The 144,179-nt window shown below is 37.3% G+C and overlaps 1 protein-coding gene and 1 long non-coding RNA gene across 8 annotated transcripts; one reads left to right on the forward strand and one right to left on the reverse strand.

Moving 5' to 3' along the window:
• Positions 1-11,723: 11,723 nt before the first annotated feature.
• On the reverse strand, positions 11,724-111,771 carry LOC128869224 (epidermal growth factor receptor kinase substrate 8). Of its 7 annotated transcripts, XM_054111753.1 has the most exons (7): positions 111,549-111,771; positions 101,384-101,522; positions 100,902-101,326; positions 39,846-40,233; positions 39,612-39,755; positions 38,015-39,547; positions 11,724-12,151 (listed from the first exon to the last, which is right to left on the reverse strand). In XM_054111753.1, the coding sequence occupies exons 4-7, from the start codon at positions 40,185-40,187 to the stop codon at positions 12,032-12,034; spliced, it is 2,139 nt and encodes a 712-aa protein (XP_053967728.1). In that variant the 5' UTR covers positions 40,188-40,233; positions 100,902-101,326; positions 101,384-101,522; positions 111,549-111,771; the 3' UTR covers positions 11,724-12,031. The 7 variants fall into 7 exon arrangements, with proteins under 7 accessions (XP_053967728.1, XP_053967729.1, XP_053967732.1 ...); XM_054111754.1 differs by lacking the exon at positions 100,902-101,326; XM_054111757.1 differs by lacking the exons at positions 100,902-101,326; positions 101,384-101,522 and having other exon boundaries at positions 111,567-111,771.
• A 1,190-nt stretch (positions 111,772-112,961) lies between these two features.
• LOC128869226 (uncharacterized) lies at positions 112,962-113,820 on the forward strand. The gene is made up of 3 exons (XR_008455240.1): positions 112,962-113,253; positions 113,327-113,468; positions 113,541-113,820. It is a non-coding gene; the product is annotated as an uncharacterized LOC128869226 (long non-coding RNA).
• The last annotated feature ends 30,359 nt before the right edge of the window (positions 113,821-144,179 follow it).

The following is a 144,179-nucleotide window of genomic DNA, read 5'->3' on the forward strand; positions in this document are numbered from 1 at the left end:
TTCATGAACATCTGACCATACTTCTCTGTAATTATGCGATTCTGTGGGAATTTCAGAATCATTGGAATCATCGGCATCGCTTGAATCCTGTAGTGAAACAGCTCTTGGTCATTTTCTAGGACCCACATCACTATCGTTATCCTCGACTTCCACATCAGAATTTTCTGAATGTATGGAATAATCCAATAGAGATTCAGCAATATACTCAGCAATAACTTCACTCATATTATATTTGTAAAATGTCACAAAAGAAAAAAAACTTTTTATACTGTTCAACAAGATCCCTCAGGGGAGCCTGTTATCTCTGGAGGGCGCGTCCCAAGGTGGTGGATAGGGAAACACCTCCCAGATATGGGGGGTAGGAGAGCAAATATCTCCTGCGAGTCACACAGGTCGAAGACGTAAACTTCGTTAAAAAAAAATTCCGTCAACCCAAGGTGTGATGCGACCCGTGCCTATTGGGTGGGTTGGCCAGCCGGGGGACTATATAAGGCTGTCTTCGAACGGAGCCCTCCTGATATCAGGCCGCCTCAGGTTGTAGCGGTGGCCTTGCCATGATCGACCGTTTATTTCCCCTTTATCCTCTTTGGCCAATGCGCCATGGCGACATGTGCAGCTCCCTTGGCGGGGCAGGTGACCGTACCAACCAGATGAAATGTTTAAACCAAAAAATAAAAACTCGGATGACAGAAAATCAATCATGAAACAAACGGACAAAATGACTGGAAAACATACGGACGCATTGACAGCACGGACTGACATAAAAACGAAAACGCGGACAAAACCACATGACAAGCAAACAGATAGACAGGAGAAGGGGCCAGTCGCACTTAGCAAACAGTCGGACAAATGGACAAGACGTACGAGCAAGGACGAACTAAGGACGACTGGGTCACCCTCAGAGAATGAGCTCTTGACCTCCAGCCAGGAAACAGTTGAGGGCAAAGCTGTGGGCCACAGCTTGCCAACAACTATAAATCAACCAACAACATCCGCTAAAGCCATGGGGCAAAAGCGAGGTAACAAAGGTCCCTCGAGGTATAAACTCTACCACAGGTCTCTCGAAAAAGTAGGATTCGAAAAAGCGAGACCGAAGGTAAAGTTCATCCCAAAGATGAGATTGACAAGTCAAGATGTCAAAAGGTGGTTGACGAATACCGGAAAACCAGTGCTTCACAAATGGTCAGAGATTGAGGCACGGTTGTCTCGCATAATGGTTGACCATGCCATGGCGAACCAGGAAGGCCAATCCGCGGGTACCGTGTCATAAAATGCGATGATCAATTCTTGCTGCATTTTCTGACAAACGTGATTGGTAAAATCCAGCACAGCTGGGAAGGCTTGAGACTCAAGCTAATTCCGGCTAGCGAGATTCCACGAAGGCCGAGGGCTCGCATCTGGGTACCAAACATGGAGTTTAAGGCCAATCAATTATTCCCCTACCTTCAGGCTCATAATCGCTCAGTGCCGATGACCGACGGGTCGATTATCAAAGCGGAGGCTTCGCAAAAGCACAGCATGTCTTTCCTCTTTCTAATTACGGAAGGAAACCAGTAAACATGGGTTCAAAGGTTGTCCAAATTAGTATGCAGCATTCACAGACTGCAAGGGACAACCTAACCGTTGTACTGGCAGAAGAGGACGTGTACATCGCATTAACTTAGGAACCCTGGGTGCGGAATAACACTTGCCTCTATATACATGGCACATGACATATCAGCACCGACTGAGGAGGTCCGTAAACTTGTGTAGGAAAACTCAAACGAAACCCTGCTTCTCGGTGCGATGCCAATGCGAGGGACGCCTTATGGTGAAGCTCCGAAACAAGCGACCGAGGTGAGTCTTTTTATGATTTCATAATAAACACTAACTTGTCGGTATGTAACAGTGGTAACACTCCCACTTTCACGTTTTCCAGTACGGAGTACTTCAGGGGATGGGAGGAAGTGATCGATGTTACTCTATTAACTGAAAATAGCTCAGTAAGGTTAGACCATTAAAATGTCTTTTTTGGATCACAGCTGGATCTTCTACAATCTGGATCTTAATGTTGATCCGCCCTTGACGTTTAGAAATCCACTAACAACCATCTGGAAGAGGTTCAGAAACGTAGTAAATAAAAAGATAGGAGAGATTCCCATCCGCCAAATCACTCTCACCGAAAATCTTGAGAGTGGGGTCACAACACTGGAGAAGGCATTTAGTAGGGCCTACAAAACGTACTGTCCCATAAAATTTAGCAAAAAATCTCACCCTGGTGGAGCAGTGAGTTCTTAAAACCAAGGGAAAAATCTAGATCAACGTTTAACCTCAGCTACTCAAAAGGAAATTGGGAATTGTACAGGGAGAGTCGGAGAAAGAAAGAAAGCTGGAGGGAATTTTGTTCGTCAATCGAATCCAGCAGTGATTCTGCTGGGCTTAGCCGTGTTCATTCCAAAGATCATTCAATTTCTTCTTGGGTCAAGCAGCCTGATGATACTTGGACTGCTACGACAGAAGAATGGTTATAAGTTCTGCTAAACACACGTTTTCCGGGGTGCAGGGTCCACGAAAGTGGGAGGGGAAATATGAGGTGGAGCCAATATAATCCACAGCATCTTGCAAAATAAATAATTACAAAGGAGAAAGTTGCATGGGCAATTAAGTCTTTTTCACCTTTTAAATCTTCGGGGCTAGGGATCATTCCAAAGATGTTACAGGTAACCTTGAACTGTATCCTACCATGACTTGAACAAATTTGAAAAGCGTGTTTAAACTTAGGACATATTCCAGATAGTTGGAAATTAGTAAAGATCGTCTTCATTCCAAAAATAGGCAGGACGGGACATGAATCAGTGAAGGACTATAGGCAATCAGTCTTTCGTCTTTCTTGCTAAAAACCTTTGAAAGACTTTTGGATATATATCTCAGAAGCTCTTTGGACAACTCTGGTATATCAACTGCACAACATGCGTACTTTAAAGGCAAATCTACGGAGACAGTGCTTCACGAGGTAATCCGAACAATAGAGGCCTCTCTAGAGAACAAACATTGTACCATGGCGGCATATTTGGATATAGAAGACGCCTTTAACAATGCTAGTACAGATGCCATCCGACGGGCGTTGATAGACTAAGAGGTGGACAATTGCATCAGCAATTGGGTCGTCTCTATGCTAGAAACCAGGATCATTAGAGCTAATATGGGTAATATTAACATAACTAAGAGAGTACATAGGGGTACTCCACAGGGGGGAGTATTATCTCCACTCCTGGGTATGTGTTATTAGTAAAATCTTAATAAAACTTAATGGAGGTGGGGTAAAAGTGGTCGCGTACCCTGATGATGTGGTGTTAATGGCATCAGGACTGTGTCCTAATACGATCAGTGGAATGATCCAAAGGGCGAGCTTAACTCTTGGGGCACAGGCGTAAGTTTAAACCCGCGTAAAATAGTACTTGTGCTTTTGACCATCAGATATAAGTTACCAACTTTTACCCTACCAAATATTAACGGACAAACTCTCTCACTTTCACACAGTGCAAAATACTTGGGGGTAATTCTGGTCTCCAAACTTAGCTGGAAGAAGGATAAGGAAGTTTCTGCCTGTAAACGTATGCTTGGAAGAGGATAGGGTCTTCAACCTGAGCGTACACTATGGCTGTATAAGGTGGTTATACCACCTATTTTATAGTATTTTGCGGTAGTTTGGTGGAAAGCTCTTGGGAGAGAGCACAATAGCAAATTACACGGCAGAATACAAAGATCAGCCTGTGCAATAACAATCATTGCAGATCATGTTCTAGAGAGGCTCTCAATGCACTGACACACGTTATTCTAATAGACCTACATATTAAGAAGGCGAAAGACGCTGTAAAGAAAAAACGTAAGGTCATGCTAGTCTGTTATTGCGACAAACTCAGTTAATGTCGGTGAAATTGAAATTAAAATTTGAAAAGGTCGAACCAAGGAGCACCAGGAGATTTGGTGGCTCCTAAAACACTCAGGCCAAAGAGCCCATTGTATTTAAAGCTCTGGAAAGGGGGTAGATAGTCAAGGAGGGAAGGAGAAAATTATCAGAGAAAGAGATAGGAAAGAATAGAGACAGAGATAGAGATAGTTAGTCCTGTGAGAATTTTCCAGATTCTTTGGCAAATCTGTACATATCCTCCAGTTTTAGAGAATGAATATTACTCATTCTCATGACATCGAAACCCAATACTCGTAGCCGTGCTCTAGCAAAGGCAGGACACTCACAGAGAAAGTGCTCAGTGCTATTCGCCTCCTCCACGCATTAGAGGCATACCGGGTCCTCGATGATTCCAATGGTGGTCATATGCTGACCCCATGGGTTGTGTCCTGTAATGATGCCGACCATCAACCGAATGTCTTTCCTTCTAAGCTTTAGTAGAAAGTTTGACAGTTGTCTGTTCGGACTTGTCACAAAATACTTTGCAGTTCTGCAGCGTTCTACACCGGACCATCGGTCTTTATGTAGATTACCTACATAATCGCTGATCCAATTCTTGATTCCTGCGGAGCTGATTCCGATTATTGGCTCTGGCCCCTGTGGGAGCACCACTGATCCACGGTTGGCCAATTCGTCGGCAATTTCGTTTCCTTGAACACCGGAGTGTCCCGGAACCCATATAAGTACAAGCCTGTTTTGTCTTGCGACAGAATTAAGCTTCTTCTTACATTCTTGAACAATCTTTGAGGTTTGCTTCCCGTTCTCCAGGGCCTTCAGTGCAGCCTGACTGTCACTGAAGACTCCAATCTGTTTCCCGCTCCATCTCCTCTCGATTATCCATTCGGCTACTTTCAGGATGGCAAAAACTTCCGTTTGGAAAACAGTTGCCATTTCCCCCATAGCATAGTGATACTTATTACTATCGTTTAAGTACCGTCCGGCTCCAGACCCTATTTCATTCTTGGACCCATCGGTAAATAAAATATCCGTCAAACCTCTTTGCATGCATTCAGGATTGCTCCATTGCTCACGCAATGGAAATCTAACATCAAATTTCCTTTCAAATGAAACTGTGGGTATCAGGTCATCTTTAGGTGCCAATAACAGTGGATACTGCTCCGATAGCATCTTAAAGATTTCTCTGTGTCTCGAAGTTCCATCTTCGTGCCAGAAACCATATTTATGGAGTCTACACATTGCTTTTATTGCTTCCTGTTGTATCTTAAGATCCAGGGCGAGCAAATCAAGCATAGCATTTAGGACATCACCAGAGGTTGTACTCATGGCACCCATGATGCATAAACATACACTTCTTTGCAGCCTGTATAGTTCCCGGATTGTGGACTTAACCATGCTCCGTCGCCACCAGACCACAGAAGCGTAAGTGATGATTGGTCTGATAAGTGCTGTGTATATCCATAGGACCAGAGCAGGCTTCAGACCCCAGGTTTTACCAAAGGCTCTACGGCATTGCTGAAAAATCTTGAATGCGCGATTCACCTTCAGTGAAACATGTGTCTGTCAAGTCAGCTTCTTATCCAAGATTACTCCTAGATATTTAACTTTATCGGAAAGACCAAGTGTCACACCTTGCAGTGTTGGAAGACTGAGTCCATGCAATTTCCGTTTTCTCGTAAACAAGACTATAGTTGTTTTGTTCGGATTAACGAAAAGGCCTTGTCTCATGCACCAGTCATCGATTTTGTCAAGAATCCTCTGCACTTTCGTGCAAAGCCTCCATAATAATTTATCCGACGTTAGCGCACAGACATCGTCCGCAAATGCTTGGACGGGAAAACCGAGTTCCTGCATCTCCACTAATAAAGAGTCTTCGACGAAGCACCACAGCAGCGGAGAAAGAACACCCTCTTGGGGACATCCTTGCTTGGCCTTGACTGTGATTTGTTCGTCATTGCTCCCACCAGCGGTTAACAGCCTCCCAGAGAGCATGGAATATATCCATTTTAGAATGGTTTGAATAACTCCGTGTCGTTCGGCAGAAGAACATATCGAGCCGAAAGTGGCATTATCGAAAGTCCCCTCAATGTCCACGAATATGCCCATCGTGAATTCGTCACCTTCCAGCCCGGCTTCAATCGTGTAAGGCTGATTCACATGATTTTCTACTCTGGTAAGCGTGTTGATTTCTAATTTCTACTAAGTGGACTTCTCGGCAGAACCCCCACTCGAATATGTTTTTCCACCACTCATTTTAGACTTTTCAACAAGAACGATGTAAAACTGATTGGTCTAAAAGTTTTTGCTAGAGAATAGTCATCTTTTCCTGGTTTCGGAATAAATACTACTCTTACGCGTCGCCATTGGGATGGTATATAACCAAATGCAAGACAGGCTGTGAAGATTCTTTGCAGGGCCTTAATCAGCCTGTCTCCTCCTTTTTTAAGCATTGTTGGTTCCGTCAGGTCCGGGGGGCTTAAAGTTCTCAAAGGAAGTCAAGGAAAACCTTATCGATTCCTTTGTCACTATCCGACTAGCAATATATTAGCTGTACCTAGAGGCTCCGTTGTTATCGTTATTGTCCATGCCACTCTCTACTTCAGAGATAGTTCTACTACCCGGAAAATAGGTTTTGAGTAGAGCATTAAACGTTTCCGATTTTGAAATGGTGTATGAACCATCAGGTTTTCGAATGGATTTCAGCCTTACTGAGCGATCTAAATGAACGACCTTACAAAGTCTCGCTGTTTCCCTCATTTCTTCGACGTTACTGCAGAAATTTCTATAGGATTCAAGTTTGACTTTCCATACTTTTTTTTATATTCTCTCTGTGTAAGTCGATGATTAGCCCAGTCCTCTTCTGTTTGGGTGTTTAAGGCCTTATTTAGAAGTTTTCTGGACCGTACACGAAGCTTCGACAGTTCAGGGGTACACCAAGGAACCGCTTTCCCCTGTCTGCTTTGCCTGAGTGGGCATAGTTCTTCAAAGCAATTGATTAAAGTACCCTCCAATTTCTTCGTAGCATCTTCATCTACCTGTCCTAGTCCACATTTCGAGGATTCCTACCGGAAGGTATTGATATTGTATCAATTCCCGCTCGGAATTCGATAAGACGATGAACAGAAAGATAGTCCTCTTCCAAAACTCGCCATCGGTTGATTTGATTTCCAAATGACCTATTGGTAAGTGTTAAATCAATCACCTCTTGTCTCCTTCTGGTCACAAAAGTTGGTTTGTTACCAGTGGTTTGAATGACCAAATCGGATGACAGGATAAAATCCCTTAACTTGAGACCTCTGGGGTTGCATTTGCTGCTTCCCCATACAATGCTCTGTGAATTTGCATCACAGCCCACTATTAGCCCCAGATTATTGGATTCTGCGTACTTGACCACTTCTCTTAGCTGCCTCGAAGGAGGTGGCTGTAAAGAGTCCTAGGGTAGGTACGCCGAAACTATGATAGCTTCGACACTATTCCCACTTTTCGAGTTGTCGGTGAGGACTGGCTACATCGTCCCGACGGTAACATTCTATAGGAATTTTGCCACTCTCTTTCCATCTAAGGAAGAATGGAATAAGGGATTATCTCTAAACAACTTCGACACTACAGTCTTTAAGATAGTTTTAAAATGGACTGTGGTGTTGGAGCTGGTATATATTCTCACAGACTTAAAATTGAGAAATCTGTGCGTCTCCCTAATACCAGCAGTGTCTTTCAGGCGGAAGTATTGGCAATCGGGGAAGCCTGTAGGCTACTAATCACAGATTTCTCTTTTAAAAACAATATCGGTATTCTTTCGGAGGTGCAATCCGGGCACTGGGTCTCGGGACATTGGAACATTGGAGGTAACGAAAAAGCAGATGAATTGGCAAGAGGGGGATCTGCCATGAGTAACGAATATGTTTTCCCAAAAATACCTCCGAATCGCGGATTGTAGATGGAAAGACCAGACAAAATGCATAATTAGCAGAACGTTATGGCCCGCCTTCAACCTCAAGCAATCGTCGACATTAATAGGCATGAAACGACGGGACACCTGTAGACTTACGGCAGTCATAACTGGCTTTTGCTCTATCGGAGAACAATCAGCCAAAATGGGTATCTCTCACAATACATACTGTCACAATTCTAAACAACTGGAGAAAAAGGCAACAAACTTCCATTTCCTCTGTGAATGCCCTACCCTATGGAAGGACAGAATGTTAACCCTGGCCAACCACTGTTCGAGAATCTCGAACAACTGTCTGGCTTAGACGTCAACAACTTAATAAGGTTCTTAAACCGCACAGACTGGATACAGTCATGCTGTAAATAACCATTAGACAAGTTGGTAACGAGGATGAGGCAACAAAATGGTGCGGACGCGCTAGTTGAATTCCGGAAGAATCACCACAACAACCATCAACAAAAAATGGAAGCGTACGAAAGATATACTGATTGCGGAATACACTGTGTGGGTATAGTGGCAAATAATTTTATTCGGTTCAATAAAGCGTATTTTATTTTTAGTTTCTTATTTATGTAAATTAGGGACGGGCAGCAGAGTGGCACGCTCGCGGCAGAGCGTGCTAGCAAAGTGCTAGATGAGGGGGCGACAAACTTACATCAGAAGGGTAAGCAATAGGCGTGTACGAATATTAATCAGTTCTGAGCAACGCATATGTGTTTGTAAAAAAGAGAGTGAAGCTTTGCGAATACCAGATAAGGGGACTTCATTCCATGTTAGGGGATTTTGAAGTGTTGGGATTTGCTAGATCGTTCATATTAAATAATAATATGTTTTTCGTTTTTTTTTTTATTGGAAACACTTCTCTGAATATTAACATCATCTTTGCAAATTTCTATTTTATTTACTTTTATAATTTTTGTAATCAAGAAGCATAGGCGATTTTATAATCAAGAAGTTTGAACATTCGCATGTCAAAGTTTCATAGTTTCAAACTATGTGGAGAATTTATATATATATATGTATATTTTTCGGAATGAAAAAATTGTCTTCGTTTACATATAAGTATGTATGTGTGTATATCGTATGTCTTTATGTTAGTGAATTGTTTTAAAGAAATGCTGGCCACAACAGGGAACAGTAATCTCAACCAGCCATGTTTTATTTAAACAATGCATATTACAATATAAATTTTATGTTGTTAAAAAGGACAATTTAGTTACCTGACATTGGTGGGAAAACATGTTTCCATAAAATAATAGGGGATTTTTTCAAAAAACATTGAGGAAATTATCTTAGTAGAGTGGGTATTCTTGGTGAGTACTTACTCGCTCTCATATTCAAATCAGACGCATATGGCAATGCGCACAGTATGACAAAGTACATACACATTTTTTTAATTTCAAATAAATAGTTATTATTTCGAAATATTTTTTTCAACATTTAAAATAAACTATTTTCGAATGACAGCTTTTCATAACTAGTAAAATAATGTTTGCTCACAAGAATAAATGATAAATATATGTTAAAATTTATTATTGTTTTTTTGTTAGTATCTGTATATTGGGAGACACCTCTTGCGCTGCAGCTAAACGCAATATATTTCTTAAATTAGTATCGGATAGTCGATTTCTTAACCTACACTTATTAAGTTTTACCAGTGAAAAAAATTGCTTACATGAATAAGTCGAGCCAAACATTGCTATTATTTCTGCAGCAAACTTTCGTAAATTAGAATATTTTTGGTTACAAATTTTTTGATAGAACTCAACAATGCAAGTCGATTCCCTATGCAGCGCATAATGTCTCTTTGTGTTAAAAACCTTACACACCACACGTTTTTTACATACAAGGCATTGTGATTCTCCGTCTAGATATTTCCATAAAAAGTTCTTTTGAGGTCATGCTGAACCAAATGTTTTATATTTAATATTTTATTTAACTTTGTTTATTTAAATTAAAAGTTAAAACAGAGTAATATATTACACATTAGAAATAAATTTATGTTTTTGTCGGCAGTTGAACACTGTGCACTTTGTTTTGACGTTCGCCGTTTCAAATTTTTAAATAGAATTTTCAGCATTTTCACTGCATCCACACCATACAAATACACTTAATATTAGTGGTTTTTATGCGAAAATAATCCGTAACTTACGGTCTCAAAAAATATCGTCAAAAAGTGCAGAAATTACGAAAAAACGGATTTTATTTATGAAATGTCAAAACTTATGAGTAAGAGTTGCCGCAGTTGTTAAATGTGGGAATCAAATTTGGGCATTGTTGATTTTATTATTTATGATTTAAATACGTATGTAGGTATATACTCTTGGTTGTTTATTTTTTATACGCAGTTGTGCATATCAGAGTGTATAGGATTTAGATGGTCGAAATTAGTTGTCAATCACGTCTATTTTTTATGACAAACAAAAGAAAAAATGGTATCAGTCAGTAGCTAAAAATTCTGAAACATTTGACAAACTTTGGTAGCTGATGAGAGTTTGCAGTTGTATAAAGTAATTTGCTAAAAAATTTGATTTTCTGGATTTCTTAGCTCAATTTAAAAAACATCAATTTAAAAAATCATAAGATAAGTGTGAATAATTTACAGATTCGTCAGTATATGCAGTGATCAATATTATTGAAGATTTAACTGTCATTGCTTTCCAATATGTAAGATTTTAATTTAGTCTCAAATGAAATATTTTCAGAGGCCTTAATCTTCTTTACATCTTGCAATTAAAAAACAGTATTACGCGAACTTTTGAAATGTTTTATTGCATGTCTATTGTTGTTTATTATCTTAATTCATTATTATAATAGAAAGTGTAATATGTATTTAATTCAGTTGTTGAAGAAAAATCTACCAAAAAACCAAATTTTTTAGAAATTTTTTTGATATGAAGTTAAAAGTTGTCATTCCTGGTAAGAATTCATGAATAATTGCTCTCTCATTCAGGATACAAACACAGACACAACTCGCTCAATTTTTCTGTTTCTTCCCTGTGCTTTTTTATCCCCCTTCACCTAGCACTTTTAGCACGCAGAAGCACACGCTGCTGCACAGTGCAAATGTGCTGAGTTTGCCCATCACTAATGTAAATAATATTTAGTTCACAATTAAATTAGATTTTAGAAAAAATATGATAAGTCCGTGAAAGTAAAACACGTGTGTCTTCGCTGGCGATTTGTTCGAACTGTAGCGTTTATTCAGTATGACAAAAGAAGATCGGCGTAAAAATAACAAGTAAATACAAATCGATGTGTAAGATACTCATACCAGCAAAAAAATTCCACATAACGACCAAAACCCCGTTTTATTCCGCGGTCGACGCTCAAACGCAATAATCGCAAATCTGCGTTTACGCGGGACCGGCGCTCAAGGGCAAGACTCGGAAATCCGCGTTTTCGCGGGACCGGCTGTCAATGTGTTAAGGCAAATCTTTGATCTCTTGATATACCATATAAGATCCTCTAGCTCCTAGTTGGAGCATAAAACGTTTAATGGTAATATGGGTAGGTATACAATTATCTACTTTGTTGTGACATAAATATTTAAATAATATTTTTATTTTATTTACTTATTTAATATATATAAAGAAAAACCATTATAAATAATTGCTACACTTAAATCTAAAGCACTGGCAGTCAGGACCGTCGGCCAGATAAAAAAAAAGTTATTTATTTATTTATTTAATCATTCTTTCATCAAATAAAGTACAACTCAGATGGATTACCAATACTAAAGGTTAAATATAATATTGTATATGGAATATATATAGAGGGTTTTTCAGTAAGAGCCCTTCAACTTTTGAACTTTTTTGAATAAAACACAAACGGTTTGACTTTTTTAACTAATTTTTTTTTTATTATCGAGTTTGAACAAATACATTTAAGTATGAAATTCGATTTCTTTTGGATGACCACCGCGTGCACGTTTTACGAAGTCCAATCGTTGAACCGAACTTTCGACCACTCTTTTGCATAAATCGGCCGAAATTCCAGGAATTTCACGTTCAATATTGGCTCTGAGCTCACAAATCGTCGCCGGCTTGTTACTGTAGACCAATGACTTCACATAACCCCAAAACGGGACGGCTTGTTAAATGGACCGTAAAATGGCCGTAATGCTCTTAAAGTAGCAGCAACAGAACGATTATTTTCATAAAAAATTTGCATCGTTACTCAAGTGTGTAGCGTTCCATCATGAAATGTATACTAATGAAGTTTACAAATGACAAGCGAAAAATAAAAAATATTGCGTCGTTCGCCCTCCCTATCGGAAAAAAGTTGAAGCGCACCTATTGAATGTGAGATACATTAGTCAGAATTCAGAAAGTGTATTAGCAGATTAAGTTTTGACTTGAAAGTCTCTCGTGCGTTAGAGAATATATCTAAATTATTGCATAATTGGTTAGACTGCCTTATATTTACAACGTACAAGCGGTTCATTTCGACTAACATTGGTCTTGTGATAAGGTAAATGGAACATATTGCTGAGTTTAAGATTACGAGTCCGACAATTACAAAGTATTAACTCCAGCAACAAATGCCATTTGATATGGTTCATAACTATGCCCTTATAAATATTACCGATGAAATTTTTCATCGCATTTCTAAAGTTTGTAATACTAACAATATATGCAGGCAAACTACAAGGCCAACGAAGGGAATGAATAGAAAATCTAGTGAAACATTTCTGAACCTTCTCAATTCTTAAAGACGAACCCATATAGGATGGATCCCAAATAATGCTGCAATATTCGAGGTTAGATCTCACAAGAGAAAAATATAAATTCTTCAGCGAAGAAATATGCTGGAACTCCCTTGAATTCCTTATTACAAAGCCAAACATAGATCTAGACTTGGAAATTAGTATACTTAAGTAATAATATTTAGTACAGAAAGATGTATTAATGCGTGTATTTATAACTGATAAGGATGTTTGATTATATGCTTATTTTACATAGAGATACAAAGCGTGATAGAATATTAACGTTGGTGGTTTAAATAAAATATTTCATTAAAAATCCTACAAAAATCAAAAATTGGCAAATAAAAATGTTGCCATAGTGTGTACATACAAAGGTATGCATGAAATATGTATGTATGTACATACGTTCACCGTACGCTTGCTCAGTGCTTAGGTACAGACAAATCGACACCGGATTTACCTCATGTTGATTTTTTGTTTTGTATAAGAGCAAATACATTGTTTTTCGCCAAAGTTGTTGCAATGCTTCGCCCTTCTTCTTCTTTTTACACGATCGACCGCATCAATATGACCGTTTGCCAAAAATTGTGAGCTTGAGACTCTATCTTATTACTTACTCTATGGTTATACGCAAGAGCTACACATACAAGATCTAAATATGAGTGTGTTACTAGTTGCCTATCAATTTCAATTAAACAAAAACTCATTTTATATAACGCATTTTCGCACATTTGTATTCATCGTATTCATAAACAAACCGTTGCCATGGTATTAGCATTGGCGTATTGGCTGCGCTGATTTTTATCGTACATATATCAGTAACACAATCTAAATTTAGCAGCCTAATTTGACGCTTCAGCTTAAGTTCCCCTCAAAAAAATTTTATATGGAACAGTGGAATAGTATAAAAGCGCAGTCCTCGACCTCTTTTATTGGAAGCCGTCCACACGAGAAGTAAGGTAAAATTGTATGGGTAGCTATGCCCATAAGACGAACAGCTGGTTACTTGTGCCATAGCCTCTCATTGCTTGTTGTAAATCTATATATATAAAAATTCAGCCGTTTTTCGCGTTGAGATGAACTTTACGGAGAATGGCTCAACCGATTTTAACCAAACTTTGCCACATTGAAGAGACACATGTGGAGAAGGTTTGTAACTATGTTTGGTTAAAATCTCCTTTACTTCTTCGTCAACACACAGTATACACGAGGCAGCGTTCTTTTTACGCGTGTGGTTGTTACTGTAAACGGTTGCATGGAGCGTGCATTTTACTCACATGTGTACAAGTTAACGCAGCAGTATTTATGCCTAAATTTTCATTCCATTATATACATTTCAATGGAATGCAAACATACATACATATACATATATTTATACAGCAGTGGCTGCACGCCTGCATTCGCATAGAATAGAAACATACACATTAGCAGGCACAGCCTGCAATAATTAATCGTAACACAATGCTGCTGTGACTAACTTAACACTTTGCTTAAATACTTCTTCTTTACACCCACACTTCGGGATGACCGAAGCAAAACCATTAGCTCAACGAACCTGAACAGGTCGTCGCTAAAAAAGTACTTAAGCAAGGCCGTTTTCTTAGAAGATTACCAAAGGTTATCAGTAATAGTGCATAGTGAAAGTAAGTGTTAAAACTAACAAGAAAGTGTTTTATTTGGTAAAGTGTTCAAGTGAAGCAGTTTCCAGGCATCAACCAAAGAGATAAAAAAAGTGCGTCAGAAATATTTAAGAGAAGAGATTGTTTTCACATTTTCCAACGATATTTTCACGAAAAATTTACAAAATATATATTAATTTTGCAAATGATTGATAACAAGTGAAACAGTGAATAAATGGTATGAAAAATACACACAACAGCAATCGGCAAAAATAATTAATATTTTAGAAGTATTTACTTAAGATATTTAAGAAAAGAGATTGTTTTCACACTTTCCGTAGCTACTTTCAATGAAAATTTTCAAAAATATACATTATTTTTGCTGATCATTTCCCATTTCTGTTCTGTGTAATTTTCATTTCAACGCGTGCTCACAGTTCATATATTTTTAAAAGACGGCGCTAACAGTACGTTAATTTGAATTCCAGTTTAAAAACAAGAAAAGTAGCAATCAAGAGCTCAGAGTGACATAAAGAAGACCACTTTGATTTGGTAAAAGAAATGCCAAGAGGTAGAAGACATGCTAACATCGGACGTAATACACGTCACAATAGAAATGTGCAAAATCACAGACAAAATAAAAGTGAGGAAAATCATGCTGATAGATTAAGTCAACAAAGAGATCGTACTAGGTCACATTCTCAAGATCGGCCAATAAATATCAATTCCGTAAATTTGAATGGTGCAGCATATCAATATAATCCACAACTTGATTATTCATCTCACAAATACGTTGTCATTGGAAGTATGGATAAAATTTGCGGATTTTGTCAAGCATTGAAATTCAAAACTGAAACACCAGGCATGTGTTGCGCTGCAGGAAAAGTTCGTTTACCAGACATACAATATCCGCCCGAACCAGTAGCTACATTATTATCGGGAACATCACCCGATTCCAAATATTTTCTTGAAAAAGTTTCCACATATAATTCAGGTTTTCAAATGACATCCTTTGGTGCTGGAAAAATTATAGCCGATAACTTCATGCCAACGTTGAAGGTAATACATAAACTTCAACGTTTAACAACATTCGCTGACACATCTAATGAATCATTAGATTTTATGGACACAAATTATGGATTTTTTCAGATTCAAGGGCCAGCATATCACTTAATAGGTTCATTACTACCACTACCCGATCAAGACTCAAAATTTTTGCAAATTTATTATCATTAATGACAACGATGATGAACTTGAAGTACGGTGTGCATTTTCTAGAAATATAAACAGAGTCATTATGAGAGAGTTACAAGATTTATTAAACACACACAATGTTTTGGTGCAAAGTTTTAAAACAACAATCGAAAGATTGTCATCTGATAATCATAAAATTAAAATTGATGGAAATAAAACGCCTGCCGGCGAACATCGTGGAAGATACAATCAACCAACTTCAAGCAAAGAGGTTACAATTATTATATCTGGAGATGAATTTGAACCAAGAGATATTGTTTTGCAAAGAAGAAATGATACACTGCAACTTGTTAATGAAACGCATCGAAAATATGATGCATTACAATATCCTCTTATGTTCTGTCGTGGTGAATATTGTTATTTGATTGAAATAAAACAAATAAATCCAGCAAATGGTCAAGAACCAAATAAAACTGTAAGCGCAATGAATTATTATGCATACAGAATCATGATAAGAGAAAATCAAGAGAATCACATTTTAAAATGTCGTAAATTATTTCATCAGTATATTGTTGACATGTATGCGAAAATAGAAACAGAACGATTGAATTACATTAGATTCAACCAAAGAAAATTACGCTGTGACGAATACATACCTACATTTACGAGATGCAATTAACAACGATACCAACGTTAATAACATTGGTCAAATGGTAATATTACCTTCATCGTATACAGGCAGTCCAAGGCATATGCATGAATACGCCCAAGATGCAATGTGTTATGTCAGAAATTATGGTCGACCCGACATATTCATAACTTTCACATGTTATTAAGAATCTTTTATATACTGGGCAATCAGCTACTGATAGGCATGACATTACTGCAAGAGTGTTTAGACGAAAGCTACAGTCTCTAATGGATTTCATTGCAAAGCATAAAGTTTACGGAGATGTACGATGTTTCATGTATTCTGTGGAATGGCAAAAAAGAGGCTTGCCTCATGCGCATATTTTGATTTGGTTAAAACAAAGACTAACCACAGATAAAATTGATCATATTATATGTGCTGAAATTCCAGATATAAATGAAGATCCAGAATTACATACTACTGTAACCAAAAACATGATTCATGGACCGTGTGGTACGTTAAATCAAAATTCTCCATGTATGGTTGATGGTAAATGTTCAAAAAACTACCCAAGGCAATAAATTGCTGAAACAATGACTGGAAATGATGTATATACATCGTACCGTAGAAGATCACCAGAAGATAATGGGAAAACAGTCACTGTGAAAATAATTAATCAAGATGTGGAGATCGATAACCGTTGGATAGTTCCGTATTCCAAATTATTATCGAAAACATTTAATGCACATATAAATGTTGAATATTGTAACTCCGTAAAATCCATCAAATACATATGCAAATATATCAATAAAGGAAGTGACATGGCAGTATTTGGAGTTGTAAAGCGAAATGATGAAATTACTAATTACCAAATGGGAAGATACATTAGTAGCAACGAAGCAGTTTGGAGAATATTATCATTTCCGATTCATGATCGCCATCCAGCTGCTATTCATTTGTCAGTCCATTTAGAAAACGAACAAAGTGTTTATTTCACTGAAAATACTGCTCAACAAATGGCCGAACCAACACCAGCAACAACACTAACTGCATTTTTCAACTTATGTGAAACAGATTCATTTGCAAGAACATTGCTTTATTCAAATGTTCTTAAATATTATACTTGGAATGCATCATCAAGGTCCTGGGTACGAAGGCAACGAGGAATACCTGTAGATGGATATCCAGGTGTTCATTTGGGTGATGCAATCGGACGACTTTACACTGTGCATCCAAGTAAAGTGGAATGTTTCTATTTACGTTTACTCTTAGTTGATATTCCCGGCCCAAGATCATTCGTAAGTTTGAAACGAGTTAATGGTCATCTTTGTTGTACTTATCAGCAAGCATGCAAAGAATTGAATTTGCTTGAAAATGATAACACAGGCCGACAAAATTTAACCAACATTCAGACCCAGAAACCAGACTATATATTTCCGAAGGTTTATGATGCGCTGAATCCAAATCTGGAATCAGAATTGCTCTATTGCACTTTTAGGTTAGGATATCTCGAAAACTCAAACTAATAAATTAATTTTAGTTATCAATCCGAATTTTGCATGGACAGAGAAGCAGATATTAGTTTAAATTATTTCGGATACTTTTCCTTGTAGACTAGTGTAATCAGTAAGATGCAACTCTTATGGATGCATGTGCAACAAGTTCTCCACACCAAATAAGAACACTATTTGCCATCATTATTGCTACATGTTTCCCAGCAAACCCAAAAGAATTCTGGAGTACTTACCAAGAATACATGACAGAAGATATCCTACATCAAGTACGTCGCATTACTGCAAATCCAAATTTGAATTATACAGATGAATTATAAAATATAATGAGGCATTAATTAAAATCGAAGACTTGCCTGATGATTGCAAATAAAACTCTGAGTGAGTTAGGTATGATCGCACCCAATCGTCCGATGCATGATGCATACAATGCAGAATTAAGACGTGAAAAAGAATATGATCGAAATGATCTGAACACATTGTAACAACAAACCTATCAAAATTAAACACAGAACAAGGGCAGGCATATGACACAATTATAGACAATGTTGCAAATGAAAGAGGAGGAATATTCTTCTTAGATGCAGCAGGTGGGACTGGAAAAACGTTTTTGTAGTCGTTAATTTTGGCCACCATTCGATCACAGAATAATATTGCATTGGTTTTGTCATCATCTGGAACAGCGGCAACTTTATTGGACGGCGGTCGCACTGCACATTCTGCATTAAGTTACCATTAAATATGCAAGTAAATGAAGAACCAACTTGCAACATTTCTAAAAATTCTGGGATGGGAAAGGTTTTACAAACATGTAAAATTATTGTATGGGATGAATGTACGATGGCTCATAAAAAATCACTGGAAGCTTTAAATAGAACACTGAAAGATTTTCGAAGTAACACAAACATATTTGGTGGTGACCTAATTCTATTGGCCGGTGATTTTCGACAAACTTTGTCTGTTATTCCCAAATCAACAGCAGCTGATGAATTGAGAGCGTGCCTTAAATCTTCTAATCTGTGGAGATATGTTGAAAAACTCACATTAACTTCTAATGTTCGTGTGCAGTTACAGAATGATCCAACAGCTGCTGAATTTTCCGAACATTTGTTGCAAATTGGAAATGGACGAAAGCCAATTGATAAGAATACAGGCATGATCACACTTCCAACTAATTTTTGTACCGTAACAGAATCAAGAGTACAATTAGTGCAAAATGTATTCCCAAATATTGCACAAAACTATCGAAATCAAGATTGGCTAGCGAGAGAGATATATTAGCTGCCAAATATGTCGATGTCAATGAAATCAATGCCAGTATTTTGACTCAAATTCCAGGTGAAGTTGTCACCTATAGGTTGTCACCCCGAGGATGTAGTGAATTATCCAATTGAATTTTTGAATTCACTTAATTTGCCACATCGTTTGCAATTGATATGTTGCGAAATATCAATCAGCCGAAACTATGCAATGGGACAAGATTAGCAGTGAAACGGACAATGAACAATGTAATTGAAGCAACAATTTTGAAAGGCAAATTTAAAGGTGAAGATGTTTTGATTCCGCGCATTCCAATGATTTCAACAGATTTGCCTTTTGAATTTAAGCGACTTCAATTTCCCATTCGCCTTGCTTTTGCTATTACAATCAATAAGTCTCAAGGTCAAACACTTCAATTATGTGGAATTGACCTAACTTATCCATGCTTTGGACATGAGCAACTGTATGTAGGATGTTCTCGAGTAGGGAAACCATTGTTACTTTATATTTATACATCGCATGAAAATAAAACCAAAAATTTTGTGTATCAGAAGGCTTTAGAATAAGTTGTTAGTTTACAATCATTAGAGTAAGTCACTAAAACAAGTAAAACATTGTTATTAGAATAAGTCACAAAATAATGGCCGAGCATGAATTAAATGATGAAACAAGAAAAAAACAAAGAACACTTTTCATTTATATTTTTCTTTCACCCAGCGAAGCGGGTGAGGGTCCGCTAGTACTTATTATAAATTCCTGCGCTTAAATGAGCAGCACAGAGCTGGTCTCTAAGTGTTGAAATACAATTTCCGAATAGGGGCTTAATTCCAAAATTTTAATAAATATTAAATTGCACAAAAACCTCATAAACAGAGAAAGAATAAAAACTTTGCTAAATGACAAAAATATTTAATTTAACTCGATTCGACTTGACTTCTAGATTTCAAATATATATGTATAATGTGTTGCTACGTCTTTCCGCCTCAACAAGCGGGACAAAAACTAACTCCGTCAGATTCCCGAGATAGCAAAAAGGGAAATACTGATTCTTAGGGAATATCTTTCTAGTATCTCTTTTGAATATTTCTATTCATCTAACACTTAATTGATTTTGACTGCGGCCAGTTTTTAATTTTTTCAATAACAAGTGCATTTTTGTGACATTTTCTCTAAATTCAAACATCAAACTTATCAAGAATTTTATTCATTGTTTTGTTGTTAAATATTGTAAATAACGATAATTCTGAAATATTTTTTATTTCAAAGAAGATCATACGAGACCGATTATTGGGAATAATTTAAAACATACGGGAATATTAAAAAACTCATTATTGGGGATATGTTAAAAGAAATTCATTTAACCCAACTTATTGGTATTTGCAATTTGCAAATCAAACGAAGCGAAAGTAAGGCAAAAAAATTGAAAAAAGAAATTATCGTATTTCAAAATTTTCAACAAAACGTTGTTTAGAAAGTTCATTTCTTTGATAAAATGTTGTTATTAATCTTTAAAAGGCAAATTGTTTCCACATTGTGCTCGAACATATTATAACGTAAGTCCGTTAAAACAAGCGTTAATGCTGAAAAAGTTCGTTCAACACTAACATGCGTTGCAGGTACTGAACGTACAACGAATCCGTGTCTTCCATATATGGATTCGCTTCTCTTTATAGGAATACATCTTGTGAAACTCATTCTAGGCTTCATACTTAAACTGGAGAGAGTCTTCACCGGTTTAAGAATATGCCAACTTAAATTTAAGTAAACAGGTTCTTAAAAGGGAAGAGAGAGCTTTGCATTGATGATGCGTGAACCAAAAAGTACAATTTTTCACTGCGTTGAATTTTTGAAAAGATGAATCGCGATTCTAAATGCAAGAAAAATTACACAGAATATTAAACTTAACATATGTATGACGTTTTGAAGATCATTAAAAACCAATCCCTCCAAATTACTTATGCGACGAAGGAGTCTTTTGAGATGGTTTTTGTTGTGGTCCATATTTTCCTCCAAAAGAACTCGTTTTAATCTAAATATAATCTAATAATAACGCCCATTTACCATATAATTTTATTTCCAAGCATCGATCGTTGTCTGCTTTCAACAAAATTCGAACATTTTAATGGCCTTGTATATTTTTTTTATACCAGGTTGTTCAATTAGTTTTGCGGTTCGATAAGCCTAACTTTTTTTTTGTTATGTTGGTACACTCTTCATATGAACGTATGTGAGTTTCATTTCACTCTGTCAATTCATTTTTTATTTACAAGCCACTACGTGCCACAATATTTTCTACAATAAAAAAAAATCGAGTAATGTTTATTGATCGAATTTTTATTTTTGGAAGGTTCAAAAGCAGAGGAAATTTATGAACGAGCGTTGATAGTGTGTAAAGACTTTTCGCCATCAATTCGTACAGTAAAAAGATGGGTTGCCGAATTTAAACGTGGTTGTAGAAGCCTTGAAAATGATTCACGCCAAGGATGCCCAAAAACAGCAGCACCACCAGAAATCGTAGAAAAAATACAGGAAATATAGTAGAATTGGAAAATCGTCGAATGACTGAAAGATATTTAGTAGAAGCAGTACGTATCTCATTGGGCAGTGTAAATAATATTTTGACTGACGTATTGGGTTTCAGAAAGCTGTGCGCGCAATACGTGTCGCATTCACTAACAATAGAATGGGACTTTCTCAGCAAGATTTAGGGAGTTTTCGAAAGAATAAAGTGGATTTCGTGGATCGATTCATCACTATGAATGAGACGTGGGTCTATCAGAATGATGCTAAGTCTAAACAAGAGGCTAAGGAGTGATGTGAACTTGGTTCTTCGGCTCCGAAAGAAGTTCGTGTCCAGAAAACAACTAACACCTTAGTATCAGTTCTTTAGATGCGAAAGGAGTTTTGTTTGTGGATTACTTGCAAATTGCAAAAATAATAAATTCCGAATTTTATTGTAACTTTTTAGACCAAAAGAAGGAAAAAATTCGTAAAAAAAACTCATTTTACATAAGAAAAAAGATATTTTTCAACAGGACCATGTACCGTGTCACAAAAGCATTTTGACAATAGCTATTATAAATTGTTGGAACACCCACCGTATTCTCCAGATTTGGTGCCTTACGATTTCCATATGTTTCCAGGCCTACAAAAAACGTGAAAAGCGTTTTTCACCAAGTTTAGGTACTTCCATCAACTTTGGGAAATTAAATTTGACTGACGAGGATGTCATTGTTGGCATAAATCAGCTTAAGCCATCCACTGGTACCGATGTTGATGGTCTATCGGTTATTCTAATTAAAAGTTGTCCTGCTTTGACTACGCCTTTAAAGAACATTTTCAACATGTCACTTTCTGCTGGAGTTTTCCCTGATGACTGTAAATTAACTTTTATTACGCCTATCCTTAAAAGCGGCATAAATATATTATTGAAAATTATAGGCCGATTTCCAAGCTATCTACAGTTACGAAAGTATACAAAGACAAAATATACTTTGCTGTTAAACATTTGTTATGTCCCAATCAACATGGGCTTATTCCGGCCAGATCTATGTTAACGAATTTAGCTGCCTTTAAGGAGGACGGTTGGGATAGATTTTAAAGAGGTTTCCAAATGGATACAATCTATACAGAATTTTTTAAGGCTTTTGATAGGGTATCTCACCCAATATTAATAGCTAAACTTCAGGGTTTCGGCTTTCACTCTCAATTTCTTATGTGGTTAATTTCCTATCTTAATAATAGGCACTGTGTTGTTCAACTTGATAATCTATCGTCTTATCCTTTTGTTGCCTCATCTGGTGCTCCCCCGGTAGTGTCCTAGGTCCACTACTATTTATCTTCTTCATTAACAATTTTTCCTCCTGTTTTTCATTGTGTAATTTTCTTTTACATATAAGCGGATAATCTAAAAATCTACTATGAAATTAAATATCCAGAAGATGCATCCATTCTCCAGCATGAGTTGAATAACTTACATAGTGGGTGTGTGCGTTATCGTTTGTTCCTTAACATTAATAAATGTCACTATACTTCGTATGCGAAACTATTTAAGAACAATATTAACAGCTTACTACATCTCAAACTTGCCGCTAAAGTCAATTAGTAAATTAAAAGACCTGGGTGTTTATTTTGACTCCAAGCTCAACTTCACCACCCACATAAATTTTATTATTTCTATATCGTTCGCAATGTTAGCCTTTATTCGTCGAAATAGTCCCTCGTTTTCTGATCTCTATACTCTCGAACTATTGTACTCGTCCCTAGTTCGGTCCAGGTTAGACTACGCTGTATGCGTTTGGAGACCGTTTCATTAATAGATTAGAGTCTGTTCAGAGAGCTTTTGTGCGCTTTGCTTTGCGCTCGATGAAATTCGTTCATCCCATTCCGTCTTATCGCTCTCGATACTTATTAATAAATCTAATGTCCTTAGAGTCTAGCGTGTTCTGTTGACGATGTGTTTGCGCGGGCTCAATAGATTGTCCGTATCTGCTCAATAAAATTAATTTTAATGTTTCCTCATGCATTTTCCGTTGTAATGAATTGTTTTTTGTGGGTATTGCTAAAATTCTTTATGGAATGAATGCTTCTTTTAGAAGGGCGCTAGCTCAATTTAATGCTTACTCTTCTTTCTTAGTCCTTGATTTCTCTTACTCTAAGTTTACTTTTAAGAAGTTGCTTATGTCTCTGACTCCAGTCATAAGGTCTTTGTTTGTATCTAGATACTTATGTAATAGCCTGTAAGCGTCTTGCTTGTTGATTTAATAAATAAATGATAAGTTATAACAGCTGTGGGAGCGTATTTTGCGGCCCTTCCAGATTCTCAGTTTAGTAACGGAATTCATAAATTACAATTTCGTGTTCAAGGAGACTATACTGAATAATTCAGTGTATTTATTTTATTAATCTACAGAACAAAATACCTTACATACTAGACACAAAGGTAAAGAAAAGCAAGCCCAATTTGGCAACTAATATTATGATACTAGCAATCAATATAAATACAATATTAAGTAGCTAAACTTAAATTTTTTATAAAAATAGATCTAGATACAGCAAAATTAAGCAGACTGGTACTAGATAATGTCCCGAAGTGTGCGATTAATGGGTGTATTACTCGCATATTTAGTCTTAAAGTTTTCTTCATAAAAAGGATAAAAATTCCGAAAACTTCTTTTTTAACGCACTCTATTCTAAGGTAGGTAAGGTCTAGAAATGATAACAGCGTACTCTAAGTGAGAACGAACAACAGCCGTAAATATCAGTTTAAAGGTATACGGATCAGAAAATTCAACTATATAGCGACGGATGAAGCCTAGAACCGAATACGAATTTGGAAGAATAAAATTAATGTTAGCAACAAATTAGTTCGATAAAATGCCATCAATTTTTATCGCCCACCGTCTGTCCGTCAAATAAGATTTAAGCCATTGTAGAAAGAGGGAGTCAAAGCCCAAGCAAGCCAACTTTCTCGGACCATAGAATTGTATTTTTCTTATCTAACTACAAAACTTATTGAGCAACCTAGTATTTATAACGAATGCTTGACATTGCTTTTATATTGAAGAAAACAATGCCAATTCAAACTTACACTTTATTGACCCAAAATTCAATTGGCCATAAAACTGCGTACTCGAATTTTTTTTAAGTCTTGGTACTGACTAATTTTCTTTATAAAGACATGGTACCTCATTTAAACTAACGCATCATTAAGAACTCCTGTTATAGGGCAAAAAAAGTATATATCCCACAGATTAAGATAAAAAAATATTCAACTGAGTGAGTGAAAAAACCATACAAAGTTAGGTGAAAACTGCAATTGTAAGATTTGTGAAATAGCTTGAAGCTAATCTGTTACTAACAAATTTTCAAGAAATAAGTATTCCAGCGAGCGAGTTTCAAAAAAAGTTAACATATTACGAAATTTTTGTTTCCGTCTGATTTCATTTCGGTATATATTATATATAGTACGTCCGTATCATATCGATTCCTTTATACCTTTACATACAACCGTTATATGACAGATACAGTGTTTTCCAAGAACAGGTGTTACAGGTGAATGGATTGAGCTATCGAGAGATGATTAACGATTTTTTATGGCCGGAATTGGATGGTATTGATCGGGACAACGTTTATTTGCAAAAACACGACGCTACGTGTCACACAAGCAGCGAAACCATTCCTCTTTTACGGGAAAAGTTTCTGGATCGTGTTATTTCTCGAAGAGATGATCACAATTGGCCACCGAGATGAAAGATAAAAGATGAAATTCGTGAGGCTATCGCGAACATAGGGCAGCCACTCAGCAATTCGGTTATGGAAAATTTCATGAAAAGGATATAGTCCTGTAAGCGTGGTCGTGGTGGTCATTTGCCTGATGTTATTATATTTTCCACTATTAACGGCATACCTTCCTCTTTATAATGAAATAAGCATCTGATCAATTATATTAAAATATAGCATTTTTCGTTGAATATCAAAATAACACCTCTTATTAAAAAAGCCTTTATAATGATCTTGTGCATTATAGTATGCGCAGGAAGCCCATACATTATAACTTATCTTGTGGAATATAAATGTATGCCGGTATTCAGTCATTTACACCAACTTCAAGCTATTAATTTTGAGAGTTTATATTAGAGACTATTTCTATGGCTTGAGATGATTCGGGTATTCACTAATTTGCAGTCATAAAAAATTTGGTGGTGAAAACCAATAGAGGCAGTCAGATGATTTTGGGTTGCAGTTAGAGATATCCATATACTCATATAAGGACTGTAGGAAAATAGAAAAATAAAAAGCATTTCAGTAGCATAACACTGTGGAACAAATTCAGGTTAGCAAAAATTAGGTCCATTCTGAGAGTGGCGGGTGAAAATAGAGGCGAAATTAGAAGACCCGTATCGCGCCGTTTTTTTATGTTAGTTCGAATTTTTTTTTAATCGGCCTTCGAAGTTCGAAATCGGAGCAAAATTGTTTATATGGTTTTTTGGCTATAACTCGTCGACTAATTGATATTTTTTCAATCTGTAAAAGCCAAATTATTGCTAGAGACCTGTACAACAATTACAATTTTTGAAAAAATTGATTTCGAAAATTTTTGTGGTACTTATGAAACAATATACTGAAAATCGGCATTTGACTGCAAACTTCGAAGGCCGATTAAAAAAAATTCGAACTAACATAAAAACACGGCGCGATACGGGTCTTCTAATTTCGCCTCTATTTTCACCCGCCACTCTCAGAATGGACCTAATTTTTGCTAACCTGAATTTGTCCCACAGTGTAATTGTTCATAAAAATATAAATACATGATGACAGAAAAACTCTTATAGACACATGCTAAATAATTGGTTCGATAATTGATTACTACAAATATCTACTATGTGTAAAAGGTGGAAAGTCATCAATCGATTAATACTTTTGTTGCAATAGCGAAGATTCGCGAATCGACTGGGAACAGTAGCGAACGAGAGGTCAAATCAAAAACAATAAATAGCCTTGATTGCGACAGCAAATAGCGAGACAGGGCACGCTTTTTGAGTCTACCGCTAAATGAGTTAGACGAAGATGACAGGTGAGTGGGAGGTGTTGCTAGAACAGAACTCGCCAGAAGATACGAGGAGCTAGATCTAGAAATTACGATAACTATTAGGCACACATATATAAGCAGAGGTGCATGCGTGTGGGGTATTCAGTTGGAAATTAAACTTGTAGTGAACGTGTACATTAAAAAAAACATAAAGTAAAGCAAGTGTGTTACCATTAATTTGTGATTTTATTTGACTCAGAGAAGTTATTGTAGGAGATTTATTTGAATTTTAGAAAATAATATCGATGTAGACGAAGATGTGTTCCAGATAGAAGCTGAGGAGTTAACGAAAAAAATGGAAGAGAATGCGGAACCTACAGTACCTTCACCAAGTATACACATGGGATTGATTATAGCTGCATTGACGCAAATGTCTTCGCAAATATTATCGGAAATGTCGCAAATTTCTTCGGAGATGTCATCGTGGTATTTCCAAATGGAATCGCGAATATGAGAAATCTCAGTGCAGTTATCACAAATGTCAGCGGAGTTCTCGTTAAAGATAGATACGCAGCTGAAGAAACAGGATACGCGTATATCCAAATTGGAAACAGAATGGAGTCATATAGCGTTGCAACTGGAAACGATTAAGGCTGAGGTAGATGCAGTGAAGGCTCGCCTCTGTGAACTATAGCTGAGTCGTCGGAATATGTTAACCCGTGGTCTGAAAGTAAAAGCCCCATCATTCGACGACACTGTACCATTCCCGGTATTTAAGCTCCAGCACCAGCAACAACAAATCACTGGAGTACTGCAGACAAAGTTGTTACATTGATTGTCTCGCTCAAGGGTTCCTCCGGCGAAGTACTGCAGCTTCAGAACCCGATGGGACAACTATGAAAGTTGAATGGCAGCAATAGAAAGACGAATCGCTTTCAGAAGGCAAATGAGAGCTTGCAGGAATACGCGAAAGAGATTGAGCGGTTTTCACATTTGGCATATACGAAAAAAACCGCAAGCTTCATTGAGAAGATGAAGTGCCAAGCATTTAAAAGAGGTATATGAGATCAGGATACAAAACAGGCAGCATACCCAACACTGAAGCAGACGTTTGCTGAAACAGAATCGTTTGCGTTGACACAAGAAACAGCAGCTCTCTTGAGCAAGCTAGTGCACAAAATTCATCGAGTTGATGTTCAAGAGCATACCTCGATGGCGGAAATCTGCGGTATGACCAGACATATTGACCGGACATATCGACGCGGTCAACCGAAGGAGGAAGAAGGCGAAGCGGTGAAACTAACAGTGACGCTCCCAACGCACAGCAACAAACAAGCTAGCCAGGCGAAAAAAATCAGCTCTAAAGGGCCAGAACTGGTTCCCACAACTGAATGACCCACAGTCTCTATCTCGCAAATTGGACGGAAATGCAAAATTTTGACGATAAGGGGAACTGTAATTGGTCGATCCCAGGTACTTACTCTAGACACAAGTGCAACGAACTCGATCATACGGTCAGATTTCGTAAATGATAATATGGAACCACTGGTTGGTTACAAGCTCCAGACAGCTACAAGAGAAAGAGCTACGATTTCCGGAAGGTAGTTTGCGAAGTCGTTATTGGAGCTTTGTCAGTAGTTCACACATTTTTACTGGCTGAAATCTCGGATGAAGTAATATTATAATTGGCGTAGACTTAATGCTGCTGCACGGATTTCCGTTGGATATGGGTAAAAGGGTTGTGTCGTGTCAAAATATGGAGATACCGCTAAGCACCGGGTATGAACAAAGTGTACAGTCCAGAAAGGTAACCCTAAGTCCACGTCAACGGATTCTGCCAAAATCTGAAGCAGTTGTAGGATCGAATGTGGAAGGAGGCTATGAGAGCGGCGAAGTGTGGGTCATAGAAGCTGCTTAGGAGACGGCAAACCAAGTCGTGAGAAGGGCACTAATGAAGACGGGAAAAGGAAGAAGTCCGAAATAATTTCAACCAGTTATTTCAGATAAAAGAGCTGTAATTGGGAGCTGTCGGGCTATAGAAGCTAAAGTAAACTGCGATGGACCACAACAGGAACCGGAAAAATTCCAGGAAGCAGGAACAAAAATCTTCAATTTTATAAGGACTTGATTGCAAGAAGTAAGAGGGCTAGAGAGGACGAAGGCTTAGAAATTTCTGGAGAAATACGGCAAAAGAGATGGGTTACAGCAGTTTTCTGTGATGCCTTTCGGGTAATGTAACGCACCAGCAACCTTTGAGCGCCTGATGGAGCATGGGCTGAGGGGACTCCAATACGTAAAAATTTTAACGAAAATTTAATCTGAAAACTTTTATGAAGTTCTTCAGCGCATTTTCTCCGCGGGAATACGATTGAATCCGAAGAAGTGTGCCTTGTTCAAAACAGAAGTCACGTATCTTGGTCATAAGGTGAAAACCGAGGGTATCAAGATGGACGAGGAGAAAATAGAAGCATTAAAAGATTGGCCACGACGAAGAAATGTGCAAGGAAACCCGTCCTTTTGTTGCAGGAAATCTTCACAATCTTACTTAGAGAAATTTCGCGTTTGTGTAGCACAAAGAAAAGCGTTCGAGCCATTGAAAGAGCGTCTATGTACTACGCCTATGTTAGCGCATCCGGTCACGGGAGAAAAGTTCGTTGTGAATACAATTGTTAGCGCATTCGGAATAGGTGGAGTACTGTCACAGATCATCAGACGAGAACCGTTAGCTGTGGTTGAGTGCGTAAAACATTTCCACATACTTGTGTGGTCAACGATTCCAGTTAAGAACCGATGATATCAGATTAATGCAGTTTTCCATGTGGAGTTGTCTGTCTCCCATCGGACGCGTCCCCAGGCGTTCAGCATTATGCCGGGTAAGTGGGAAATCAAATACCATTCGCGGACCAAAACAGACAAATACCTGCTTAGAGGTGCGGATAGTTGAACTATCACCAAGCTAGGGTAGAAAGGCTAGCAACCTACTTACCAAAAACGCAATATGCTAACGAATCGACAAACAACCAGCCTCGGGTAACAAAACCATTTCAATCGTCAATGGGTTCAAATCGTGGGGACCAGTGTCAGACAGGACGCGCCCACATAGCGCTTTAAATCCAAAGTCAGAAACATCACAATTATGCAGTGCTACGCTTCAACTGACAACGGTGATCAATATGTTGACTTCTGCAACTCAAGAAGTGGTTATCTGGTACACCCTTTTTGAGCACAAGGACAGTCATAAAGTAACTTGGTTGTTCATCGGCAGGCACTGCACAGCTAACCAAATCAGTGAGCAACCGATTTCAGAAATGTTTACTTGATTTGCGAAATACAAGGTGAAGACCAAAATAAACAAGACTGGCGTCATTAAATGTTTTTGAGCCATCGTTTTAACGAGTTAGTGCGTTAAACGTTACATCTCTAGCTGACTTCCAGTGACTTCTGTGTACGTTTCATTTCGCAGAAGTTAACTGAGGAACAAAAATTGCTCAGAGTTCAACATTCGAAAGACCTCATTAAAGAGGCGAGAAAAGACGAGAACTTCCTTTACAACATTGTAACTGGAGATGAATGGTAATGTTTCCAACATGAACCTGAAACTAAGCGTCAAAGTGCCGAATGTAAGGTCCCAGACGAGTCACCACCCAAAAAATCACGTTTGGAGAATTCGAAAATCTATCGGCTTGATTTGTTTTTACGATTTCAAGGGAAATATCCACAAGGACATGGCAAGGGGCAAGGGGCCAAACCGTAAAAGCAATTTTCTAACTTGGCGTTTTGAAGCGTTTGTTAAATCACATTCTTCGAACTCGCCCTGAATACCGCAAAGGAGGAAGCTAGCGCTTAATGCATGATTATGCATTATCTCATCGATCCACAATTGTGACTGATTTTTTGACTTTCGCATTTTAATCATCAATCACTCACTGTATTAATATGACTTCTTGTGACTTCTATCTATTCAGAGAATTGCGTTTGTCCATGAAAGGAAAACGTTTTGCGTCTATAGTGGCCATCCACAAGGCTTGTACCAACATCCTGAAGGACATTCCGGTCAATTACCTGAAACACTCTTTCCCGACCGTTGAAATACAATATAGAGCGTTTCAAGCTGCCCGCAGTAAGAGCACAATTTCGCAACGAACTGAAAGCAGAACCTCGCTTGCTCGCAAGCAGTGCAGATGAACCCGTAGCGTCGCAGTGGAGCGCAATCAAGGCTGCTAAGAAAACTAGCGCTGATAACGTTCTCGGCCCAACCTCTAAAGGTAAAATGCAATGGATGCGCCACGAAGCTTGGGAGAAAATATCCGAACGAAAGCCCATCAGGGAAAAATTAGCATCGTTGACGAACCGCAGCGGGGCCAAGCTAAACAGCTAAAAGAACAATATCGTCATCTCCAGAAGACGGTCCAACGCTTCGTGCGTCACGATAAGAGGAGCTATATCCACAATGTGGCAGATAAAGCTGAAACAGCAGCTAGAACCGGTGATTCGCGTGCGTTATTCAAGATCACAAAGAAAATGGGGAACAAAAGTTTGAGCGTTGAGCATCACATCAAAGACTTAAACAGAAATCTCTTAATGACGGACGAAGATCAGCTCGTCATTGGAAAGAGCATTTCTCAGCCGTGCTTGACAACATTTTAGACCCTGCAGATGGAATATTTAATATCCAGTATAACAATGGAAATGAATGCTAGTATCAAAACTTCTCCACCTGACATGTTGGAAATTGCTGCTGCGATAAAACAACTTGCCAAAAATAAGGACGCGGACATTGATGGCATTGCAGCTGAGCTTTTTAAAGTCAGTGTATGCTCCCTGCTGAAATATAATTTTGGACAATATAACCTATCCGCAACAATGGAAAGAAGGAATTATTGTGAACTGGCTTGATTTCGTAGCGGTTTTTCCTGTGCAGACCATATCAACACACTCCTTATTGTCATAGAACAATGCACTGGTTATAGCTCCAAACTCCACCTGCTATTCATCGATTTTGAAAAAAGCATTCGACAGGGAGTGTATCTGGGCTTCCCTGCGCAGTATTACCAGTTAAACTTGTAGCCCTTATCAAGGAAAGCTATAGCGACGCTTGTTGCCACGTCCTCCATAAAGGCAAATTATCGGAACCCTTTCACGTGCTGACTGGCGTTCGGCAGGGTTGCATTCTGTCCCCAATCTTTTTCCTGATGGGAATTGAAGACGTTCTTAACGGTTTTTTTACTAACGAAACCCATCAAAGAGGTATTCAGTGGCAGATTAACAACACATACTTAAACTGTTTAGCATATGCCGACGACATTTGCCTACTGTCGTATAGGATGTGCGATCTAAAACTGGTGATACAGTCAACAGTTACAAGCAACGGGACCTAAAATCAGCATAGGAAAGACAAGCATGGATAATTTCGGTTTCTTGGGATGTATAATTGCCGCAGGTGGAGAAAGTGAGCCTAACGTTGAAAGCAGAATTACCAAAGCCAAAGCGGTGTTAGGCACTCTTCCACCACTCTGGCAAAATAATAACAAAACTACGCACACCAAACTGCGAATTTTCAACGCATGTGTCAAGTCCGTCCTGCTATATGGCTGTACAACGTGGAAGGACACCGCTCACAAGGCATCTCCAAACGTTCATCAACCGCCGCTTCCGCCGTCTAATGCGAATTTTCTGGTCTCGAACTATATCCAACACCGATTTACAGAGGAAGGCTAACCAATCGGATGTGGCGACTGAAACAACAGACGGGACGAAGTGTACGCAGATCACGAAGCACGTGGCGCCGCTCTACGGAGGCGGAAATGAGGTCCGTAAATAACACCTGAAACGAACTGAGAGCCCTTGCACAAAACCGAGTGCGAACATCTGCATTCGTGGCTGTGTTCTTTAATAGTGGCAGGTCTGCCGTGAGCAAAGTGTACAAGATGGGGCTTAGGCCTCACTTCCTTGTGGTACACCTGCTCTAACTGTGTGTAAGTTAGTGGTTTCGTTGTTTATATATACCTGTATATATGTATATAATTGGTGCGTGCACCCTTTTGTGGGTGTTTGGCCGAGCTCGTCCTTCTATTTGTGGCGTGCATCTTGATGTTGTTCCACAAATGGAGGGACCTACAGTTTCAAGCCGATTCTGAACGGCAGATATTTTTTAAAGGGGCTTTTTCATGGCAGAAATACACTCGGAGGTTTGCCATTGCCTTCCGAGGGGCGACCGCTATTAGAAAAAACGTTTTCTTCATTTTGATCTTTTACCAAGATTCGAACCTACGTTCTCTCTGTATTCCGAATCGTAGTCAAGCATGCACCCATTCGGCTACGGCGGCCGCCGTTGTTTACTTTCCCCAAAAAAATTTTTGTCTAAGTATGATTTTATGAGCATATAACAGTTGTGCGTTAAGCCCTGTTTAAGCCTGTATAGCAGGTTCTCATACCAGACTTTATCGAAGGCTTTTGTTATATCTAAAAATGCGGCTGTACAGTATTGCTTCTTCTCAAGTGCTTGTGTAGCGAAATCGTATACACAATTAACTTGCTCTATGGTGGAGTGATAGTTACGAAAATCAAATTAGTGTGCTGGAATAAGATTCCTTTACGTAATTTTTGGATTTATCCTTTTTAAAAGCAGCTTTTCGAAAAGTTTAGAAGCAACCGGTAATAGACTTATTAGCCTCGGGGTCTTCCCTGGCGTTTCTATAAGAATGATTTCAGCAACTTTCCACCGAGTTGGGAAATAGTCTTGTCGGATCATCACGTTAAATATAATGGTGAGGAATTTGTATCCACATATGGCCCGTTCTTTTAAAACCTTACTAGTTTTTATGTCGTAACCTGGTGCTTTTGGTTTTCAGAGTTTTGATTGCTGCGTATGTAACTTCTTCCAAGTAAATCATACAGTCGGAAAGTCCATTTGAAACGGAGCTGAGAGAAATTCGTTAACTTCTGAGTCTGCCTCCGCATTTTGACACGGAAACGGTTGAAAACATTTGATAGATGTTTGGCAAATTCTATTGCTTTTCGTTTATCAGTTTTTTCCCAGTCTCCATTACACATTTTTATCGCTGCGTTGAGAGACGTTGGTTGTGACATCTTTTTCGTTGCCTTCCACAGATAATAGTCAGTAGCTTGCGTATGTGATAAGTTAGATAAGTATTCATGCAGTTCTGAGTTGCTTGCGTCTTTTATTGTGTTTCTTAATTGTTTTCTAAGCTTATTTAGCTTTTTCTTGTCGTTCTTGTTTATGGTGTTTTCTAATATTAATATTGTTACGCGAACATTAAAGTGTGCGTCAGCGTGAGTGTGCTTAGTTTCCGGCGTAGCGGTCTACGCAGCACTTTGAATGTAGTTGCTGAAAGTCTCAACGGCCGTGTCGAGGTCAGAGTTGGATTTTAGTGGAGTATTAAGGAACAGTGTCATTTTTTTGTCATTTTACTGTGCAGCTTTGGTGAAGTTTCCTTGTTTGAAAACAAGAGTTTATTGTTAACAGCAAAGGCGAGTGGTCTGATGAGAGATCTAGACTAGGCCAGGGCGTCCTGTCGAAGAGGTGGAACAATTTATTGGCCTGCATTGATCTGAGAAGTTCGGGCCCTCGTGCCACCAGCTGGATGATATGTGTGGTATAATTTTTTGGAATTTTTACGTAACATTTATCTGTCAAATGTGTTTCAGATATTAACATTATGTCAACATTTTTATCTGCTAGCAATACTTCTACTTCATAGCTGTGCTGGGTGAGCCCATTGGCATTGCGAGTGCAGGGGCCTATTCATTTTGGAACATTCGGGAGCATGTCTGTAAGCAGATTAAGTACAGTACCCATCTGTTCCGCTAGAGTTCTTTTTAGTTCTTCTATTTTATTATTGTTTTCTTTATGTACAGTACTGCGAATCGATTTGAGTTACTTGCAGAAGGCGTTGCTAGCCAGTAGTTGCCAAGTTTTGATTGTTTTGTTCGATTAGGCGCCAATTTACCTGGACTAGATCTCCCGCGCTTTGCAGACGTAGCACCTTTATTCATGTGTTTTATGTTTTTTGTGATGCCTTTCGGAGATGTCGATTTATCATTGTTTGTTGGTGACACACACTGAGAGCTCCAAGATTCTTTTTGGCTGCATGTTTGCGTAAGCATTTGTTTGTTTGACGACTGAGCTGCGTTCATGCCTTTATAAACTTAAAGTAGTGTGAAAAGTAAATTTACGTTTTACAACACTTTTTTCGATTATCAGCTGCCTTTTTTGAAAGGTTTTGGATATAATAAAAAAAATGTCGTGACCATTTATTATTTGGATCAACATTTAGCAAATTTTGCCTTCATCGCGCTATTGAGAAAGCTGGTTTTCGCGACCTGATAGCGGCTTTTTGCTTTTTGGCGCGTCCGCGCTGCGCACTTCTTTTAGATTCTTCTCTACTGGCCAAACGCCTTGTAGGATCCTTTTTAGAAGCAATTTAAGGCTTCCGGGTGGATTTATCGTTCGGAAGAGGTGCCGCTCCTGAGGGGAGGCAGCATACCCAGCTTCAGAGTAACAAGATGAAGGGCAGATTTGGCCGTACTGTAAACTCCGAAGGATTCAGTGAAGGCAGTTTTGTACGTCTTTATAATTCCCAAAGAAAGAAAGGGATTTGTCCAAAACCGCAATCGTCCTGATTAAAAGATTGATTTATATGTTGTATCGTATACAGCATTGCAAAACTGGACAGGGAAAAGTCAAAGTAGGACATCTGGAAAGATTGGCTCCATTTAGATCGAAAAATTTGGTGTCTAATCGAGACGATCAGACTTAAACGGAGGGCAGTGATGCAATAGCGAATCACGAACCGTCTGGCAACAATGGCGGACGAGAGGCCAAAACAAAAACATGAATTAGTTTTGGCGGCGACAGCAGATAGGGAGACAGTGCACGCTTTCTTGGTCTACCGCTATATGAGTTAAACGAAGACGGCAGGTGACTAGTAAGCTGCTGCTACAACAGAACTCGCCAGAAGATACGACCCGCCAGACCTAGAAATTACGGTAGTTATTAAGCTCAAGTATAAGTTAGTGGAACGTGCTAACTTCCCCAACTTATTAAGTAAGGATTATTAAAACCACCACTGTATGTTTTCCTCATTATCACCTTTAAATACTCACAATGATTTTACGCGCTCGCATTGATAAAAGTTCATTCAGAAAATAGTAAGAGCGACAACAACAAGAGTTGAATGAGAACGAAGCTGTAACTACAACTATATGAATGATCTTCATTGATTGCAAAGGAAAATTGCGGGAATGGAAAAGGTTTTGCACACGGCACGCTAAAACGGTAGATAAATTCCTGGAAAATGTTTTTTATGATTGGTGTTTGATGGAATTAGCAAAAACATATTTTCGATTAACGATTAGCAAAATTGGATAGGCTTAGCTTAAGTAAAATATTGTAAAAGAAGAACAGCAGAAGATCGGCTTTGAAAGTGATTGTGTCGTAAAATAAAATAAAATTATCAAATAAATAGAATTGTTTAATTTATATAAGCTGAGGTGCATGTACATGGAGTATTCAATTGGAAATTAAACTAGTAAGCGAAAAAACCAAAAGTAATAGAATGATTCAGCTTTAAGCAGAACGTGTACATTTTAAGAAAAGTGTTGGAAATAAAGTAAAGCAAGTATGATATCATTAATTGCGATTTTATTCGACAATCTAGTAATCGAACTCAGAGGAGTTGATGTAAGAGATTCATTTGACTTTTAACGTAAGAAAATTCGTAACACTACAGTACCACGCACTTAGGAGGCATAACTTCAACTTAAGATGCCGGAACAATTATTGTAAGTGTATTGTATTGTAAATAAAATGGGCGATCTATTTAGTGGCGTGTATCATTCTGTGTATGAATAATTAACAAACGCGAAGGTCAAATGCGGGAGGTAATGGGGAAGTGAACGCCCAAGGTACCCTCAGTTCTAGGTTCACCTCCACGTGATACCCTCTGAAAACCTGAGCAACTCGTGCCGAGATCGAGTAACCAACCCCTGTGGAGGTATGAGTCCATAATTTTATCTATATTTAGACCCGGCTCCCTCCAGCCACTTCTTCGGCAAAACCTCCTAGAAGTTGAAGAAGTGAGAAGGTCACGATCTACTCAAATGGAAATAAGTTTGAAAAGTATTGCGGTTTTGTGGTAGCTGCTCAATTTAATGATCAGATAAAAGATTTAAATCCTGTAAATGAAAGAAAAAAATGCAGCGTTTATTTAACATTACTACCTCTGCCCACGCGGTTACAGAGGATAAATCACAAGGCAATGGTATGTTTTTCCAAGAGCTGCACAGTTGTTATGATTAGGCTCCAAAAAAATGATATACAAATTGCTTTGGTGATCCAAACGCTCAATTTGAAAAAAATCGTACCGGAAATAGAGCCTACGGAAAATACAGCCGAAGTAATAGTACAAATGAAAATGGTAATAGATTTATAGATTTCGCTGTGTCAAAAAATATATCCATTAAAATCACATATTTTTCATATAGAAAACGTTTTGTTGTTGCATAACACCAGAAGAAATCAAGCTGAGTATACTGAGGCAAGAAAACTGTGTAAAAAAACTGTGCAATATAGAATAAAATGAGCTCCGCCGCGTAAAGAATGTTTACTTCAAAATTAAGGACATACGCATTCCCATATGTCTACTATGACAATACAAATGACGACTTAGAATGACGCGTAGAACTCTTTAGACAACAATCCCTTTGTCCCTAACACGGGGGTGAGGCAAGGTGATCAACTTGCACCAAATTTATTCATGTTTGCTATGGAGAAGATTGCGCAGATGTCAGATGAGGATGACATCGATATAATAAGCAAGAGTACAGTAGCTTCGAAAAAGGATTTTCTGAAACTTGGGAATGCAGCCAGAAGCTTGCGCCAACGCATAGACGAATCAAGAACTAAATTTGTGTGGACTGGAAAAGTTTCAAATGAATGAAAATCTGCCATATTGATCGGTAGTTACACTTTTAAACAGATGGCATTCAAATATTTTGGATCTATCATCTCTATGGACGCAACATCCAAGGCTTGGGCTGACAAACTAAAGGATGTCTGTAAAGGACCAAGGTTCAACCGTCAACAATCATGATGAAATTCAAATGGAATTCTAGATTTCCAACTGTAGTTATCATGCGGTTTCAATTTTTGGAAAACTCCCAGCTCCATGATTTTGTAAATCTAAAAATAAACACTACTGAAACAGCAAAAATGAGTCTTCCGTACTTCGTAAAACGACCAGAATTTTACTATAAACATTTCTATAAGACAAGAAAGTTCGTATTTATTAAACATTGTATTCAAGGCAATATTTTGTTAAATTTTAGCATTTTTTTAATAAAAAAAAAAGATATAATCCCTTCCTCCATATTTTTCTATTTGTGACCTGCTAAAAGTTCGCTGACTAAATAGATAATAGAACCTAGAGGCTTCTTGCTGAATAGCAACTGGTCTAAAAATGAGATTTCATAGCTGAGTGCGTTTATTTGTGACTGCTTACTGAATACCGGTGGAAAGCAAAACAAAACTTAATTTTCATTTCTTGCTTTTGATGAATTTGATGTTTCCTCTATCAAAATTCCAAAAAAATTAAATGATTCATATTTCCGGAATGCCGTTTCCAGTATTTTCTTAGTATTTTTTGCATTTCATAATTAAATTAAAAAACTGCCACATACTCACCTCCAAATATTCACCACGCACGACGCTAAGCTCTTTATCATTGTTGGCCGTCCGGGGATATGTGACTAGCACGATTTTAGCACCAGCCGCTTGCAAGTCTTCAACCCACGACTCTAGCATTTGCTCATCATTGATAGTGTTATCACGACCAGAGAATTCGGAAACCGTATTTATATTGCGAACGCCGAGTGTATTTCTAGTGTCACGTGTGCGCAATTGTTGCATACCGATTGAGATTTCTTGGATATGAGTATTATTGTTCACTGGTAAACTCTGTGGGCCCGCACCACTTCGTTCAATCGAGTCAATAGAAATTTCGCTACGTGTACTGAAATCGCCGGCACCACCATCAGCGACGCCTCCTATTACGCCAACTGCAACTAGTCTTTCGCTACCACGTTCATAATGACCAGAATACTTTTCACTTGGTGCACTCATTTCATATTCATCGGGTTGTTCTGTTTGTAGGGTTGTACTGCTTAAATTGTTAATAGTTCCAAGTGAACGTTCGTTCACACCGCCAATGTTGGGCACATTGGCAACATGCAAATGTGTTTGAGTCTCCAACTGGCGCTTGTTTATGTTTGTTGGCGTACTAGGTGTTTCTAATTCATCGATGACTAAAAAGTCTGGAGACCATCCATCCATAAATACTGGATGGTATGAGCCAATATCATTTTTCCATTGGTCGCGCGGTATAATCCAAGCATCGCCAAGAGAGCGCCATAGTTCAGTTTCTTTACTGGTGACACAGTTAATTAATAGATTAATGGCTTCACGGGTAAGCAATGGAGTGATAACACGTGCGGGCAATTGGGACTCATAATAAGTATCACTGGACGCCTCAACGATTAGTGCTAAAGGCGTAAATAAGAAATGAACCAGCTCGGGTGCATTTGGATCATGGATATGTGCTTTCAACTTGGCCAGCAAGTTGAAAGAAAGTTTAAATTTGGCAAAAATATCGATAAACTCTTTTTCGTGGGGTGGTCGAGTCCGGAGTGTTAGTAATCCCTCACCGGGATCTTTTTTCTTTGTTTTGCGATTACGCCGTCTACGCTCGAGCTCACGAGATGCCGCAGCCGCATGCTGCAGACGTGCAATAAATTTTTCAATGTCATCAAAGCAATGATTCAATACAGTAACATCGCGTTCGTATTTGTCACTGGAAGTGGAGCTGGTCTCGTCATTTAGTGCTCCCTGCTCGGAATCTGTTTCGCAATTCCTGCCCCCGCCTCCACTTGTGTGATTACTTTCTGCCATATGACTACGGATATGTAATCCATATTGATCCATACCGTTTCGGGACGGCATAATAACACTACCACTGTGGTGGTGAGGGTGCTGCTCACTACGATCTTGTAAGACGGTGCAGGCAGACAATGGCTTATATAAACCACTGCTTTTTTGACTGAGCTGATACTGTTGTGTCTCCTGTTGTTGCAATAAATCCTCTCGGTGTTGTGTAACCATTTTGCCATTTCTCAGACTTTTTAAGTCTTCAACCAAATGCACGGCAGATACACTTTGTGACTACATACAATGTATATTATTTAGTAAACATGCAAATGCAGAAAACGTATATTAATAACCTTACCTGAAATATATGCATTTCCGAACGTGAACCATTTCCGCCAGTTACAATGAATACTAAAATATTATTATATAATTCCATGGTATCTGTTGACGTAAATGCTGTTGGTTCCTGAATAAGTGATGCTGGAAATCGTTCAATTATGTTCTGAAATTTTGACAGTAAGGGAAAGTAAAACCAAAACAGAGCTAAACAATTAGCAGAAAACATATGTATATAAAATTCAATGGCTTTTACCCCAGTTTCGTAGTCCATTATAAGCACCCATTGGTGGTCCAAACATAACTGCATTTTCTGTGACCATATGCCAGTGGTTTTCTCTAACTGTAATAGCCGTCGCATTCCGTCTGCCGGATAAACAATACCGGATTCCTTATTCACCGTAAAGGTAGCTAAATGTTCGAGGAGATATATGGGCTTGTCGTTAAGATCAGTATTGAGACTCTCTTCGCCAGTCCGCGAGTCACGTTCGTCACCGGAATATTCAGTGGAACCCATTTCACCAACAATGCCGCGAGAACTACCACCAACTGCGCCATTGCCTCCAATAGCACCTCCATTCGAATTGTGATACGCCATACTGGAGGGCTCTCATTAACACAAAATTATATTTACTCGTAATAAGCTACAATATGAAAAAAGTGAATATATATAATATAATTACTGCAATAATTTTCTTTTTGTAGTATACCACGTTTTAAAGTGGTCTAAAATTTATGTCTTACGTCGGCCTTGCCCTGACTTTATTTGTGTACACTACCACCTGGACAGAATTCGAAGTCTGAAACCACTGTCATGCTGTGTGCTCGGCACCACGTTTCAATTCAACTCCACGAAACTCCTCGAAGGCCCATTCCCACAATCAGGTTGGATCTAACTCCAAGGAGCTAACTGCTATTCCCCGTGGTCCCAAAATTAAGTCTCCAAAAGGGTTCGCGAAGTTGATAGGTGACCAGCGAAAAGCCTCTTCTCACGAAAAAAAATTCAGTAATTGGATTCGGCCCAACCTTTTAGAACATTTCGTAGGTTTATCTATTTGCATTTTCTCAATGTCCGGTTATTATTGGAAAACATTTAGTATAATGCAACACGCTTTGAAAAAAAGGATGATCCCCCCTTAACATCAAAGGGGTGGATCTCCATGTTAAAACTGAAAATCGCACCCTCCGGAGGTTTATGGTTTTTAAGTAATTTATTGTTGCCAGACACTTCAAATAAAAACGAAGTTCGTATACCGCGATGTTCACTGGAAGGATGTTTGTAAATCTGCAGTATTTTTTGCTTTAGTTTAGAATTGATAAACATTTTTTAAAATATAAACATTGCTGTTTATGGAAAAAAGCGTCCTCCTGCTTTTTATGGAATAAAAACAGGGCGATTGTCTGGCTTAGGTTACACAACTCATCGAAACTTGAAAATAATGATATAGGTATAAGATATCACACAAAATACTAGAGTCAACAAAAACCAAAAAGCACGGTTTATAAGTGTATTGTATTGCTTCGATATGCTTTACAAAGGTGTATTTGTATTTTTTTTTTGCAAAAAAATAACCCTCATCAGTCCAACTCCAGCTTTCCATACACAGTATTTTTGCGCAGAACTCCTTTCCATTAAACCAAAAACTAAAACGTAATACGTGCGAGTAGTAAGGAGGTACAATAACGCCCATCCCCATCATCAACACTGAACTGAGATACTTGATTTTTGTTAATATTTTTATTTTCATTTCCAGGCATCCGGCAACATAATACAGTTGTCTATTCCAAAGAATTGTTATTCTCGTTCAAAATTGGAAAGTGATGCTATTGATGAATGCATTTGCACTCTATTTTCATAGAAATATTTCGAGTACAAAAACAAGTAAAAACACGCGTGTGACTGTATATTTTGTGAAGTTTAGAAAAAAATATATAACTTTTACAATGTGCCAAATTATAGTGAAGTTCCCGAAGGCACTTTAAAGGCAAATAATTGCAAAACTATTACTTCCGGAATATTGGAGTTATAAAGGTTGTTCCTGAACCACTTCCTAACATCTCCACCAAGTTTCATTAATTAGGCGTCATAATTGACTAAAATTGCCCATGTAGCAAATGTGTTGTGATTTATTGCATTTAGTTTCTGCCACCGTGTGTTATCTATATTTTTTCTGAGTTTGTCCTAATAATACAAAATTAATAGAAGAAAAGAAAATGGAAAAGCGTTCGAGCATACAATAGACTATTCGTTCGTATTCTTTCTACTACTCGGAATTTTTCATTTAAACGACGGACATATTGTTAACATTATATTTTTTTTGTAGGTATGTAGGTACATTTGTTAGTGGTCACATGTCTCTTTAAAACGCCATCTCTCAGATGGTATTATGCACACAATATAATACCTCTATAAATAGGACCAGACCCATTCGCTTCGCTTTTTTATCTAGCATAGAAAAGCCATAACAAATTTTGCGGCTGTTAAGATTGCCTTTTGTAAACAAAAACCGTAAAAAAAAATTTCTTTTTGTTTATGTACTTTGTTAGTACATATTTTTAATTGGCGTTACACCCTTTTTTGTGTGTTGGGCCGCACTTCTCCTGCTATTTATGGCGTTGGTCTTGGTGTTTTTCTACAATCGCTTTTAATGAAAACCTTTTTCATCGCAGAAATACAATCACACTGCAGAGATCTGCTATTGCATGCCAAGTAGCGAGCGTTTTTAGTATCTACCATTTGATGGTCCTTGCTCGGGATCCTTAAATCAATAAAATATGTTTAATAGACCAAATGAGACCAATTCAGTCGACTTCTTCTTGGCAAGCTCATCAACGCTTTCATTTCCCTGACAAAGTCACTTCCACTTGGTGGCCAAACTAGCTAGCTTGGGTTTCCGTTCAATTTTTTATCTTGGATAAAATCGTACGTGGTGAATCCCAACCCCAGCGCACAACCAGATATCCTGGATTGCCTCGCCTTCTCACATTAGCTCGCTCTCGAACGGATGTTTGGATGCTGCCCAGAGGATACTTGGGCGAAGCCGAGAGGGTGTGAACTGCTTGGACTTTTTGCAGAAGAATATTCCTGGCTACTCTCAAGTGAATGGCGTTCAGGTACTTTTCCCAAATGCGTGGACTTCTACATATGGAACCATCCTCCATATTTTGGGCCCCTTACACCTTAATATTTTTATTAATGACATTTGTGAATGCAATGCAAATTACAACTATCTTTTATATGCGAACGACTTAAAAATCTGTTCCACCATTAGTAGTACATCTGATTCAATTAAGAGCAAAGCTGATATTAATAAAGTCAATTTGTGGTTCTATAAAAACTGTGTACAACTTAATATAAGTAAATACTTCCATGCTTTTTTTTCATTTCCTGCCCCTATTTCCTATTCTATTGACAGGTCTCGTCGCTCTTCAATTCAAAGTTTTGATACTTCAGTGACATCAGCTGTAAAATTGCGGAATCCTGTGCTAGGCTGATTTTAGTGATCCGTACACCCTGAAGTTTTTGTATACTATACGTCTTCAGTTTGTTCCAAACTTGAATATGCGGTATTTATTTGGAGACATTATTTTGATTATCATATTAAAAGATTTGAGCGTATACAAAAGGTGCATGTTCACTTCGCTTTACTTTGAAATTTTTTTCTTGAAACATGTTGTATAACTACCTGCTATCAATGCTTCAATTTATGTAGCACAGAATTGCCTATAGTCGTATGTAAGCAATTGGTATTTAAGACTTAAATAAATTAAAAAATATGTAGTGAATACGCTGGTGTCCTGTATTATGACAACTTTCACATAAATTTTAACCGGAAGAAGTTTTACATTATTTAAGTGAATTATGGAACACTGAATTACATTTCTTGAATTTAACTTAAGGCACTTTATGGATATTTTTTTTTTTCAATTTTAATTAACCTGCAACAGAACATAGACAAAAGCTAACATTTATTGTACGTCACAGTAATTAGTGGTTTGTTCGTTTCTTATTTCACGAAATATGTCGGACTCTTATCTCTTTCGACTATCGCTGATATTGTTACGAAATTGTTGCGATTGTATTCAAATAACTCTTTTTCTTCTTAATTGGCGCGATAACCGCTTACACGATTTTGGCCGAGTTTAACAAAGCGTGCCAGTCGTTTCTTTCTTGTGCCAATCGGCGCCAGTTGGACACACCAAGTGAAGCCAAGTCCTTCTCCACCTGATCCGGCCGGAGCGAACCAGAATCTGGTTAAAGAGGTCACACGACAGCGAGTAACCTTGTCTGATACCTTGTTTTAACAAATGGCTCGGGGAGGTGCTTCCCAATTCCCAGTTGTTCACCGTCTATTTGCACAGCCTTATATGATACCCAATTCAGGCATCACGGCATAGAGGCATGCTCTTCATGCTGTCGAATGCGGGATCACCCTTCTTATGGGTTGGGCAGAGCACACTTACATTCCAAATATAGAGACGATTTCGCTTTCATCCGGCAACATTTTGTATAAGAAGGGCGACCGCTATTAGAGAAAACGCTTTCTATTATTTGATATTCATTTACAGAGCTTCGAACCTACACACTTCCGAATGGTAATCACGTACAAACCCATTCGGCTACCACATTTTAGTAGTTTAGAAAATGCCAACACTTTCAGACGCGGGGCTGTTTAGCAGAACAGCATGAATATGATTTAAAAACAAATATTTTTTTAACTATAGCTTATTTTTTATACAGTATGTCAATAATGAGTTCTTACTTTCAAAATAATTTCAATTTTTCGACTTCAGTAGGAAAAACTAGCACTCTTTATTTATCTTTGACTTCGTTCTTGTACGAATTCATATTTATTCACAGTATTTAAAGGAAATTATTTAAAATAACTTAAAAATCTTTGGAAAAAAGAAACTAAAACCAAAAAAAAAACAAAGAACACACTATTATAACACTGTCAATAAACTGTTTTTACATTTTGCTTTTTCAATTCTTTTAGAATGTGTTGCGCGATTAACATTGGTTTACTGATATCTCTGCTTTGCAATGGTAACTTTGATGCTTTCGCTTTACAATTCAGTGAACAATTTTTGCTTTAAATCGGACTTGAAATTTAAATACTGTGTTTTTTAAATGTCTGACAAAAGAGTAAACTTTGATATTACGCAATTATTATATTACAATTACCACTTGTTTGACGTGTTTATAATGTTATAAATCGAGCGGAAAAAGAGGGTAGATTAGAGTAAAAGCGTGTAGATGGGACTAAAACTAAATTTACTGGACGTGCAGAACGCTTAATGATCTGAAAATTGGATCAAAACCTGAGAATTTCCTTGAGAACAGTTGTAAAGGAGCTTAATGAGGAGTGTGGTATTGTTGTATTTCATGAAGCAGTGCGTCAAGCTATACTGCACAACAAATATTTATCGAGATCAGCACACCAGAAACCATTGCTGTTTCCACAAAATGTAGAAAAATACCTGTCTTTTGCTTTGAACCACATTTCCGAACCAGATGATTATTGGGACGACGTTATATATTGCGACGAGACAAAGATAAGGCCTTGTGACAACGATGGACCGATTAGAGTATAGCGCAAGCCCTTGACAGCTTTATAACTCCCACGGTTAATTTTGGAAAAATTTCCGTATGGTTTGGGCATGCATTTCAAGCAAAGTAGTAGGCGACTTGGTGTTTATTAACGGCACACTGGACGCCAAACAATATTTAAATATATTGAAAAAAAAACTTTGCCGGCAGTGCTGAAAAATTTGGGTTTATCACTGAAAATAAACCAAATTTTTATTTTATCAATATAACGATCCAAAGCATAAGGAGCATAACATGTAAATGTGGCTTCTTTACAATTGCGGTAAAATTATAATTACAAGAGCCGAGAGTCCCGACATAAACGTGATTGAAAATTTGTGGGCCCTTTTGAAGAAAAGAGTCTATAAAAGACATCAAAAGAATGCAGCAGCATTAAAAACTGCAATAAAAATACATAAATACATAAAAATTTCCTCCATTCTATGACAAAGCGCCTGCAAAAGGTTATTGAAGCTAAGGGCCAAATATTAAATTAATCAAGAAATTACGTACGTAATTACGTATTAAAGTTTGTAGCATCAGCTTATTGACAGTGTCGAAATAGTATGTTATTTGTTTTTGTTGTTGTTTTTCCAACGAATTTAAAGTTTTTTTTTTTAATTCCCTTTAAATACTGTGAATAAATATGAATCCGTACAAAACCAGAAGTCTAAGATAAATAAACAGTGCTAGTTTTTGTTACTGAAATCGAAAAATTGAATTTACTTGTATTTTGAATGTAAAAGCTCATTATTGACATATGATATAAGTATACATATAAATAATATTGCAGCACGATTTCAAATTGAACGGGTTTTTATGTGATGGTTGATCGGGTGAGAAACTTTTAGTTGTTTCCCCATTAAAACTAGTACTTTTATCTAGTTTTTTTATTCCATTTGACCTTTTTCAGTGCTCATTTCGCAACTGTTGTTTAAATTTTTATATGCCATTTATTTTTTATGAAATGAAAATATTAAATTAAGTTCGACTGGAACTTAAGGCCCGTCAAAATACAACTCTGGCGTTGCGTTGACGTTGGCATGACTTTGACAGCTGGTTATGAATATTGTTACAAAACGCGAATGTTCACGATCCAACTGTGGCAATACCACACGAATGAGATAATACAACAATTTATATATTATAACGCGACAGATAACACTTTATGTGGCGAGCACATGTATATAAGCAGAGGTGCACGAGTATTAGCTATTCAATCTTAATGCTGCGCACACTCACCGACGTAAACGCAGGATTGTGTCAGCTGTTACGATCAAACCATGTAAATGAAAAATTACCACCCTTCCGTATCGTAGCATCGTAGTATCGTAGATTTTATAGCAGGGTTTTGGAAAATTCCGCAGAATCGTGCCAGCTAATTGCTCTCTCACCACACAGTGTTGCCAAACAGTACATTTCGAAATCATTTACAAAATAAATTTAGAAAAACTTTAATGTTTATTAAAATAACTTAGAAAGAATGTTGAATAATGTGGATTATATGGTAGATCAAAGAACTATTTGCATTTGTTGGTTTTTGACTTTGGTTTATTATGGAATGAAAAACTATAACTAATAACGCGGATGTGTGTAAAAGTATTTAAGCAAAAATATCAATGGCAACATTGTGTAGATACAATCAAACATAAACACAAACAAACCGATGTATTGTGTAAATATGTATGTAACTAAAAGAACGCAGTTGTTCTCTACGGGATAATGCTCAATTTTTTATATCCTACGGGCAACGGAAAGGGGTTGGGATAAGTTGGTGAGTGTGAGCACAATAGCTTCTGATTGAGAAGCATGGTAGTTTAGTTACATAAGTATCCAAGAGGCAAAAGTGAAAGAAATTAAAAGCGTAATAAAATGGCGGGTGCCGTAGCTGAATGGGTTGGTGCGTGACTACCATTCGGAACTCACAGAGAGAACGTTGGTTCGAATGTCGGTGAAACACCAAAATTAAGAAAAACATTTTTCTAATAGCGGTCGCCCTTCATTCTTCTGCGGAAGCTTTTTGGACTTTTGCGCGTTGGCGACGGCGAGTATCGCAGGCGGAGAAACGATGAGCTTTACGACGTCATAGACTTACCGCGGCGAATAAAAATCCAGCGGCTACGTTGGCTAGGTCATGTCGTCCGAATGGATGCAAACGCTCCGGCTTTGAAAATATTCGATGCGGTACCAGGTGGTGGTAGCAGAGGAAGACGAAGGCCTCCTCTGCGTTGGAAAGATCAGGTGGAGAAGGACTTGGCTTCACTTGGTGTGTCTAATTGGCGCCGGTTAGCACGAGAAAGAAACGACTGGCGCGCTTCGCTAAACTCGACCAAAATCGCGTAAGCGGTTATCGCGCCAATCAAGAAGAAGAGGAACATTCATTTTTGATGAGGAGCGTCCTGGTCGCTGACGCAGACGTAGTTACCGAGGAAATCATTAAAGAAGTCCACGACATTCTCGCTGATCGACGAACGAAAGTGCGCGAAGTAACAAAGGCCATAGGTGTGTCGACAGGGACGGGAATTAATATTTTACAACAAGCGGCTGCGGCGGTTAACTTCGAAGCAGTGTTTTTAGCGAGATCAGAAGGAATTTTTGCGTCGAGTTGTCACCGTTGATGGATCCTGGATTCATCACTACACACCAGAAACTAAACAACAATCCAAAGAATGGATTTCTCTGGGCGAATCTGCTCTAAAGAAGGCGAATTTAGTTCCATCAGCCGGAAAGGTCTTGACAACGATTTTTTAGGATGCAAAGAAATCATCGCGGAGTCAGAGGCGTATATTGAAGAGTTGGAGGGGTTGAAAAAATTACCGGAGCGTTGAGAGAAGAGTGTCTTTCTAAAAAGGGACTGTGTATATTGAAAAACAAAAAAAATTCTTTTGAAAAATGGTGTCTTCATCTCTAACACGTGCACTTATTGAACCTCCCTCGTACATGTATATACATACGCTTACCGTACGCTTGCTCAGTGCTTAGGCAAAGACAAATCAACGCATTCCCATGTCCTTCGTGTCAATTTCTTTTTCTGTATAGGAGCAAAGACATCGTTTCTAGCGTCTCGAACTTGTTGCAACGGTTCGCCTTTTCTCTTCTTTTCACCCGACCGACCGCATCAGTATGTTCGTTTGCCAAAAATTTAGTGATTGTGGCTCTATCTTATTACTTACTCAATGACAGATAACGTTAATGTATAGAGAAGTCTCAATGACAGGAACGTATGGAATTTCGAGGGGTACTCGTTTTGTGCGCGTGGTACACCACAGCCACATTTTTCACCAAAAGTTAACAGTAAGGGGCTGAATTATGTAAATTTAGCAGCAGTCGATAAGAATTTGTTGGTGATTAGAAGCAAAGAATGTTAGGTAGCCTTTTTAATATGACCTATATATTTGAATTTTTCCAAATCATCCAAAATTATATACATATGTTATGTCTCTGTCTGGTGTCTGTAAAACTTTGTTGAGTCCCTTCAACCAGAGAATGTTAATGCAATGAGAAGGAGCAAATGTTAAATGAGCTTTTTTCGAGTTCTAATTTGTAGATTCATAATAAGGTAATTTCAAATTCAACTTTCCTCACGAGTGGGGAATTGCAGATATTTACCACGCGAGTGACGCGAGTGGAGGGTTTCTATATTTACTTACCACGCTAGAACAGCAAATCAGATTTTTTCTGCGTTTACCAAACTACTGAGGAATTTCATAAGATTTTTCGGCACACTACTAAGGAAATCGACTTATTTCATGCCCACAGCGAAGCGAATAAATTTGCGATTAAGAAGGCCGCGCGGCAGTTAATTTGTGGTGCAGAAGCTAAAGTCGGCTGAATTATTCGTTTTGTTTTTTGGCACGTATTTAATTCAGGTTCAAATCCTGAAGTCATATTTTTTTTCTTGCATATTTTCTTTTACAATTCAAACCAGGAAAGTGTGGTAAAATTTTTGAGTTTATTTTAATTAAAATTTCTTTAAAATACTGCTTTTTTTGTATTTCATAAATGGAAATTTCCTTTCGGTATAAAGTAGATCATACTGGATATGACATGATTTTTATATAAATCAATCAAAACAGAAAGTATGTACATATGTATTTAATCTCTTTCATCAAATCCAAATTATATTGATGAGAAAATATTCTAATATCCGTCCAGAAAGCCAAACGCGCATACACACATACATATGCATATAATTGGGCATACAAACTTTAAACTAACGCAGAATATGTGCATATAAAACTGCGAATCGAGTAAATGAGTGATTTAGAAAAGTTCATTAGTAATTGTAGTTTAGAGCAATCGTGAAAGACGTGTTGTGTATGCAGTACATAGTCCCATATTTGACTCAGGTTCAAATCCTGTTCCCACTTTTCTTTGTTCGATATTTTTATTTAATTTTTTGTATTTGGTTTAATTAGAATTGATTTAAAATAGTGTATTCAGGTTTTTCTAATACCTGTTATTTAGAAATTTATTTTCTATATAACATTATTCATACTTCTTTTGAATTGATTTATATGTAAAACAGCCATAAAGGCTATGCATGTGAATATGCATTCATATATGTATGTATGTATTTAATCTCTTCAGTCAAATCTGAACTACTTACATACACATATTGATGAGAAAATATTCTAATATCCATCCAGAAAGCCAAACGCGCATGCACGCATATGTATATAAATATATACAAACCTTCAACGAACGCAAAATGTATGCATATAAAAAACAACAACTGCGACCGTCTTCTTGTCCGTCAGTGAAAATATGGGATATGTATACCCTATGAGCAAAAAGAACCGGGAAGGTGATGTTGACTGTTTTCTTCGATTGCCAAGGCATAGTCCACCATGAGTACCTTCCATCGGGCCAGACAGTCAATAAAGAATATTATTTATCCGTTTTGAAGCCTTTGAGAGATGCTGTATGTTGCAAACGACCGGAAATGTGGTAACGCGCCATCTCATTGATCACAGAGAATACGACGAAGGAGCTGAAGGCCATGTCGGCCTGCCGGGGGTGTTTGGAGGACTGGGTTAAACGTTGGCACATATGTGTTGCTTCAGACGGGTCATATTTTGAAGGAGATAATATTATATAAATTTGCTTTAAATTTAACTCTGTTATGTTTTATTTAAACATTCCCGGTACTTTTTGATCATAGGGTACATATATGCGGCTTTGCGAACAGAAATGTGTGATTCGCTGGATTTGTTCAAGGAATCTAAGTCGCATTAACTCGCGACTGTCGCACAGTTAGAAGACATATTTACATACATATAAGGGTGCACACATACATATGGAGCCGCGGCCACTCGACATGACAAAAATTCAAGATTTATCAAATATTGGCAAATAATTCCACGCGAAATATTCCAATATTGACTATTTTCGAATGGTCGCGAAAATTGGCATATGGGCGGCTCGTTTTATGAATGAAATTGAAATATGAGCTCGAACTTATGAATGAACTTTTTGTTTTTGTTCTAAATTGTTCAGCGCCGTCGCTGATAGAATCATGGCCGCTGCGACTGCGTCTACGAATGTATTTTGTTTTTGTAGTCGCTAGGTTTAGATTTTAGCTTCGGGCGACATGCGCATGTGAGGTATGTGTTTTTGTTGTGTTCTAGAACATTTTAGAATGTGTGGTGGCAAAGCGGCCATCGCGTTGCGCTTGCTGTTGCTTTTGCGTCTATCAAAGTATTGTGTTTTTGTAAGTACAATATTGGGAATATCGACTGGTGAAAGACAAAAGTACACGGAAGCAAGAAGGGAGCGCTGTGCTCGCGCATATATGCATGAATGTATGAACGTGCATGGATGTAGTAACAGATGAATACAATTATTTTGTAGGAAGTTTAGAAGGCAAGTAGGTATATATGTATGTATATATGCTAGGACATAAAGTCGGTATATATACATACATAGAGCAGAATTGTTTTTGCACTTGTTAGGAAGAAACTCGTTCACTAGTGCGTATGTGTATTTGATTTCTTGTAAGAATGTGATATGCTGTGACATGTGTACATACATAAGTCAAGGTTATTTGGGCATACTTGCATATGTGATATGATGTTCTTGCGCTTGTGCATTATTGTTTTTCATATACAAATGTACATACATACATATGTGTGTAAATGCTGTCGAATACATAAACTATAAATTGACATACAATATAAAATAAGTGTTGATTTATCTTAAACCGTTCTTTTTTGCTGAATGCAAATACCTCCTATTGACATGTACATACATATTATGTACTTATGTATATTATCATATACCATCATTTATTTACATATAAAGTATACGTTCATTTATGTACATATGAGTGTAATGAAAAACTTCATGAATTACTTTCAGAACTTTATTAAAATTTATTCGCGTCGCGCGCATGCACAAAACCTTTTGTTCACAACGCAGGCGCAGAAATAAACGCTCTGCGTATTTATCCTCCCCACGTGACTCGCCATCAATTCTCGGTGGAAATTTTTTTTTTTTTTCGTTTTTAAATTTTTTTTTTTAATGTAATCCCAGAAAAAATTGTAATAAAGTTTATGTATCCGCTTGTCATTTCAAAAGTAACAAAATGGTAAAAAAATAAGCAGTCGAAGAAATAAACGCACCACCTATTTTTCCTCGCCACATGTTAGACTCGATTACAATTCCCGGTGCAAACTTTTTTTTATTAATTTTTTTTTTTAAATTCGTTTTTTTTTTTATGTAATTAAAAAAAAATTATGTAATAAATTTTACGAATTCGCTTATTATTTCAAAAAATACGAAAATAGTAAACATTTAATTGGTTTAATGTCTAGGTGAGAAATGTGTTGTGTGTTGAGGTGAAAGATGTGTGGTGTTTCTAATTTTTGTGTGGGCAAAAGTCAGTGAGGTGTCTATAAACTCGGTGTGCTAAATGACCTTATTACAAATCTTTCAAATCTCAATTGTACTAAAAAAAGCTCACAGTAACATTTGCACCTTCTCATTGCATTAACATTCTCTGCTTCAACTGAATCAAAATCCTCTATAGAAAACGCTTCACTACCAGGCGCACAGGAAGATGGCATATGCAAATGTAAATTTGTGAATTTATATACATTTGCGCATATGTATATGCTGTGTGTATGTATGCTCACCAGCCACAGCTCAAGATAAAACGGTAAAACTTCGCAAGAAATCCAGCGCGCACTCATAGGCGCAGCGCACATTCATAGGCACAGCATTGTACATATACACATATTTACGTACATATATTGATGCATACATATGTACGAAGCCGCGGGCACTCGACTTGACAAAAATTCAAGATTTATCAAATATTGGCAAATAATTCTACGCAAAATATTCCAATATTGACTATTTTCGAATTGTCGAGAAAATTGGCATATGGGCGGCTCGTTTTATGAATGAAAGTACTTGCTCTTAGAACTAAGAGCTCGAATTTATCAATGAATTTTTTGATGATGAGTTTTTGTTGTACAGTACAATAGTTGAAACTGTTCGGCGCCGCCGCGACTATTCAGCGCTATGGCAACTAGAATGATGGCCGCTACGCCTGCGAATTTTAGCTTTGAACGACACACACATTTTGAGGAATAAAGTGAGTGCCCTGTGTGTGCGGTTGTATGCACATGCATATGTGTTAATTAATAAACATTGTTTTGCTTGAATTCAATTCACATATTTATAATATATTTGCGTATGCCATCTTCCTGTGTGCCTGGTAATGAAGCGTTTTGTATACAGCATTTTTTGATTTGTTTGAAGGGATAGGGCACCAAGTGTACATACGCACATACAAATATATACATGAATATTCAAAAGAAATTTGTTTTAGCATTTGTGAGGCAGGAATTTGATCATTAGGTTATTTACATGAAATATAAGGCGATGCTCGTGAGGTAGGTCATGTTGCTTCAGTGCACACATATGCGTGCAACACTATATTTAATAGAGATGCAATTGAACTTAGTTGTCCCATATATGCAAATACATTTCTTTGAAGTTTTCCTTTATTTATTTTAAAGTTTTATACTATCTAATATAGAAAATGCATACATACAAATGTATGTATATTATTATTCCCTGTAATAAAATGTAAATTGAAAAAAAATTGGTTTACCAAAGGAACAAATAAATGCATATTCAAATGTAAATACATATGTCGATATACCAAAACACTTGTATGCTATGAATTAATTTCGACTCAAAAAATTAGTAAAAATTTTCATCAAATTTGTTTAGTTTTAAATTTACTAAAACGCACATACCAAAATGTGAGAGGTCATTTTATAATGTACTAGCAAACCCGGCCCGCTTCGCTGGGCACATTAAAATAGAATAGATATGGTTTAGAAGAGAAAAGATATGGTTTTCATATTATTTATTTCTTTATTATTTATTCAAGCGCTTTGGCATAAACAATATTTTTTGTTTTTCTATTTGTTTTTGAGTAAATATAAAATATAAATTGAAAATCATGAATTTCTCGTTTCAATTTATATGTTTTATTAAGCATTGGAGCTTTTTTAACCATTATCTATTTATATTTTTCAAAAGAAAAAAACGAAAAAAATTTTTTTTCCACGAACACATAATTTCATTTGAACATTCGGATTTCACATTAAATACTCAAATTTCGTGAGAAATTATTCACTGTTCCAAAATCCACTTCAAAAAAATTCACAAACAATTTTTACACTTTGCACTTACGTCTTCTCCTTATCGCATCCAAATCAAAAAGAAATATTGACACATTGTAACTCACACTGTCATTTTGACAGTTCAGTTCCGCCCCAAGCGTTAAAAAAGTAAACGACATTATGGCTGGTTCAAAAGAACGCTGTACCCGTTGCCAGTGTTCCGAATTACAACCAAACTTTACGAAACTCATTTTCAATACTTACTTAACAATGTGTGTAAGTTTGGTTTAATTCGGTGTAAAGACACGGCGGGTCCACGTTTTGGCATATATTTCGAGACCCTAGTCATCAATAGGTATGAAAATTACCCCGTATTAAAGCACTTATCAACAGCTTTCATTTGATACCCATATTGTACATACACAACCAAAGGTTACCCGGGTCCACATTTTGACCTATATCTCGAGACCCCAGTCACGGAGCGGCATGAAAAATACTCTGTACTAAAGCATTCACCAACAGCTTCAATTTGATATCCATATTGTACAAACACATTCTAGGGTCCACGTTTTGGTCTCTATCTCGAGACCCTAGTCACGGAGCGGCATGAAAAATACTCTGAACTAAAGCATTCACCAACAGCTTCCATTTGATACCCATATTGTAAATACACGTCCGAAGGTTACCCGGGTCCACGTTTTGACCTATATCTCGAACCCTATCCACCAATAGGTATCCAAACTATACGGAAACCATCTTCAATACCTTCTTAACAATGTGTGTAAGTTTGGTTTAATTCGGTGCAAAGACACGGCCGGTTAGCGAGCACACACAAAAAGTTGACTTTATTTTATATATGTATAAGATTTTTTTAAATTAAATCAAAATGTTAAAGTTACTTTGATTTGAAATGTTGGCGCATATACTAAATATTCAAATCATTTTTTCTTCATCACCTTTGTCTGAAAATACAAATTGAATAAATTTTCGTTTATCAAGGGAACATAAAAATGCACAAGCAAATACTTTGGAAAATGCCGTCGGCTATTCGTCAATTACGGATAGACTTCATTTTTGACAATTCCCACTATTCGTAGCTCGTGAGAATTCTCTATATTTAACGTTCTCTGCAATGATTACAGAGAACGTTAATGTATAGAGAAGTCTCAATGACAGGAACGTATGGAATTTCGAGGGGTACTCGTCTCGCGAAGACTTTTTCCCCACAGACACATTTTTCACCAAAAATTAACAGTAAGGGGCTGAATTATGTAAATTTAGCAGCAGTCGATAAGAATTTGTTGGTGATTAGAAGCGAAGAATGTTAGGTAGCTTTTTAATATGACCTATATATTTGAATTTCTCCAAATCATACAAAATTATATACATATGTAATGTCTGTCTCTCTGGTGTCTGTAAAATTTTCTTGAATCCCTTCAACTGAATCAAAATCCTCTATAGAAAACACTTCATTACCAGGCGCACAGGAAGATGGCATATGCAAATGTAAATTTGTGAATTTATATACATATATATGCGCATATGTATATGCTGTGTGTATGTATTAGGGTTTCTCTCCCGGGATTTCCCGTTCCCGATATCCCGGGTAATCCGCAAAAATATCTATTCCCGATTTCCCGAAAAAAAAACGTAAATTCCCGGGATTATTTAACATTTATTATCATTTAAAATGAAAAATTCAAATTACTTTTTTTATTTAAAAATATTCAAAAACAAAGTAAGCTAAGCAAGCATTGACTTTCTTGTTTTCGTGATTATACAGCTGTGCAACACAAATATTTGAAAAGTCATAGCGTTTGGGTGTCTTTACTTTTTATATTTTAAAAAGTTATATATTAAAAGTGGTTAAAAGATTTCTTTGTGAATTAAAGTAAGTTTAATTGAATTTTAATAACAATTAGTTATTATTCCACTGATATTTTAAATATTAAAATTAAAGGGTTATTAAAAAATACGAATGTCGTCAGAAAGAAATTGGAGATTTTATTTTACCATTGATTCTACTAATAAGGACAAAGCAAAATGCAATAAATGTAATCAAGTGATTATGAGAAAGGTAGGTTCCACAAGTGGAATAAATCGTCATATGCAAATCCAACATGGAATAGATTTGGTTACCAAGAACAATAAATTCGACGCTCCAAGTACTTCATCGCCGGACAAATCTGATAAATCAATTTCAGGAAATCAAAATTCCATTTTAAAATATGTAAAGAAACAATCATTGGAAGAAATTCTTGCAAAACTAGCAGCTGTAGATGGAATTTCCATCAATGTTATTTCGAAAAGTACGTTCATTCGTGAATCTATTTGTGCGAAAGGATATTTTCTTCCTAAAAATCCTTCACACATAATGAATCTTATATTCAACTATTATGCCGAAGTTAAATCAAAACTTAAATATAGATTTTCAACTATTCTAAATGCAAATCAAAAATTTTGCTTAACTGTAGATGAGTGGACAAGCAACCGTAATCGTAGATACATGAATATCAATGTTATGTCCAATGGTGGGATATTTGAAAATTTGGGATTAATAAGAATTGAAGGAAGTTGTGGAGCTGAAAAAACATTAGATTTAGTTAATGAGCGGTTAAAGGAATTTAACTTGAATTTATCTACAGATATTATTGCAATCATAACTGATGGAGCAGCCGTTATGGTGAAATTTGGAAAGTTAGCTCCTGCCTTCCATTTACAATGCTACACACATGGGATTCATTTGGCTGTTCTGGATACCCTTTTTGGTTCTACTAAGACAGAATTATTATTGCAAAAAAATCAGCAGCACCAAGTAGACCAATTATTAGATTCAGATGATGATAGCGACATTGATAATTATGATTGTCTTGACAAAGACGAAAATACAACATTTGAAGGGATGTCATATGAACATGATACAAATATAAGTGACCTTAAATTCAAAGATCTAAAACCTCATATCCAGGATGCAATAAAACAAATCCGCAAGATAGCATCATTTTTCAGAAAATCGCCAGTACGTAACACAATTCTTCAGCAAAATGTCAAATTAGAATATGGTAAAGAATTAAACCTATCATTAGACTGTACGACAAGGTGGAATAGCTTATTAGATATGTTGGAAAGATTTGAGCAAATAAGAATTCCGATTAAAAAAAGTCTATGCGAAGTTAATGCTACACATCTACTTGAAAAGGAAGATCAGCTGTTCCAAATTGTAAGCACATTAATTACTTGTTTACGTCCAGTAAAATTAGCGTCCGATGCATTATGTCGACGTGATATGGATTTAATAAAGAGTGAGGGAATACTATCGTTCCTAATAGAAACGTTAAATGCGTTAGATAATTCAATATCTCGAGAATTATTACAAAATTTTAAATTCCGTATGACAACTCGAAGATCCAAAATTTTAATTTCATTGGTAAAGTACCTAAATAATTCAAGTTTATTGTACTCCAATCAAGATGATATGTTTTTTGAAATGTCGTCGAAGTCTGAAATGGTTAAATTATCTAAAGAATTGTTACACCGCCTATTTCCAGTTAATATCCTTGAAGACACCACTGTACTTGAAAATGAAGAAAGCGTATTGATTTCCGAAACGGAAAACAATATAGAAGCAGAAATGCCCGCGAATGTTTTGAAACGAAAGCTTGAAAGTGCTATAAATAGTATGAGCGCCAAAAACAAAGTACTGGAGATACAGAATATAAGACTATATTAAAAGAATTTAATTTATTTGAAGCTAGTGGAAAGTTAACCAAAAATTTGAAAATGCTCTTAGATGCTCTTCTTTGCATTAAACCAACTTCAGTGGAAAGTGAAAGAGTATTTTCGACTGCTGGCCTTTTTGTCACCAAAATTAGGACAAGACTCAACGACAATTCAGTTAATGCGCTAGTTTGTCTCAGAACTCATTTTAAAAACTCTTCTAATAAATAACTTTTTTTTTTGTTTTATGAATTTGAATAAATATGAATTTTTTTGTTTTGTGAATATGAATAAAATATGTGAAAATGAATTTTTTAATTGTTTTTAAATTAATAAATTTATTTTAATTAGTAAATATAAAAACTCGATTTTCCCGGGAATCCCGGGAATATTTTCGAAATATTCTCGTTTCCCGGGAATCATTATGTGACGGGAAATGAGAAACCCTAGTATGTATGCTCACTAGCGACAGCTCAAAATAAAACGGTAAACTTCTCAAGAAATCCAGCATAGTATGTACAGAAACCTTGACATTTTTACAGGCACCTTCAAATGCTCTGATTTCAGAGTAAGTTTCTAACTTTGCAGATATATGCAAGTTAATACCCTACTCTGGTAAGCCGCATAACGGCAAATATATACAAAAAGTTAGAGTAAGCCATACTTCTTAAAGCTAGCATAAGCACTAATTGGATGATGAAATAAGCTCATCCAGTAGTGAAATATTTACTGTAAATATAAACAATTATTTGTTAAGGATAGAATTACAATAAGCAATACTTTTTAAAGCTAGCATAAGCACAAATTTATAAACATAAACAATTATTTGTCAAGTACTTTTAAAGCTAGCATAAGCACAAATTAGAGGATGATGAAATAAGCTCATCCAGTAGTGAAAGATTTATTGTAAACACAAACAATTATTTGTTAAGTATAGAGTAAGCAAAAATTTGGTATAAAAGAAATAACGTAAGAATAAAAGACTCATTTCAAGTTTGACTTTGGAAGCAAGCGTTTTATTGTTTTAACGCTCACCCGCGTTATAACTTTAATTGGCGATCCTGCCAGCAGTATCAACCGTAAGCAAATACCTCGTGCGAGAGGGCATACGGTCGGTGATAATAAAATAAGTACCCCACGAATCGGGCGAAAAAAACAAATAACACAATATATTTTGAAAAAAAAAGTACCCCATGAATTGGGCGAAAAAAAATACAAATTTTCGAGAAATTTTTTTTTAAAAAACAAAGTTGAAGCAGTAGAAAAATCTCGTTGGACCACAAAGCAGAAGAAAATTCTCGCAGGACCACAAAGCAGTAGAAAAATCTCGCAGGACCACAAAGCAGTAGAAAATTGTCACAGGACTACAAAGCAGTAAGAAAGGAAACGGCAGTGAAATAGCTGTGAAAGAAACAGAAAGCAACAATCAAAGAATCTAAGTACCAGCAAAGGACGACACCAGAATCAGGAGTATATTAATGTAAGTTAATTTATCATAATAATAAGAAAAAAAAAAACCCGTAGAAATAAGGTAAATGGGAAATAGTTCAAGTACCCCTAAATACGTGCGTCTGTATTATTGCAGTTACTGTGGCAATAATCACAAAGAGTCTAAGTGCCCACATTTAAATAAGAAGATAGTGAAAAAGTGTAATTGAGTGAAAGATTTATCAAGAGAATAAGTGCAAAAGGTGAGGAAAGGACCTTAAAAAAATTTTTTATACACTGGACGATATAATAGTTAGATTTGCAAGAATGGCAGTGAATAATTTATCTGCGGAAGATATAGCTAGATTAATAACCACTCACACCGCAAACTTACGTATTGAAATAGGTCAATTGAATAACCAAATTAGGGCTCTGACCACAGCTTCTCAGGTAACAGAGTATCGGACTCAGACTATTGACGATGCATTAATGTGTAATGAAAGCTTGGATATAATTCGATCTTTGCCCGTGTTTTCAGGTAAATCATATGTTAGTTGGAGAGAGGCTGCAAAAAATTCTATAAGTTTGTATATTGAAGGTAGCAGAAGATACTTTGGCGCACTAACTATATTAATATAAGAAATAAAATTGTAGGAGATGCGAACGATATTTTGACTAATCATGGGGCTGCATTGAATTTAGAGGCCATATTTGCTAGATTGGACTTTGCATATGCTGACAGACGACCAATTCATGTAATTGATCAAGAGATGAGTATTTTAAGACAAGGATCAAAATCCCTAATAGATTATTATAATGAAGTAAACCGTAAATTAACTTTACTTATTAATAAGACCATAATGACGCATGGTACTTATTCAGAAATAACAAACCAACTTAATATTAAGAATCGTGAAACTGCTTTGAGGACATTTATTACCGGTTTACGTCCTCCACTTAACCAGATACTTTTCACATTGGCTCCAGTCGATTTACCAAACGCTTTGGCTAAGGCTCAGGAGCTTCAATCAAATCAAATGCGATCAGAATTTGCATTGCACTTTTCTCGAGCTCGAAACCAGGGAAATAATGTTAATGGAAATTATCAAAATAATTTTAGAGGTGATCAAAAAATGGTGTTCCAAAATAATTTGAGATATCCACAAGTAAGACAGAATACAAATGTAAATTTCCCAAAGCCAGAACCCATGGATACTTCATCTTGTAATGCTCCTGTGGTGCAACGAGGGATGTTTGCAAGATCACAACAGGGTAATGCTTTCTCTGGAAATAGGTTTAATCCACCGATAAAAAGAAATGATAATACAAACTTTAGTGGTCAACCACCTGCAAAGGCTCAGAGAATCAATAATATTAGTGAAAATCATTTTTTAGGTCAAACTTCCACCTGCCCTACATATTCCGGACAGATCTGCAAACCGGAAAAGTAATGAGGATACTAATAGATACCGGTGCTACTAGTTGTTATATTAGAAAGGGAGTGTATGACAATGGACAGGAATTAGCAATTAAGAAGAGGGTAAGGACTATTCATGGTTCGACCGTCATTGATTTGTTTCATAACGTACATCTATTGGGATGTATGGAAAGATTTTATGAAATAGATAATTTAGAAAGTGATTTCTTGATAGGAGTGAATTTCTTGAAGAAGATTAGAGCTAAGATTGATATGGAAAAAGAGTTAATTAATTATGGGAACGAATATTCAGAAAAATTACGGTTTTTAACTAACAATGAGGATAGTTGTATAGGAAAATCAGGAACAAAAGTAAAATCTTTGGGACACAGACGTTCTAAAGCGCCCGCCGAAGGTAATACCGGCAATATAAAAGAAAAAAATGAAAATTCAAAGAAGGAATGCTTTGGAAATACAAAAGTAAAATCTTTGGGACACAGAAGTCCTAAAGCGCCCGCCGAAGGTAATACCGGCAATATAAAAGAAGAAAATGAAAATTCAAAGAAGGAATGCTTCGGAAATACAAAAGTTATCATGGGACAAAATTGTCTTATGTCGCCAGCTGATGAGTCATACCAGCATAAAACAAATAAAGAATTAACTTTGGAGGAAGAAACCTCTAAAGCGCCCGCTGAAGATCATTCCAGCAATATGTTAAATAATTTTGAAGTTGAAAATTTGGAAATGAGGAATAAATTTTCTAAGAAATATAAAAAAAATATTGGTGAAAGTGAAGGTTTTAATATTCCTCTATTGAGAGAGGATATTATTAGAATTATATAGGAAACACATAAGAACATTGATATGGATTTGCCTTTCAGGACAGACATAAAAGCGGAAATTAGAACTGAGGATGACAAACCCATATGGTCGAAGCAGTATCCGTATCCTGTGTCTGTAAATGATTTTGTTAATGAGGAAATTGAAAATTTACTAAGAAAGGGTATAATAAGGAATAGCAAAAGTCCTTATAATTCTCCTGTTTGGGTTGTTCCGAAAAAGGGAATGAACGAGGATGGAAGTCCTAAACTAAGGTTAGTCATAGATTTTAAAAAATTAAATGAAAAAACAATATCAGATAGATACCCCATGCCTAATCCTGAGGTGATACTTTCGAATTTGGGGGAGTCCAAATATTTTTCAACAATTGATTTAGAGTCAGGATTTCATCAGATTTTAATGCAGGAAGGTGATATTGAAAAAACGGCTTTCTCAGTTAATAACGGGAAATATGAGTACTTACGGATGCCATTTGGGCTAAGGAATGCCCCTAGTATATTTCAGAGAGCAATGAATGATATTTTACGTGAATATATCGGTAAATTTTGCCAAGTGTATATTGATGATATTATAATATTTTCGAAGACATTGACAGAACATATTCAGCAGTTAAAACAAATAGTTGAAAGATTAAGGGAAGCTCATATGAAAATATCTCTTGAAAAATCAAGGTTTATAGAAACAGAAGTTGAATTTCTGGGATACGTAGTATCTCATAAGGTTATTAAAACAGACCCAAAAAAAGTGGAAGCGATAAAAAATTATCCCATACCTAAAACTTTACGACAATTATGGGGTTTTTTGGGATTAACAGGATATTACAGAAAATTTATTCAAGATTACGCTACAATAGCTAAGCCACTGACAAAGCATTTAAAAGGAAAAAATGGAGGAGTATCGCAGCATGTATCAAAAAAGACAAGGATTGATCTTGACCAAGAAGGTATAGCTGCTTGTGAAAGGTTAAAGGATGTATTATGCCAATGCATTGAATTAACGCAACCTGATTTTAATTAAAAATTAATTTTAAATACCGACGCTTCAAATGTAGCTGTGGGAGCTGTATTATCACAACGAGGAAAACCCATAACATTTATTTCAAAGACTTTGAATTCAACCGAACAGAATTATGCAACTAACGAAAAGGAGCTTTATGCTATTGTTTGGGCATTGAAAATATTGCGACATTACCTTTATGCTGTAAAAGATTTAGAAATTTATACGGACCACCAACCGCTATCGTTTGCGATATCTGAAAGAAACCCTAATGTTAAAATGAAAAGATGGAGGGCATTTATTGAAGAATTTTCGCCAAGAATAATCTATAAACCCGGAGCAACAAATGTTGTAGCAGATGCACTATCGAGACAGCAGTTAAATAATTTAACAGAATCGAATAATGAAATTTCGGAATCGGAGGATTCATTTGCGAATACACAGCATTCAGCCGAGAGTAGTGATGAAATTTCAATTAGGGAAACTAACAAGCCATTGAATCATTTTAAACAGCAAATATTAATAAATCAAGGTGCAAAAATTACTACCCAAGAAAGAGTTTTAATCTTCGGTAACACTAGATTTTTAATAGAATATGATATGATGTCACGAATAGAGAGGACCAGGGTAATATTATAGAGCAAACATATGGTAGAGCACATAGAAATTATAGGGAAAATTTGGCACAGATCAGGGATCAATACTATTGGCCCCAAATGGTGAAGCAATTCAAGCAATATGTTAGAAATTGTCAGGTATGTAATAAGAATAAATACGATAGACAACCCAAAAAGGTACCAATTGGAAGAGCACCAATTCCAGAGAAAGAAGGTGAACAAGTTCATATTGACATTTTTTACGCTCAAAAACTGAAATTTTTAACTTTGATTGACTTTTATTCTAAGTTCTTGATAGTTAAGCATATTGAAGATAAGACAAATTTAATCGAAAAGATTTTGGAAGCTTTACAGGTATTTCCGGAAGTAAAGAGAATTACAGTGGACAATGAACCAAGTTTTGCATCGGCTCAATTTAGATCATTTGCTAATAGATGTAATATTGAAATATATTATTGCGTTCCAAGACATTCAGTAACTAATGGTCAGGTAGAAAGAGTGCATTCTACTCTCATTGAAATAGGAAGATGTTTAAAGGAGGAATTGAATTTAATAAGTGATTTAGAATCCATCATTAGAGCAGCTCAGCAATACAATAAAACTATTCATTCGACAATTAAAGAAAAACCGTATGAGGTGCTTTACAATAAAAAACCACATGAAAATATAAAAGATAAATTAAAATCGGCACAGGAAGTTATGTTGAAGGTACATAATAAAAGACGAAAAGAAAAAAATTATACTCCATGTCAGACAGTATATGAGAAAGTTATAGGTGAAAGGAATAAATTAAAACCGAAATATAGGAGACAAAAAGTAAAAGAAGATAGGGGAAATAAAATAATAATTCAGAAACGTGACAGAATAATTCACAAGGATAATATTAAATCTTAATATTTACAGAATGAGATTGGTGCTATTTGCAGCATTCATATCTTTCGGGATGACGGACGTTATTGATTATACAAGGGAAGACTATGTTTTAATAGAAGACGGAGATGTTTTATTATATGAAGATTATGGGGATATTTTTCACATTGCAAATATAACTTATTTTGCGAGTTTATTGGAAGAAATGAAACAACAAATGTACAGTAGGAATGAATATATTCATGTAAATGGAAGTAAGACAATGCGTACGGATTTTGACGTAAATGAAATTGAATACGAATTGGAAATAGAATCAATGGAGACATTAATAGAGCAATTGCAGGAAAAGGATCATAGAATTACAAGAGGTATTAATGAGTTGGGAACATTGTGGAAATGGATAGCAGGAACACCGGATCATGATGATTTAGTATTAATAACCAATAAATTAAATGAATTAGTGGAAAATAGTAATAAACAGTATACCACAAATTCACAGATGTTTAAAGTTATTACGCATTTAACTGAGAGGGTTAAAGAATTACAAGGAAGTGCACATATTAAAATGATGAGTAAGCTTAGGAATAGTTATATCATTAATGAATTACAGAATTTAATACAAACTATAACTTTGGCAAAGGTAGGAGTTTTGAATCCAGCTATTCTGCGCATTGATGAGATAAGAAATATAACACGACATGAACACGGACGAATAACGATTACAGATTTAATAGATGATTCACAGTTTAAAGTAATTCAAAATAAAGAATTAATTGTAATATATATAAAATATCCAAAGGTATTGTATGATTGTAAATTTTATGAAGTTCAGGCTATAGCGCAGAGAGATGGTAAATTGATAATTGAGGATAAAATAGCGAAGTGTGGAAATGATTATGTAAATGTGAAAGAATGTAAAGAAGAAATAAAAAATACATACTGTAAAATTGAAGAAAGGAAATCTTGTTTGTCGAAAATTTTGAATAAAGCAAGAACCAAATGCAAAAAATTTAAAGAGAAAAATAAAGAAATAGAAGAAATAAAACAGGCGGCCATATTAGTTTCTGGAACGCATGTAATTGATGAACGCACATTAGATGGAGTTTATTTAATAGTTTTTAAGAATTATACTATAATTGATAATGTTACATATGAAAATATTGATGAAAAAATTTGGAATTATGTAAAAATTATTTATATTAATAACTTTGAAATAACTGAGTATGTTGAATCTACAAATGAATACTTAAAATTTGAAAATTCGAATGTATTAAATAAAATAAAACAGGAAATTCAGGAAAACCCGATTTGGTGGTCACTTACCACAGTATTGATAGTGTCATAGTCTTTTTATACAGTTTATAAATTAATAAAGAAAATATATGTCAAAAAAGCATTAAGAAGTAAAAATATAAAAGAAATGTTAGTGTCACAGTATTGATAGTGTCATAGTCTTTTTATACAGTTTATAAATTAATAAAGAAAATATATGTCAAAAAAGCATTAAGAAGTAAAAATATAAAAGAAATGTTAATGAGTGATATTGATTTGACGATTCAGAATATCACCGATATATATTCGAAGACGGGACGTTTCGATTTAGAGGAGGGGGAGTTAATACCCTACTCTGGTAAGCCGCATAACGGCAAATATATACAAAAAGTTAGAGTAAGCAATACTTCTTAAAGCTAGCATAAGCACTAATTGGATGATGAAATAAGCTCATCCAATAGTGAAATATTTACTGTAAATATAAACAATTATTTGTTAAGGATAGAATTACAATAAGCAATACTTTTTAAAGCTAGCATAAGCACAAATTTATAAACATAAACAATTATTTGTCAAGTACTTTTAAAGCTAGCATAAGCACAAATTAGAGGATGATGAAATAAGCTCATCCAGTAGTGAAAGATTTATTGTAAACACAAACAATTATTTGTTAAGTATAGAGTAAGCAAAAATTTGGTATAAAAGAAATAACGTAAGAATAAAAGACTCATTTCAAGTTTGACTTTGGAAGCAAGCGTTTTATTTTTTTAACGCTCACCCGCGTTAGAACTTTAATTTGCATAGGTTTTGTGCACTTTTTATCAATTCAAGAACTACATACGTAAAGTAATTTACGAATTAACTATTTGCCTACTATCAGTTAACATAAAATAATTGTTTCCAAATTTTCTCTTAGGCTGCAAACATAGTGCACGCTGAGACGAAGACGAAGATGAAGACGAAGCTGAAGAGAAACTGCTTGCGTTGCGAGTAAGCGAATAGGTTGCACAGTGCAAGACGAATTGGTTGCGCTTTTGTTATGTTAGTCGCAATGGATTCCTCATCAGATGATGACCTGCTGATTGAGCAAAGCTTATATTTTAAATTAAAACGTATAAAAGTAAATAAAAGAGTACACCCTATAAATTTGGGAAGAGAAGCATTTGGTGCCAGCCGCGGCGGCCACTTGCCCGAAATCATTTTTAAAACATAATGGCAAACCCTTATCTTTATAATAAAGCTAAATTCTTGGCCATAACATTAAATTATATACGTTTTATTTCATCTTGAAAACCTAACCTCGAAAAAAAACACCCTTTACATAAATATGATAAGGCAATGCGTCGTGAGATCGGTCATTGTTGCTGCAGTGCGTCTGCACATACATTTGTAACACAATAGAATTGAAGATGCAATTGAACTTTTGCTCAAATATAACTAACATAATATATGTACATATATATACATATATTGATATACATATATATTCATCAATATACCAATATGCTCTTTGAATTCTTGTCTAAAATTAATTTCGACTCGAAAAATCAGTAAAAGTTTTCATCAAATTTACTAAAACGCACACAACAAAATGTGAGGTCGTTTTATACTGTATTTTGTTTAAATTCTTCTTTTTAGATTAAATCAACATACAAAAAGTGATGAATGTTGGCGCATAATTTCATAATTGTATTTTTTTGAAAATATAAAGTGAATAAAATTACGTTTATCAAGGGAACATAAAAATGCACAAGCAAATGCCATGCAAAATGCCGTCGGCATTCGTCAATTTGATTTCATACAGAAACCAAAAACTGAGCAGAGCCAATGTACTTGTACATAATTCACTGTAATCAGCTCTGTTAAGAACTTCCCCGCTGTCGAGTTGAGCGAGGTGAAAAAGTGTTCGCGGTTTCACTTCATTTTTGACAATTCACACTATTCGTAGCTCGTGAGAATTCTCTATCAATAACGTTCTCTGTGATTACATGCTCAAAGCACTACAACATAGTTATAGTTATATTGGAAATCTTATCGACATGTTAACAGAGTATTTAAAAAACAAACTAAAGATGAAATCCATGGAATTGATTACAGGAAACCCACAAGAAGCAGTATACTCCGTAAACAAACCAAAATGTGACAATTGTGGTAAACCTGGACATATGAAGGGACATTATGGGCTCGGATTAGGAAATCATGGACGGGTCGCTGATTTAAATAGCAAGAACGTAGATCACAAAGTCTGCAACTTTTTCAAAAGCATAGAGAGATTAATCAGAACTAGTAGAGCGGTGAATACCAGTGTAACTGCTTCCATATTACTATCGTGAATAATATCGAAAAAGGTACGAGATACTATGGTTACCCGATAGCGAGTGCCAACCACTCTACCATTTTTAAAGAACGGAAATATACAACAGTTACAGAGAAATCGGGGCAATGGCTACATGGCTAAAGAACAACTAAAAGTGAATGCGTTCATTAACAAATCGTTGACTGTTAAAGCTAAATAATTTGTAAAAACGAACTGCTACAGGGATTGCCCAAAGAAACTGCTACCGAATATATGAAATGTGCCAGCTCTGTTGAAAACAAAATGTGTAACTTACTAAATAGTTTGCCAATAAGGGGTGTTATTTTAATATTCATAGAAAAATGTTATTTTTTATTATAAATGATCGGATGCCTGTTTCATTATAAAGAAGGAGGTATGCCGTTAATAGTGGAAAATACAATAACATCAGGCAAATGACCACCACGACCACGCTTACAGGACAATATCCTTTTCATGAAATTTTCCATGACCAAAGTGGCTGCCCTATGTCCTCGATAGCCTCACGAATTCCATCTTTGAGGTCTTGAATCGACCCTGGGCTGTTGGCGTAGACCTTCTCTTTCCCATGGCCCCAAAGAAATTAGTCACAAGGTGTTAAATCACAAGATATCGGTGGCCAATTGTGATCACCTCTTCGAGAGATAACACGGTCCGGAAACTTGTCCCGTAAAAGGTCAATGGTTTCGTTGCTTGCGAGGCACGTAGCGCCGTGTTGTTGAAAATAAACGATGTCCAATCCATTCACCTGTAACACCTGTTATTGGAAAAACCTTTATTTAAAAAAAGTATACTTCACTGAAGCAAAGGGCCAAGTATATGAATGTACAATACATTGCGTGAATGAAATTCAGAATCAGGCGGGCAAAACCATAAAGGAGTTACACTGCGATAACGGAAAGAAGTACATCAGTTTCTGAGAGAAAAAGATATCAACTTAAAAGCACGTCCGGCATATATACACCGAAGAGCAAAACTGTAACAAAATGTAATACTTTCTATTTCAACACATTTTTTTTTAGACATGTTTTAACAAATCAAATATTTTTTTTGCATAACTTTATTGGCATGTATGTACTCTCTCTCTCAAACCGGTTTGGTGTCAATGCAACAACAACAACACTAGTAGCAAGCAATAATGCAAATAAAGACAAATGTTACAGTTTTGCACTCAACCCATTTTTTATTTTTTACAATAAATAAAATAAATATTAATAAGATGTCCAAAATCCTTTGGATTTTTTCAGCTCGTGGATACGATTGGGCATACTTCGTGTATACCTCAAGACAAAGTCAGTCGGAATAGCATCCCATACATCGCGTGTTCGCTCCCACAGCTCAATAACTCCACTGGGCGGACTTGAATATTCGGCAAGCTTCGATTTTACATGACTCCATAAATTTTCGATTGGGTTCATGTCCGGTGATTGTGGAGGCCACTTCAAGTTACGAAATTTTTGGCGTTGCATCCAATTTCGTACAACATGTGCAGTGTGCTTAGGGTCATTGTCTTGCTGAAAAATTACTTTTTCAGCAGCAAGACCCATACTTTCCACTACACCCGGCAGATTTTGTTGCAATATGGCCAGGTATTCCTCTTTCCGCATTATACCGTCTATTCGTACTAAAGGAACCACACCATTTTTGGAAATGCAGCCCCACACCATAATGGAGCCACCACCATGTTTTACTGTCTGCTTGATGTGATGTGGCTGGACTGCATTTGGGTCTTTAACCCAATACCAGGCCCGACCATCTGACTGAAATCGATTGATTTTGGTTTCATCAGACCAAATAACCTGCAATCGTTTTGAAATTTTATGAAAAAAGGTCTTTTATAATCCATTTATAAAGACGTACCTGATCCCAATCTTCAACTGTCCAGCTTTGGTGAGCCGCAACAAAATCCCGCCTCAACCGCACATGTATTTTTGTCAGCATTGGCTTGGTTTTCTTCTCCGCTGCCTTTAGCCCCAGTTTTGACAGGCTGCGCCTGGCTGTCCACTGACTGGCATCAATATCCAGCATCTTTAGTGCTTCTTTGGGAGTGACCGCCTTGCTGCTTGTTACCAAATTTGCCAGATGGCGGGCATCGCGGTCGCTTATCTTCCTTGGCCGGCCTCCTTTGTTACTGGGAACAGCGTCTGGTACATTTTTCCGCAGCCTTTGCACAGCCATGTGGCTCACTTCGAATTTTTTAGCTATTTTTCTTATAGACTCGCCCTTCTTCAGCAAATCAATTATTTGGCGTTGTACTTCCCGATTTAACATTTTGTCTTATTCACGGTCACGTTTATAATAATTAAAAATCCACCAAATATATAATTACGAGAAAAATAACGGAAAATTTGAAAATTAAGAGTGAGTGCAAAACTGTAACATTTGTCTTTATTTGCATTATTGCTTGCTACTAGTGTTGTTGTTGTTGCATTGACACCAAACCGGTTTGAGAGAGAGAGTACATACATGCCAATAAAGTTATGCAAAAAAAATATTTGATTTGTTAAAACATGTCTAAAAAAAAATGTGTTGAAATAGAAAGTATTACATTTTGTTACAGTTTTGCTCTTCAGTGTACGTGCACGATATGATCGGCAAAATGCCTGCTGACAGAAGCCAAAGTGGACCGAAAAAATTTGGCCAGAAGTAACTAAAGCTGTTGCATATCTGAAAAACCGGACTTTGACAAATATAATGGAAAGAAAGAGACCGTACAAAATAATTTTCACAGGGAAACCATCCACTAAAAAACAAATAATTTACGGTAGCAAAGCTTATGCGAGAATTGTAGAAATAACGAGAAAATCAAAATTCGATAAGAGGGCTGAGTTGGAAACTTTACTGGGATATACAGAAAATGCTTATACAGAAGTTGGTTATAGAGTACTAGTTGGAAGTAAACAGATTGTGGCAAGGCATTGTGACATTACTGAAGAAGATGTAGTTTGAATCGGATTCAAAGATGAGCTTGAAGATGAAGAAAAAGAGCGCGCAACAGTCCGAAGAAGCAAAGACATCCTATTTTAATGTTAAAATAAAAAATACCTTCTACTTTTGTATGCAAGCATTAAGAAAATGATAAATAAATGAAAAAATGATCATATTTATTATATGAGTCTTCAGGTTCAGGATCATTGCCTTTACAAACGTTTAACCCAGCAAATGCTCCTGACACGTTGGAAATTGCAACGCTTGGTGCTGCTGCTTAAACTAAGCAAGCAACCTGACCGACCATCTGCATACAGACCCCTTTGCATGTTGGATACAGTAGCCAACATTTTTGAACTTATCATATGTGATCGCGTGCAGGAGAACTTAGAAAGCCCCAACGGGCTCTGTTACCGACGAAAAGTACAGCCGAGCAGTAAATATCATTCATTCTCTTATCTTTGTGTGTTGCCATTTTTCTCACATTCGTATTCTTTTTTACTTGCACTTTATTTCTGTTATGTTATGAGCATCTCTCATTATTATACATTTTATTCAAGAATGATAGAAACAAGATTTGAAGAGTGCGTGACGTCACTTTTGCCAAGTTGTGCAGTGTTTTCAACCATTTGCTCTTCACAATAAATTTAGTGTTTTTTATACCAAAAATGCGAAAATTTTAAAGTTTGGTGTTTGCTTCTTTTTGTTTTTAATTCAAAGCTACCGAAATTGTAGTTAAAAAAAAACTGTGTTATTAGACAAAAGAATGTTAAAAAAGGTCCCTCTGAGAAGATTTTAGTGCTAATGCCAATTTGTTGATTCTTATAAAGTGTGATATTTTGAAAGCGTAAATTTAATTTTTTGCTCCTTCCTCTCTCAACTCTTCTTAACATTGTTAACCTTTCTACACATTTAAAAAAGCGTTTGAATTTACTGAATGCGAATTAAAACCATAGAGGTGTAATCGTCTTTTCCGGACCTCAATCCTTAGTGGAACACAGGGCATCAAGAGGTGTATTCAAAAATAAACAACAAAATACCAGAAAATACTGAAGAAACCATAACGATATTTTTACAAAATATCCATCTCATTATTCTTTCCATCATGTGTACGCACTAATGCATCATATTTGATGCTATGGTAAAATTTTGATTTTTGTAGGATTTAATATAAAATATTTCTATATTATAGCTCTCTGTGAAGTTGATATAAGTTGCGATTTCAAGGTTTCTATCCTGGGGCCGAATCGTAACAGTCGTGAACGAGCAATTCGTCACGTAAAAGAATGCAAATCGGATTATAACTATCGTGAACGTGTTATCGCTATCGTAATTCGGTATGATGACAAACGTCATCGAGTAATCAAACAACTCGTTCGTTCGAATTGTCATTCGATCGGTTATTTATAAACGTAATTGCGCAGAATTTCAAAGTATTAACGAAAAATGTAAGAATAACTAAAATATATGTAAATTGTGTAACTATAAATGAAGTTTTATAATTTCAGGACAAACTGTAATAAATTAATTAAACAACAAGCAGAAGGATATAATGGCACATTTCATGAGTGAGCACACAGATTTGGCCAAAAATTCCTTGCCGAATTGTGCACAAGGAAGGTCGACTGCCAACCGACTTTGGGAAGAGCTCAGCAAGCAGTTAAATGCGGAAGGACCGCCAATAAAAAATGCGAAGTCATGGAAAAAAGTTAGTACATATATTATAATCATGTTATCAAAATGAAACTTATTAGTTTCTTTCTAGGTATACGCAGATCAGAAGTACAATGCGAAAAGAAAGTTGTCCTTCAACAAAATTTCAAAAAAGCAAACAGGCGGAGGATCTTACCAGCAGAGGGCTTTAACTCCAGCTGAGGAGCTAATAGTTGAAGCTGCTGGTCTTGAGGCATCTGTTTCAGGAAACAGCATGGTGCAAACATATGGTGGTTCGCAACCTGCACCAGTCGCAGTTGCTTCAAGACCAGCATCAAGTGCCTCGGCCTCAAGCAGGAGCAGTGGACGTAATTCGAACCATTCAACTAGTAGTGTTCCAAGTCGTTCCTCCTCCAACAGCCCAGCTTCCTGTACGCTTTCTCGTCCAGTCGCTCCAACTCCACGAAGAAGAACAATAAATAAAGCTTCGCTGCTGCAAGAAAACATAAAATTGGCAGCAGATCACCATAAAGCTATGGGGCAGAAAATCGATAGGCTGCTTCAAATTAAGGAGAGGCAACTAGAGATTGACGAGAGGCAGCTTGAAATAAGTGAACGACAGCTAGCTGTCTCTAGGAGGATTTTGGCGATGAAGGAGGAGAAGCACCGAGCTATAATAGCTGTAAAAGAACTTGATTTGAAAATAAAGAGTATTGAATTAAACCAATTGAAGGTCAATGAAAAAGAAAAAAATAGTGTCCCTCCTTCTGAATTAAAATCCTCTTTGTAAATATGTAATATATATATTCCAAATTTTTATTCAAGTTTTATGTAAATATGTATATATGTAATTGAAGTTTTGTTCAAGTTTAAATTAACTAAATTTTACGTTTTTAAATGGAGTAAAAAAAAGCATTAAATGAAATTGATTTTGAATAAGTATCCATTAGTGTTTCGAGTTATTTTATTTTATTTAGGTCGGTTAGCATTATACTTCAAAAGCATAATAGTACAATATGAAAACAAGATGGTTATGTCGAGTTCATCAACGAGATTTTAATTTGATCTCTGATTGTTTGGCCGATTCTAGTATACTGGCCTTCTCCAGACACTATGTCAGATGCGGTTTGACTCTCTGAATTTGTTGCTGTAAAGCTCACATTAAATTGTATACAACTGTTGTGAAGCGCTGCACACACATTCGCAAACCTAGCCACTTTTATAGGATCATATCTTCCTCTTTTGTTGTATTCTAGGATTCTCCACCGACCTTTCAGTACACCATTAGTTCGTTCAATGATGCACCGTGCCTTGGAATGAATTTCATTGAACCTTGATTCCCCTGATCCGTCCGATGGATTTCTGTACGGTGTTATGCACCACGGCTCAAGTGGATATCCAGAGTCCCCTATTAAAAACAAACAACACGTAATTTAGCACAATCTAAATCAATTGTAATTATATATGTATAACACATACCTAGCAGCTAGGCATTGTCACTCCTATTGTGTAAAAAACGATGTTCCATAACCATTCGTTCGTTTGAATGCTTCCATATGAATGAGTCGTGGGCTGCACCCCCATATTGGCAGTTTATTGCGAGAATTTTCGTAGTGTGGTCGCAAATCTAACAGAAACAACCTTAAAGTAACATTCCATCTCTTTATTAAAAAACTCACCAACATCGCATTTATGCTATGAAAACCCTTCCTGTTGAAATACATGTGCTCGTTGACCGTGGGCTTTTGTAGTCCAATGTGGGTGCCATCAATGCATCCAACCACTATTATTAAAAAACGAGCATTAAATAAATTTTTCACAGCTAAAACATGGATTGAATTTACCTCCTGGAATTTAATAGTTCTCAACAAACCACTCTTTGCACCTTCTCGAATCATCTGGCTCAAATTTAATATGTTTAGGACACAATTTGGCTTGTCGCTTCGTTAACGACTGTCACGATACGACCCCTGTTTATTAATAAAGTTCCTTCCTGATTTTCATCTGTTATGTACCTATTTCTTATTATTTTTTCGTATGGTGCTAGAATTGTACTCAGCTTAGCTATGTGGTACAATTATTTTGCATTCTCAAATAAAAAGGATGGAACCGTCTCTGTTAGCACATATTTCTTGTTATTTAAATCAGTTATTTTGTCACTGTTAGCAGTTTTCAAAGGTACGAAAAATATTATTGCGATTCTGCACATTTTGCTTGTATTCTAATATTGTCTTTATGTATAACTTTCCCTCTTGCTGTTAAAATTGTGTCCCCTCGATCTCTTTTTACTTTGTACTTATTATATTTCGTTGCTAATTTATTTCTTCTATCGGTTTTTACGTATATGAAGTCACCTTTTTTGTATGTAATTGTGTGTCTTTTTTTGTTATGATATTGCAGGAGTTTATCCTGTTTGTCGATTAAGATGTCCTTTATCTCGGGGTTTTTCTCTGTGTTAAAAAACCCTTCCTCAGGTTTAAACCCTATGGTGTTATGAATCTTCCTGTTGTACTGCTTCACGGCGTTAAATAGTTCTTCTCCCGGTGCCGTATGATTTTCCTGCGCTAGAGCTGCTGATAGTTCACTTAGTGTACTGTGTATGCGTTCAACTTGAACGTTCGTTTTGAGTTTTGTATATGTATGTAGTCTGTCGTATACTGATTTAGTTCCCAGCAAAACCTGCGTGACCGAAACTCTAACACAATTACACTTTTTTATATGTTACAAACACATATGCACGCAGGTTTTGCTGGGGCGTCACCGAAACTCTAACACAATCGACTTTTTTTTTGATTCTCCGTCACCTTTGGAAAATGTGTAAGCAGTAAGCAAACTTCATTCATATATTTTTTCTCATTTTTGCATCAATAGAAAAAAAAAACAAAAAAAAACGGCAAGTGGCTGTCAAAGCAATAAGTCAAAAAGATATCTTTTCTCTCTTTTTGATATCAAAGTAGGCCGAGAATCAAATTGTCAACCTTTGGCAAATGTGTAAGCAGTAAGCAAACTTCATTCAAATATTTTTCCTCATTTTTGCATCAATCAAAGTAAACAAACGCCGTAGCCGAATGGGTTGGTGCGTGACTACTATTCAGAATTCACAGAGAGAACGTCAGTTCGAATCTCGGTGAAAGCAAAATTAATAAAAACATTTTTCTAATAGCGGTCGCCCATCAGCAGACAATGGCAAAACACCGAGTGTATTTCTGCCATGAAAAAATTCTCCTCATAAACATATCATAAAACAAAATAAAATAAATGTATAAAAAAATTTTTTTTTTGTGATTCGAACCAAGGATTTTGGATCGGAAGCCCACATTGCTAGCCGCTAGGCTATCGCGCTGTGCTGCCGGCGCTAGCCTAAAAGTTATTTTGTTCGTCGCTACGTTTATATGAAACTGGCACTGGCAAACGAATCCATATGTATGAAAGGGATAGAAAATCACACGTACACAAAGTTTTTGGCACGATTTTCCCAACGCTTTTAACAACGTGATTGTAAAGGGGCGTGGTTAGTGACAGTTTAACGGTCACGCGTGCAGGTTACGTGATGGGTAACGTGACCGGCACTATACTTGCTGGGTCCATTTGTATATATTCGCCTACGTGTGTTGGTATTGGGGTTTTACCTATTGGTTGTTTGTTAGGGTGCCTCTTGTATTTATTTTGTAAACATATTTCCTTTTTACACATTTCTCGAATAGAAGGCCAAAAATAATCGGTAAGTATTTCCTGTATGAGGTTTTTATAATTCCTATGTGCTCTTTTGTGAGTTTGTATAGTAATCTGTCTTTGTTCGTTCGGATCAGTTACGTCTTGAAGTTGTGTTTATGCTACAAAAACACTGTGGAACAAATTCAGGTTAGCAAAAATTAGGTTCATTCTGAGAGTGGCGGGTGAAAATAGAGGCGAAATTAGAAGACACGTATCGCGCCGTTTTTTTATGTTAGTTCGAATTTTTTTTTAATCGGCCTTCGAAGTTTGCAGTCAAATGCCGATTTTCAGTATATTGTTTCATAAGTACCACAAAAATTTTCGAAATCAATTTTTTCAAAAATTGTAATTGTTGCACAGATCTCTAGCAATAATTTGGCTTTTACAGATTGAAAAAATATCAATTAGTCGACGAGTTATAGCCAAAAAACCATATAAACAATTTTGCTCCGATTTCGAACTTCGAAGGCCGATTAAAAAAAAATTCGAACTAACATAAAAAAACGGCGCGATACGGGTCTTCTAATTTCGCCTCTATTTTCACCCGCCACTCTCAGAATGGACCTAATTTTTGCTAACCTGAATTTGTTCCACAGTGCAATTTTACATGTGGCGAAAATGGAGTTGATATCGTTTATGAAATGAAATAAAATTTCTTCATCTAATTTTAGAGCATTTGTTAGAGCATAATTGATTTTAAACTTCAAATTAGGGTATCTTTATTTGTATAATAGATTATATGTCGTGCATTTCTTGGAAAGATAGTCTGTGACACAATTTCGTCTTTATTTGCGTCGTGAATTGGTATAATTTGGTTGCGGAAAGAGTTTAAAGGTTGTTTGACCCTCTTAAACTGATCCACAGGTGAGCTTTCTGTTGAGTGTTCTGAGCAATCAGTTGTCGTATTTATTTGTTGCCTTGAGAGAGCATCAGCGACTACATTCTGATGTCCTGGTTTGTATACTAATTTCGAACCATACTCTTCTATTAAATTCTTCCATCTTTTTAGTTTGTTATTCGGATTCTTTTCGGAAATAGAGTAAATTAAAGATTGGTGATCTGTATGTATTGTTAAATTAGCAATTGCATATAAGTAATTTCTTAATTTCTGTAGGGCCCATACAATGGCTAGAGGTTCCCTCTTGTTGGTACTGTAATTTTGTTCAGTTTCATTGAGTGCTCGTAATTAAAGCTGATGCAAACTGTATGTATTCGGTACTGAGTAACGGGTACGCTCTCTAGTACCGAGTTACGAAACGTTACACACGAATATATTCCGTTACTCGCATTTCTTGTAGTATGAGTTCAGTTCAGTGTAATAAGTTTATACGTGTATAAAAACGTTTGCTGATGTACGTTTGTTTGCGCATGCGCTCATTAGGTGAATTTAAAAACACTCGTTACAAAGGCTGATGTTTGTTTGTAATTATAGTACCTATATTAAAATTTGGAAGTTAATCGTCCGTAAAAGTTTTTCAGTGCTTTTGGTGCTTCAAGTTTTGTGTACGTAGACAAAGTTTGAAATTGGAATAACGTAAGAAAATATTGTTTACACTTATTATTGTTATTATTTTAGAGCATAATTTTACTGGTACAATGGATAAGAAAAGGAGTAAATTATGGGGTTTTTTCACGGAGGCTAAAGACGATAAGGTAAAATGTGATCTTCGCAATTCGTTGTATTCCGTGAAAGGTGGCTCTACTACAAATTTGAAAAAGCACTTCATGAAGAAACACAGACCAACATATGAAACCATCATTCTGTGTTCCAAGTCAAATGCGCTAGCCCTGGAAGGTCTTATACCACCATCTTCAACAAGCGCAGAGTCTAATCCTGAAACTAATCTTGTGATTAAAACAAATGAAACCAATTCGAAGCAGACTAATTTAAATGCCTTTATTAGACGTCCAATAAGTGTAGTAAGAGAAAAAAAAAGATCATGATTTAATTTTTGAAATGATAGTTAAAGACATTCAGCCTTTTTCTGTAGTTGAAGACGCGGGTTTTAAAGATCTTATTAATTACTTAGAACCAAGTTATAAAATACCTTCAAGATATATATTAAGCAATGCTTTGTTGGATTCTCACTACTCCGAAGTCCAAAAAAAAATTAAAAGTAGAATTGGAGAATGCTAAATATGTATCGATTACCACCGATGGCAGGACTTCAAGAGCAACAACTTCTTACCAAGCTGTAGCAGTCCATTATTTATTAAATTGGGAGATTAAGTCTGCATTACTAGGATGTTTTGAATGCCATGAGCGACATACGGCCGAATACATCAAAAATGAGTTGCATAAGTTGTTCTGCTATTGGGACATACAAAATAAAATATTTGTCTGCGTTACAGATAACGCAGCGAACATGAAGGCTGCTATACGATTGACAAATTATGAGCATTTACCGTATTTTGCTCATACTCTTAATTTAGTCGTGCGTGCAGGACTCCAGGAATGTGGACTCGGGGAGCTGATAAAAAAAATAAAAGCTATTGTGGAACATTTCCACAAGAGTCCAATAGCTACCAAAAAACTAATTGCGATGCAGGAGCAACTGAGGCCTAATCAAAAACCATTAAAGCTTAAAATGGACGTAGTGACCAGATGGAGCAGTACCCTAGATATAATTGAGAGGATTTATTCACTTCAAGAAAGTTTAAAAGCGTCTCTCGGAATCTTACACAATCCAGTAGAAAATCTTTCAGAAGGCGAATGGCAGACACTGCCAGAAATAATAAAAATTCTGAAGCCATTCAAAGAACTCACTGAAGAAATGTCTTCAGAAAAAAAGGTGACTGTTTCAATGGTCCTGGCTTCGACGGAGAAACTGACAAATAAAATACTAACGGAATATAAAAGTAGGTTTAAGAATTGTCACAGGCACCCTGTGTTATCTAAAGCAGCACCATTAGACCCGCGTTTTAAGAAGCTGGCATTTAGGTTTGATTTATCAAGTTATGAGTCTGCGAAAGATGCATTGAAAACTGAGCTGCAAAACGAGTTCAACTTTCATCAGCAATCTATAGAACCTACGGAATCAACGTTAGCTATAACTACTAGCAAAACTGACGCTGATAACGATTCAATTTGGAAAGATTTTAACGCTAAGGCGACGTCAGTGTCAGCTTCAAACTTTGTTGTTAGCAGCAGTATTATTACTATGAGGCAATATTTAGAGGAAAGAATTATATCTCGAAATGAGTGTCCTTTGAAATGGTGGAAAGCACGGGCAATTCTATACCCGGAGCTCTCGAACTTGGCTGATAAATATTTATCAGTTATGGCTTCTTCCGTACCATCTGAAAGGACTTTTTCGAAATCGGGCCAAATATTAAGCGAGAAGCGCAGCTCTATTCAGCCAAAGAGAATGGGAAAGATTTTATTTTTAAATATGAACCAAAGATTCTTGCAATAATTTTTTTTAATATATTAATAATTTAGTTTATCAAAAATATTTTTTGTTTTGTCTAAAATATGTTTTTATTTAATGTTTAATTTCAGTTCAGGAACGAAAGATTTATGTTGTTTAAATGTTATTGTCAATAAATAATTGTTGACACCTATTTGTTGCTTTTTCATTATAATTTAGGAGATTCTGCCAATTCTTCATTTGCAGTTCTACACTTCATTATGACGTCGCAACGTCATACTGTACGCGTACCATACCGATACAACATGTTCGATTCGTTGCGTTATGGATAAGGTATCAAAAGTAACGAGTAACGTAACGATACGATAGTAACGAGTACTCATCGTTATAGTAACGAACATATACGGGTTTGCTTTTTTTCGTTACTTTTACACCTCTACTCGTGATACAAAAGCGATCGGTTGTCTGTTTTGGGACAGCACTGCGCCTATAGCGAAATTGCTGGCATCTGTAGTCAGGTCAAAAGGTTTCGTGAAGTCAGGTTGATAAAGTTCTACTTGAGCTTCAAGAGCATATTTGATTTTCTCGATAGCTTCTAGAGCTGCCTCATCTAATTTAACTTCTACTTTCGCACTTTTGTTTCTACTTACTATACCATTGTGGCCGCGTAAATGTATGGTCAATGGTTTAGTGATTGCTGCAAAATTTTGAATAAACTTCCTGTAGTAACTAGCTAGCCCTAGGAATGATCTAAGTTCTTTTAATGTCTTTGGAATAGGACATTCTTTTATTGTTCGGATTTTCGTCGTTGAAATATTGAGGGTGCATTCTTAAGCCCAAATGACATCCTGATAAATTCATACTTAGCGCCGTTTACCGAAAACGCTGTTTCTTTCTGTCTGCTTCTTTTATTAGTATTTGGTGGAATCCTGATACCAAATCTTTGCTTTCCCTAAATTTTTAAAAGTTATATTTACGTCTGGGATAGGGTATCTGTCTGTTATTGTTTGTGCGTTAATCTTCTGATAATCTACAACCATCCTTCTTTTGGGTTTCCCCGTTTTCATCGGTGCCCTTTTTTTGGGACTGTCCAAATCGGAGAGTTTTATGGACTTTTACTTGGTTGAATTATCTGATTATCGGGAAGTTTCTGGAATAAGGGTACTGTTTAGTCCAAATAGGATCTACATTATTCGTTCTAATAGCTGCTTGAATAGTTGTGGTAAACGGTAAGTTTTCACTAATTTCGTCATTTTTTCTCATTATTTACCTAATGTCATCTTCATATTCTGTGTTATTTATTGTGTAATTTATTTTTTGTTCATTTTCTACCTTCACAACTTTCTTTTGGTAATTTAAATTGTAGTCGAATAAATTTATTTCTGCTTTTATAGTTCTAAGTCCTTGTTCACCTAGTATTATATCAAATTCTTGTAGCTCATCAATCTCAAAAAATGGCAAGTGATGACTATACAAAGTTATAATTTTTTTAGATTTTAATATTGAATATCCGTGAATAGTTTTTGTTTTATAGGTTTTATAGGCACTGACTTACCAATATTACAGTTGATGCTAAGGGCGGCCGCCGTAGCCGAATGGTTTGGTGCGTGATTACCATTCGGAATTCACAGAGAGGTCGTTGGTTCGAATCTCGGGGAAAGCAAAATTAATAAAAACATTTTTCTAATAGCGGTCGCCCCTCGGCAGGCAATGGCAAAACTCCGAGTGTATTACTGCCATGAAAAAGCTCCTCATAAAAAAAGATCTGCCGTTCGGAGTCGGCTTGAAACTGTAGGTCCCTCCATTTGTGGAACAACATCAAGACGCACACCACAAATAGGAGGAGGAGCTCAGCCAAACACCTAACAGAAGTGTATGCGCCAATTATTTATTTTTTATTTTTACTTATATAATTACTTGTTGATCCTGTGTCGACCAAGATTGTAACGGGTGTGCCTGTAAGACCGCACTTTGTTTGAATGCAGGGCAGCCCGTTTATTCGCCTAAAAAAGTACTTCCGCTTTCGTACTGTTCTTCGAGGTGAGATATAGTAGATTCTGCCTCTGTTTGATGCGTTTGATTGATCCTCTGCTGCTTATGTTGATTGAAGTTTTGTGAAGATGGATTTATTTCCTTTTGAAAGGATTCTGGTATCCCTGTTGGTGTTGAGTAGGACGTATAAACTGCCTAGAGTTGTCTATTTCCATAGGTATTGGTTTATTTATACGGTCGTGGTGCGGAGTAAAATTGTTGCGTTGCACTTGTATCCCTGGATTATATCTGGGGCGTTCATTTCGTTGAGGGAAGCGTTCTTCTCCCGAGTGACTTCTTGATTGTTGGACATACCTTGGCTGAGTTTCAAATTGTTGGTTATGGTTGTGGTGATAGATTGTGCTGGCAATAGCGTATGCATGCTCTAAGTCCTTTGGGTTGTGGCTGTACAAGGTTCCACTTGTATATCTGCTATTCAGTCCCATAATGAATGTTCTAACGGCTTCTTGGTTAGCATATGTCTTCCTGGCTTCGCGACATTTCAATTTTTGAAAGCGCAAGATTAAGTGCTTTATTAATTTCGCTGTGATATTCGATAAATTCTTTCTTCCTTGATTAACCCTTTTCATCTCGTCTAGTAACACATACAAAGGTCTTTGGTCCGCAAATGTATAGTCCAATCGATTTATAATCGAATAGAAGTTTAATTTCGTGTTATGATTACTTAGTATGTCGGCTGCTATTCCTATAATTTTCGTGCGGATGATGGCTACTGCGCTATAATACCTAGGATGTCTCCGTGTTGTGTAATGGTGGTGATATTGAGGAAGGCTGTTTGGTTTTCCTTTACAGTATTAAGCTCCTGTTGTAGGGTAGTTACTTGTAAGATTTGTTCTTGGAACTGTTGTGTTAGTGCATCAATTGGTGCTCTTAGCTATGCTGATTCGGCCATATTTCTTGTGTTGTCGCTTCTTTGACGTCTTAGAAAGGAGGATTCGGATTTTCTGGCACGTCCTTTGGAAGAATAGCCAGATAGGAATGCTTTTATTCCGCGCTGATCCAGTTTGTTCTGTTTCTGTCACAACAACTTCTTCGGAAGCTGTTAATATTGTTCCCCTTTTCCAGGAACCATTTTGTTTTTTTTTTAGTGTTTCGCTTTTTCAGAAACTGGTCTTTTGTCTTTCTCCAAGACCGTGGATTTTTTTTCCTATGTTTCGAGGATTTTGGCATTTAGGTGACAAAACGTATTGTCATCCCGGTTGAGCCCCCAGTTATTCTATTTGAATAGAATAGAGTAAAGAAATATGCTGCACAGTCACGTGCTTTCTTCATTAATAGAAATTCAATACTGTTCTACATTTTGTATACTTTGGGCTATTTATAATACTAGGATGCGGCGGCAGATTTGCAGTGGAAAATTGTTTATCAGTCCTTATCCATTACTTATGTTATTTACTTACACTTATCTATTGTAAAAGTTGTTTATCAGTCCTTATGCATTGCATATACCTATTATTTACTCATACTTATCTATTTTTTGTTTACGAAAAATTCTAAATGCGCGACAGAATGGCGATACTCGTAGGGAATGAAGGCTGTTTTAGCTGCTGTGTGTCAAGTGCGCGCAGAGGCATACACTAATGATGTAAACAAAAGCTATTGAAGATTTCAAACACATTCCTTTTTGTTCCCTCATAGCAAATAAATACTTAATTAAAATAATATATATTTTCACATTTTATCCAATTAATGAAAAATCGACGAAATATGTATAGAAACCAGATCGCTGTTTTTTTTTTTTGCTGTGGTGCACCTATGTTTACATACACATTTTTCTGTGCGCCCGGCGCCGAATTTGCTTGGCTGCGTCGTGAAGTGTCTTCTTCGCGGGCACAAATAAAATGTGTTATTTTCCCAAATATATACGTATTTGGATTGTTGAAATGCTTTAGAAAAAATATTTAACTTCATTTTAGACATAATTTCATTGAAAATGTAAAAGCAATAAAAAACCAAAAAATAGTCACGAATATCCTGAATCTAGCTCACTAAGAAAACAATTTTTATCAAAATTCATTTTTCCCACTGTTTATATTGAGCCTTTACTATTTGTGTTACGAGTAAAGCCATCATTTGTCGTCTTTATTACTCGACACGATGATTTGCGTATCTCTATGCATTAAGTAAGTCATATTATGACACTACCACGGCTTGTTGTTGATGTTGTTGATTTAACAGCATTTTTAGCCCTGTCAGTGTAGGCATATCACCGCTTTTTCGACAGGTTGGGTCCAGAGGGAGAGGGGTGTTAGATGAGTCGGTTTGAGGGGGCATGTGAAGAGGTGGTTAGTGTCGTGCGGGGTACCTTCACATGCCGGACATGTGTTTGGTATGTCGGGGTCGATTCTGGATATGTAGGAGTTTAACCTGCTAAAGTAAAGTGCCAGTGTTACACGAGTCTCACGGGGAAGCTGGAGTTCTTCGTCTGCAATAGGTGGTGGTTGGACTACGATTACGGCATTCACAGGACGGGAGTTCATGAAGGTGGTGACGGTCTCCCGGTGGATGTCGTTTATTGACTGTCTAAATACTGTCCGGTCCAGTAGGTTGCGGTCAGTTTTATCCTGGATTTCGTCAGGTCTAAGAGGTGTCTGCTGACGTGCCTGGGAGGCGGCTAAGGCTCAAGCAGGTGTCTGCAGGGGTGAAACCTGCGGTAACATCCAAGCAGGAACTGCTTGCTGAGCAGTTTGTTGTGCTCCACTACTTGGAGCTTTTGTGCCTCGTTATGTAGGTGTTGAATGGGAGACATCAGGAGGCACCCGAATGGCGGTATTTTGACATGTCTGTAGCTTTGTCCACTGCGTATCACTAGTTCCAGGCGACCAGATAGGCGCAGCATAGTTTAGAACCGGCCGACAAATTGCCTTAAATGTCGAAAGCAACAGTTCTTTGTCTTTGCCCCAAGTGCTGCCGGCCAGCGATTTGAGGACCTTGTTGCGATTTTGGACTTTAGTGGCAATTGCGGTTGTGTGCGCAGAGAAGGAGAGCAAGCTGTCAAAGGTTACACCCAAAATTATGGGGTTATTTACCATCGGAATTGGTGTGTCGTCGACTTTTACCTTAAGGGACAGCTTGACCTCCTTTGGCCAGGTGGTAAAGAGGGTCGCCGTGGATTTGGTGGGGGAAAGTTGGAGATTCCTCGCAGTGAAAAAGCGAGAGAGGTCGGTGAGGTAGTTTTTCACTTTGGAACACATGCCATCAATGTCATTACCCGACGCCATTATCGTGCAGTCGTCAGCGTATGAGATCAGGGAAACTCTCGCTGGTGGTTGGGGGAGCTTCGAGATGCAAAGTTGAACAGCAAGGGAGAAAGGACACCACTCTGCGGTACACCTTGCTTAATCTTCCTCTGCTTTGATGTTTGATCTCGAAAAATCACTGACGAGTGCCGACCGCTCAGGTATTTTCCGGACCACCTCTTCAGCCCTGGCGGGAGTGTCGACTGATAAATATCATGACTGTATCGAAAGCCTTCTTCAGGTCCAACGCTACTAGGACAGTCCTCTCGCAGGGGCGGTTTTGTTTAAGCCCGCGGTTTATCTGGGCGTTTATGGCGGCCACCTTGTCGCTATGCTTCGTCGGGTTCGACAGGGACCTAACGGTGGACCAGAGCTTACTCACCCCAGGGGCGAGCTTACAGGTCTTCAGGTGCTCAGCCCATTTGGTCCGCTTATGTTGATTTAACAGTTGCCGGATCCCCGGGATCGGCCTGGCGTAGGTGGTCACGGTCGTTTGCTAAGCTGGCCGCTTCGGCTGGAAAATGGGGACGAATGTCCTTAAAACTTCCAGCTGGAATGAAGCGAGCCGCAGCAGCTGTGAGCACCTTGCGGAATGCGCGTTCGCCTACGCGCACATCAGTGGGGATGGGAAGAGCGGCGAAGGTGTCCTCGGTGAACTCCGTGAAGCCGGCCCAATTAGCTTTTTTAAAGTTAAAATAGGACCGGTGATTCGCAGAAACAAAGTCGGCCGGTCTCTAAATCGAGACGATAATGGGCAAGTGGTCTGATGCAAGCGATAGCATAGCTCTCCACTTTATGCTATTTATCAGACCCGCGCTAGCTATTGTTAGGTCAGGCGAGCTGCTGCAATTGCCCACTACCCTGGTGGGGGCGTCGTCGTACACAGTGCTGAATGTCGAATCGTCTATCGGCTCTGCCAGTTGCTGTCCCCTACGATCATTTGGCAGGCTTGAATGCCAAAGATCGTGATGCGCATTAAAGTCACCTACAACCAATCGGTTTTCACCTCTGATGAGCGCACCTATATCAGGGTGATATCCTGCCGGGCAGGAGGTGACAAGGGGTATATAAATGTTAAATATTTCGAGCTCAGAATCGCCTGACCTGACAGCTATGCCTTGACATTCTAAGGTGCTGTCCCTGCGGTCGATTCCTTCATTGATGAGACGATACTGCACTGTGTGGTGGACTATAAACGCTAGGCCACCACCATTGTCTCGCTCGCGATCGTGTCTGTGCACGTTATAGTCATCACTGGTGATCAGAGATGACCTAGCGTGCAGCTTTGTTTCTTGGACCGCAGCTATTTTAATACTGTACCGGCTCATAAAGTCAACTATCTCGTCGACCTTACTCGTGAGTCCATTGCAGTTAAATTGGAGAAGCTTGAAGCTTCTCGGTAAGGTCTGTGTAATTCGAGGGTTGAGGGACGCGTGGGGTTGTTTGCGTTGGACCTGCTGCGCAATCCACTGTGGTTGTTGCGGCCTGATGGTGGTGGGCGGCCGCGCCTCCGGGGGCGGTAGTGGGTGCAGAACTCTGCAGCAGGGGGCAACGTAGGCAGTTGTCCACTCACGGGTGGTGCGCAGGCTGGAACATCTCCGAAAATGGCACCAGCCATTGTAAGAATTGCATTGGACTGATACCAGATTCCGAGGTATTACGGTCTGACACACGGAACCGACTGTGCGGGGGACCAGGAGCTGCTGGTTTGTCCCCGCACTGGGGTTGGAGCAGGAAGGAAGGGGAGGGATTGAGGGAAAGTTGTGTTACTCAGATAGGCTCCTCACCGTGGAGGTGTGGGTTGTGGTGGCTGTTGGTAGTGCCGGCCTATCAAGGGGTATAGTAGCCGTGGAGGCATCAGACGCCTGCTGGCGGGAGCAACACGTGGCCACATACCGTGTGGACAACTCTCTATGTGACTTAAGGCCTGAACAGGTCTTAAGGTGGCTCCACCCGTTTCACCTGTTACACCTAACCAAGGTGGAGTTCGGGTGAAGCCGTTTGTGGCAGACGTAGCAATAGAATACTTCTGGCCCAGGGTTGGATTCGATTCCAGCCCTGACGAGAAGCATTTTTAGCAGGATTGCTGCGAGGATTTGCTCCTGTGACGTAAGGGTTGGGGTGATATACGGTTCACTAGACAGGGCTAGTATACTGGGGCGGCAGCCCTTGGTCGGGAAAAACCCGAGTCATTCCGGTAACGTAGAACCGGCTGCCATGGGAATGAACCACGGCTTCGACCAACACGCTTTCATGTTCGATTTGAATACGATTCAATACAAAAACATTACTTGGTCCATCGAACTGTTTCAACGGCCCAAGAGCAGTGCTTTCGTAGAAGCACTAGAACGAAAAAGTCCATGTTGGAAAACTTACTTCTACGATTAAATAAATAACACTAGTATTTTATTTATGATTGCTTTGATGATTGTCTTTTATTTTATAGGTTATATTTTAAGCAACATCAATACCGCGTCTACGAATATGGATAATCAAACTGTAAAAAAGAGATCAGTTTTCAGTGTGAACAGATATACTTATATAAGGGATACCTAAATAGTGTTGCATAATGTTATTATTTGAATAAGGGTATTCCAACACGCAGCCTTCAAAAATAACATTACTAGTAAGTTTACAAATAAAAACAAATATTCAGTTATTAAGCTAAAGTGGTTGGTGTGCGTTCTGGGAAGTGTTAAATGATTAAGCATTCGCTGTAAGGATACAGGAAAACCCAGAAAAAACCGATCAGATCATTATCTTATATATATATCATATAAACTTAACATATGTGTTTCAATTAATTAATTAATTAGGTAGGGTTAAACCACTTAGATCTAGTGAGACATTCTGCAAATTTCACAGGTCTTCAAAGAAATAATTGTCAAGATATTTGGCACAGCTTCTTTGAAGTGCAGGGCATTCACAGAAGAGGCGTTGTACCGACTCAATGTCTTCTCCATCTCCACAGCTCATGCAGAAGTCATAAAACCGTTATAACACCTGTGATGGCACTGATAGTTGATCTGTTAAATCATTGAGTAAGTAATAAGATAGAGTCATAATGACTCAATTTTTGGAAAACGGGCATATTGATGCAGTCGGTCGGTTGAAAAGAAGAGGAAGGGCGAAACCAAGAATGATAAAAACAAGATTACCCCCATCAAAGAGTACGTGACGTCGCATTAGCTGGGTTGTGCAGTGTTGCCAACCATTTGCTCTTCGCAATAAATTTAGTGCATTTGTATACCCAAAATGCGAAAATTTTTAAGTTTGGTGTTTGTTTCATTTATTTAATTTAAAGCTACCGAAACTGTCAGTTAAAAAACAAACTGTATTACTAAACAACAGAATGTTAAAAATGATCACTCTGAGAAGGTTTTAGTGTTAATGAAAATTTGTTGGTTCTTACAAAATTTGATATTTTGAAAGTGAACATTTAATAGTTCGTTCCTTTTAAGGTTATGTTAAATTATTAAATGCTCTTCTCTCAACTCTGCTTAACATTGAAAACCTTTTACATATTTTAAAAAACGTTTGAATTTACTGAATGTGGATTAAAACCATAGAGATATAATCGTTTCTTCCGGTCCTCACTCCTTAGTGGGACACAGGGCATCAAGAGGTGTATTCATAGTAAAAATAAGCAAAAAAATACCGAAGAAACCATAACGACATTTTTACAAAAAGACTATCTTATTTTGTTACTTCTTCTTCTTAATTGGCGCTATAACCGCTTACGCGATTTTGGCGAGTTTCACAAAGCGCGCCAGTCGTTTCTTTCTCGTGCTAACCGGCGTCAGTTGGACACACCAAGTGAAGCCAAGTCCTTATCCACCTGATCTTTCCAACGCAGAGGAGGCCTTCCTCTTCCTCTGCTACCACCAGCTGATACCGCATAGAATACTTTCAAAGCCGGAGCGTTTGTATCCATTCGGACGACATGACCCAGCCAACGTAGCCGCTGGATCTTTATTCGCTGCGCTATGTCTATGTCGTCGTAAAGCTCATACAGCTCATCGTTCCATCGTCTGCGATATTCGCCGTTGCCAACGTGCAAAGGTCCAAAAATCTTACGCAGAATCTTTCTCTCGAACACTCCAACCGTCGCTTCATCGGATGTTGTCATCGTCCAAGCTTCAGCGCCATACGTTAGGACGGGCATGATGAGAGTCTTGTAGAGTGTTAGTTTTGTTCGTCGAGAGAGGACTTTACTGCTCAGTTGCCTACTTAGTCCAAAGTAGCACTTGTTGGCAAGAGAGATTCTACGTAGGATTTCAAGGCTGACATTGTTATCGGTGTTAATGCTGGTTCTTTTACAACCTCGAAATTATAACTGTCTACAGTGACGTGGGTGCCGATACGCGAGTGCGCCGACTGTTTGTTTGAAGACAGGAGGTACTTCGTTTTGTCCTCGTTCACCACCAGACCCATTCGCTTTGCCTCCTTATCCAGTTTGGAGAATTCAAAACTATCAGCGCGATTGTTAAGGCCGATGATGTCAATATCATCGGCATACGCCAGCAATTGTACGCTCTTATAAAAAATTGTGCCTGAGCGATTAAGTTCTGCGGCTCGTACGATGCTCTCCAACATCAGGTTAAAGAAGTCACACGACAGCGAGTCACCCTGTCTGAAACCTCGTTTGGTATCAAACGGCTCGGAGAGGTCCTTCCCAATTCTGACGGCGCTGCTGGTGTTGAGCAACGTCATCTTACATAGCCGTATTAGTTTTGCAGGGATACCAAATTCAGACATCACGGCATACAGGTAACTCCTTTCCGTACTGTCGAATGCAGCTTTGAAGTCGACGAAAAGATGGTGTGTGTCGATTTTCCTTTCATGAGTTTTTTCCAAGATTTGGCGTATTGTGAATATTTGGTCGATGGTAGACTTTCCAGGTCTGAAGCCACACTGATAAGGTCCAATCAGTTGGTTGACAGTGAGCTTCAGACTTTCACACAATACGCTCGCTAGAACCTTATAGGCGATATTTAGAAGACTAATCCCGCGGTAATTGGCACAAATTGCAGGATCGCCCTTCTTATGGATTGGGCAGAGCACACTTAAATTCCAATCGTCAGGCATGCTTTCATCCGACCATATTTTGCATAGGAGCTGATGCATGCGCCTTACCAGCTCCTCGCCGCCATGTTTGAATAGCTCAGCCGGCAGTCCGTCGGCGCCTGCGGCTTTGTTGTTCTTTAGCCGCGTTATCGCTATTCTCACCTCGTCATGGTCGGGTAGCGGAACGACAATTCCGTCGTCGTCGATTGGGGTATCGGGATCTTCACATTCTCTGTGACATGCGCAGCTGTCACTGTTTAACAGGCTCGAGAAGTGTTCCCTCCATAATTTAAGATTGCTCTGTACGTCAGTCACCAGATCGCCGTCTTTGTTCTTACAGGAAAACGCCCCGGTCTTAAAACCTTCTGTAAGCCGCCGAACTTTCTGGTAGAATTTTCGGGCGTTGTTCCTATTGGCCAGCATCTCAAGCTCTTCGCACTCACGTATTTCGGCCTCTCGTTTCTTCTGTCGGATAATACGTCTCTCTTCCTTTTTCAGCTCTCTGTAGCGATCCCACATGGCTCGCGTTGCGCCCGATCGCAGCGTGGCTCTATAGGCGGCATCCTTTCTTTCTGCGGCAGCATGATATTCCTCGTCGTACCAATTGTTTTTCGGGCTCGCCGGAGTCCGATTTCTTCTTCGGCGGCGGTACGTAGAGAATGAGAAATGTTGCTCCATTGCTCATGCATGCCGGTTTGTTGGGCAGTACTCTCTGAGAGCTGGAGTGAGAGTCGAGTGGCGAATCTTCTGGCTGTCTGTTGTGATTGCAGCTTTTCGATGTCGAACATTTTTTGCGTAGGTAGATGCACGTTTTTTGCTGCACAGAGGCGTGTGCGCAGTTTGGCTGCAGCAAGGTAGTGACCCGAGTAGATGTTGGTTCCTCGGATCGTACGTACATCTAAAACCCTAGAAGCGTGTCTTCCATCTATCACAACATGATCGATCTGGTTTCGCGTTTTTCGATCAGGAGACAGCCAGGAGGCTTAGTGTATCTTCTTATGCTGGAATCTGGTGCTGCAGACTACCATGTTTCGGGCCCCGGCGAAGTAATTCAGCCTCTGTCCGTTACCGGATGTTTCGTTGTGCAGGCTGAATTTTCCGACTGTGGGACCAAAAATTCCCTCCTTGCCCACCCTGGCGTTGAAGTCGCCAAGCACGATTTTTATGTCGTGGCGGGGGCAGCGCTCATAGGAACGTTCCAGGCGCTCATAGAAGGAATCTTTGGTCGCATCGTCCTTCTCTTCCGTCGGGGCGTGGGCGCAAATTAGCGATATGTTGAAAAATCTGGCTTTGATGCGGATTGTTGCGAGACGCTCGTCCACCGGAGTGAACGACAGTACTTGGCAACGAAGTCTCTCTCCCACAACAAATCCGACACCGAATTTGCGCTCCTTTACATGGTAGCTGTTGTAGACGTTGCAAGGTCCTATGGTTTTCTTTTCTTGCCCCGTCCATCGCATCTCTTGGATGGCAGTGATGTCAGCCTTTACTCTCACGAGGACATCAACCAGCAGGGCAGAGGCATCTTCCCCATTAAGGGACCGGACATTCCAGGTGCATGCCCTCAAATCATAATCCTTAGTTCGTTTGCAGGGGTAGTCATCAGTATAGGGAGGTCTCATCCGAGGTTTTTTTAAACTTTTCATTGGGGGCGATTTTTAAGTGGCGGGTCCCAAACCCAACGCACAACCAGCTATCCTGGAATGTTTCGCCTTCTCACGTTAGCTCACTCCCGTACGGATGTTCGGAAGCTACCCAGAGGATACGTGGGCTAATCCCGGCCGTTGTGAGCTGCTTGAACCATATGCAGAAGAATCGTCCTGGCCATTCCCAAGTGAATGGCGATCAGTAACTTTTCCCACTTGCGTGGGCTTCTACGCATGGAACCATCCTCCAAGTGAATGGCGATCAGTAACTTTCCCCACTTGCGTGGACTTCTACACATGGAACCATCCTCCATTATTTTGTTACATAACCTGAAATATAACAAAGAACTTCTTTTCTTAACAAAAAACTCATAAATTAAATTGTACATACCTAACACATTTATTTAAAAAAAGCACATTTTAAAGACAATTTATGACGCACACAAAGTTCTTTAAGCAGTTCAATAGAAATTTGGTATTTTATTTTCTTTAAATGGGCATTTTACTGCGTTTTTATATCCAAGGTTAGGCAACACTGCAGTAGCGAGAGAGAGATTAGACTGCTGAAAGCAGAAGAACACCAACAACAACTACAATCGCGGGCTGTGCGACCAGATGTTAAAATAAGTAAAGCTAAATAAAACTGAGTGAACTATTGAACTAATTTAAAAAAAATGTATATTTTACTAAGCTATAAACCCTACTTTTAATTAGCACAGGCTACAAAAATGTCACGAAGCTAAATAAAGTTACGAAAATGGTAATTTGGCCATACAGGTGCTTAAACGACGTAACTCTTTGTCAGTGACAGTGAAACCACCAATAAGCGAGAAGTAGCATTAGAATCACTATACAGCATATTGGTTTCTCTTCGATCTGAGAATGCTGGTGTGCATAAAGTAATCAGTGATATTCGTGAGGACAATGATAAACTTTTTAAGAAAACTGAGAGTTTGCACTCAGATCTTCTTTCTATGCAGCGAAATCTGCTGGAAAAAGATAATGTGATTTCCTTACTCACAACTGAGGTTAACAACCTACGCTTATGCATTACTGTTGCTCTTGAGAAGTTTAGTAGTGATAATGCTGCAGCTAAAGAAGTAACTGCTGCTAAATTTACCCGCCCACCGTTATCATTAATAACTCATGCTGCTCTTTCTTAGCCCGGCGCTACTAATGATTTACCGTCCTCATCTAATGCTTGGTCAAGTGCTGTTTCACATTCGAACGTTGAGATTTCGGCACCAACAGTTGTTGTTTCCTCTGCTGCTCTCTCACCTACTACTGCTGCTAATGCTGATGTTGGAGTTAATGTGACTGCTGCTATTCGCTCTAATCTGTCTACACATACATACGCTAAGGTTTCGGCACCAGTCGATGCTGTCTCTAATGCTGCCCTTTTGTCCACTTCATGCTCTGTTCTTTCGCCTGCTGCTGCGATTAATAACGTACAGTGGACGACGGTCAATAATAAACGGAGAAAAAAACATGTAAAAACTTCTGCGCCAGTCGCTGCTGCACCTAGCACTTCGCGCCCTTTTTATTCACCTGCTGCTCCGGTTGATAATGCACAGTGGGCCACTGTCAATAAGAAACGGAGCAAAAACCAAGTACGAGTAATAGGAACAAATACTTGTAATGATTTAGATGTCGCGGTCAAATACAAATGGTTACCCCTGGCTTCTTTCTCTCCCTCCGTATCTGAAGATGCTATTAAATATTACGAACATACAGGCTTGAGTACAAATTTACTTTCCTGTTTCAAACTGAAAAGGATGTTTCATTAACCAGCATTAAAAGGGTCAGCTTTAAGTTGGGAGTTCCGGAGCCCTCGTATGAAAAGTTGTTAAGCTCAGAAATCTGGCCAACAAATGTAACAGTGAAGCAGTTTCGGTTTTTAAAAAGGATTCGCAGCAGCCGACACCGGCATAACAACATCTTCGAATCTTCCTAGTGGTGGTCTTAAGGTCTATTTTTAGAACTTATTCGGCATGCGTTCAAAGGCTGAGTATGTACATTCCCTTAGTGCGCAGTTAGATTACGACATCTTCGTTATTGTTGAGATTTGGCTTCATACAAGTTTCTACGACAGTGAATTCTTCGACCCGAACTTATTTAACGTTTTTTGCAAAGACAGGGATGCTGCAAAAACAGGGTGCTTGCGCGGGGGGGGGGGGGGGGGGGGGGCGTTCTTATTGCTATCAAGTGTCACTTAAACGCATTTTTGTGCTCCCTCATGAATATTGACTCTCTGTTGGATCAGATCTGCGTCTGCATAAGTTGTCCCAATTCACAAGGCTCTTTATATCTACTTGCCTCGTATTTGCCGCCTGAAAGTTCATACGAGCTGTATAAAGCGCATGTTGACAACATTGTATATCTAGCCTTAAATAATCTAAATGGCAACCATTTATGTGTATTAGGTGATTTCAACTTAAGTAAGATAAATTGGTGGACTATGTAGTGTCTCTAATTCTATTCTCACACCAAATAATGTTACTGCAAATCATGGATTATATTTTATTGATAATATTCTTAGTCTTAATTTATTTCAAATTAATAATTTTGTTAATTCTCTGAATAGAATCTTGAACCTCATATTTGTAAGTGATAACATAAACTACAAGATCAATGAATGTTTGAATCCCATAACTCCCAAAGATAAGCATCATTTACCCTTAGTTGTCAAACTCGACTTTTACTGTTTTGCTACTATTCCGTCTGATGCCAGGTTATCATTCAATTAATCATTATGTGATTTTGCCAATTTCAATGACTGAGCTCAGCTTTGCGGTTAAATCTTTAATTTGCCCTAATCAGCATGGGTTTATTGCAAACAGATGAACAGTATCGAATCTGGCTGTTTTTAGTGAATACTGCATTGATTCTTTCTCGGCAGGCTTCCAGGTCGATTGTATTTACACCGACTTTCACAGCCTTCGACAAAGTTTCTCATAGAATCTTAGTTAAAAAATTAGCTTATTTTGGCTTTCCTTCTGCATTTCTGGAATGGATAAACTCTTATTTGAGCAATAGACGTTGTGTTGTAACAATTGATGGTATTTCATCTACCCCCTTCACTGCCACCTCTGGTGTTCCGCAAGGAAGTATCTTGGGACCGCTTTTATTTGTGTTATTTATTAATGACATCACAAGTTGTTTCTCGTATGCTAAATTTTTGCTTTATGCTGATGACCTTAAGATCTTCTCAGCGATCAAGACTCAAGAAGATGCCACTAAACTTCAAGCGGATTTGAATAGGCTGTACTTGTGGTGCCAGAATTCACGACTTTCGCTGAAATTATCTACGTGTTTTCAAATATCTTATTCGAAAACATCTAACATTTTGGGCACTAAGTACAGTATCTCGACATGTGTGCTGCAGTGTGTTAGCGAGTTTAAGGACCTTGGCGTTATCTTCGACAACAAATTCTCTTTTAATAACCATATAAATTATATTACTTCAAAATCTTTTTCGATGTTGGGCTTCGTCAGACGGAACGCCACTAAGTTCTCTGATCCCTACACTATTAAGTTACTCTATATATCTTTTGTTAGATCTCATTTAGAATATGCTGTGTTTATTTGGAGACCGTGTAGTCAGCAGGCTATCAATAGAATCGAACGTGTGCAAAAAATATTTCTCAAACATGCCCCTCGGTCACTGTATTCTATTGATCCCATGCACATATTCTGCTCGTCTCATGCTTTAAAGTCTGAAGTCCTTAGAAATTCGTAGGTCTACAGGGTTTGATTGAAAAGTAATAAGCCTTCCCGCGCTGAGCGTCTGCCAAGCGAGTAACCGAATCGGCTGGTGGGGGAAAATGATCGTTGGACCTTCCCCTTCCACTAGAAATCGGTCCCAGTTCGCTGGCAACAGCGGTGCAGTCAACATCGCTCCGCGCGTGAAAGCTGTTTTAAAAGTGAGTTAGGATTTTGCAGTGGCGAAAATGCAGCGATCGTTAGAGCAACGTTACTCGATCAAATTTTGCGTAAAGCTAAACAAAACGAGTACCGAAACCATTGGGCTACTCAAGGAGGCTTACGGGTAAAAAATCTCTGTCCAGTATCCAGGTAAAACGGTGGACCAAGAAGGCGCGCATGTCGAAATCCAAGGTCAAAACCATGCTGATCATCTTTTTCTACTCTCGAGGCATCGTCCACAACGAGTTTGTACCTCCAGGACGTACTGTAAACGCGGCATTTTACAAAGAAGTGCTCCTTCGGCTGAGAAACCACGTCGCCCGGGTTCGTTTCGACGTCGTCAACAATTGGACCCTTCATCACGACAATACGCCGGCGCACACCGCCTTCCTCTGCACCTCTGCATTGGCCAAGATGGGGGTTCCGGTGCTTCCCCACCCTCCCTACAGCCCAGACCTGTCCCCTCCGGACTTCTTCTTGTTCCCGCGCCTGAAAAGAAAGCTGAAGGGGAGGCGTTTCGACTCTATCGATGCGATCCAAAAAACTGTGACAGCCAAATTGAACGCGATTCCGGTGGATGAGTTTAAAAAATGTTTCCTGCAGTGGAAGGACCGCTACCAGCGGTGTATTGACGCTCAGGGGTCCTATTTTGAAAAATATTAGTTGCATAAGCCAAAGGTTTAATAAAACTGCTTAAAAAAATAAGGCTCATTACTTTTCAATCAAACCTTGTATACTGTGTCTGTATTTTACTCATAATATTATTACTGGAGTAATTGGTTGCCCCTACTTGCTGAAGCGGATTCGATTTAATGTTCCCCAACGATCTCTTAGGAACTTCTACCATTTTTATGGGTGAAACTTTAAAACTAAGTATGCCAGTAATGCTCCCATTACTCGTGCTTTACGGGAATTGAATTCCGTTCATAATGATGTTGTTCTCGATTTTTCGCTTTCAAGAGTAGCATAAATCTCCCGAATTCTATATTATAGTTGTTTTTAATTACATGTATATCTGTAGTTTCATCTAAGCAACTTTTATATCATAGTCTGTAAGGATTGTAATTCATAGACTTAAATAAATAAATAAATGAAAAATTTGCTGAGAGCAAAGTAAGGGTACCACGATAGGCGCCATCTCATTATTCTTTCCATCATGCATTCTATTGCTATTTATTACATATTTACTAAATTTAACTGTAATAGCAGGCCACTCTGACTAGCTATATATGTATACATATGTGTCACTTGGTGTAAATCGGAGCAGTAGTAAAAAATAAGAGAAATACAAAAAGTTTTAAGGCCCACTGTTAGAAATTTGCCTTTTGTCAATAAGAAATACGACTGCCAAGTTTGGTTTCCGACGATCAAGGTCAACTGTCGATGCTATCCACAACCCAGTCACAAACTTTGCTCGGGAAGATATCAGTGGGGGAAGCGCAATCATATATTGGATGTAAAAAATTCTTTCAATTCGGCAAAATGGTCCAACATAATTCTAGCCGTAAAACACTTGAAGGTGGTATGTTATCTCTTACCCATCATGAGAAGCTATTGAAGCAATCGTGCCCTACAGTGTGATACCGATAATGGGTCAGAAAAGTATGAAGTCAGTGGTGGGTCCCGCAAGGATCGGTCCTGGGGCCAATACTTTGCAACGTCATGTACGACGGGGTCCTAAAACTGAAACTTTCCGCTGCAACAGCGAGAATACAACTATAGCTCTGTTTTGCGGGCCTGGAGAGATACTAGTGAACATCCAATGCATTATCGCCTATATGTATCGCAACTGTATCGCCTATACTTTTTTTTTTTTTTTTTTTTTAAATGGAAATACTTTATTTGCAATCTATCTTAGAATACAGATATTCAGCAAAACAGATCTTATTACCTAATGACAGCATAGTATTTACACTGGTGCAAAACTACATAGAAAACTATAGAATTTTTTCTTTTTACAATTCTTATGCATATTTTATGTTATTAGATTTAATTTTTACTCGAAAATTGTATAACTTACTTCATGTATAACTTATATTAGAATTTTTAAATTTAATGGAGCATTTTAACAATTTCATATTTAGCTCTTTTTTTTTTTTTTTTTTTTTATTATTATTATTAAATTGACAAATTTTAAGGAATGGCAAGTCTAAACCATGATTGCGCTTTAATCGTCTAATTTCATTGGTTGTGCCCAAAAAGCAAATAGCATTTGTGTTTACATGATTTGACAATTTTCAATGTATTTCTTAGAATATACTGAGATTTCTCTCTTAACAAATGGAATACCTAGATCCATGTGTATGTCTTCGTTTGTGATAAACCAAGGTGCATTAACAAGTGTTCGCAAGGTCTTTGACTGGTAGCGTTGCAAAATCTCCACATTGGACTTACTAGCAGTTCCCCAAAGCTGTATACCGTAGGTCCATATAGGCTTCAATATAGCTTTATACAATCTAACCTTGTTTTCTAGACTAAGTTGAGATTTGCCACCAAGTAGCCATTACATTCTTTTGGTTTTATTTTTAAGCTGTTGATGCTTAGCTTTAATATGATTTTTCCATGTGAGGCGTCGATCAAGATGCATTCCCAAGTACTTGACTGTGTCGCTAGTAGGAATTTGGTGACCATTTAAATACACTGGAGGACATTGTTCTCTTCTTAGTGTAAATGTAACATGAATAGACTTTTCATGATTAATATTAATTTTCCATTTATTGAGCCAAGTTTCCAAAGTGTGTAAGTGATTTTGTAGCAAGGAGGAGGCCTCTGCAGGGGACTCACTAGATGCGATGAAGGCTGTATCATCAGCAAAAGTCGCCACTTCTACCTTTTCTGTTGTCGGCATGTCGTAAGTAAATATCGTATACAAGACTGGGCCTAAAACGCTACCCTGAGGCACACCTGCGTTGATACTATATATTTCAGATGACGCATCTTGGTGCTTTACATAAAAGTGCCTGTCGCTTAGATAAGATTTAAGCACTAAGTAAAAATGTGCTGGTAAAAGTTTTTTAATTTTAAAGAGTAGTCCCATATGCCAAACTCTGTCGAATGCTTGTTGTACGTCAAGAAAGGTTGCAGAACAGTATTCTTTTCTTTCAATCGCCTATATGAAGTGAAACCGATTACAGCAGAAAGAACGCGATCGATGGCTCAAGGATGAGATGAGTTAGCCAAAGGCCGGTAGCATACAAAATCATACCAAATCTTGAAGGGCGGATGAGTCGGAAGCACGTCGATATTAACTACTACCGAACTCAGTTGCTCGAACACAGTTAAGAGCGCAAAACATGTGACCTTCCACTGCAAACGTTTCAGTGAAGAACTAGCAGTACTGAATAAGACAATCAAACATGCGCCATCACACACAAGATTTGTCCGGGATATGTGCTCGACCTTTGCTAAATGGGAAGCTGTAAAAACCTTCGTGGCTACTGTCGTGATGAGTTTAAACCACACTGACCGGGAAAGGAGGCCCAGAAATTGTAGCAGAAGCTGCAACAACAAGGCAGCATCATTAGAAGAAGAAAGATAGATTAAGTATTAAATACTATTATAATATTTAATTAATAAGTATTGAGTAAGGAATGAGTATTGTCATGTTATATTTAATTTAGTTATGTAATTATTTAGGTGCAAGCCTATCCAGACTTTTTTTTATTGAAGTTCTTCTGAACATATTTCGCCTGATACATTAGTACTTAATTCAGCTAAGCAAAAAAAACACCTTATATATTTCTTTTGTTTTTTTAAGTTTTGTTTGCACCTTTGCTAGCAACTTTGTAATGGAGATGACCGACTGAGTTTTAAACACATACAGACGCTTGAGTTAAACACTCACTATAGTATCAAACATTCTCCGATGTTTCATTCCCCCCACAAGCGCTTTTGAACGCAATTGCAGGAGTGGATACTATCGATGGCGTAAAGTCTCCATACGTCTACAGGAGCGAAGATTAAGCAACTCTTCGGGCTCCAAACATCACTATTGGACACCAGGTACAATCGCTTGCAAGCTCGTCAAAGAGCTCGTCGCTTACGCAGATATGGTCAATAGGCACTACGCAAAATGTTAAGCTGAATAACCTCAAATTTGAAGAATTTAAGTTGATTTGATTTGTATTATGGGTATCAAGTAACAATGAGATTTTGACAACAAAATGCTAAGCAAGCTTGACACTGAAGCTGATACAGTCAACCTCGATGGTTTGTCAAAAGAGTGTCAACGCCTTACAACCGTAGAATAAGGCGATCTACCGTCTCGGATGCATGTGATTTTGAGGGGTACTCGTTTTGCAAACGTTATACACCACATACACATTTTCACCAAAACTTAACAGTAAGAGACTGAATTATATAAATTTAGCAGCAGTAGTAGAATTATTTTGTGATTAGGAACAAAGAATGGTATCGCTGTAGGGTAACTTTTTAATATGACCATTATATATTTAAATTTTTTCCAAATCATGCAAAATTATGTACACATATTATGTCTGTTTAAACTTTGTTGAACTCCCCTTCAACCAACTCAAATTCCTTCATAGAGAATTGCGTGCACTTGTCACAGCAAAAATATTACGATTCGCCAAAAATTCTCAAGGAATCCAGCACACATTTATAGGAACAGCATTGTGCCAAAAATTATTAATAATGCAGCGTCAATAAAAATGTTTCATAATTTACTTAAACCACTTTTTCGGTCTTTACTATGAAGTAGTACATTGTTATTCCATATGCGAATTTTAATGTTGAAGAACAAAAGTACGTAATATATTTTAGAAATGAAAAGTTTATATTGACTGACAGATTTTAATTTAAATATTTGGCACTTTTGGGCTTCATCTGAAGACAGAATGTATGTACAGTAACATCCAAATAAGTCCCATTTCTGTTGCGGCTATATAGGTACATATATATATACATACATATGGCTTTGTGCACTTTTTATCAATTGGAGACACCATACGTAAATGAATATACTAATTTAATATTCACATACTATTAAGAACAAAAAGTATATTAATTGTTTCGAAATTTTCACTAGTATCAATATGTCCGGAACATAACTTCTTTTTGAGATACTTGTTGCTGATTTCTGTACCTTAGTGTACGTTCATGCGCGCACTTCATGTACAGCAGCTGCGGCTGTCGAGTATTTAGAAGACATATTTACATTCATATATGGGTGCAAACATATATACGGAGCCGCCACCATTCGGCATGACAAAAATTCACGATTTACCAAATAATGGCAAGTATTTATATAAGAAATAATCTACTATTGACTATTTTGATTTGATTTTTTCGATCTTAGATATACATTTTTGCCATCGTTGTCAAAAATTGGCATATGGGCGGTTCATTTTATGAATGCTAGTATTTTGCTCCTAGAAATATGAGCTCGAACTTATCAAAAAATTTGTTTTATGGTGCTTCACAATATTTGAAACTGTTCAGCGCCGCTGCGACGGAAGAATCATGGCATTCGATCATTTATGTATTTATCCCTAAATACTGTTCGTAGATATGATAAGATGAATACAATGTAAATTGAATTAAATTTGGTTTGTCAAAGGAATATAGAAATTCACATTCAAATGCCGTACAAAATGCAGTCGGCTAATAGTCAATTTGATTTCATACAGAAGCCAAAAACCATGCAGAGCCAATTTAATTAGAGGAATTCACTATAATCAGCTCTGTTAAAAACTTCCTCGCTGTTGAGCTGGGCGAGGTGAAAAGTCATCGCGGTTAGACTTCATTTTTGACAATTCACACTATTCGTAGCTCCTGAGACTTCTCTGTATCATTAACGGTCATGTGCTACGCAGCAAATAACATCAAGCGATTTTTTAGGAATAAAATCAAATCAATATTCTGCCTGTTTACATAACCGATTAAAGTAACAATATTTGAATGTATATATTTCAGCTTTTATCTATTATACCTTAGTCTATTTTGAACAAGACTATGCTAATAATAAATGCATACCTTTCGAAGTTTCGATAAATTTTACGAGATATATATCATATATAAATAATTGGCGCGTACACCCTTTTTATGGGTGTTTGGACGAGCTCCTCCAGCTATTTGTGGTGTGCGTCTTGATGTCTTTCCACAAATGAAGAGACCAACAGTTTCAACCAACAGTTTCAGAAATACACTCTGAGCTTTGCCATTGCCTGCGGCGAGGGGGCGACCGCTATTAGAAGAAACGTTTTCTTTATTTTGGTGTTTCACCGAGATTTGAACATACTGTTGTCGGAATTCGGGCTTAGTTGTAAATACGAATTTGGCCAAAAAAAATACCTTTCACCAATACCTCCACAAATATTTGATGCCTCCAAAGAGACGGTCATTTAAATAAGATACGGTACACAGTTAGTCATTGAGAGTGGACGTGCCTGACTTGTGCTCTAGATAAAATAAATATTTAAAACAATATTAAAGTGTTAAATTAAACCAAAAGTTACCGTGACTAGGTGCCAGCGATTGGAGAGTCGTCCTGGACATCATATTGGGAGCGGTGATCAGCAAAGAACCAAATAGATAGGTAAAATACAAAAACCAAAAGAAATACTGGTGTGGTGCGCCATCTATGCGCTATCAAATCTGTAAATATTATCAAACTGCATTATCGACGCCAATTGGAATAGGGCTGCCATTTAGATAAAAATGAGTTTACAAAGAACGCCTCCACCAGGCGGTGGAAATACGTCACAAAATCGAGCCACTATTAATGAACTCACCAAAAAATTAGAAAAAATGGAAGAAATGTGTAAAAACCTTTCAAAAGAAATAATCAAGCTAAAAGCTGAAAATTCGAGACTTAAATCCGTCCAATCAAAGGATTTCCAAACGAGTGATATAGCACACTTCTCAACTGATGAGGAAGAACTTACTCGCGAAATCGACTGGATTTTGGAGAAGAGACCAGCAAAGAAGAGAGAGACAGAGTCATCTCCGGAACTTTCTTAAGCAAATGATGAAGGCCTCTTGCCGTCTAAACTAACTAAAGGAAACACTCGCCCACCACATTAACAAAAACTGAGTCGAAAGAAAATTTTACGATAAAGCTCTTGAATAATGGAGTATATAAAGTCAACACCTTTTCAATTGAAGGCTATAGAAAATTATCAAAAACTTTTTCCACTAAAAATATTTCCTGGTACAGTTTTGAGAACAAACAAACGCGGCCAATTAAAGTCGTAGTTAAAAAACTACACCATTCCTGTGAAGCCAAAGCAATCATAGAAGATTTAAGAAAACAAGGTCTTAATGCACTAAGTGCTCACAATAAACTAAAATGGAAAACCAAGGAGCCTTTAGATATGTTTCTGTTAACATTCGACTCCATGGAAAATGTAAAAAAGATGTATGAAATTAAAACTATTTTAAACTCAGTTGTCTCGATCGAACCTATGTCAATCCTACGGTCATACTCAAAACTATTGTGGTAAACAGCCAAGATGTGTTAAGTGTGCAGGAAAACATAAAAGCATTGACTGCAATAAACCCGAAAAAGAAAAACTAAAATGCTGTAATTGCGGAGAAGCCCATCCAGCCAGTTATAGAGGGTGTGTGGTACCAAAAGAACTACAAAAAATGCGCAGTCAAAAAGTTTGACAGGAAAAAAAAAGAACTTTTAGCTCCCTATACAACGAAATCCAACCAAATTAATGAAGAAAATTTTGAGAAATCAATGGCTTGCAATTATACATTAAAAAAACAGACCCCACAACAACTTACTTACGCACATGTTCTAAAACAAAACACTACTAATACTGCTTTCTCTGGAGATGCACTAGCACAGATACTACAGAAACTAAATGAGCAAATGGATTTCAATAAAGCACTGGAAATACGCTTCTCTAAGCTTGAGATATCCTTATCCGAATCTAACCATGCTTAAAACCCTAAAAATACTTTTATGGAACTCGAATGGACTACTAAAGCACAAAAATGAGTTGGAGATTGTACTCAATTCGGAAAATGTTGATGTCTGTATGATATCTGAAACGCATTTCACAACACAATCATACATAAAAATTAAAAACTATGAAACCTATCATGTGATTCATCCAAGCAATTGTGCCCGAGGTGGTAGTGCAATAATAATAAAAAGCTGTATCAAGCACTTCGAAGAAGAAAAAGTTTCTGATGATGACTTCCAAGTTACAGCAGTAACCATTAATGAAGATCAAAACCCCCTTTCGCTTATCGCACTATACCGCCCCCCAAGATACCAGATCAAATGTGAATAATATTATAAACTATTAAAAAGATATAAAAATAGATTCATCATGGGTGGAGACTTTAACGCTAAAAACGTATACTGGGGTTCAAGACTAACTACAACGAAAGGAAGAGAATTACATAAGGCAATGCAACTTGCTGGATGTGATGCGGTCACAACATGCAAACCAACGTACTGGCCAACTGATTCCAAAAAACTGCCTGACCTTATCGATTTCTTCATAGTTAACAAAATATCTCGAAACTTTCTAGAAATTGAAGATAGTGATTATCTAAACTCGGATCACTCACCAATATTTTTGTCTCTCAGCGGGCATATCATTTTTAAAGAACATATGGACAAATTGAGTAACCGATTCACAGATTAGCATTACTTCAAGAAAATTCTACAAAATTGCAAAAATAATGCAGCGCAAATAGTTAATGAGGAACAATTAGATAGTGAAGCTCAAAATTTTACGTCCAACGTGCAACTTGCCGCATGGAAAAGTACTCCAACTATTAAAAAAACCGCAGTCATTACTCAATACCCAAAGGACATCAGAGATCTTATTTCACTAAAGAGAAAACTTCACAGTAAGAGGCATCAAACACGAGCACCAATAGATAAACTAGGCTAAACAAAATGGCCAAAGACCTCAGTCGGAAAATAAAGAAGTTTAAAAATTATGGGTTTTCTCGTTACTTGCATTCATTGTCCAACGATCGTCGTGTGGATTACTCTTTATGGAAATGCACAAAGTACTTAAAAAGGCCACAAATGCACTGTCCTCCACTCAAGATAAAAGAAGGAAAATGGGCTAATAATAATTCCCAGAAAGCAGAACTATATGCAGATTATCTAGCTGATATTTTTACACCTCATGAGGCAACATCCGAAAGTCTGTCTACATCCGCGCTCCAAGAGCTTGAAGAAATTCCACGAGTCACGAGCGCCGAACTAAAAAGAGAAATTAAAATGCTAAAAAATAAAAAATCCCCTGGTTTCGATATAATCACTGCAGAAATACTCAAGCAGCTTCCTCCTAAAAGCATCCAAATTCTCACTGGCATAATGAATGCATCTTTTAAGTTTCATTACGTTCCTATTCTCTGGAAAACTGCGGAGGTTATTATGCTCCAAAAACCAGGCAAACCTGGACACGAAGTTTCATCGTATAGACCTATATCACTCCTAGCAGTGATCTCAAAGCTGTTTGAAAAGCTGTTGATTAAAGATTAGGTTAGCATGGTTGGCAATAAGCCACGCATAGACCTTTTGGTCCCTAGCGATACCAGATGGAGACCGACCTCTATGAATACCTAAAGTAGACATCATGTAGGATGTCAGCGCTTTTGGCGAATCTAAGTAGGGATGGGAGCTCCGCTTTTGAGACGTCTTCCAGACCCTCAAACAGTGGGGCTCCCAGGCATCTTAGTCGTGTTTTTGATAATGCCGGACAAACGCATAGAAGGTGTTCTAAAGTCTCCTCAACATCCTCTCTGCATTTTCTGCATTTGTCCGTGTTAGCAATCCCTATCTTGTACGCATGTGCAGCCAATAGATTGTGACCTGTTAGCATACCTATGATAGTTCTGCATTCCTTTCGCGAGAGCGTAAGTACGAATTGAGTAAGTTTTTTGTCGTTAGTTCTACACATGAGTTTTGCTGTTTTGCATGTGGTCAGGTTAGTCCACCTAGCTTTAACTTGCCTTTTCATGTGGTCGTCCATTTCATAGTATATTGTGTTTAGCGGTCTCGCAATGTCGTTCTCTTGTTCAAATGGTAGTCTCACAGCACTTTTTGCTATCTCATCTACTATTTCGTTCCCTATAATGCCTTTGTGTCCAGGTACCCAGTAGATATGCAGCCTACTGTTTCCGGCTAGCCTTTCTATGGCCTCCCTGCTCCGTCGAACATTTTTGGACTTAATACAATATGAGCTTATTGCTCTTATTGCTGCTTGACTATCCACGTATATATTAATTGTTGAGTTCTTTCTTGTTCTAGTGTAGGCTAGCTCCGCGGCCTTCCCCACAGCAAAAACTTCCGCTTGGAAAATACTGCTGTGGTCTGGCAGCCTGATAGACTGCCTTATTCCTAGTTTTGAGCAGTAGATACCCGCTCCCACTCCTTCTGGAGTTTTCGAGCCGTCTGTATAGATGTGAAAGGTTCTATGGCCAGGCTTCATGCCCTTGTGCCATCCCTCCTCTTCAATTGTAGTGCGGAACCTTCTTTCCCAATTAAAGTACGGAGTCATGTAGTCTGTGCCACCTGAGCTCCACTTTCCTATTGAGCTGTGACCGAAGGTTCTGAACCCCCGCAGCCATTAGCCTCCTCGCGGATTTCGCTGCCAGGTTTTCTGCCATGAGGTCAATAGGTGGCATGCTGAGTATCATTTCCAGCGCCGCCGTTGGAGTGGTCTTCATCGCTCCTGTTATGCACAGGGCAGCGAGTCGTTGAATCCTTTCCAGCGGCATTAAGTATGTCAGTTTTTTTTGTCGCAGTCCACCATACTAAGGTTCCGTACAGCAATATCGATCTGACTACTGCTGTGTAGCACCAATGCATCAGGGAGGGTGATAGACCCCAAGTAACGCCCAGCATTCTTTTACATGCGTACAATGCATTACTGGCCTTTTTCACCCTCTCCTCAACGTTGTGCTTCCACAGCAATTTGCTGTCCAATATTACTCCGAGGTACCTTGCATGATCTTTGAGAATTAGTTCGTTGTTGCCTAGCTTCGGGAGGTTCCACGCCGGAACTTTGTATTTCCTGGTAAAAAGTACCATGTCCGTTTTTCCCGCGTTTATCCCTAGCCCTGCGCGAGATGCCCATTGATGTATCGTTTTGAGAGTGCTGTTCATCACACTACTGATGGTGTCCAGGTACTTTCCCGTAACTACTATAGCTATGTCATCGGCATATGCCACTAGTTTAGGTGCCCCTCGGTCAAGTTTCTTAAGAATTTCATTTGCTACTAGTAGCCATAATAGCGGCGATAGTACCCCACCTTGCGGAGTACCTCTGCATGCATATTTGGTGACGCTCGCATCGTTCCACTCCGCTCTTATCTTTCTGCTAGCTAATAGCTGCCTTATCCATAGATAAACCACGGGTTGCACATTAAGTGACTCTATGCTATTTAGAATAGCATCTTTTGTCACGTTGTTAAAGGCCCCTGATATATCTAGAAATACTCCTAGAGCATACTCCTTATATTCTAACGCCTTTTCTATGTTTAGTACAAGTGAGTGAAGTGCAGTTTCAGTGGATCTGCCTTTAGTGTAAGCATGCTGCGCCTTGGATAATTTGTCCGGCGCAATTGTGTCTCTAATGTATGTATCTAGAATCTTCTCTAACGTTTTCAGGAGAAATGAAGTCAAACTAATGGGCCTGTATTCTTTTGAGTATAGAGGGTTGCTTTTTCCCGCTTTTGGAATAAACACAACCCTCGCTTCCCTCCACAATACAGGAACGTAGCTGAACCTCAGGCATCCCCTGAATATCGTTTTTAACCATGGTACCACAAGGTGGCTTACCTTTTGGAGCATGGCTGGGAAGATTCCATCCAGTCCTGGCGATTTATATGGGTCGAAACTTTGTATAGCCCATTCTATTTTGTTGGTTGTAATTACGCTGTTGATTAAAAGACTCAATAAAATAATAGAACGAAAAAAAATAATTCCAACACATCAGTTTGGTTTTCGAAGTAAACATTCTACAATCGACCAGGTACACAGGATCACGCACGAAATAGAAAAAGCACTCGAAAATAAAAAAAGTATGTTCTGGCGTATTCCTCGATGTGGCAAAGGCATTCGATAAAGTTTGTCACACAGGTTTGCTTTTTAAACTAAAATTAATACTTCCTAAGCAATACTACGAAATCTTGGAGTCGTACTTATCAGATCGCTATTTTCGAGTCAAGCAAGATGATGCTTATTCAAGTCATCGACAAATAAATGCAGGAGTACCTCAAGGCAGCGTTCTTGGGCCTCTGCTGTACCTTATCTTTATACATGACCTACCGTCTGATCCTAATTACGTAACAGCAACGTTTGCAGATGGCACCGCCTTGAATTCAGTTGGTAAAACTGAAAACGAATCGACAGCTACATTACAAACCGCGTTAAATAAGAACTGCCAGTGGACTAATACATGGAAAATTAAACTTAACCAAACAAAATCTGTACATGTAGCTTTCACAAACACTAAAATACAACATATACCACTATACATAGATGATCAACAAGTCCCATACTCAAACTATGCGAAGTGCCTAGGAATGACACTTGACTGCAAACTTCGATGGAAAGAGCATGTCAAGAAAAAGAGGCAAGAATTGGACATCAAACTCAAAAACATGCAATGGCTCATGGGTAGCAGATCAGCTCTCACGATAGAAAACAAGCAGATACTAAGGCCAGTATGGAGTTATGGTGCGCAGCTATGGGGGTGCGCCAGTCAAAGTACGAAAAACGAAATCCAACACTTCCAAAATAAGGTCCTTAGGTGCATTGTCAAAGCACTATGGTATTGCAGAATTTCCGACATTTAGCGCAACCTTAAAATAAACTCCGTTAACACTGAAATCGCAAAGATTGCAGTTGCCCACAAAGAAAGACTATTAAACCACATCAATGAAGAATCACTTAATTTAATTGAAACCAACGGATTAATACGAAGGCTCAGACGCACTAAGCCTAGCGATCTCATACCTCCATAGAAATGCTTTATGTCATGTAGAGTGAAAATTGTGTAATGTTATCATAATTAAATTGCTTTTTAGTCATTTGTAAATATTTATGAACTAGTTGCAATAAAAAAAAAAAAAAAAAAATTAAATAACTTGCTATTCCATATACAAAGGCATGAATGTAGATTTAAAAGAAATACGGGATCGATTTGATATTTAACGCCGCCCTTTTTTTATTTAAATTTTTTTCGTATTGTTCTTATCTGGTCACCATATATACATACAAATAGGTTGCGATATCCGTCTGGGGTAGGAAAGCTTTTGGGCACCCCGAAATGTATTAGAAATTTCTTAAACCGATTGGTTAAGTTTAACTTAAAATTGCTCAAAAGCTACCTCACCGGTTATATTTAACCAAGCTCGCTTCTTCATCGGATGCGACTGATACTGTAGGCCTCTTCTATTTGCCACTTCCTCGCTCTCTACCTCTATGCTCGATTCACTTGACGAAAAATTTGCATGCGAAAGCAACAACAAAATTATCAAGGAAGATTCGCCGCTAGCAAGTACGGTTAAACCTCATTAAACTATGTAGTATAACTCACTATCTTACAAACACATGTTATTTAAGGCAGCTCTTTTCCAGCGTTGTTGCCTACATATATTCATGTATACCAGTTGCTTCAACTACTCATCCACTTGCTAACGCTTGGCGAAAAGAAGAGGACTTGTGTCAGCATGCCGACTTGGTCCGCAGGCCCATAAAACGTCTCAACACATTCAATGTGGAATTTTCGGCCATAGTTAGATCTGTATGTACAAATTTATGAACGAAATTTAAATTGACTACTGTTCATCTCGTGGTAGAAGTCAGAAATATCATATTATAAGTGTTTACTGTAGGCATATAGTCCGGCCAAAACAGAGTACTAAACGGAATGGGGAATTCCGAATAATCGGTTTTGGGGAAAAAGTGTTGTTAATCTTATTTTGAAAAAGTCTTCTTAATTTAAAGTACGTTCACATATGCATTAATTACCAATAAATCCACAAAATTAATCTACACGTTCACATATGGCAGATTACCTGCAAAATTGCCAATCAGCTGTCAATACTGTTGTGAAATGTTTTTCTTCATAGAAATTACTTGGGTGAAATATTTTGGTGTTTTTGGTTTGCTTAATTATTACTAACGATATGAAGAAAATACAAGGAGAAGGAAAAGCTAATAACTAAATTGCGTAATTGGCTGCTAATAAGAAACAGTTTCAGGAAATCCGTAAACGTAAAATTATGGCAGCAATACGCATTCGAAATTCAATATAACATTTTATAATGAGTAATAAGAGGACACGTTTATGGATACGTGCTTTTTTTCTGTTACACGAGTATGAGTGCATAGTTAATAATACCTAACAAACATTTTATTAGAATTTTGTCTGCAAACCTGTTTTCTTTGCCGGCCTCCATTTTATTTAGTTTTTATTTTGACCTTTTCTTTACACTCGTAAAAATAATGATCTATTACACAGAAAACACAAGGTTGTATGTCAAAAAGTAGGAATATTTTATAATCTCAGATTTTGGAAGAGAAATTTCGGATGAGAAATCTCTTTTTTGAATTACGGATTGGGAGTTAAGCACGAGAAAGTAGATCTACTTATACATATGTGAACGTATTATTAGGAACGCAGAGTATATATGTAAATATATGAAATTAGCTTTAGGGTATTTGTACGATGATATTCTCTATTGTTAGCTTAACTATAAAAGGAAAATACCAAATCTGGTATGGCGAAACTCATACGACTGTTCAAAATGATGTTGAGGTTTTAGACTTCTTTAATTTGATTTCAGAAAGAAAAAAAAAACAAAGAAACATATCACTAAGCTTACAATACTTTATTAATTGCATGACTACGCCATTCATCATAATTCATATCTATATACGATCTTAATACATTACAAGTAATATAGAAATGTAAAATTCCTTAAGCACTTTGTACGGAGCCTATTTGGTATTCACTTACATCAGTATACATACATTCATATATATGTAGGTCTTTCATAAATCACTGGGAGGTTTTTAAGAAAACTAACGAAAGTTTAATGAAGCCTTATTTTGAAATTCACTTCCTTCATGTTATATTTACTTAGTAAACGCTTCTATATTGAATTACACTATTCGATAATATGTGCCAACACTCGTTCATACAAGCGCCTTTTGTATTTTATCTACCCGTCTACCTACATATGTATGTAGGTCTAGCTTATGTAGTTAAGTTTTGTTAGAAACAAAGGTTACAGCTAGCATAAGAATACATGCATGGAAGTAAGTACGTACATACGTACTTATACGCATTCTACATATCCATGTTGAATGATATCACTGCTTTGGCATTTAGACGGTTTCATGTCCCGCTTTCATTACTTTTTGTTTGTTCTACGGCAATTTCTTCTATACTCCCTAATTTGCTACATAACTGAAATTTCACTCATATTTATTAATTTACTTAAAAATATTTGCTATTCAACCAAAGTATGTTGATATTTTTACATCTACGTTTTCATATTCAGGTATTTTCATATTAACGCATACATACGCATACGAACATGCATACATAATTTGACATACCAATGTATGTGCATATGTACATTTGTTCTATAGGAGTAATAGGCCCGTCACAATGGGCCCGTTTCGTCGGTTGTGGCAACGCATTTTACTGACAGCAAAATTTATTACTTGTATTTGAGTCGCAGGCACTAGATACGTGCCGTACGCCATGCCAGAGTGCACAAAAATTGCCCACTCTCTACTTTTGCTGTACGGCAAGTGCGGCGAAAATGCCAACTGTAAAGAACAATTTTGTATCGATGATGTTTTTATTATTTCAAATTAAATGGAGCGAAAAAATAGAATTTAAATTAATTGAGTCAATTCAAAAGCACTCTTATTATTTCGGTGAAAAAGTAGAGAAAAGGCTATGCTTAACCAAGTTTTTCTGAAATATGAATGTGCGTCCCGATCTCGAAGTTATTGTTGCACCCACCGTCTACGAATACCACAAATTCTATTAAAACCCTCTTTCGCTTCATTAAGAATTAATACTTTTCACAACCAACAAAAATCTGTTTATACACAACGAAATATAATATTTGCTTGCACAACAAGAACATTTTTTTTTCGTTTATGTGCGACAATACTTCATTGTGGCACCACGGTACATTTTGCACGCCACGTCAGTGAAAGGCATTGCCGCAACGGACGCAACGGACCCATTGTGGCAGACCTATAAGTTGTAAGGTATTTAGGTCAAAAGTGTAACGCAAACTCTCACCAATTTAACCATTGTTTACCGTTTATTTATGGTTATTTACGGCCACTTGCACACATTTCATTTTCTAAATGTTTAACAGTAAGTGTAATGTAGTGTGCACGTACATTTATTTATTTAAAAATAGTAGTGTAAGTGGTTTATTCTGTTTGACTTTATCAGCTTTAAAAAAATGGAAGCAAATTAGATTTTATTATTTACCCTTAAATTTTCAAAAACTTTGGTGCACATATCTATGTTTGTATATACACAACAGAGTGCCGTGCTACACCGCCAAGCCGTATAGCCAGACAAGTCCATATTTTTAATATTCATTTTGATGTACAATTATATAATATATATATTTTTATTATATTCTTACACTCACATATAAACATGAACGTACGTTTACACGGACTTTTTGCGTTTTGTCCACCTCATCCGTTAGTGCAAAACACATGCATATGTATAGGTCGATATATAAAAAAATTTAACAATAACTTCCACAAAAATTTATAAAGACTAGAAACAAAAACAACGAAATAATATTATGAAAATAGCGCACGCGCGATTCACTAGCCACGTTATTTCGCCCCACAATACCTACTGTACTAACGTGTTTTAGCTGTGGGCAGTTAACTTGTTATTAATTTAGTTTGACGGTGACTCCCATGAATCGTGGAAAGTTCGATTCAGTAGTAACGCCATGAAAGAGAGTCAGCTACGTCGGCTGTCAGAATCTGAGCTGCAAGGTAAGGAAGGCACCTGTAAAAAAAGGTTTAAGCTCTGTCTTAAAGAATAATCATCACCGAAGCAATTTCATTAAACAAACTAGTTATGTACATATATATTGGCCCTTTTCGGCAAGATTCGGACTCAGTTTTGCATAACTGCCTAAAAATTATATAATATGTGTATATTACTCTTTAAAAAAAAAAATAAATAATTGGCGCGTACACTTCTGTTAGGTGTTTGGCCGAGCTCCTCCTCCTATTTGTGGTGTGCGTCTTGATGTTGTTCCACAAATGGAGGAACCTACAGTTTCAAGCCGACTCCGAACGGCAGATATTTTTATGAGGAGCTTTTTCATGGCAGAAATACACTCGGAGGTTTGCCATTGCCTGCCGAGGGGCGACCGCTATTAGAAAAATGTTTTTATTAATTTTGCTTTCACCGAGATTCGAACCAACGACCTCTCTGTGAATTCCGAATGGTAATCACGCACCAACCCATTCGGCTACGGCGGCCGCCTTTTAAATACTCATTTATTTAAATTAAGAATATCAAGGGAACAACGGTAAAAATCATACGTTCTTGTGCATCACAATCCTTTTTCGTCATGAATGCGTCATATAATAAGCGAAGCAGCTTTATTAGCTAATTTTAAACGACCGCTAGCTCGTGCAAGTTCAAGAAAATATTATGCAGCTATTTAAAAAAAAAAAATTATGAAGTTGGTTTACCCCAAATATTTTCAATAAACCGCTTTGAAGCGTTTATTAATTATAATAAATTCATAATGATTTATAACAATGAAATCAATATTATAAAGTTTAAACGCGTTTTTCTCAAATCTATTTAGATTATAAGGTTCTAATTTGATACAAAAATGTTCGATACAAAACCATGCCCAAGTTACAAGCACCATTTGAAATTTGTTTGCAAAATTTCACCATTTTGTTAGAACTTAATTTTTCTTTGCAATCGTTGTTCTATTTTACTGTTCATTTACACGCTGCAGTTATGTACTTAAATTTTTTATTTAAGATGAGCAATTCCAGCTTTGCTAAAAGTATTGCTTGTCAGCCATGAAGGAATTATAAAAGATTATGACACTTTGGCAACCACCAAAAATGTACAGAAAACAGATGCCAAGGCGAATTTATTACAGGTGACAGCAAACACATATAAGTAAAACCCTACATGTATTTGTTGTTGCGTTTGGTGCAAGCATCATGTCAAAATCAGCTGTTCATTTGTAGTATGATTTACTTGTGAAACAGAAATAGTCACAAAATAAAAAGTCGCTACATTTCCCAGAGTTCATTGAAGATTGTAGCTTATGTGCAAGGTGGATTTATTATGTGTGAATTGTGAGTTCTTGTTGATATGAAAGAAATCATTTTAGTTTGCGGTATTTTAATTATTAATACATACTTATTTCAGAATTTGCCACGGGCTTGCATAAGGAGAAATTGAATGTGGAGAGTGAAGTTTGGACGCGGAAAAGCTCAAAATAGAGAAACATAACGCAAAAAAACTTCGAAACAAGGGCAAAATTAAAGTCTCACTGCGTACAGAAAGTAATGTATGTAATATTGAGCTCAATTGTATTTGTATCACATTTTTAATTTGCAATTTTTACATGTAATTCTATGAGCATATTGATGGCTATCAGAAATACACTTTGGCTGCTAATGACTATGATGACTTCATACTAAATACTGTTGAGATGCGCATACCATATTGCATAAAAAAGTTTGCTTCATGTTTTTTGTGGAAAATCGATCGCTATGATTGACATCTAAAACTGAACACTTAAAAATTCTGGATAACAATTTTGTAACATGCTTGTGATTCATTTTATATAATTCAACTTGATTGATTTTATAGCCTGTATTTAGACCATAAGTTCATGATCATTGAAAAATTGATTAAAAATAAAGTATTTAATTTAATTAAATTTATATAATTTTATTTCATCTATTTGGATATTTTTTTAGCGGCCGCCGTAGCTGTTGTTGTTGTAGCAGCATAAACATTCCCCATAAATACAAGTATATATGGGGAATGCTGCTGAAGTGACAGTCCTTGGCCGAATATAAATCCGGGTCGTTCCGGTAACGTAGAACCGACTGTCGTGGGAACGCCGTAGCCGAATGGGTTGGTGCGTGATTACCATTCGGAATTCACAGAGAGGTCGTTGGTTCGAATCTCGGTGAAAGCAAAATTTATAAAAACATTTTTCTAATAGCGGTCGCGCCTCGGCAGGCAATGGCAAACCTCCGAGTGTATTCCTGCCATGAAAAAGCTCCTCATAAAAATATCTGCCGTTCGGAGTCGGCTTGAAACTGTAGGTCCCTCCATTTGTGGAACAACATCAAGACACACACCACAAATAGGAGGAGGAGCTCGGCCAAACACCTAACAGAAATGTACGCGCCAATTATTTATTTTTTATTTGGATATTTTATTTGCTGTGCGCTGTGTGGTATCGTCCTCTAAATTTGTGAGCTCCTATGATATAAAAAATAAATTATTTTTTTTTTTTGTTTTGTATTTGAAAATTGGAAAAGTAATGAATTACAATCACAATGAATTAAAAAGCATTAGCGATTAGGCCATCAGCTTTACGTAACATAAGTATTAATATAATAATATTCGTGTATAATTTAGATTTCAAAATACAAATTAATTTTGTAAATAAAGTGTATACAACTTTTAATGTTTTCTGCGTTAACTTCGGACAGAAGTTCTTCTATTGTGTGGCTTGATATTGATTGTCTTATTGAACGTAATGCTTCACAATTTGTAACGATGTGTTGGATAGAAAGTGTCTCTTCGTTGCAGAATTGACAAACGTGGTTTTGTGGCAGATATTTTTATACATTGCCTGCCGTCTGTGAGCTCCTATGATATAAAAACCAAATTATTATTTATGCCTATTATTCGAATTATTATTATGCATACCTGCTTATACTTGATATCTGAAAGTGATATCTAGCTTCCAGCAGTGCATGTGGTAATTCAGCTTCAATTAAGGGATTATGTTAGACGAACAAATACAATAGCTCTGGACAATTCGCCAACTGTTGGTATATATGTTTTTAATTAATTACGTCAAACGTTTTTATAGCAAATTTCATACCTCGTGGTCATTATACATACATATATCCTTTGCGGTATAAAAGCGTTGAGACTTAACAGCTTGTTTGCTATATATTTACGTACGCTAGTAGAAATTTCGAACTCATAATCATAAATGAGTTTTTGTAACAGTGACCGGGCCATATTGGTTGCTTTATTGCGATGAGGCAAATCGAAATTATAGAAAAAATCATATAGGAAAGAAAATTTTTGTATAGAAACTGCTTTTTCTCACCAGCCATTTCATTTTCTTGTGACCTTTCTCACGCTTCATTGGCTTTCCTTGGTAATGTGGCGTACCCATATGGAAAGAGGTGATAATCCGAACCAATTCTTGTGGACTCGCATTAATAAATCTTTGTACGTCCTTACGATAATCAGCAAATGATGCTTTGTATGATGTTTAAACTTTCAAATACTGTAGTTATACGACGGACAGGTTTTGTGTTTTCACCTGCTAATACTTGACTGGACAGCTGCTTTATTTGAGCCTAAAACACAAATTGAATTGGATTAGAAAACATGTTTAAAAACATTACTTTAATAGGGTCTGCTTACTCTTCAAAGATTAATTTTAATGAACTTTTTGTAGCCCATTATCCTCTGTTTCGCTTTCTTAATTTTCAACCGCTTGTTGAGATTGCGTATGCGGAAGAAAATTCTACATTTGAAAAAAAGCCGTTTCACATCTTCTGGAAGTTCAACCTCCACGCTTCTATCAACCAAATGCTGACGGATGTTTTTACGGTATGTTATGTCTGGGCCGTTCACGTTGTTGAACACAGACTCGAGGCTTTTAATTCCACTCACAAAATGGGATGAAGGTTTAATTAAAAAACCTTTTGAAACTTGATCCACCCACGTAAATGAGCTTTCTGAACTTTTATGATCATCTAGCTTCAGCTTTTTGATTATGTATCCAGCAACGTACTCTAGAGCGTCTTCTTGTAGTACATCAGAGCCATCCGAATGTGCTGGACTAAGTAGATCAATAATATCCGGCGCCATTTCCGCGTCAAGTTCGCAATTAGTATGACGGCCGTCAAAATGATCAAGTTGGTCGAAACTAAATGAGTCGTTTAGATCGCTTAAATTAAAATTTTGGGATTGCTGAAGTACTTGTGTTTCGGAAACCACTTCGTCGCAGAAAAACGAATCGTTGATAACGCTAGATTCAACCCGTTGTGATGTGCTTTTCGTTAAATGCAGCCATTCAGATTCATCGCCTTTCACATTTCCCCGTTCTCGCAGGCATTCAGTATTCCGTGCTAAAATTTGTTTAGAAAATATCATGTTTACAAGCAATATTATCAATTATACCTAAAATGTATTTCCGAAGCCTATATTTGAATTCCTTAGGAGAAGGATGGTCATTTAGGCCCCCTTTACTACGAATAGCTCCAAAAAAATGCTCCAATACATCCTGATTCAGCCGGTAGGTCAAAATGTATTCCATTTTTGAAGTATTCTGAACATATTCATAAAGCATTACCAAGGCTTTATTTGTAATTAAAAACCCCTTCTGAAAATGTTCGAGTCCCTTCTTGTTTGGAATAATGGATTCAGACATGAACGCGTTTGTTTTATTTAAAACTTCCATTTGCTTTGCAACGGCTATTCCAAATGGCTCCTATATTCAAAAATTTAATGTAAGAAGGATTAGTTATTAAATCCCTAACTTATATCAAGTACCTTCCCAGGATAACCAAAGGTTTTCATGGACGAATTCAAAACATCAAACCAATCATTCATTAGTTGTATAAAATCCGATGTGTCTATTGCGTTATACAAATCGAGTCCTAACGCATAGCAATGCCTAATTGCACAAGCAGTGGTATTCGAAAATAACTGAGCCGCGAGTTTAACTTTTTGGCGTCCTAAATTTTTTTTAAGCTTTTAAAATATAAAGTATGAGGAGAATTTTTACTTACCTATTCCTCTAACCGAAATATGCTCTTCAGTTAATTTGAATGCTATTGAAACGTCCGATTTGGTAGTGTGCTTCAACAGATCGCAAATGGTCCTTGATGTTAAAATTTTCCCCTTCCACACTAACCCAGAGTCTAGGAAGTGGTTCCTTACTAACTATAGAAGATGGGGCGCATCAGCAAACGTAAAAACTTTTGCGTTATCAATATAAGGATTTGGGAACCATGGTTGATCTAAAAAATTATAAAAAGTTAATATTATTTATAATATTCTAAACGTATTTACTACATAGATATATGCTGTAAAAAATAACAAAGTCCAAAATAAATTTTTGAACATATAAATGATACCTTACCTACAGTGACATTCAAACTCTTCCAAAGCTTGCGATTAGTGGAGCTCATATCGCACACTATAGCTACGACCGGATAGCCTGCATTTCGAAGTGCCAAAATTATGGAAAACAAAATGTCTTTCGTCATTTGACAATCAAAATTATAATATACGGGCTGCTTCCACGACTTTCGTAAGCCACGTGCCATCACTACTTGAACGTAGTTTGCGGGCTTTCGAACGTGGTCTCCTGCTTGCTCATATTCATATGATTCGACGACTTTCATTTCATCGAAAGCGAGAACACAAATTTTGTCATCATCACTAAGTTCAGACAATTGTGTCATGGAATCAATTGAAGCAGTTAGGAGACCCTCGCTTATATCAATTTTGCGATACCAGCGCTGTAGTGTAGTCTCGTGAGGAAGCGGAAATCCCTTGTCATACAAATGGTTGTATGCCCGCGGTCCCGCTGCGTGCAAGCATATGGCGCTTGATATGTCTTCCCATGACCAATTCACCTTTCGATCTATAATAAATATATTAGTATAAAATGTTTTTTTGAAAATTAAAAATGAGACATACCGGGGAAAACTATTTTCCGAATTTGGCCTGCGGTAAAAATTCTTTTAAAATTATTGACTACTGCATTCGCTTCCTCCAATTGGATTCTTAAGTCCTTCGTCTCTGCTTTCAATCGCCGCATTTCCTTTTTGAGCTCGGAAATTTCTAACCTCATTGAGGAACCCACTGCAAAGCTAGAGGCACATTTGAAAATTGTTATGTTTTAAATTGTCAACGAATAAACGTTGCTTTTGTTCACTTACTCCGTTTGAGTTTCACTCTCCTTAACCGACACTTTACTTACGGGTAAAGAAATAGGCAACCTAATAATACTAATTAATATACAATATTACGTTATAAAATTAATTAAATCATAATTTTATACATACTTATATGGCGTCTCAAAATTTTGTTCAACGTTGGGTATTTTTTCTACCATCGCGAAATCGGACCTGCATTTCAATCATTTATTTATAATTTTTTCTTTTTTTTAACATCTACACTTACTGTGTTTCCATCAAAATACCGGAATCAGATATTTCCCACTTCAAACTAGTCCTATACAAATCATTAAAATTTACACTTCTTATAAACTAAAAGATCACCACTTACCCTAATTGGTCAAAATCTTCCACTGGAATCGGTAGCATGTCATTTGACGTACTTACGCGAAGGGGTGCAGGTTTGGGAATGGCTTTTGGCAACAATCGTACGGTTTGTCCTGTGTGGGCAATATCCGCCTGAGCAAAATGGTCTACACATATAACGTCCTTCCATCGTAGATCCATTCCACACGAATTGATCCATTGTTGCCGTTTTCCTTCCTCAGCGGGAACTGAAAAAAAAGGTGCTTCGCCCTTTTTAACCACTTTTCCACATATTTTGCACTTTCTCATTTTGGTACAATAGGTATATATAATATTATGTTAATATTGATATCAATTTAAATTTAAAAATTGCAACGTACAATCGCAAATGTAAACATACGAATGTAAACATACCAATACATACAAACAAAGCATATCATTTTGACGTAAGCCATCCCTACGGCGAAAAATTCAGCTGGGTGAATGCTGTCACCTTATTAAATCCACCTTGACAGATGCCGAATGTGACGAAATTTGCGTGTTTGTTTACATTGCCATTTTCGTTTTCATGCGCTTGATGATAATTCAAAATTTAAGCGCGCGATTGAGATGAGAGTACCAGCTAGTCGGAGCAAATTTAGCTTATTTATTATTTGTTCCTTAGTGATTTAAAACATATATATGGATGTTAGAAAACACAGAATTCGTTGAAACTTTCCTTTGGCGGCACCGACTTTTACGACACTTGTGAATGCCGCAACTTTGGTGACATCAACCGCAAAGAGTAAATTTTGCCGGAGAAATTCAAACAAAAAATGAGCAAGAATTTGTAGCGAACGTTTGTAACATTCATATAAAAACTTTGTATAATTTTTTAGTAGTGCCTTAAAGCGGAAAACTCTAGTTTAGTTTATGTCACCCAGTAGCTAAGCAGCTATTTAGATTAAATAAAACAGCTTGTCCCAAATGGTTGAGCAAATGCGATTGGTTGGAAAAACCAAGACAGCGCAAATGTGCCGGTAGATGGCACGCCAATTAACATGGAAATAGCCATTATATCTCTCACAGGTATGAATAATTACATTTTATTTTTTCTTACAGGGATGAATACTCGATTAACAGGCATGAATACTTTATTAACGGTGGCCGCCGTTGCCGAATGAGTTGGTGCATGACTATTATTTGCCCAGGTATTCAATATCATTTTGCTAGAGCAAGAATACGAGAGCGAATTTCAGAATGCGAACTTTAAACAAAGCACTTGCAAACACCATGTACAAGGTGGCGCAAAAGTAACCTTGTGATGTTTTTTGGCTGTAATTACAAAAAAATGAAAAACTTTGATTCTTCTTGTGGATTATTTTTATTTGGTCTTGTAATTTTTTTTTACATCAAGTCGAGAATATGATGTCATGTAAATGGCCGCCGTCACAGTTGATTGCCATTTGAGCCCTTTTTATGGCATTTTCCATCACTTTGACCAAAACTTCCGGCGATCGGTCCTCATATTATTGACGGATATTGTCTTTAAGAGCTGCAAGAGTATGAGGCTTGTTGACATAAGCCCGCGACTTCAAAAAGCCCCGCAAAAATCAGGCGATCATGCTGGCCAGTGCAAATCGCCAAAACGGGAGATTAGGTGCCCGGGAGATGCATCCTTCAGCATATCGGTTGTGGCACGTGCAGTGCGTGCCGTTGGAACCACATGTTTTCCAATCCCAATTCATCAAGTTGCGGCAAAAAGAACTCGTTGATCATTGCTCTGTAGCGCTCACCACTCACATTAACCGTTTGGCCCGCGACGTCTTCGAAGAAAAAAGGTCCGACGTCTCCTCCAGCGAAAACAGCACACCATACAGTGACTTTGAGCGGGTGTAATGGCTCTTCGTGGGTTACACGCGGATTTTCAGTGCCCCAGAAGCGTAAATTTGGCTTATTTACGTACCCGCTAAGATGGAAATGGGCCTCATCACTCATGATTATTTTTGATGAAAAATCATCTGCCTCTTGGTGGTGATTAAGGATGACTTGAGCGTGTGTTAGACGCGATTGGCGGTCAGCAGCTAACAAACATCTTCAAATCTTGTACCAAAATTCGCTGTAAAGACTGTCTACTGATACCCGTGGCAGGTCGTCTGGTCGATGTCGACGGCGCGTCCATGACATCCTCGGCTACAGCAGCAATATTCTCTGCAGAACGGCTACTCCGGGGTCTGCCACGCCTGGCAGCATCTCGTGTTGTGACAGTCTCTTCGAGGCGAGCGGCTAAACGTCGCAGTGTTTCACCAGTAGGCGTTGGACGGCGAGGAAATCTGCGACGAAATTCACGTTGTGCCAAAGTCACTGACCGATTATTGGTCAAATAAATAGTCAGCAATATTCCGCGCTCTGGAGCAGTGTAGCGTAACATTGTTTATTAACGTGTATTTCGCATGTGTTTACTACACAAATGTCAAAACAGAACTGACATTAGGGGCCAATCGCAAAATGTATAGCATTTTCTGATAGGAGGATTACTTTAGCGCCTCCTGTTATAAGCGACAGAGGAAATTCACAAAAACTGTAACTTGCCTTTTATTAATTTAAAAAAAACGCTGCTGGTTAAGGCAAGTATCTTAAAATCTTAATGGATATTCTGCAATATAAGTAAAAGCATACAAAAATTCAAATTGAAACTCGAACAATCTGTTTTATTCGAATTATTAACAGATTCTGTAGGTATTTCATTATAACATAGTCTGTTATTAACAACTATTTTTTGCTTTCCCGAGTTATTTATACAAGGTGGCGCAAAATGAATCATTCTATCCGAAAATTTACGTCGCATATCAGCCTTATTTGACACTTGGGAACGACACAGCTGCAGTATACAAACAGGCAAGCAATAGAGCGCATGAAGGAGAAATAAATATTTCCATCACTCAAATTATTACTTCTTATTTAGATCATTAATTTTGCACTACCTTGTACAACACTTGTTATCCCACTAAGCGCGACATAAAAATTACGTTGAAATTTTAATGCACGGTCGGATTTGGTTAATTAAAAAATGTACTTATTGTATCGTTTTTGAAGGAACATACATATGTACATAACATATGGGCTGAAAAGTCTCGGGCCTGGGAAGCATTGTTTTTAGGTTTGCGAACAGCCCGTAGTCGCCCGAAGTGAAATATGGCGAATACGATCAATGTGCGACCAATTCGAAGTTCAAATCAACTATTGTTGTCATTGTTTTGAATCATCAAAAGTAGGACCACTCTTAGTATAATAACTCTCGAACTAATGAATAGAAAATCAGGAAATAGAAAAAGAAAAAAAAATCATGTGCAGCATCGTACACGTGGTAGAAGTGAAACTTCTTGAATGTTCATTTTGAATGTCATTCGCATTATCATTAATGTTGATGTCGGAATACGGTTGATGTTGGTCCTAGGATTATGATGAGTCGATGGCAAGGGAGATGTCGCATTGTTGAATTGTACACTGGTTGAAGATCCGGGAGTGTATACTGGTTCGACAAAATTTCGATATGTACGACTTCGCCCTGCGCATTCTTGACTTGCGGTGGCTGTTGCCGTGTTGATTACTTGTTGAGATGGTTCACCAAGTACAGAAATGTCATCAACGTGTTGCCGGTTGGCAGCATTTTTTGCAGCCTTTTGCCGTTCTCTATCAGCACGAACACGTTCTGCTGATGTTTTCGGAGTTTTTCCACGTCTCCCCAACATTGATGTGCCACGCAGAACTTGTGCATTACTGCTCGTTGACGGAGCATCCGAAAGCGATGGCAAATCTGGTTGATGAACATAAACTCGAGCAGCAAATTCTCGATGAGTATTCCCTGCTTCCTGATCACTCTGGCTACTCCGTTGACTGAGGACAGCAACATTGCTTATAGATGCAGCCGCGGCTCCATTCTTGAGGGCCCTTATGCGCGCTAGTTAAGTATCCTTAAGGATCTTATTATAAAAAAAATAATAATTTATTTTTTTTGGAGCTTAAGCTCTTTATTCTTTCAAGTTCTTATTCTAACTGACTGCAATTCTTTAAAATGCAGTTTATATTTGTTGACAATTAAAAGTGCTTATTCTACTTTACATATTATTGGTTTCTAAAAATGCTTATTGCTTACTTAAAGCTTCTAGTTACAGTTTGTCAACGACAAATAGTTCATTGGCTTCTGTTAGTTTTAAGAATGTGTCGATTGCACAACTTTAGTTGGGTAATCGACCTTTTATTATTTTTGCCAATTATTATTTATTTTTGGTGAAGTCGGAGCTGCCTCTAACGTAACTCCTTCCCCCCTTGTAATAAAATTCTCCTAAATTTTTTCTTTTAGTTTTCTTTGAATTTTTACCATATAGCCAATGACCATTGTGAACAACAAAAGTAGTACAGTTATAATTATAAATATGGTGAGAATTGACTTATTGCTATATTTTTTATGATATTTTAATTCCTCTATTTCCTTAACATTTTCAATTTCACTTAAAACTATTTCATCGAATGTAGGTTCTATAACATCAAATTCCATTTGTTTCTTTGATGGTATGATAAAATGATCTTTGTACGTTTTGTCTGAATTAACAAATGTTTCATTATCAATATTTATTTTACAATCATGAAATGTAAATAGATAGTTTTTGCTAACTGAAAGATTTCTTTCGTCACAATTACTTGTGACAATGCTTCCATTTGAATTTTTTAAAAGGAGTAAGCCTGGTTCTATTTCAATAATTTTTTTTTTGTATTCTCTTATTTTCTTACAATTATTTTTATAAATGCACAAATTAGATTTTTTTGTTTCTTTTATGTTAGGGTTTTGCTTATATTCATAAACTTCTCCATTATAGTGTATAACTTCTTGTGGTTTAAAGTTTAGCTGTGTGAAATTTGTGTCTGGGATTGGTGTAATGAGGGATCTCTTAACAGTAAATGTATCTTTTGGAAATTTGATGACAAATATTATCTTGTCTTCTTTGTACTTTGCGACTCCTAGTTTCATGTACTGAAGTTCATAAAAATCTATTTTAAAATCGTTAATTTCTTTGTTCGTTAAAATGTTGCTAGTCATTACGTTAATTTTTGCGGAAACTAATATATATTATTTTGAATGTGTTCTAAATTGCCCGATAGAATCTTTAATTTGAGCAAAATGTCTAAGTGATTTACCAGATTCAGTATTTCGTCATTGTGTTTCCTTATCGTATTAAAGTGCTCTGAAATAGTTTTTCTGTCTACGTCTATTGTTGATTTAAGTCTGTTTAATGTCTGATTAAAATAGTCATTTATGTATATATGTTTATTTAGGTTGTTTATTGTCTTGTGATTATTTTCGTCTATCAGTTTTAGATGTTCCTCAATATCTATTCGGTCGTCATCATTCATTGTTCCTGCAATCCACTTTAGCCCTGAGCCTATTGCATTAAATAATCCTCTTTTATTCCTGTTGTTATGTAAAGTTTGTGCCCTTGCTTTAATTTTTTCTAGCTCATGTTCGAGAAGTATTTTGTTTTTAGTAGGGTGCAATTGTTTTATCTCTGTTTCTAAATTATTAACTATTTCCATTATTTCTTTAATATCAATTATATGAATAATTTTGTTATAATTTAATAATATATTATTTGTGTTTCTCTAATTTAATTTCTGCGAAGCCATTAGAATTGCTAATTGGTTGGATTGTCAAGGATGCCATTGTCATTGATAGTAAAATCGTTAGTATAACGGTTAATGTCCATCTGACCTGAAAATTTATTTCTACGTTTAATATTTGTAGGGTGTACGCCTGCTAATTTTAACCTACGATAACGAGGCTCGTATTTATGTCTCATTGTTTTGTAGTTTTTAACAAAACCTTCCTCATCTGTCCTTTCGTAATTTTCCCTGTTTTCATTTCTCTTATTAATTATACGCTGTTTTGCCTCTTTTATTCTGTGTTCTATTACACCTTTGTCTACTCTTCCTTCTACGATATCTATCGGTTTTTCTTTAACTACAGAGTGAATAGACTTGTTATACCATTCCACACATTTAAAAATTCGTTCTTGTGTTGAAAGTGAAGAATTGTCAGATTCTAATCCCCTATATTTTTCTGAAATTGTACTGTGTAATCTTTCTATATCCGCGTTTCCAGTGTGATTGTTAGGCTTAGTAAAATGAACCTCAATTTCTTCTTGTCTAAAAAAATCTTTAACATTGGTAGAATTAAATTCGTTATCTGTGATTACTTTGAGAGGTTTACTTCTAACTGATAGGAATTCTCTTAATTTTTCAACAATTGTTGTACTGTTTCTATCTTCTAAATATATTGCAATTGCATGTTTGGAAAATTTGTCTATGAATGTTATAAAACTGTGTCTCTTAATTGTATATACATCTAGATGTATAATTTGATTAACGTCTGATGGAGTTTCAGTAATATGAAATTTCGGTTTTATAGGTTTACGATCGTATTTTGATTTATTACAAGTATCACAATTGTTAATATATTTGTGAACCAAGGTTTTAAAATTTTTAAAATAAATCTTCTTTTTTAGTCCTTCATAGTTTTCTGTTATACCACCGTGACCTGTTTCAAGTTTATGGTATTTAGCGATTTGTTTATATGTCTTATCTTCGTTAGCCATATCTTTTGCATGATAGCTACATCTGTAAAACTGTATACTGTTGCCAAAAAGGTCAATCAGTTTTAGTTGTACTTGATTATAATTTTCGTCAGATAATTCAGAAAAAATTCCTACTTTACCATTTTTTAAGAATCTTCTAAAAATGTCGGTCATGAAGTTTGACTCGATATCGTCCCTACTGACAAAAATTTTTCTTTTTCCGTGAATAATTTCTATTTCCTTTGTTTTGTATTCTGCTAATATTATTTGAGTCATAAACCTGTTTACGACCGTATCTAAAATTGGGAAATGGTCATTTTGTTCTTCTTGTTGCGAATGGATTGTCGCTGTTGTACTCATATTGCGTCGTTAACTGCATAGATTTCTCCTGTATTAGAATCAATTCGGCTCAAAAAGTCTTCAATTTTATTCTCTTTGCCTTTAATGTGGTTCATGTTTATGTTATATTCGCCTAGTTCCATTAACCATCTTTGTAGTCTGGGGTTGATATCTTTTCCTTTATGTTTAGTATGCAGCCAGACTAAAGGCTGATGATCAGTTAAAAGTTCAAAAGGCCTTCCGTAAATTTATGGCCTATAATACTTTGTGGCCCAAACAATTGCCAAAAGTTCTTTTTCGACCGCAGCATATTTCCTTTCGTGCTCGTTGAGGGTCCTGCTGGCATAGCTAATAGGATGCTCACCCTGCATAAGCACTGCACCTATCGCATAATCGCTGGCATCAGTTACCAATTTAAAATTTTTTGAATAATCTGGGTATTTCAGGATTGGTGGGTTTACTAATAGTCTTTTTAGTTTTTGGAATGCGCCGATGTACTGAGGATCATTTTTATTCACTTTAGCGTTTTTCTTTAAATACTTTGTCATACCCTGTGCTATTTTCGCATAATCCTTTATAAATTTTCGGTAATAGCCGGTAGCTCCCAAGAAGGATTTAATTTGTTTCTGTGTCTCAGGGAGCTTTAGTGTTTGAATACTTTCTATTTTTGAGGGGTTCGGTTTGACGCCTTCTGTGGTTAGAATATGACCTAAATATTCTGTTTCTTTCGAAAAGAACTTACATTTGTCTACCTGGATTTTGAGGTTATGTTCCCTTAGTCTTTCAAATACTTTTCGAATGTTTGTTTCATGCTCTTCCAAGCTTGTACTGAAAATAAGGATATCATATAAGTAAACTACGCATATTTGGTTTATTAGCCCTCTTAGCACTGAGTTTATTAGTCGTTGGAATGTAGATGGTGCGTTTTTTAGTCCAAAAGGCATACGAATAAATTCGTAGTGGCCTAATGGGGTGGAAAATGCCGTCTTTTTCCTGTCCTCTTTTTTTATTTGGATCTGGTGGAAGCCTTTCGCCAAATCAAGGGTAGTAAAGTATTGTAATTTCCCCAATTTGTCCAATATACCTTCGATATTGGGTATTGGGAACTTGTCGTCTATTGTTATTTCGTTAAGTTTGCGGTAGTCTATGACTATACGCCACTTTTTCTTTCCTGAATAGTCCATTTTTTTTGGAACTATCCAAATTGGTGAGTTGTATGGAGAGCTACTTTCTTTTATAATATTTTGTTGAAGCATCCCCTTCATCTGCCTGTTGATCTCCTCTTCATGGACTTGAGGGTATCTGTATATTTTAGAATATACAGGATTGTTGGTTTTTGTAATAATTTCGTGTTGGACTTCATGAGCATGACTTAGTGTCATACCTTCTTGAAAAAACAAATCTTTGTTTGCTTCGAGTAGGTTTTCTAATTTCCTACTTTCTTCTTTGTTCAAGCTATCTCTTGAGAGTTTATTGATTGTTTCTTCAATTCTTGAACATTCTAAGGTATGAATATTTTCATATTCATATGGGCAAGTATTGCAAAATTTTATTATATTTCCGTTTACTTCAATATGTTCCTCACCCATATTAATGTTTACTTTTAGTATTTTAAGAATATTTTGTCCTATGAGGCCATCGAATGGTTTATTTTTGAAATTGGTCAACTTCCAACACATTAAGTTGTCGTCATTAAATTCTTTTGGAACATCCGTAATTATTTCATATTCTACTTTAATTTGTCCGTTTAATGTTTTGAAGAGTAAGGGTTTATCTAATCTTTTACGTTTATATTCTGGAAGTAGGTTTTCGTTTAACAAAGTGGTTGACGATCCGGTATCTATTAAACACCTGATTTTAATATTTTGAATGGTTAATTCTATTATCGGTAAGTTTGTTTTGAGACTTGTGACTGAAAATTTCCTTCGATATGATCAACGTCCATTGGTTCTACATGATTATAAGAATTTTTTTTGAATGGATTTTGCATCCGTCCTGATGTCTGTCCGTGTTGCTCGAATCTAGATGGGTTTGAGTGACGGAATTGTCCTGAACTGTTTGTCTGTCTAAATTGATCTAAGTTATTTGTATTTATCTGTCTGAACTGTATTGAATTATTAGTTTTTTTGAACTGTCCGAAATTATTTGCTTGTCTGTTTTGTGTGTTTTGTTTTATATATATTAGTTAGATTCCCTGTATTCCATATGTCTATTGCTGGTATTCTGTCTTATTATTCCTGTTTCTTCTAAGGTATGGTATGCTAATCTGATATTATGAATATTATTTAAAAAAGTTTTTAAAATCATAGACCCATTTATTTTTGGATTAAATTCACTAGGTTTTTCTACGTCTTGCTCATATTTTTCATTTAATTTGCTTAAAATATTACTTAAATTAAAATAATATTGACTTACATTGTAAGTTTTTGTTGAAAGGGCTTGATGGTATAGTTGGTAGTAAGTTTCCCTAACGCCAAAGTTCGCGATTAACTCCTTTTTGATTTGTAGCCAGGATGGATCGGGTCCCAGTGTTCGTATGACGTCTAATGCTGCTCCTTGAATTTTGTTAACAATACACCGTTGAAATACGTATTCTTGTAGCCTGGTCTTTTCAAATATGGGGATGAAAAGTTCGACTTCTCTTATGAATGATGATAATGCATATCCCTTGTTTCCTGTGTACTCCTTTATCCTCGATGCTTCCTTTAAAACTTCGGATATGGCTATTGGTGACTCATTAGCTGCTGATTCGTTAGCTGAACTATTTCTTGGAGTTCGTTCCGTTGAGTTTGCTGCTTCCATTGTTGTTTAATTAAAATTTTATTTGTTTAAATTAATTTTTTTTTTTTTTATAATATTTTTCTTCTGTAGGTTTTGTTTTCACTTTTATTTTAGATTTGTTGAATGTTCTTTTTATTGTAGATTTATTTTTGCGTTCGATCTAATCCTTCGGGGCTAGATCCTACCGTCGGCTGCGCCAGTTAAGTATCCTTAAGGATCTTATTATAAAAAAAATAATAATTTATTTTTTTTGGAGCTTAAGCTCTTTATTCTTTCAAGTTCTTATTCTAACTGACTGCAATTCTTTAAAATGCAGTTTATATTTGTTGACAATTAAAAGTGCTTATTCTACTTTACATATTATTGGTTTCTAAAAATGCTTATTGCTTACTTAAAGTTTCTAGTTCCAGTTTGTCAACGACAAATAGTTCATTGGCTTTTGTTAGTTTTAAGAATGTGTCGAATGCACAACTTTAGTTGGGTAATCGACCTTTTATTATTTTTGCCAATTAATATTTATTTTTGGTGAAGTCGGAGCTACCTCTGACGTAACTCGCTCGGTATGCGCGAATCCGCTCTGCTCCCATTTTGGCTATTTTTTTTACTTTTTTTATTTTTTCTCCTTCGGTACCTCGTGAACGTTCGTCATTTTTTTTTTTTGCATGGTGAAATCTGTGAAATAGAAAAATTCATGTAAAGCATACTTGTTTTTTGATAATATATTGTGTGTGGTGAGAGTTTTTTTCGAAAATAGCATTTTTGAATGTTATAATAATTTCAAGTGGATTCGGCAGTCATAATGTAATGCTAAGGTTCAGTTATAAAATGTAAATGCTCACTGACGCACATATGTGTGTATGTTGGCGCGTGCACGCCGAGTGCCCCAGCAAGAACAGTGCCGGTCACGTTACCCATCACGTAACCTGCACGCGTGACCGTTAAGCGGTCACTAACCACGCCCCTTTACAATCACGTTGTTAAAAGCGTTGGGAAAATCGTGCCAAAAACTTTGTGTACGTGTGATTTTCTATCCCTTTCATACATATGGATTCGTTTGCCAGTGCCAGTTTCATATAAACGTAGCGACGAACAAAATAACTTTTAGGCCAGCGGCGGCAGCACAGCGCGATAGCCTAGCGGCTAGCAATGTGGGCTTCCGATCCAAAATCCTTGGTTCGAATCACAAAAAAAAATTTTTTTTATACATTTATTTTATTTTGTTTTATGATATGTTTATGAGGAGAATTTTTTCATGGCAGAAATACACTCGGTGTTTTGCCATTGCCTGCTAATGGGCGACCGCTATTAGAAAAATGTTTTTATTAATTTTGCTTTCACCGAGATTCGAACTGACGTTCTCTCTGTGAATTCGGAATAGTAGTCACGCACCAACCCATTCGGCTACGGCGTTTGTTTACTTTGATTGATGCAAAAATGAGGAAAAATATTTGAATGAAGTTTGCTTACTGCTTACACATTTGCCAAAGGTTGACAATTTGATTCTCGGCCTACTTTGATATCAAAAAGAGAGAAAAGATATCTTTTTGACTTATTGCTTTGACAGCCACTTGCCGTTTTTTTTGTTTTTTTTTCTATTGATGCAAAAATGAGAAAAAATATATGAATGAAGTTTGCTTACTGCTTACACATTTTCCAAAGGTGACGTCGATTGTGTTAGAGTTTCGGTGACGCCCCAGCAAAACCTGCGTGCATATGTGTTTGTAACATATAAAAAAGTGTAATTGTGTTAGAGTTTCGGTCACGCAGGTTTTGCTGGGTGCGTATGCACACATAATTACATGCGTCAGTGTGCGTTCGCGCTCTCAGTTTCGCTTGAACATTTAAACAGCATTGCAATACATATATCAATTGGTATATATTACTTACATGTATAACAGCGATGTATAGATTATTTCTTGATTGCACGGAAGTAATGCCTCTCTCACGTACTGATGGAAGTTATGCGTTATAGTTATCTGTGATGAAACACGTGGCGTAAATCAACTATTTTTATTTTTTCAGCCCAATATAGGCCTAGAAATATTATTTATAATAATATATTAATAATTTAAATATACTTACATTATAGCTGTTCAAGGATATTATCAAATAATCACAGAATACAGATGTAAGTAACGTAAATAATCACAACAAAATACAATGATATATATATCAAGTATACACACGTGCTGTTTCAACTGCTAATATATAGCGTCTGACGCATACATCTATAATACGCGCATGCGCGATAATGTAGCTATCCTATTCTATTGCTTCGTACTTAGTGTATATATCGCTCTCCCTTGCTCTGCTGTCGTATGGCGTCAGAGCTGTACGTACTCGCGCGCATGCGCGTCATACTTTATTTTCTTCTAGTGCCTAGTATTCAATGAACACGTGGCTCTCTCTCTCTTGCTCGTACGATGCTTCCTAAACTATTCCCCCTTCAAGCAAGTTAGACTCTGGACTAGGACCGCACAAAAGGGAGACGCGGATAGCCTAAACTGTATATGATGTATAGCTCTCCTTCTCTTTCTCTCTATGTTATATATCTGTATACTCTGTCTTACAACGAAGCCTATGTCTTAGGTATAGAAAATGTATAGCTCTCTTTCTCTCTACGTTGTATCTTTTTTTCTCTCTCGTGTAACGAAATCTCTAAACGTTACATTTTTTCCAATTCACTCTCCATTCTCGCTCAAATATCAGACCGCCGCTAAAGAAGTTTCACTTCAGAAACAGCTGCATTTTTAAGGTTAAGACTAACAGAAAAAGGGGTGAATGCAATAAAACTAGTGACATTTTTGAGTTAGGCCCGGTGTTTACCTAGACAACCTGCTCAGATTTTAGCTAAGGCTGGTTAATTGCAAAGGAAGTGCTAAACTGTTTCTTCCTCTTCATCGTCTCTACATCTTTTACAATATTCTACAATAATTATGTAAATATAAAAAAATAATAATTTTCATTCGAAATGGTCACCATTTGCTTTTACACAAGCCTTAAAATGATAGACCATTCAGCTATGGCAGCACGCACGGTTTCCATGGATATTGACTTCGCTGCTCGAATCAAAGATTGTTTGAGACTCTTCAAATTTCTGTGAGGCCTTCGAGAAGTCATGTTCTTGAATTCTGACCACAAACTGTAGTCCAATGGATTCTGATCTGGACTTCCAGCCGGTCAATCTTCTGCGGCTATGAAACCACGAATATTGTTTTGCGAAGTGGGATCTTGCTGGCAGGTACAACGCTCTCTATTGAAGAGAGTACTGCTCAACTGATTTACACCACGCCCTCTAAGACATCCTCCAGGTACATTTTTGAACCGGTCTTAACCTCTTTTTCACAGAATGAAGAGATGTAACGTCTTTACAAGACACTCCAAACAAAATCATTACGGAGGCTGGATGGTGCCCACGCTGAACACTTGAAACAATATTTTTTGCGTCTTTAGAAGTTTTAGCATAGATTTTGTCGTTCTGCTTATTAAACACTCCTTCAACAATGAAAATTTTCTCATCTATGAAAAGAATATTTGCATGGCCGTTGGCCACGTGTCACCGAAGAAGCTGCTTGCATTTTTCGAGCCTAATTTTCTTCAAGCGCGTTGTGTAAAGATGACCAGTTGAGCGACGGAAGACTTTCATGCCCAAATCATTTCTAATTAGTCTTGACAGATCCATGTCGATACATTCATTTCCCTTGACATGATTTTCTGCTTTCTAAGGAGGTTTCTGCGAATTGCTTCTCGGACGATTTATATGGTTGCACTGGTTTGAACCACGCGAGGACGACCACTTCTTTTACAGTCTTTCACTTCAGGCGATTGGGAAAAACGAATGGTCGTGCGGTAAACCAACATTTTTGATATATTAAGTTTTTTCAGCAATTCGTAAAACTCACTTGCAGTTTTACCACACTTATGTATGTAAAGCAATCACTGCAATGCAATTTTCGTTAGCTTTCCACTCCGTTGTTAACAATAGAAATTTCCCACGAAACTGAGTATAATTTACGAGTAGTAAATGAATGCGAACAAAAGCGAAAATACAATAACAGACCTTTTTTCTTCTCGCCGTATGCATTGTAAAATTTGACACAAAATTTATGGCAAGACTAAGTATGTGTCATTACTTCAACTTACACGAAAGATTTTTCCTTAATAAGGAATTCAAAATCAAGCGATGTTGAACGTCGCTTTTTCGCCTGTGAACAACTGCTCCAGCGGCAAAAAAGGAAGAAGTTTCTTCATCGCATCGTGAGGGGTCATGAAAAATGAATTCATTACAGCAATTCAAAGAAAAGAAAGTCATGAGGACTGCCCGGTCATGCTTCTACGTCGGCGCCTCGGCCGAATATTCACGCTGCGAAGATTATGTTATGTATTTGGTGGGATTAAGTTAAAAAAAAAAAAAAATTTATAATTGGCGCGTACACTTCTGTTAGGTGTTTGGCCGAGCTCCTCCTCCTATTTGTGGTGTGCGTCTTGATGTTGTTCCACAAATGGAGGGACCTACAGTTTCAAGCCGACACCGAACGGCAGATATTTTTATGAGGAGCTTTTTCATGGCAGAAATACACTCGGAGATTTGCCATTGCCTGCCGAGGGGCGACCGCTATTAGAAAAATGTTTTTCTTAGTTTTGGTGTTTACCGAGATTCGAACCGACGTTCTCTCTGAATTCGTAATGGTAGTCAAGCAGCAACCCACTCGGCTACGGCGGGATTAAGTTGGGGTTATTTATTATGAACTATTAAAATCAAACGAAATCATCACTGGGGTTCGGTATTGACTTCAGTTGATGCAATTAAGCCGATCACTGTGCGAGAAGCGCCCGCAATACGCGGAGATGCATGAAACAGTGATTCTACAGGATGACAACGCACGGCCTCACTTGATGACACTGATTGGTTTGGATTTCTTGAAGGCCTTATTCAGGACCCTCTTCAATACGCTTACCTTCTTATCCAAATCGGCCTTCGAGTGTATCCCCTCCCCAGGTTTACAGCCTCCTCGAGATCCTAACGAATTCATCCCAGTTTGTTTTTCTCGGATTTTTGAACAGGGAGGAAGTGTAGGATCTCTCTTGGAGGTTGACTAGTATGAAACAGTGATCAGATATTTATATTCTATCTGATACCATCCAATTATCCACGGTCATGCTATTGTTCTCTGTCAACAGCGTAAGATACAGGTCTTCGTCCCATCCCTGAAATCTATCTGAGCTTGGGAAGATGAAAGTCGGCTTGTTACCTCTATTACATATACTGAGCTTAGTATTTAGAATAAAGTTAAGTAGTGACTCACCTCTGTCATTTGCTTCGCTACTACTCGTACTTCATCGAGTATGCCTCGTATTCTATTTGAAAGCCTCTTTCAGTTCCTCTGGTGGTTCTTCTGTGCCGTGAGACATGAACGCCGAAACCAAAACGAGATTCTGGAAGCCGGCTTCTTCTATCTTTACTACCGTTATATCTGAAGTGCTGTAATTAAAACCTAGGTAAGCATTTTGTTGTCCGCCCTGGACAGCTATTACAGTGATTCTTCACTGACGGCCAAAAGGAGTGGACGAGAAGTTTTCTGGGCTTCTTCTACCTTTAAAAGCTGCCATTCGTTGATAGCTGGTATCTTGCTATTCTGCAGCTTGATTCACCGAAGTAGTTTTTTGCCATGTTAGTTCATCGGCGGCAACCAAATACGAGCTCTGAGCTTTCCCGGGATCTCACTCGCCGGGATCAGCTTGAGCTTCAAGCCCGATACCGTGCCACTTAGCTTAGCAACACTATCAGCGAAGAAATCCAGAGGAAATTTGATAACCTTATATTACCTTATAACCTCTAAAGGTTTCGGATGAATCAACCTTCGGGATTGTCAAGTGCGTAGTTCATTACGATTCAAGACATCCCCACATCGATATCCACCCAATTTTACTGAACGAACTGTGGTGTTTTGGTATTCTGATCTATGATTGCACCTGTAGATGGTCCCTTGCGATCTCGTTGAAGTGCCCAGTTTCTGCTGAAGCTGGTTGCTCATCCCTCTTTTTGGGCCTCTTGAGATGGGCATTACCGCTTTCGTTCTGAGAGCGATTTCTTTTTGTGTTTGGCTGCGTGCGTTAGTAGTTGGCGCTGTTGTACGTTCCGAAAACTTCTTGTACTCCTCGATCACCGCCGCGTACCTTCGCTTGTCGATTTGGTATCGCTCATGTCCGGTGCCGGCAGCTGTGTTCTTGGCTATTCTGTCCAACATGTAGACAGCCTTGAGGTACCGTTGCTTCATGATCATGCCCATTGATTTCTTCTTTTTCTGGGGCCATCTAAGCGCGACTGCGCTGGAGGCCGCCTGCAATGCTGCTTTGGATTTAGAGGCTACAGCTACTTCAGGTGTACTTTCCTGCGCTCTAGTTGTAGCCGCTTTTGGCTTTAAATCTGCTTGCGATTCAGGCGTGCTATGTCTGGCGCGATCCTGAACACTAGTTAAGGACCCTTGACTTGAGACCAAGGGTCTGTCTTCGTCCGAGTCGAAGAAAATCTTTCCCGGAGTCCGGTATTTCAGTTCTCTTTTGTCTTCGGTCTCACGAGTATGCTCGGAAGGAATTGGCCACTCGTCTGCAGAGCACTTAATACAACCCACCTTGTCCGGACGTCGAAGGGGACCTTTTGCGACTGGTTCTTTTGGCACTACCGGTCTGGCACCTCAGAATTAGCCTATCCGACATGGGTCACCCTGCCAGGCCATGCTGTCGGCATATTCTAACTCCTCATTGATGCACGCAAGCCCTTCTACCGAGTCATGGTTTTGGTACCCAAGAAGGCCGGCGTTGAGTACTAAGTTGTCGCTTATAACTTCATGACGCAAGTAGTCCTTACATCCCGAAAATGTGTATTGAAAACATCCTGTAGTGCTTCCTAACAGTTGTTAGTCCAGTCTCCATTTAGCTTGCGTATTAATTTGGGCGTGGTCTGATTTTTTTATAACAATTTCCGGAGCCTAGCCGTTTCGTTTGTGATTTCAATACTGCCGCAGAGGTCTTTCCATGACTCTCTTTTGGCCATAGGCACCTCTTGTTTGTATGTTCTTCACAAATCGTTGTATTCATCCCAACACAATTCATTTTGACGCCACGCCATTTTCCCGAACCAAGCGTTCAGAATCCTTATTTTGAAACTGAAGAAGGCGAAGTGCATGCTTTGGATTTACCGCGTGAGGTATCAACACTTTCGCTTTTGGTATCGACGATATGCAGCTGCGTTCCACTATCTCCAGATCGGCACCCGTAGGTCTTGAAGCTTCTTCACCACTTCCTTGACCCATTTGAGGGATGGATCGACCTAACATTTGATGATTTTGACAACGCTGAACCATCAGGCTCCATCAAAGGTTGGCATCGGGGCGTTTGGGTCTGCGTCCATTATAGCGAAGAGCGCTTCAAGCAGTTTCATCTGCACTATATTGCATCTCTCTTGCGACATCTATCCCAGCGGGTTACTACGGTCAGTGAGTGCCACAGTTAAATGCTTTTTGGCTATCTCATTGGCCGCCACCGCTGCTTCAGACGTTGTCGGATTTTCGTCGTTGCTGTTCATGTTGTGCTTTACGTTTTGCCTTAAAGTAACGTCTTTGCCCTTTCGCCTTGTGTTGGGCAGCTTTGCTTCGCTTTCAGCCGATCGCTGCCTCTGTACTACCCCCTAGCCTCGTTTTGGGAAAAACTTGTGTAGTATTTCACCGCAAGGGGAGAGGGATGATCATACATTGCCCTTAGCTAGGCATTACTGTTCGCATTGCACTCGGTATATGTAGGTATACCCTATCATGCGCAACAAACAGTGGTGCCCATTGCCCAGTCGGCGCCCACGTGGTAGTAGTAGCTAACAAGATTTTTACCAACCGGAAAAATGAGAAGTGCTAATTAAAAATGTTTAAACGGATTTATAGTGTTTCAAAAATGAGCTATTATTATGGCAAATAAAAAGTGTATTATTCAAAAACCGAGTGGGGAAATTTTGAGAGTTTGCTGACAAATTACAAAGAGGTAGAAATTGATGCAACTATAGAGTCAGTAAAAGGAAAGTACATGGGCTAAGGGAAAAATTCGGGAAAGTGAAAGATCTGGTCCCAGAATTGAGAGCATATATGTGCCACATTTATGGTATTTCAAAAATCTAGAATTTTTAACTGACCAGGAAATTCTAAATGATTCCACAACACTATTTGAAGAATCCATTGAAATCGAAAGAGTAAATAGATATATATCTTAAAATTTTATTAAAAAAACTAATTATTTTTATTAATCTGTGTAAGGATATGTATTTATATATAAAATTCACAAAAATTTACTTTGCCAAGTTACAGCACCGACAATATTGTAGGAATAGGCGCAAAATATTTTGTGAATTTCTTTCGCGTTACCTGCGACATTTCCATATTTAAATAGCTGTAGATTCGTTAAATAATCATTATCATATTAAACACATTTTCAGTTCGTATGCATACTGATGGTTTTTCTGCTTCAAAAAATGGCGTAGGTAACAATAAACAGTTGGTATTAATGCAGCCTTTTTTGGACATAAACTGGTATTTGTGAACAAAATTCTATAACGATTCGCCAGAATTCCAAAGTTCGCCGAGCTCTTCACAGGCGATAATTAAAAATTTGCAACCCTATCGTTAAATTATTTCGGCTATATGACTTCATGAGGAAAAGCGTCATCACCTACAAACATATATATAAACATTTCTTCAGTATTTGATATTTTGACGCGTTTTGACAAAGTCAAGTTTTCTTCAAAAAGTTTTCTTTAAAGTTGTTTCATTTTCGACTGTCCGAAAACACCGGCATCAGAGGCCTGGGCATTTGTGACTACTTCATCTGCTATGAACTCATAATTTGCGTTTACTTCCTCATCATTATAATGCTAAACCTCCTTTTATAATTGAAAAAATAAAATCCAGATTTGGAAGGTTCATATTGACTTGCTCAAGCGCATCATTACAGTTGGGGAAGTTCAAATTTTTCTCAAATTCAGCTGTATGTATTGTTAAAATATAATATTTTTTTCTTTTCTTTTTGCCGACACCTTCCAAGAAACGGAAGTTAGAAAAGTGAGAGTGAGTTTCTTCAAAAAGCTGTTAAACACTTAGAAAGTTCAAATAACAACTAGAGTGTACGCAGATGTTTTTGATGAAGCATGGGCTTGATTTATCGAAAGTTGGATGGAGAACAAAAAACATGCGCCAAGCGAATTATTGACGAAGCACTTATGCATGGACAATTGGACTGCATAAGCTATTGTAGCGGTATACACTTTGGGGGAATAAAATTAATTTCGTGCCAACTTAAGTCCGAAGATCATATAGTTCAACGGCCGGTTCTCGGCCGCACAGCTCATTTTCACCAGAAACATCTTCATCACTTCCGTAGTTTAATTCTGAGAACCAAAGATATGTACAAATTGTTTCTGATGAAGTACTACAATAAAATTTTAAGTTTAAAGAGCTTTTTGACAGCAACCAATATAATTAATAAATAAATTATGGTTTAATTATGAATTAAAATGATAAATTATATTATTACCAAAAATAGTTAACTCCTGGGCAAAAGTTGTGGCATTTATATTGTAATAAAAAAGTGTTCAAGACTATTATTAAATGAAAATGGAGAGCAGCAAGAACAAAATTTACGGAGACACAGCTATAAAAGTTCAATTTGAGTTTTATAAATATATTGCAGACACAAATTATGCACGTCATTCATCATCATCAACAATTTACGAAAAGGACGGAGTGGTCTAGTACTCTCAGCTTATATTCAGCATTTGTGGGTCTGCCTGTGGTGATGTGCATGTAAATGCAAGTAAACAAGGAAATACTTCCCACTAGTTTCATTTAGAAAATATTTTCTCCTATATGCAGTGCCAGAGCTAAGAAAGGAAGAGAGATGTATTATTCGAAAGAAGAAACAAGAGGCTGATATACGTGAGCGCGAGGGCCTTGACATACTGGCCAATAGGAACAACGCCCAAAAATTCTATCAGAAAGCTCGGCGGCTTACAGAAGGTTTTAACCCCGGGACGTTTTCCTGTAAGAACAGAGACGGCTATTTGGTGACTAACATCCAGAGCATACTTAAATTCTGGAGAGAATACTTTTCGAGTCTGTTAAATAGTGATAGCTGCGCATGTCACAGATAACGTGGAGATCCCGATACCTCAATCGTGGACGCCGGAATTGTCGTTCCGCTACCAGACCAAGATGAGGTCAGAATAGCGATAACGCGGCTAAAGAACAACAAAGCCGCGGGCGCCGACGGGCTACCGGCTGAGCTATTCACACATGGCAGCGAGGAGCAAAATATGCAAAATATCGTCGGATGAAAGCATGCCTACCGATTGGAGCTTAACAACCGCGCTGTTAGTTCTGCTTTCTTCAAACTGGATAAAGAGGAAAAGCGAATTGGTCTGGTGGTGAACGAGGACGAAACGAAGCACCTCTTGTCATCAAACAAACAGTCGGCGCACTCGCGTCACTCTTGAGAGTTACAATTTCGAGGTTGTAAAAGACTTCGTATATTTAGGAACCAGCATTAACACCCATAACAATGTCAGCCTAGAAATCCTACGTAGAGTCTCTCTTGCCAAAAAGTGCTACTTTGGACTAAGTAGGCAACTGAGCAGTAATGTCCTCTCTCGACGAACAAAATTAACACTCTACAAGGCTCTCATCATGCCCGTCCTAACGTATGGCGCAGAAGCGTGGTCGATGACAACATCCAATGAAGCGACGCTTGGAGTGTTTGAGAGAAAGATTCTGCGTAAGATTTTTGGACCTTTGCACATTGGCAACGGCGAATATCGCAGGCGATGGAACAATAAGCTGTATGAGCTTTACGACGACATAGACATAGCGCAGCGAATAAAGATCCAGCGGTTCCGCTGACGGGATCATGTCGTCTGAATGGATAAAAACGCTTCGGCTCTGAAAATATTCGACGTGGTACCAGCTGCTGGTAGCTGAAAAGCAAGATACTTCGCTGTTTCACCGCTGAATTACAACTGATTTACGACGACATAGACATAGCGCAGCGAATAAAGATCCTGCGGCTCCGCTGACTGGATCATGTCGTCTGAATGGATAAAAACGCTCCGGCTCTGAAAATATTCGACGTGGTACCAGCTGGTGGTAGCTGAAAAACAAGATACATCGCTCTTTCACCACTGAATTACAACTGATTTTTATTATTAAAAATGTTTAAAATGAAACTTAAAAATTAATTACAATAAAATTACAATTAACTACGAAATTGCTTATTCTGTATTTTAATACTAAACTAATTTCTTAATAATGTTAGTATTGCTTAATTAGCATTTTAAAAGTTTTTGTTAATTCGGAAAACGGTAATATGGGACTTATATGTATATTAATTGCGAAATTGCTTATTCTGTATTTTAATAATAATTCTTATGAACTCAATTTAATTACAAATTGCTTATTCTATATTTTAATAATAATTATTATGAGCTCTACCTTTAGTTCATTGACTTAGCTATTTTTATGTTTAACCTTGGAGGTTTGGTTGCTGGTTGTGTTATGGGGGTTTCCATAACTCCTCCCCCTTTAAAGTAAAGTGAAGGCCACAAGGAAAACGTAGTGGCTGGAACGTTTAGTGGAAGATCAGGCATGAATTGGAATTTAGTTCTTTTCCTTGCGATGTAAACAAGGGCGGCGGTAAATATGATGCTCAATGAACAGGTTGTTAGAATAATAATGTTGTTTTTCTTTGATGTTGTTTCGTGCCTTTCTATTTGATAGCTTCTAAGTTTGTCGAGGCTCAGTTTGTTTGTTATCGTTTTTGCGCTTACTTCGGAATAGCTTATGAGTGGTAGAAAAAATTCATCTCTGTAAAACATGGGGTTGGCTTTGTAGATTTCGTCGTTGACGTTGTTGTAGTATAGGAGAGCTGTACCTTTAACTTCGTAAGTATCGTTGCTGCAGCTAGTTGTTACGGTAGTCTTGTTTATATTGATGAAGGGAATATAGTTTGGTTCAGTTTGCATGATTAGGTTTATATTGCCAACATCTTCTAGGTCGCACAAAGCATCTTTGTTGTTTATTATTTGTGCAATGCAGGTGGTTAGTTGTTTATTCAGTATCTGGTAATTTTTTGCGACTCTTGGACAAGGTTCGTTAAAAAATTGGATGCGGTTTTTATTGTATGTTAAGTATGGTTTTAGTTTTATCTTTTTAGTGGTATTTAAGGGGAGTGGAAGTATATGATAAAGTTCATAGTTTTCTTTTGATATATTTGGTAGCTTGTAGTCCAAGCAGTTCGTATATTTGCTCTTTAGAGCTAATTTTTATTGACTGATTTTCCATATAATTATATATTTGGTCTAGCTCTGAAGTGCTTAGTATGAACTTCGATATCATATTTAGTTTTGCTAGGACAATTGATTCCGCAATGCTTTCTAGGTGATTGTTTAAAAGGTCTATATTATAATTTATTTGTTCAAAAAGTTGGTCATCTTCTTTCAAGACATTGTTTGCTATTTTGTTAATGTAATATATGTTTCTATTTTATCCTGTTCCTTGTTTACATGGAAAGTAACGTTTTGCAATCTTTCCTGCTTGACTGAATTTATTTGGTTCTGGTTATTCAGTATAGTCTCGATATGCGTTGTATTAGTTTTAATGTCTTGAATTTGTTTATTTACGAAAAGTGCGTCATGGGCGTCCATATTCCCCATGATGAATTTCACAGCTCTGCCTAGTGCGTTGATGAGTCCACGTTTATGTCGTTTATGTGGTGTAAGTGTCTGTACTTTATTTTCTAGCTCCTTGAGTTTTAGCCTAGTTACTTTTTGTGAAGCTTGTAGTTCTGTGAGTGTTCTCGAATACTGAAACAGTGTCCTGTATTTTATTGACACTTTTAGTGTATACGTCAAGGTTAACAATATGTATGAGGTTATTGTGATTAGTGATTATTCTTGAGGGTCCTAATCAGAATCTAACTAGTTTCTGATGTTTGCTTATTCCTGTTATGTCCATCGTTTGAGGAAATGCTAGTGGTATCCTATGGATTAAGAAAAAGTTCAATTAGAGGTTTTTGATTTTGTGGGTATCTTTTTTAATTTTGACTTGTGAAATTTGTTGTTACGTTCTGTAATTATATTTACTCTCTTGTTTTTCTTTACTTTATATTTTGTAAATCTGGGTGTAATTTTATTACGTTTTGCTTCTTTTCGATAAATGGTTTGATTTTCCGGGTTTGAGCGGGTTTCATTCAGTTTTTTATCCTGTTACTAGTTGCATTTTCCAGTTTTTCTTTGATTTGTGGGTATCAAATGTTTTGGAATTCGTTAAGTTTTGTAAGGTATTCATGTTCGTTGTTTTAAGTGACAGTATTATTAAATTTGAAGGTTCTACCGAAAAATAGTTCGAATGGGGTTAATTTCGCAGTCCTGTGTATTGAGTTGTTGTAGGTGATCAGTAGTTCTGTAAGTATGCCGTCATGGTTTTCGCTGAGGTGATTCTCTTTTCTGGTAGTTAATACAACTATGTATATTTCCGTTAGGGTGAAATGTAGTCTTAGGAGAATAGGAGCGTTGTTCGTGCTCTGTTGAAATGAGGTAATATGCAAGTGAATTTGAAATTGCTTACAAAATTCTTTGAAAATATTGGCTGTGAACTCCGAGCCTTGGTCAGCAACTATTTGTCTTGGAATACCGTAGACATTAATGAAATGTTTTAGAGATTTTAGTATACATACATACAGAATGTCTTAATAGGAGTGTGTATACTGTTGCAAATTTTGAGAATTTGTCAATAACTGTTAGCATTTGTATTGGATGGTGCTTTATATGTCTATATGTAAGATATCTAAAGGGGTTTCCGGTTTCTCAAAGAAGGGTTTTGGGGAATTTCTGTCGTATTTAAGGGTTTGGCATTTGTCGCAGTTGTGGACTATCTGTGTTATTTTGTTTTTCATAAAAGGGAAATAAAATTGTCTTTTAAGATGGAGAAGCATTTCGTTGATTCCGCGGTGGTTATTATTTTCATGATAATTCTTTATTAGTTCCTTTTATTTGTCAGTGTCTGTTATGTCGTACAATATTTCTTTACATTGTATTAAACGAAACATTTTATTATTTGAAAAATATTTTGAATAAACGGACTGAATAATACGAAAAGTGTCATCGTCAGCAAATATAGCGGACAACTTATTTGGATTAAGAAATTTTTTTTAAATATCTATTATTATTTCTTCTGTGTATAAAGATTTCCTGAATATCCTACGTTGCTTGTTTTTGAATGGCATGATAACTGACATTTCTGGAGTTTCTGATGATTTTTCGAATATGAGCTGTAGATTAAAGTCGTTTACGGATTTCTCTGGGATACACATATGTGCCGTCATTTAAATTTTCTTCTGCAGAATGCTCTGTGGTACCGGACGTGCCTTTATTTGAAGCAACATCATTTACGTTTATTTCTGATAAGTTAGGTGTATCTATTTTTATTCGACTAGGGGATCAGCATTTATATTTAACTTTCCTTTCTTTAATACTATCTCATAGTCGAATTTTTCCAGTTTGAGGCGCGACCTGACCAGTTTTGAATTAGGCTCTTTTAAACTCATTATCCACGTGAGTGGCCTATGATCAGTCACAATAAAGAACTTACGTCCAAACAGGTAAGGGCGGAAATATTTTGTCGCCCATACTATCGCCAATAGCTCCATTTCCATTGTTGAATAATAGCATTCGGATTCCGAGAGGGTTCGACTAGCGTAGCATATAGGTTTATCATTTCCTATGCGAACTTGAGATTTGTAGTATAGCTCCTAACGCAAAGTTGCTTGCGTCCGTGGTTAGTATAAAGGGCTTTGCAAAATCAGGATACTGTAGAATGAGGTCGTTAGTTAATATAGATTTACATGTTTCAAAAGCGTTCATGTATCTCTCAATAAAGTCTATGTTTTTACCCTTCTTGAGGCATTCCGTTAGGGATTTGGTTAATTTGGAAAAATACTTAATGAATTTTCGGTAATACCCAACGAGGCCAATGAAGCATTTAATTTGCTTCTGAGTTCGAGGGATTGGAAAGTTTTTATAACAATCAATTTTTGTCGGATTGGGTTTTATTCCCTCTGTTGATATAATATGCCCGATAAACTTTGTTTCTTTTTTTAGTAATTCGGATTTATATGTTTGAATTTTAAGGGATGATTGAAGCTTATCGAAAACTAACTGAAGGTTTTGTATGTGTTCTTGTAGGCATGTAGAATAGGTAATAATATCGGCTAGATATACTAGGCATATTTTATCTACTAGTTCACCTAAAACGTTATCCATGACCCTTTGGAAGGTGGATGGTGCGTTTTTGAGCCCAAAAGGCATTCTAAGATACTCAAAATGTCCGCCTTCTACTGTGAATGCAGTTTTTGGTATGTCTTTATCATGCATCTCAATTTGGTGAAACCCCCTTGCCAAATCAAGTGTGGTAAAGTACATACATTTACCTAATTTGTCTAGAATTTCGCTTATATTAGGGAGTGGATACCTATCGGATATGGTTTTCTCATTAAGTTTCCTGTAATCTATTACTAGCCGCCATTTTTGTTTACCGCATACAGGAGAACTCCAATGAGAATAACTTGGGCGTATTATTCCCTATTCTATCATATCTGCTATTTGTTTTTTTACTTCAGATTTGTGTACTTGAGGGGATCTATAGGATTTTGTATGTATAGGGATATCGTCTTTTGTTGCTATTTTATGCTTGACTTGATTGGTGAAAGTCAATTTTGTATTTTCTTTAAAAAAGATATCTTTATAATTTCCGCAGAGTTTTAATAGGTGTAATTTTTCTTCCCTGTTTAAATGCTCTATTCTAAGTGTTTCTATAATATCGTATTCACAGTTTTCTGTTTGAATTGATTCGAAGTTAAAGGCTTCTATGAACTCATGACAGTTATATTTAGTGGCTTTTAATGGCTGCCCTATGTATAATATCT

This window comes from Anastrepha ludens, chromosome X, assembly GCF_028408465.1.
Source record: "Anastrepha ludens isolate Willacy chromosome X, idAnaLude1.1, whole genome shotgun sequence".
Lineage (NCBI taxonomy): Eukaryota > Metazoa > Arthropoda > Insecta > Diptera > Tephritidae > Anastrepha > Anastrepha ludens.

Excerpts from the sequence above, each read along its gene's own strand:
- LOC128869224 (XM_054111757.1), bottom strand. The coding sequence starts at position 40,187 with ATGGCGTATCACAATTCGAATGGAGGTGCTATTGGAGGCAATGGCGCA. Across the intron at positions 39,548-39,611 it reads CGGAAATGCATATATTTCAG|TCACAAAGTGTATCTGCCGT; the intron begins GTAAGGTTATTA and ends CATTGTATGTAG. Across the intron at positions 12,152-38,014 it reads TGCGTGGTGAATATTTGGAG|GTGCGCTTCAACTTTTTTCC; the intron begins GTGAGTATGTGG and ends CACATTCAATAG.